The 117928-nt window shown below is 52.0% G+C and overlaps 1 protein-coding gene across 6 annotated transcripts; it reads right to left on the bottom strand.

The window, feature by feature from the left end:
* Positions 1–3749: 3749 nt before the first annotated feature.
* Positions 3750–89522, bottom strand: PRDM11 (PR/SET domain 11). Of its 6 annotated transcripts, none has more exons than XM_045808760.2 (8): positions 89302–89522; positions 56884–57008; positions 56395–56498; positions 55535–55797; positions 33653–33720; positions 18465–18652; positions 13901–14527; positions 3750–12729 (listed from the first exon to the last, which is right to left on the bottom strand). In XM_045808760.2, the coding sequence occupies exons 2-8, from the start codon at positions 57000–57002 to the stop codon at positions 10565–10567; spliced, it is 3534 nt and encodes a 1177-aa protein (XP_045664716.1). In that variant the 5' UTR covers positions 57003–57008; positions 89302–89522; the 3' UTR covers positions 3750–10564. The 6 variants fall into 6 exon arrangements, with proteins under 6 accessions (XP_045664716.1, XP_087710893.1, XP_045664715.1 ...); XM_087854767.1 differs by lacking the exon at positions 89302–89522 and adding an exon at positions 83045–83404; XM_045808759.2 differs by lacking the exon at positions 89302–89522 and adding an exon at positions 57613–57905.
* Between the last annotated feature and the right edge of the window lie 28406 nt (positions 89523–117928).

The raw sequence follows: 117928 nt of genomic DNA, 5'->3' as shown, positions 1-117928 counted from the left end.
AACCAGGATTTTTAGTGTCCTAATTAAATAGAAGTAAGTCCTAGTCCACAGAGCTGAGTATACAGGCCATGTTTCACAGGTAACTATGAACATGGCCGGCCGGAGCCTAGAGTTAATATCTGAGAGTCTGGAAGAGCGGGGAAGGGTTCATTAATCACTTTGTACAGGGCTTCCCACTGACCCGCCTGAAATAAGCAGTTCTGCCCCCGCAGATAAACTTGACTCCAGTCTAGAGCACTGCAGGTAGGAGCCAAGAACCTACAACCCAGCGTGGCTATTCACTTCGTGGCCTTGGGCAAGTCACTTGCGTTTGGGCCTCAGTGTCCACATCTGTGAAATGAATTTGGGCCAAAGGATCAGTTGCTCTAAGGTTTTCGGATTCTGTGATCTAGACTGCCAACAATGTACACTTCACACATAGCTCCCGTCTCCTGTCTGGTGCCTAGAACAAACTAAACCCACCTGCTTGTGCACCTGCCCTCTCTGCCCCTGCCTGGTAGGTCCCTCTAGCATCTTCCAACAGTAACCCACTCCTTGAGACAATAGACAACGTCACCTGAAGCTCTGAGTCAGCCTCTCTCATGTGCTCCCCTGCTCATGGAGCTCGTGGTAATTTTCCACCCAAGAGTTTCTTTCTTTCTTTTTCTTTCTTTTTTTTTTTTAACCGCCAGTTGGAAGCACCACCGTTCCAGAAGCTCAGAACCCTAGCATCTGTTCTGTCTCCCTTCTAGGGCAGACACCTGGCAAGGCTAGAGCCAGCCACCGGATGTGCTATGGCTAGATCCAGGCGGTTGGGCATTTTCTTGGTGCGAGTGTTGAAGAACTGGCCCCCCTTCTCCCCTCCTTGTCCTCCTGCAGGTGGGCCAGCACAGATGGTCCTCGGCGGGAACCTCAGAAGCTTCCCCAAGCCAGAGATGGAGGCAGACACCTATCTGGGGGGGAGGTGGGAGGAAGTCAGTCTTGGGGCTGGAAGCCAGGCGTTGCCAAGGAAACCGGTCTCGCGGTGGCCACCATGGGCTCGGGGTCCTGGGATGGTTCTTCTTCAGCTGGGTGTGGTCTCCTTGCAAGCGGCCCAGGCTGCATGGTTTCCCACTCCCATTTCCCAGCACTCCTTTTCAGTGTTTCAGGACAGCCCATTGGCAAGTGGGTGTTGGCAGAAATCCTGCTCCAGACATCCGGGGGCTCAAACCAGGGACAAGCAAGGAGAAACTGGTTTTTCCAGCCAAAAAAACAAACAAAACTTCTCTGCAGCCCCTTTTCCCTTGAAAGCCGGGCGGGATGAGCTCCGGAAGCAGAAGAAGCTGCCCAGAGGGTCTCTAAGCTGAGAAGGGAAAGGTGACCCCCTCTCAGGCAGAGGCGTCCAAGTCAGCAGGCAGCGGAAGCGTAGGTGGCTCTGTGTTAAAAGTCACAGGCAACCCCTCCTCGAGGGTAGCGGCAGGAATTCCGGGTGAACGAGGACAGCAGTGGGAAGCCACACAACTTGCTAGCACCTACTCCATCCTGATCTAAGAAGTAATAATATCACGATAACGAGGATACACAGTCCTCCTGTAGTAGCCCACCGCTCTGTGGTCAGCACTGAAGACACAGACTCAGACGAGTGACTTGCCCAAGGTCTCACAGCTTGTAAGGGGCAGCCGGGGGACTGAATGGGGTGTTCTCTAACCCTGAAGTCCAGACTCTGACACACGGCCAGTGACCAAGGGTCTTTATTGCAAAGGTAACTTAGATGCGCTCACAGTGGCTTTCAAATATTGCCTAGAACTGTGGACTGAGAATTGTTCAGCTGGAAGGAGCTGGAAAGTTCTCTTTCCCGGGGAAAAGAGGGGACACATGCCTGGCTTGGGAGGGACCATTATTCAAGGGAAAGAGCATGTTGGAGTGGAGTATAACTCAAGGAAGCCCCTCAGGGGCAACCGCCAGCTTCATATAGAGAAGAGGCTGGGTCAAGGCCAGGGGTAGCCAGGGGTCAGGTGCAGGGTCACCCTGGTCAAATGAAGTAACCAATGCAGAGACAGAGGAAGCGGAAGAATCCAGGACTTCCCCCATGACCAATATAGAGTGAACAGGATTATACTTGTATCAGGGGCTACTTAAAGTCATTCATTCACCTTTTCAATAAACATTGATTAAATGCCCACTATGTGACAGGAACTGCACACACACACACACACACACACACACACACACACACACACAAGGCCACAAACAGAAATAAATGTATGAAAGGAAATACCAGGGGGGAACAGTGGACAGCGCCTTGAGGGTGGCCATTTAGAGAGGGACCCTAAAAGACGAGAAGAGCTCGGCCATACAACTGTCCTGGGGAAAACCATCCCAGGAAGAGGGTGCGGGGACTGGGGGGTCCTGAGACAGAGAAAAGCGTGGTGAGCTTGAGGAACAGAGGAGGGCAGCTTGGCTGGAGCCCCGTGCTGAGGATACAAGCTGAGGCCGGGACGTAGGCGAGGGCTACATTGCACAAGGCGATGGTCATGCTCGGGACTTCGGAATGCACTCCAAGGGCGGTGGGAAACCACGGGAGAGGGTAAGCAGAGAGGATGCCATGACTAGATCTGTGTTTTCAAAAGATCACTGTAGAAATTGTTACATAGCGCCCCTCAGGTCTTCGGACGACTGGCCAGTGTCCTGAGTCCTCTCTGAATTGAACTTGCCTTGTCCTGTGCATCTTGGAGAGGGTTGCTGGGGAGCAGCTGGGGAGAAGGGGAAGGACGGGAGTGAGCTAGATTTCACTGTCTTTACCCCAGCCTCCAAGCCCTGCTTTGGGGAGGACGACCTCATGGCCAAGTGCAGATGGAAGATCTTTCCGTTCCTTGCTTCCCAGTGATGGAATCATTCACAGGCTCCAGACATGGCCGCCAATGTACGTCAGACCTAGATGGCCGGCAGTGGAGCGAGGGCTGACCCTGGCTCACCTGGGCTGCTCAGACATGGACAGCTATGCCCCTTCGTTGCTTCCTTCCCTATTCCCCCTCTTCTGGGAAAAGAAGAGAAGCAGAATATTCCATGGGAACGGTGAAGTGGCTTTCACAACAGGGAGCCTCTGAGCGACCAACTGGGGGGGCCTGGGAGGGTCACAGGCTGGGAGGAAGACGGCAGGCACTAAGATGACAGAGGTTAAGAAAGGGGGAGAGGGACGGTCCCTGAAAGGAAGCCAGACTAGGGGGAGCAGAAGCTGAGAGCAGGACAACTTAGCATCCTGAGAAGAAGAAATAAAAGGATGTATCTGTCTTTATTGAATTTATGCCCATCTTCGCTCTAAAACAATTTGGGCAAAGCATCGCTAATCACCCGCCGCCACGTCAGTGCCGTTAGCAAACTACCAGGGAAAGACTCTCCCCAGGGGCCGGGTCTGCCCGTGGAGAACTGAGCTAGGAAGTCGCAGGGAGAATCAGAGCAACAGTCTGTCTGTCTGCAACCGCTCTGTGGGTTTCCTCCGAGCACTTCTGTGGGGTAAAGGCATGTGGGGGCAGCTAGATTTATTTTAAATGGTTTCAGTTACACCTCCTTTTGGTGGGTGAGGCACATGGGTTACCTGCTGGAAATGGACTCGACTGCGGGAAAAGAGACAGGCAGGAAGGGGCTTCGAGGCCTCTTCTAGTTCCTTCCATCGTGGTAGCAGGCAGGCTCCTCGCCTGGACCCTGGAGCCCTTGTGATGGAACCCGTTCTGAATTGCCCAGGGCCCGGGCCTGGGATGGAGGCAAGGAGGCAGAGCTTTGACCTTGGTGAGTAAATTTAAATGCTTTTATTAACAATCTTCTTACATTACAAGGATAATATGACAAAAGGAAAGTTTCTGCGTACATATTGTGATAAACCAACATAGCTCTATTTGTATCCAGTGTTCTAGGTCCCATCACACAGGTACTATAAAGCGTAGTCTCCAAATAATAACGTCAAGAGGTTTTTTACGAAAGAAAGTATTAACATATTAATATGTATGTGATAATAGACTCCTAGGTATTTCCCCCCACCCCCACTTTATTTTTCCTTTGTGATTGAAATGAACCGGTTCAGCAGCGTGGGGGTGGAGAGAAGGAGAGAGGGCGGAAAAAGAGCAGATCAGACTGCTGGCTCTTCCCAGGGGACCAAAGTGAAGATGGAGGGGCGCCCGCGGGCAGTGCGGCCCCTGACTTCTTGTGAGCGAGCAGTATTGGAACGGGCTGTCCTCCCCGGACGGAGGGCCCGGTGCCCTTGAGGCCCCAGGGTACGCTCTCTCTCTGAGGTACGGTGCATCGTGGGTTGCTCCCCGGGGCTGCCCACCCCTGGCCACGGGTCTGACCCGCTGCTGCGGCGGGAAGGCTCGGGCTGGGCTGGTCTCTCTGGAGGCGCTGGAGGGTGTTCCGAGAGCCGGTTGGCAGCCAGCTGTGCCTCCAGGAGACCCAGGCAGATGTGGGGGGGAGAAGAGGTGGGCATTGGCAGAACAGACCGGCCCCAGACTCTAGGTGGGGGGGGGGGGTCTGCTGGACACTGAGGTACGTTGGTACATGGCAGGAAAGAGGAGGACATGGGGTCAGAGGAGGCTCGGGGACAGAGGTAAGTGCCTTTGGAGAGCTGAAAGGCCCAGGCCGGTCTGGGGCGCAGAGGATGCAGCCCCATCAGCCCCTCCTCTTCTACCTCCAGGGCCAAGAAACTTTAGAGAGAAACCTGGAAGCTACACGGGCTCCTGATTCAGTCAGGGCCGCACAAGCCCTCCGTCGCGCTGCCAGCCGCACCAGTGCCCCCTTCCCCCCACCCCAGGCCTCAAGGCACCCCCTGGAGGTGGGGTGGGAGCAGGGACCAGGCGGGGAAGGCATCCTCCCCAGTGGAAGCGGATAAGCTTGGGGCACCCGGCTCAGCCGCTGCCTCGAGTCACAGAATGAGAACAGTGTACATGAACTAAACCTGCCTGTTAGGGTGGCGGTGGGCTGGGGGGGGTGTCGCTGGACCTCCACGCGGGGGAGGGGGGAGCGTTGTCCTGAGTACAGCCAGCCGCAGCAGCTGTGCAAAGTGGGCGGAGCCAAAGCCCTGCTTCTGAACTTGAGTTGCCACTGAAGTTATGAGTGTGTGGGTAGGTCTCTCCCACCCTCCGCTGGTGCCCCCTGCACCGCGGGCAGCACTGGCTGGCGCCGCTCCCGCTGCTCGCCTCACCCCTCCAGGGCCCTGGCGGAAGGTGGTGGTGGTGACAGCGGTGGAAGCGGGTGAGGGAGGCTGGGCCTCTAGGGGGCAGCAGAAGCACCGAAGGTGGGGAGGGTGGCCTCCTCCCTGGGCCCCTCTGGGTCCAGTTGGCACCTTTCCTATTGCCACCAGTGCTGCTCATTCCTGTGGGTGGGGGAGGAGGGTACTGGGGGAAATTGTGCGGTGGTCCCTCCACCAGGGCCCAGAGACCACGTCCGAGTGCCACGCGGCACTGACCACCGCAGCGTCGGAGGGCAGGGGGTGAGGAGGGATACAAAAGTGCATGGAGACAGCGGGGACCCGGTCACTGTCCTCTCCTACGCTCCGGGTAGGAGGCCCCGTGCCCAGCAAACCTGCCTGGCTTCCGCAGCTCCCTCCGCGGAGGCTCTGCCTCCTCCCTCCGCAGGGCGCCGCGACAGGGACAGGCTTTCCCGTTGCTCTCCCAGCTCTCTATAGACTCTATTTTTATATCTATTTAAAACATAGAAATGTATAAATATATAGGATATTATTTATAGATATATAGACGTGATTTAATCTTACTCTGTGTGTATCCGTACTGTATATGTCCATATATACAATATATACGTCGCAGTATTTGTATTACACTCTGCACATCCCCCGCTTCCGTGCGCTCGCTCTCCTAGGGAGACTGGATTGCATAGGTATTTCCAGAAAACGCCACTTCAGGGGATGGGGGGGTGGGGAGGGAAAGCCAGATGGAAGAGGAGGGCCGTACCATTTTCCTCCCCAAAGGGCACTTTTTCTCCCTCTGGCTACCGCACAAGGATCACCTCAGAGGCTCCTTAAACTATCACAGCTCCATCCACTCAGCTAAAGGACCCTGTGAACAGAGAGCAAGAGAGGGGTCTCCCTCCAAGCAGAAGAGGGCCCTGTGTGTCTCTGGACAAAATCTGCCCTCCTCAGGATGTGAGGAGGAAACCAGACCAGAACCCACGACCCAGCACCACCTCCCCCAGGAGGCTGGTGTCTGGAATGGGACCGTCCCCAAGGACACCTGCCTTCCAGATGCGCCACTCCCACCTAAGGAGGCCTGGCCTGGCTAGGGCAGCCACTTAAAGGGGCAAAGGGGCACGAGGTCCAGTGTCTGGGACCCTCTGCACAAACTGGGCGTGGGGCCTAGAAAAAGCATGAATTCTACTTGGAAATCAACCCAGACCACATGCCAAAACCAGATCCAGATCCAGCGTTCCTGTTCCTGGAAGGGTGGGGTTGGGGGGGGGAAGGCATGGGGAGGAATCTAGAAGCTCTACTTCAACCCCCAGGCTGCCTCCTGGACCCCGCAGGGCTCCAGGTGACCAGCAGCCCCATAGCCCGGCTGGGCCAAGCCTGTAGTCCATTTCTGTGTCGCCACGATCATTTTTGGCATCCTACATGCTTTTCCCTCTTTTCTCCCTCTTGGAATCACGTCCAAACAAAGGGAAAATATTTAAACATGACCTTAACTAATTACAAGGTCCTTCCTCCAAATGACAGGGTTGACATAAGCAAGTCAAGGAGAGGGGGCTCAGCAAGACGACTCAACATGGAAACATGTAGTGGGGGCTGGGGCGCGAACCCTGACTGCCCTGGACTCCGCGCCCAGCACCCAAGCCAGCCGCGCAGACACCCTGCAGCTCCAGCCACTCTCATTCCCCAGCGAGGATGAGAAAGTAACGATCTGCCCTGAATCACAGGATGTGAAAAAAAGAAAAAGCGGTTGTTTTGGATGCCTGGACTCTCACCTTCAACCAGGCAGGCAAAACGTGGGCATTTGATGTGGCAAGAGCGGCAGACAGGGCTAGGCTGTCCTCAGGGTACACAGACTCTGTATGGCCATGGCTGTCTTTTTCCGCCACGGAGGAGACGCAAACCATCTTTATCACAAGGGCTTGGGGCTCCTGGGCTCTGCAATGTATCTGCTTGACATAAACGGCCAGGAACCTGAACTCACTTCCCACCCCCCCCCCCCGCACAAGCCAAAGAAAGTTACTCATCAGCCAGCCCAATGGCGACGAGTCTCCACCCCAGAGACAAACATGTCCTTCTAAGCCAGCGGCTGAGCTAAAGGGCTCGATCCCATCTGAAGTGACCACATTCGAGAAGCCGTGACCACCTGGCCACGGCTTTTTCCGCCCATCAAAGGGAGGTTAGGCTAGGTAAGCATTTGGTTCCCTAGGCTAGACCCTGTGGGTCCCATTAGCCCAAGAGTCTTTCCCAAGGAGGCAGAAGAGTGGAGAGTCCTAGGATAGGAATCACAGGCAGCATTCACAGGATGGAAGCCCTGAGCCTCCCGCGAGCATCCAGGTTGGAAAAGACCCTGTGCAAATTACAGTGGTGTGTCACCCGAATTGTTCCCCGGTTACTCCCTGTCCCAAGGCAAAGTGACCATCAGAGGGCCTGACACAGCCCAGGCCTGGCTGGATTCAACAGAAGTTGTGAGCACCCAGGGTTTTAGAGCGCCTGCCAAACTTGGAGACTCCCAGGAGAGCTCGGCCTGCCCGACGCATGGAGTCCTGCCGGCCCGCGCTGCTCGCAGCAGCTCTCGCTTCTAGCCCAGGGGCAGCTCTCTCGGGACACACGGCGTAGACGCCGGCATAGGCCCAAAGGATTTATTTTGCCCCTCTGGATAGAAAGTTGAGTTCATCTTGGCCACGGCCCTCTTGAAACGGTCACAGCCCTGACTAGCGCTCAGGCAGACATCAATGATTCTCTTTCTGGTTTTCAAATGAGTGACCCAGGGGATGGCTCCCCATGTAGTGGGTGGAGAGGGGGAGAAGGGGAAAGGAGAAGGCGTAAGGCATCTGGTGGCTAGAAGAAAGGATCCCAACCTACTGTTTCTGGCCCCCACCGAGGTCCCCTTGCCAGCCATGTGTGCCCTCAACCCATCTTACTTAGTCTGTGCGGTGTTCAAAGAAAGCTCCCACAGACGTGATAGTTCGTGTGCGTGGTGGAGAAGATGTCAGGGAGGGAAAGGTGAAACCTTGTGCTTTGCAACAGCCTCCCGCTTGACCACAATTACTGACCCAGATGGGAAGAGCGGGGGAGGGGGGGTTGGTGGTTATTCGGGGGTGCTCATTAGCTTAAAGTAGGGACACAATACAAGGTTGAGAATTCCAAAGCCTCAGAAAGTGCTCTGGGCGTTTCCTTGCTAGTTCCTGCTCTCTCCTTGTTCAGAGGAGGGTGGGGAAGTGTGTGGGACTGGGGAGGGGACTGGGGGGTGAGCGTCACCAGGCGGGGTGCATCGATCTGTTGAAGAAGGCAGCATATGAGGCCTGGCAGTGGGACAGTCGGAGAAAACCAGTTTTTTTGTTTCTTGTTTTTTAACATGCTACATCACTGTTGAAAACGAACAAAAAAGTTTCAAAAATAATATATAATATATATATATATAATATATTTATATAATGAAAAGCTATCGACTAGCAGCAATGATTCTAAAGTTATCTTAGCACCAAGACCATAGGGGTGGGGGGAAGGGATGTGTGGGGGGTGAGGGGACCGGCAGGACGAGGAAGGGGGAGTGACATGTTCAGTGTTGATGACATTTCCACTATGGTTCTCGACAGTGGCGTGAGGCCTCGGAGACAAGATAAACCAAGAAGGAAGGAAGCCACCACAGTTTTATGTCTGAGCCAGGCAGGTTGGGGACACAGGGGGCCTCGCCTGTGGTCAGATCACACTGTCCTTTGCCCCCCTCTGCCAAGTGAGAGGGGTGGCTCCCAGTAGAACTGACCATGGACAACGCAGGTCTTCCTCCGTCCCCCCCATAGGACCTGCACCCACCAGGCAAGACCTCTGCATATCCGATATGCATAAATCAGATGTGGGAACATGAACAGAAGGTTTTAACAGCTCGCGCACATTTTTTTTTTTTTAACTCCCTTGCGAGGTATACTGGTAGTTAAATGAACAAAAGAGCATTGATCTGACTCCTCTAGCTTAAACCACTACTTGCCCCAGGGAGTAGGCAAGTGGCTATTTCTAAAGCTTATATCATGGTTGTGTGTGTGTGTGTGTGTGTGTGTGCGTGTGCGTGCACACGCGCGCCTGTGTGTGGGTGTGGGTGTGTGTGTGTAGGCTGATGCCTTGAGAGTCCTGTCTGACCTCTAGTTTATTCCTTTTTCTTTAGGACATCTCTACCCTGTTCAAAAAAAGGAAGCATTCACCGGCATAGACGCGATGCCTGGTTTCCCGCTGCCTCCTTGCCAGGCTGAAGGGTTTGTAACCGGCCTTGTCACAAAAGGAGGCCTCAAGCTTGAGAGACCTCCTTCGAGTCACGCATAACCCAGGGCACAACTTGCATTGACATCTCCTGCCACTGAACCAGAGCAGGCATTTGATTATTAAGGGAACAACAACAAAATACCCCCAACACGTTATGTGATTATAAAGACAGAGCATAAATAATTCATGTAAATGGAATACATACCTTTCATCTTACTTGTTTTTAGCCAAAAATCACTGCCCTGTTAGGGTCTGGATTTTTTTGCTCTTCATTTCCCCCACAGTCCCGGATCTGACTGGAATTATATTATTTTACCCAACACTACGTAAGAACAGGAATGCAAAAAATCCGCCCCCCCCCCCACACACCTTGTCCCTTCCCCAGGGCTTCAAGCTCAGTGGTAAGGCAATTTTGCCTTCAGTATAACAGGTAAGATCTTTAGGAGGGAATCTATAACCTGGGGAAGGGAGAGGCGACAGAGGTGGGGAAGTGGCGGGTGTCACAGTTTGACCGACACGTTTGTTTCTAAGACAGTGAAGGAACGCTCATCAGGAAATGCATACAAACCTGCCAGGCTGAAATCAGGTGGGAGAGGGAAAGGGTCACACACCCCAATCCAGATATGCCACCCAACCCCTCCCAAATCAAAGACGGGGTTCAGCTCCACCGGCGTGTCCGCGATGGGGCTGAGAACCGCATCGCAGACCAAACGAGAAAAGGAAAGGCAAGAACATAAACCCAAACCCAAACCCCTCAACCCCCGAGCAAAAACAAACAACAAACCACCTAGAGGTGATGACAGAGACCCGTCATTCTAGCTTAGGCTGTTGGTTGGCTCTTGGGTGGGAACGCGTGTGGCCCCAGCACGAGCTTCCGTGAGGGAAAAGGATGGCCACGGAGGCTGCAGCTGCCAGATCTCGTAGACGAGGGTCTGTTTCCAACATCATTCCTTTGTGAAAGCTCCCAGTGGCTTCGGGTGGAGGCGTCACCTTGGTTTTTAAAAATTTTCAGTGTGGGTTTATATATATATATATATATATATACATATACATATGTATATATATATAAAATATAATATATATTTATATAATATATCAAAGCTTATGAGTATAGATTAAAAAAATATTCAACAGCTTAGTGAACTCTGGGGACGCCGGCCCCTAGATGTCCGGGTAAAACTCTGACCCGTGGTCCACGGTCTGCAGCACGGGCTTCTGTTCCAGCGCCGACATCCGGCTGAGGACCTCGGCGGACAGCGCGTAACTGTTGCCGGACTTCTCCTCGAACCAGCTGTCCAGGGCTCGCTTGGCATCGAAGTTGGCGATCGGCGGGCCGTTCACCGCGATGGTCAACAGGTCGCTGAGCTGCTCCAGGGTCAGGCGGGAGCGGTGGTTTTTGCGCACCCGCTGCAGGGCATTGCGGCCTTTCTCGCAGCAGGCGGTGGACGTGGGCAGGACTTTGAGGACCTGGATGATCTTGTTCAAGAGCGGGAACCGCTGTTTGTACTTGCAGATGTGACCGAGCAGGTCTTTGAAGCCATTCTTGGTGTAGTAATCCGCCTTGAGCTCCCGCCACTCCATCAACAGGCTGCCCCGCGGGTCCAGCCCCTCCCTGCAGACATCCCGCGAGAAGGTGGGGATGGCCTCCAGGTGATCGAATATCTGCACCATGTCCTCCTTGCCGTAGCTCAGCAGCTCCTCGCTGCTCCGGGGCCAGGCGGCCAGGTCGAACACCTGGCAGGCCTTCACGAAGATCCGGCTGCGGGAATCGAACCTCTGAGCCAGGATCACCTGGGTCTTCTGGCAGATCTTCTCCCTGACAGACTGGAACTTGGCCTCGGCCACCCTGAGGTTCTTCATCGCGATCCCGTTGAAGCTCTCTCGAAAGTTCTCCTCGAACTCCTGCAGATACTCCCCCGGGGAGTCGGCCAGCCGGCTGATCTCCTGGATGGCCTCCTCGATCTTGTCGTCCACCTGGGACACCAGGAGGTACTCGCCCTGGAAGACGTAGGCCAGGCGTGAGAGCACGGCGATCACGTCCAGGAGGAAGTAGATGAGCTTGATGGACTGGTAGTCCATGAGGAACTGCAGCAGGGCCAGCGCAATGGCGGACGCGTCGGCCCGCTGCGTCTGGCTGCTGACGTCCTTGAGGTGGGCCACCACCTCCAGGTAGTCTTTGATGAGGGCATTGAGGACGTTCTGCTCCCCGATGATCCACCTCACGGCACGGATGTCCCCCAGGAACTCCGTCTCCTCGCACAGGGTGGACGCCGTGGAGCGCAGCTCGCACATGAGGCGCGGCGAGTACCGATAGAAGCTCAGCAGCTGCTTCAGGTTGTTCTCCAGCTCCTCCAGGCAGGGCAGCTCTTTCCCGCTGATGGCGTCCAGGATCTCCAGGTGGGGCCGGTGCACCATGAAGGGCAGGCACAGCAGCCAGGGCAGCGTCTTGCGGATCGTCATGAACATGCTGGCGCGCAGGCTGGCCGTGACGTTGGCCCCATCGATGCCCAGGCCGACGGTGGGCTTCTCGTCCTGCAGCCGGATGCCCAAGGCGGCAAAGGCACGGTCGAGCGCCTGCAGGTAGCTCTCCGTGCTGGAGAAGCCCAGCTCCTGCAGGGACAGGAACTCGGTGGCTGGCGGCCCATCGCTGCTGGTGTACTGGACGTAGACGGCCACCGTGTCGGCCAGCAGGTCGTCGCTCTGCCCGTCCAGGATGATGCTGAGGCAGGGCGACTGGCGGAGGCGCTCCACCAGGTCCTCCCGCAGCGCGCGGGCGATATGGTGAATGAGGATCTGGCAGTCGCCCTCGTTCATGTACTGGTCCACCACCTTGAGCTCGCACTTGCGCAGCAGCTCGGCCAGCGGCCGGAAGTCCAGGTAGGGCCGGCCCTCAAGGGCCAGGTGGTAGGCGGTGTTGAAGAGCAGGGTCATGTTGCGGCACATCTCCTCCGTCTTCTCGGGGTGCATGCGCAGCTTGTACAGCTGCAGACACTTCTTGTGCAGGTTGCTCTGGCTGTGCAGCTTGATGGTGTGGATCTTGAACTGCTTGGAGCCGATGATGAAGGCCGACGTGCGGGACGACTGCACGGTGTACTGGCGGCACACGTGGCACCACATCTCGTTGAGGGTTGGCGAGTACCGCAGGAACCAGAACTTCTTCAGCCACTCCTGCTTGAAGCGCCGGATGCGGCGCCCCGTGGCGGATGACATCTTGGAGGGCTCGTCGGCGGCGGTCAGCATGTCGTTGGAGACGGACTCGTCTGCGGAATCGACCTCCTGGTCGTCGTCCTCCATGATGGCGGGGCCGGAGACCATGCTCTCGGAGGCTGGAAGACAAACGGGAAGGAAACATGTAAACCCCGGCGGCAAACACGCGGGCTTTTCCGGAAGGCACGGGAACGCTGCCCGAGGGGTCGGCGCCACAGCAGGGGAAACAGAGGCCAGTTCCGAGGACAGACTGAATCCCAGTCTAGAATTTATATACATACATATATGTATATGTATATATACGTATACATACATGTATATATATGTTTTCTTGTAATGAGCACTCATGCTCTCCATGTGTGACGGTTCCTCTCTGGGGAGGACACCTGGTGGCCGCCCTGCTCCAGGCTGCCTGCCTTTACCCTCCACTAGTGGGCGCTCTAGGAACTCAACCTTCTCGATCAGCTGAGCCGCATGCCTGGCCCGGAGCAGATGGGCCAGCCTGCCCAAGTCACGCAGGGAGGACGTGGGGCTCGTTTCTCTCACCGCTAACGTTGGGAGGCGTGCTGCCCTGGAACGCAGGCAGCCTGCCACGGCTCCAGCTTATTTCAGGATCAGAATGCAGTTAAGACGCGTGCTTTGAATATCTGAAACACCTCATTCTGAGCTAAGGGATGTGGTTAAAATAGGAAATGCTATGTAAATACTCGGACTCAGCTGCAGCTGTGTACTGAAAAAAACCTTCCTGGTCGTCGACCGGTTCCTAAAAGACCCAGGCAGCCAACGGAAAAGGGCCAAGGCGTGCAGCCCCATGTCCCGTATTCCAGGCCTTCTAAAATTCCAGGCAGGGGAGCTAGGACCACGTGTGGCAGAACAGCAATTTGGGAAGAGAAGAACGAGGCCGTGTCCAGGGACTGAGTTTGAGCTGCCCTGCTTGGGACTGGGGAAGAGACAAAGATGGGGTTTAGAAGTTGAGCGTGGGGCTACGACACCACCAGGACAGCCAGAGGAAGGCAACGGGTCAAGAACACAGCACACACCCCTCCTGCAGTGGAACTTCCTTTATTGACGAGGCGGATACAAGGGCGAGACATGAAGCATCTCCCTGGGGCCGCGGAGCAGCCTGTCCGAGGCAGGCACCTGCGGGCGTGGGCTGTGACCGGAGCCCGCCTCCGCGGGACACGCTTCGGGTGTCCCGGAACATGGCTCCCGCAGAGAGCGCCAGGCCACCCTCACACTGCCCAAGGGCTGCTCTTCCCTCCGACCACCATCTCATCCACACCAACTTACCTGCAGGGTCCGAGAACTCTGGGAGCTCCAGTACCTGTGCTGGCAAGACGGGGGGTTCCGGAAGCTTCCCAGACTTAAGCATGTCTAGTTCGGCCTGGAGTTCCCGGACCTTCTTCTTGAGGCGAATACAGTTAGGGCAAAAGGAGGTGGTGGGAAGCTCGTGAGGGTCAGACGCAAGGGAGGCCTCGGCGGGACTGTCGGCCTTGAAGGACGAAGGCTCTTCTTCTTCATCTTCCAACGGGCCTGGCTCCTTGGAAGCCCCCTGGGGGATCTTCCAGTCCCCCTCCCCCTGGGTCCGGCTGACATTCTGCACGCCATGTGACATGCTCATTGCACACCGACCGTAGGCGTCGTCCTGGTACTTGGGGACCTTCCTGATGACCAGCGAGGTGCTCAAGGCGAGCTGATGAGCCTCTACCTTCGCGGTTTCCAGGGAAGCCTCCAGCACATCCTTGAAAATGAGGTCAATCTTCTTCTTCTTGGCCTGGGGGTGCGCGTCCCCCTCGTCAAAGCCACGCTTGTACGGACTTTTGCCCTGTCTCAACACGGGGAGCTGAATGGGACCCCTCAGGTCTTCTGGGTTCCCCAGAGCCTGCTCAGACTTCTCCCTCTGCAACCTCTTCTCTCCTAGGAAGGAAAACCAGGGTGTGAGGACGTGGGGGAAAAGCCCCGAAGTGGGAGAAACCAACAGAAAACAAAGCAGGCCTCCTGCTAAGGAAGTCACGGACACATCCCTCTGGGGCTGGCCCTGTGGGGGCAGGTGGGACAGAAAGGGAGAGGCGGGTCACTCAGTGGATCGCGGGGTCTGGAGTGGGACCCAAACAAGTGGGAAGAATTCTTGAAAAAGACTGTTTCAAGGGAGCCTTAGGTCTATAAGCTTCACCTTTATAGGTTGAGGGAACGCTGGAGGGGAGGGCAGTTAGAAGTGCGGTCACCCTAGAAGCTGACACCCCACCAATCAGACTGGGCAGGTGGGAGTGCGTCTCAGAGCTCAGCGCGTGGGGATGCCCACCCTCCAGGCTTCTTGTCCAGTCTTGGCGATTGGAAGATGGCTGCTTCGACTTGGTAAAAGGTACACAGGAAACACCGCGTCCCCTCCTTCCTGCTCCCTGACTGCTTCTAGACAGCCCCGTAGGGCCAAGTCTGACCCGCAGCAACCGTCCTCTCTCACTCTCCCAGGACATCGAAAGACGAGGTGCACGTGAGAGAAAGTGACCTGAACGTCTGTGGTTCTCCCTGACAACCGAGGCAGGAAAAAACGGGAAGACAGGGCCCCTCTGGTGGCTGAGGGCTCCCGGGGGTGCGGGGGGTGGGGGGACAGCCTCCAACAAGATAAAGAGCAGCGTGACCACACTGACCCAAAGCATTCTGGAAATACAGCTGTGTCTCCTTACCTGATCCTTCAAAGGACATTCCCTTTTCTATCTCTTTGATCATGTGACTGACTTCAAAGACGTTGGTGAGTTCCTAACAGTAATTTGAGCCTCATTCTTTAAAATGGCAGACACAGTTTCATACATTGCTACAGAAGGGTGCTCCCTGGGGGGTGCAGATGCTAAAGGGGGACCCTCAGAAGGTCCTGACGGCAGCCCGTGGGGCTGGGAAATCTCAAAGCCTTCCTAGATCAGGCCAGGGCCCTGGGAGATGACTCTAGGCAATGACTTGGCCCGAACGGACGTTGCCATTAGGCTTCCGAAAGCTGGGTTTGCTAAAAGCCTCGGAGTGAAGGCCAAGGGGTCTCTGAGCGATCCAGATGTTCCCGGCTGCGACAGAGCGCTGGCTTCCCACAGCTGGCGAGGGGTGCTGTGCACTGGGCCATGTAGGAATCCGGGTTTCCTACAGGTAAGAGCACAAATGGGGGTAACCGACTCAGGACGCCCCTCTTCTGTCCTCACATGAATGCCCGATGAGCAACCCCATGTTCACGGACCCTGAAGGTCAGGTGGCTCTCACAGCCTACATTTCCGTAACAGCCGAGGGGCAGAAAGAGTGGAGATGAACGCTTGTAAAAAACGCAACATATCTATATTACGATCAGACAGGACATCTGCCCATTCATAAGCTGTAAACATCAAGGGCCACCCTTCCGCTTCTCACGGACCAATCAGGCAGCAAAGAGCTGAGGATGTCGGGAGGTCAAGGCTACACATCACCAGGGAGTCCTCATGCCTCTCTGCTCAAACACAAGGTCATTCAGATTTCCTAGGATGTGTGGGAGACTTCTTTGGACTCAAGGCTTCCAGAAAAATCTAAGGGCCGAAAAAGACCTTTAAACAGCATGAAATTGATTTCAAAGCCTCCATAAAATATGGGCGAAAACACCACCAAGTGAATCAGTGACTTGAAGGAGATTGAATAACATAAATTTTTTGAATACCCTGTATTAGATGTGTCCTGTTCTTACAAGATAACCACAAAGGCATAATTTACACTGTCTTCAGGAAGCAGTTCTGGGCTCCGAGGAATGTCCCTACTTAAGAAGGACTAATAATTCACGCTCTGGCCTTTCTCAGGGCTCCAGCCTCCAATTACGAAGAAACCTCCTTCCACGCAAGACCTTCAGTGATTGAGGGTAGGGATCCCCTTTCCAGAGCGGGGCTGGCACACCAATCTAAGCCTCCACCAACTATTCAGAGTCTGCCAAAGCTACGGGCTACAAAGACATCTCCACATCCAAAGGCCACTGAGCTCACCACTGCTCCCAAGGGCTTTAGGACCAAGCCTACCCGCCCTCCACTGCTCTGGCCCTGCCCCACACGGTGGTGCCTTTCCATCTCCTTCCTGTTTCCTACTGCTCAGCCTGGCCAGGAACAGACCCTCCTTCCTCCCGTATCTTCACAAGTCTTCGCGGATCTCATTTCAAATCTCTCTGCCACGCCTCCTTTGAACCACTCCTGAAAAAGCTCACTCCCTTCTCTGAGCATTCCCCTCGGGTCTCAGGGCTCTCTGAGGATGATTGCAGCTTGAGGTGCTTTGGAGACGACACTGGGGGCGGGGGAAGGACATTACAAATCCAGAAGAATTCAAGAAGATTACGGCCAAGGGACGGAAGCTGAGTCCTCAGACATGACTTCTCTTGGTTTTCTTTTCTTCTGGTGATAACGATTCTTTTGGAGACTTCTTGGCTGTCTACATTCATTTCTTCTTTTATCCATTCGACAAAGATTTATTGAGCTCCTACTATGTACCAGACACGTTTATACAAGGCATCTTCAGAGGGCAAATGGACGCTGTGGCCATCTCATCATAGAAACATGGCTTCCCGAGTGAAATCAGCCTGTGCCCAACCCCAGATCCGAAGAAGACAAAAGATGAGTATGTCTACTGGGTCTCCTCACTGACCATCCAATCACAGATACCTTTTACCAAGTCAGGAAGCAGCTGTGCATTCAATGTCCACAATCTGGTTTATTCGGTTTTGTTTTTAAAAATAGCTTAATTGCAATGGGCCACCCCACCCCCTCTTCATGAAGATTTACTTCCAATAAGTAGGTCAGTCAGGAATGTGATAATCAGGTGGGGCTTCGGTATAGCCCTGGTTCCTGGAACCACATGGACTCTGAGTATTTGAATGTGTATTTTTAGTGCAAGGAAGGTCTCCGGAAAGAAGGAGCCGGACTCGCCAGTTTGCCTTGGCCAGGCTGAGGAAGGGGTAGAGAGGCAAAGGGCTAGGGGCTGGGGAGTATTTTAAGCCCCCTTCCAATGACTCATTTAAATGGAGCCTGGATGGACGTCTCACCCACCAAGCCATCCCCCACACCTAAGGTCCCCTTCCCACCTTCCTCCAACCTTCTTCTTCTAAGACTGTTTGTGCACAGCACGGCATTAGGAATTCCAGGAAGGAGACCAGGAGGAAGCAGGGAGGAAACTAGTTTTGTCAGGGAGGCCATATAACACTAAGTTAGAGGCTAGACCCTGCACGGAGACCGACGTGCGGGAGAAACGCAGCACTGCCCTTCCTAGCCACGTGACCCCGGGGGAGTCACTGGATTTATCTGATGCTCGGTTTCTACGGTTGTGAGATGGGGATCACAGTCCACACGGCATCATCAGAACCAAAAGCTTCCAGTTGAGGGCTTACAGTGGTCAGGGTGGGCGCTGTTCTCGATGGGTTCTATGCAGTACCCACCTAATTGTCCCAGCACGCTCACGAGGCAGGCGCTCCTGTTGTGATAAGCACGAGGACACTATCAAACAGCTGCTTTGCCCTTATGACGTGGTCAGTATTAGCTACTACTGAGACAGTGGCACCTTGTGGCATCTTTCCATCAGTCTGACTTGGGGAAAGAGATCAATTTTGATTAAACGTATGTACTTGGCTCTGGGGCCCCGTCTCTCTTGATACTCGCAGATGCCTGTAACAGGGTTTTGGAGGGCGGAGAACACTCGGGAGTGCCTGCCGCCTTGCCCAGAGCTGCCGCTCACCCCCTAGTCCCTCTGGGTCTCCCCGTTGCTGGTGGACTGTATTTCCCATCAGTTTTCTTAGGAAGCGCCTGGAGAAGCAGCTCTGGCTTCCCCTGCGTCGGGTGGCGGGCGTGGCCCTTGCCTCGGGGTGGGCACTCACCTCTGGCCAGATTGCGGTGGATGGTCTCCTGGGACATGCTGTGCAAGCGCTTCATGTAGTCCTCGCTGTACCAGACCCGGAGCCGCTCCCCGGGCCGGATGTCCCGGCACGCTCGGAAGTAGATGCGCTCGCTGTGCTGGAACGCCAGCAGGTTCTGCTCCCTCTCCTCCCGGGAGATGACCACGTACCTGGGGGCGAGGGGGACAGGTGAGAACACACGGGCCACTCATCGCTGGGCGCCTGCCGGGGCCAGGCACGGTGCTGGGCGGGCGTGGGAGGTCAGAGGTCCCCAAGCACGTGGCATGTACTAAAAAGTCCAGGGGCAGCTGCCTGTCCAGGATCGGGAGGCCAGCTGGGGGCCAGTCCCTGGTCTCAACATTACTGTTTTGTATGACCTCGAGCAAGTCTCCGAGCCTCTAAGAATCTCTTGTTTCCTGAGACCAGAAATGACAGCTGCCCTGCCTACCTCCCAGATTCTGCTAAATACACAAATCAACACCAGATACAAAAATGATTGCACCAGAAAGACATGTATGTCATTTCTTCCTCACTAACTTAAGTGCAGGGATTCCCAGACACCCTCAGGTCTCTGATGGTGGCAAACGTGGGGTTCTTGGACCCTTTCCAGTATTTCACAAAGCGCGTGCCCAAAAGGTCAATTAATAAATGCTAAAGATCACTATCTTTAAAAAGTGGGTGTCCAATGCAGATAGAAGATGGTGGTAAATAAGAGACAAGAGAAGGTTAGTAACCACTCACTAGTCCAAGTTATTTTAAGGTAAGGAAACTAAGACTCAGAGAAGGTAAGTGACTTGCCCAAGGTCACACAGCTAATAAATGGGAGGTGGAACTCTGAGGTCCGTTTTCCCCACTAGAACTCATGACTCCTTTGTGAGCCTGTAAAGCACCAACTCAGCAACACCCAGACAACTTTGAAAGTTCTGCCCAACCCTCAGAAGCTCTCCCTTCCCCAACTCTCCCTCAAATGACATTTCCAACATCCAACCTGCCATCTCCAAAAGATGAGACAATGTAACACGTACAGAGAAGCAGAGGCATACAGATCAAAAGAGGAAATCATTTGAAGTTTAAAGGATCTGTGCTCTGCGAGCATCTAGGAAATTTGGAGCCAAAAATAAACTTCTTTTCCTTATGCTAGGGTTTGTCTAAAAGCCAGGGAAGAAGTCAAAGTCCATCTGACTGGCCTACCCCAAAGAGGTGCATTTAGACCAGTCCAGGGTAAACAGTAATTCACAGAAGCAAACCCAAGTGGGTAACGAACAAATGAAAAGTATTCAGCATCGTTAATCTGAAACACAAAGTAGCTCCTTGTCTCCTTGGCACAGACTTCTCTCTCTTCTTTTTTAATGATAACATCCATATTGGCTAGAAAAGCATCTCCCATACTCACGGTATAGAGTAAATGGGCATGACCCTTTGGGACACAGATTTGGCAATATGGGCTCGACCAAGTATTCGTGCAGCCACGTTCATATCAGCGTGACTCATGACTGTCAGGCAGTGAGAGCAACCCCAGTGTCCACTAATGGATACATGCAGAAACAGAATGTGGAATACACACACGTTGCATACTAATTAGCTTTAAAAAGAAGGAAATTCTGATTTAAGCTCTCACACGAATGAACCCTGAAGACACATACTAAGTGAAAGAAGCCGGTCACAAAAGGACAAATACCGTAAGATTCCATTTATATGAGGTACTTTATACGTACAGTTAAATTCATAGAGACAGAAAGTACAACGGTGGTGGCCAGGGGGAGGGGGGCCCAGTGGGGCCAGGGAAATGGGGAGTTAGGGTTTAATGGGTATCCTGTCTCAGCTGGGGAAGATGAAAAGGGCTCTGGAAATGGATGGTGGTGATGGCTGGACAATGTGAATGAACTCAATGCCACTGAACTGGACACTTAAAAAAAATGTGGTTAAAACGGTCAATTTTCTGTTATGTGCATTTTGTCACAATGTGTGCAAAATTTAAAAAGGGACCATAAGACGCAGACCAAGTAGACAAACTCTGCCCGCCACCACCCTGCCTATGTCACTGTCTACGACAGTGCAAAAGCAAAGACACCCAAACGTCTAGTACTGGAGAAATAGTTTAGCAAACTGTGATACAGTCATACGATGGAATGTTACTCATCTAAAGACAATGTTTTCCAAGGACCTTTCATGACGTGGAAAACAGTCCTGATAGAACCTGGAGTGAGAAGAGTAGGACCGGAAGCTATCTACTCTCCCGTTCCAGTCACGCTCTAAAAACAAGCCTCCATAAGTTACTTGAAGGAAACATACCAGTGTTTTACCAGGGACTGACTATCCATTACAGGTGGGTCTGCTTTATCATTTTTTTTCCTGTATTTTCCAAGTTTTCCTTGTGAAGCAATTACTACAGTTACCCCCCACGTCCACCCCCTAAAAAAAGACACACACGGACGCCAATTCCAGGACTGGTGGTGGTCCTGGCAGCCAGCCGCATTGTGAATCTGCATTTGCACAGTCTCAGGCATAACACCTTTGAGCACATCCTGCCCCTTGTCATCGGGGACAGTTCCGTGGACTCTGTTCTACTCTGCCCTGGAGGAGGCCATGACCCTTCAAAGGGGACCACTAGAGTCCAGGGACCAATCCATCTGACAATTGGCTGCAGCACGGAGCCCCGGGTTGTGGAAGTGAGGCCAAGGGGGGCAGGAGTGCAAATGTGAGCTTTTGGCTGCTTCACTCCCGTTGAGAGAAGCAGCCATGAGCTCTACCCAGGGGGGCAGGGAGTCACACTTGCCGGATTTTTGGCACTTAGACCCCAGAACTTGCTTGGGTCCAGGAACTTAGCCTCAACGGATCTGTGCTTGTCAGCACCAGACACGAGCTCCGGTCTCCCTGAGCCATGAAGACAACACTGTGATCTCCATGACCCCCAGCCATGCCACTAACGAAGAAACTGGGAAAAGGAAAAGAGGACCCCTAGCCTAGAGAAGGCTTTCCGAACGAATACTTCCGAGTCACAACTCCCCAGCGCGGGGGTCTGCTTTTCTCTGGATCTGAGATTCCCCCTGAATGTGCAAAATATTTTCTAGTCCCCAATTTAGTCACAGCCTGGGGTTTGACACCCCAAATTAATCACCCTTGTGGTTAGCACAGAACAGAACCGGGGTAGATCCAAAGTCTCCTACTCCCAGATTCAGAAGGCCAACCATTCATTCCTCTTCCCTCACAAGAATCGCCTGGATCACAGAGCACAAGGAAAGAGACGCTCTTCTCTTTTTTGGGGGGGTGTTTAAGCAATCATCGAGCTCTAAAAGCTAGAATTATTTTCTCTGGCATGCGACTTTAGGAGAAAAAGAGATGAGGAACACGTAACTCTCAGGGATTTCTTCAAAAGAGCAACTTCTAGAATACGTCCAAAGCTTTAGAAAGATTCAGGTCAATTTCCCTTTCTACTTCCTGGTGGTTTCTTGCCCTATAAGAATCAAGGTTTAGGACGAGAACTCCAAATCTTTGTAGCGATCACAGTTTTCCAAAGATAGATAAAAATTGGTCAGCAGCTGGTTGTATCTGGTTGTTTGGAAACTTGGCACTTGAAATATGACATATACGGCAACTCTCAGCAAATCGTAACCACCCATCCCCTCAAGACGTTGAATGGCAGCAAGCTAAGTCCTAACACAAATGACCTCGAATTCGATCTCCCTCTTTTAAGTATTTGGCGGTAACACCCCATGGTTTGATGCACTCCCAGAATCTGTCCCCATACGACAATGCCTTTAAGAGCCACGCCTGTCCCCTTCCGTGGCCGCACACAAGCAAGAGCCCTCCCTGGAAGTCAAGGCTTCTAGAGAGTTCAACTCTCTGTATCTGTTGAGTTGCTAGGTCACTGCTTCGTGGGAGAGGAGGCACGGAGTATGTCGGGAGAAGGTGGAAAACGGCTCACACAGGCCCATCTACAAATGCTACAATTCGTCTGATGGCTTTTCACACCAGACCCACAGAGTTGACGCCCTTTGCAGCAATCAAGGGGGTGGGTGGTAGTGGTGGTGGGGGCGTGTGTTCTGGATTGAACAGTTCGCGATGAGAATGGATTGTTTTGATTCTGAACTCCTTGCTGACTCTGGGTACTGGATAGATAAGCACGAAGACAACACTTCTTCCACCTCACCCGCTGTGCTTTATCAAATGCACCGTATTTTCTAAGCTGAGTCAGGAAACGACTATCGGTTCCACCAGAACAGAGAAAATAACCCACGGGGCTTCCGTGTTGTTGGAGTCAGGGCAGACAAAGGCCAGGCTCAGATGTCCCTGCTCAGTGGGTATGGCCCCGACGGAGAGAAAGCTGCTCCGGCCACGGAGGCAAAAATGGGGAAGAGTGACCAGCAAGAGGCTGGGCTCTGTTTTTTCACATGCGTTTAGGTCTCCGAGCTGGGCGGGTCTTTGGGTCCTGCATGCACCCACCAGATGGTCACCCAAGCTCCGAAAGAACATCGCCGAGCCCGCCTTGAAAGCGGCTAGAGGCCTCAGACCCTTCGGTGGGACTTCCGTATCTTACGCTGAAATTGGCTGCCCATTCACTTTCAACCACTGGCCCCGATTTCGCCTTCCTGTGTTGATGTGCTCGACCCACCATCCCCACTGAAGCCAAGAACAAGAAACTAAAGACACTTCTTCTGAAGTGCACAGGCTCTTCATCTCTCTGTCCCCTTTGCTTCCAACTTGATCCCTGCCCTCCCCAGGACCAGAGCGAGGGGCCGGCCAGGTACTGCTCAGCACCTAGACCACTCTGGAGAAGATCCTGGGCCCAGTTTCACATTATCTTTGCTTGTGGCAGAAATTCGAAAAGTTTGATTTCCATGGCCATGGTTTTCGACCAAGCACAGAAGAGGGTGACCTGGATTCCAAGAGGTCAAAGGCGGGCTGGAACTTTCCAGAGAGGGGACAGATCCCTAGTCAGGACTTGAGGATTTCCTGCTTGGGAGGAGTTCTCTGTGTGCCGGGGAGTAAAGCCAGGGCAATGCCCAGGTTAGGAGGTCCCTTCTCTTCTAAGGAGACTCCCAAAGGGACCTGGAGGAACCGCTCTGGTTACTTTGAAAGCCTCAGCTCTTGGGGGGCAGGGTCTTGCCTGTGACAGATAGATACCAGGATCAGTGGGGAGGCGACCCTCAAAAAAGTTCATGCCTCACGGTGGTCCCTGAAGTCCACTGGCAAATGCACAGCCTTGGACCCTTCCAGAGTCTTCTGCCGGAAAGGGTGACTTTTTTAGGGAGCAGAAGGTAAAATTCACTTAGCCACATCCTGCCTGTGCTGGGCAGAGACTTAACACATGGCTGAATGGTTTCCTATGTGGCTGCTTTGTCTCGCTCAGCTCCTCAGGTCCGTTCTTTCCCTCACAGGGCGGGAGCTAGCATGGTGCCCCATACAGGGGCATCTGAGTACTTTCGGAATCGGGAAATGCCGGCGGCGCTGGAGCCCCTCTGGCCGGCATGCTTTCCCTCAGTCACCTAAGCCCTGCTCTGGGGGCCTTGAGGTTTTCACAGGAAGCGAAGAAAGAGAATATACACCAAAGAAAGATCCTGGAGACTGGGTGCGTTCCAAGTGTGAGATCAATTTCTTTTTATTGCCATCTTAACAAAAAGACTTGGGAAGGCAATCTTGGATTCCAGCATTTTAGGGCAGGGGAAGGCCAGGCAATAATCAAGCCATTGGGCTGCCGGACAGGGGAGTGTTGGGTCTGGGGTAGCAGGAGCCCCCAAAGAACCACAGAGTGGGGAGATGGAGCTGAGGACACAGGGACATTGCAGATGTCCCCCATGCTCTTGACATGGGACAAAGCGTGGTCTGGGATTAGAAGCAGCACTCCAGAAACAGCCGCAGCAGGCACTGGGGAGAGCGGTCCTCCCAACCCCCACCAGGGCTCTAGGGTGCAGACGTGGGAGACGGTGGGCCGGGTGGGGGGGGGAGGAGAGCTTCTGCTAGGGTCAGCCTCAGGCCAGGGAGCAAAGAGAACACAGAGCTGAGCTACACCTGGGTCAGAGCTAAGCTTCCAACTGCCACCCCTCCTCCCTCCCTGACTCGAGGAACCTGGCTGTCTGACCACACTCCGAAATGAAACAGGAAGCTGGAGATGTGTGTCGCTAATGCGTATGCAGCCCAAGCAAGCGGAGGCAAGGCATGCTGGGACCTGGATGGGACAGGAGCCCTGCTGGGTTCTTCTAGCAGCCAGAGGACGAGTCACCTTGTGGGTGTGGAAGCTTCTCCCCAGCGCCTCCGCCCTCTGCCCTAAGGCCAGGGCAGGGCTGGGCACCCACCTCAATGCTGCTGTTGCCTCCCACGGGCCCCCAGGAGAGCGGGGGCAGGGAGCAGCATCCTCCCCGGTCCACATCTGTCCTCTGACCAGGGGAGCCGGGCAAATCCACAGACCCGGCTTCCGGGCCTGCCCCCCGCCCCTCGCCCTCGCCTCGACTAACTGTTGTGGCATCTGTCATCTACGAAATGCAGGTGATGGTGGTCATAATGGTGACAGGAAGACTGGCTGGGCTGCCTTTCCGGCCGTCCTGAGAGCCCACTGAGATCACACCTCTGCTAATGCAGGGAAAGCAGAAGGTGCTCTGAGAACGCCAGGGCCTCTTCTCCTTCCTCCGACGCCATCCCGTTCTTCTCCCCATTCCACAAAACGCAAGCACAGCAGCCGAGCACACGCACCGCGAGGGCAAGCGGAAGGCCAAGGCAGGGGTGCCACCCGCCGCGCTCGGAGCCCTGGGGAAGGAGAGGATGGGCCCCTCCTGGGAGGGCTCATTTCCCTCTGCCCATCCTCAAGTTCCCCCCCTTCGGAAGCAGCAGACTCAGGGCTTGGGAGGCGGCGGTGGCAGCCCCAAGGCTGGCAAGCAGGATTCCGTTCCGACCCCGCCCGCTCTCGCTAGCCTCTTCCGCACGAGGCCGCGGCCGCAGCCGCAGACCAGGAGCAGGCCGCACGCAAGCGTCCCCAGGCGCCGTTGCCCGCACCTTCGGCGGTGGCCGAAGACCAGGGCTGCACACACACACTGTGGGAGCCCAGGGCCGCCGACCTGCATGTGGGGAGGAGATGGCCATCTCCCCGGGATCCTACAGGGGTCACTGGTCCCGGACATGAGAGACGAGCTCCTGTCTGGAGGCCAGGCACCCGGCCTCCATCTCTCCTCCTCCTACTGGAGACGGGCTGGGTTAGAAATTGTGCTTTCTCTTCCGAGACCTGGTAGTCCGTGAGGGGGCCGGGGCCGGGGCCGGGGCCGGGGGAGCCTGCGGGGGCTCTGCCGGGGGGGCCTCGGCCTGAGGGGTTGGGCCCATGGGGGCGACCCCGTCGGGTCCCCGCTGAGACGCCCGAACCCCGTCTCGGATCTCTATCAGCGTCTGGCACATCTGACCCACGCGGCTGGTCAGCTCGGCCATGGTCTGGCCGATGGCGCGCATGCTGCTTGCCATGTCCCGGTGCACGGTGACCAGCTCCTGGCAGAAGTGCTGGAACGCCTCAGTCTGCTGCACGTGGGCATGGAGGAGCTGCCAGTCAAGGCCCGTGCCGGGCGGGCTGGGGTGCGGCCGAGGGGTCCTGCAGGCGGCCTGGGCCTGCGGTGAGGGCCGGGGTAGGGCCTCCGGCTTGGGGCCCACCATCTCGGACTGGTCCGAGGAGGAGGAGGAGCGGAGCAGGGTAGGCCTGGCCAGGTGGGCCTCTTCCTCCGCCGACCGCTGCAGGGACACGCGCAGAGGCTGCCTCGAGGGCCCGGGCGCCTCCTCGTCTTCATCATCTTGGGGGACAGAAACAAAGAAGGGCAGATGATTACAACAGACAGAAAGGGGGCAGCCCTGGGCTTGGGCCCACCCCCACGTCACTCTCTGGCCCCCTGCCCTGCCAGCCCTGAGCCTCATTCAGCACCTGCCTGCTCCCCTCCCATCCACAGAGAAGCACCCGCTCCCCGAATTCCTGAGGCATGCGGCCTAGAAGCCCCTGGAGAGAAGGGGGGCGTGAGTACTGCCCAGGCCCCCTTCCTCTTGCAGGAATGGCACCGCTCTTGCGGGAGAGCCCAGGTCAGGGGACTTGGAGAGCCCAGTCCCCAGACAGCAGATCGATCCCGTCGCTCCCTTCATCTCTCTGTGACTCAGTTTCAGCAGAGCAAAGATGGTGCCTGCTCTGTCCACCTCCCCAGCCACTCGGCCACCTAGCAGGGTTGTCAAGGAAACTAAACAAGAGAAGGGACATGAAGGTGCTTGGCAAAGCCTCAGGAGCCACACCTGCCAAAAGGCGCTCTGAGTTCCAGCCTCTGTGCGCCCGAGGCCGACTTGCTTGCGCCACCTTGTGGCCTTGCAAGAATCTGCAGCTCTAAGTCAGCACAGGGCGCCGCTGCAGGCTGGAGTTGGGAGGCCCAGGCTGGCGCGGGAGTGACCAGACTGGAGGGTGCAGTGCAGGAGAGCCACCTGGGCCGCCAGCCCTGATGTCCCCCACGACCCCCCAGGTGGGCAACCCGGGAGTATCTGACAGCTTGCAGACGCCCTCACCCAGATGGCTCCTTGCAGCCAGTCACAGGGAGAGGGGCCTAGCCCCTGCACACTCAGGCCTTGGCTCTCTTGGGAGCAAGGTTAGGAGCTGATTCCCATGGCAGGAATAAAAAATATACAGGTTCCCTGCCTGTCCCAGAGGGTCTAAATTCAGAACCACCCCCCAGGGAAGGTGATGGGGAGGACAGACAGACCCATCTTGCTTCCAGCCTCACGCGTGCCTCCCCAGGGCCCCAGCGCCTCCCTTGGGCTGGCTCAGGAAGAGCCCAGTTATTCATAACCGCACTTGGTGGCACAGCTGCCATCCCCCCAACCCCGGGGATCCCAGGACACCCATTCTGGCGTGGCAGGGCTGGAAAGAGAGGGCGGGGCTGAGGTGATGGTTCTCCCTCCCCTCCAGGGCCTCCTTCCACAGAGCCCTGGCCTCATGCTGTACCAGCTGGTCGACTGGTCAGGAAAGGGGGGCTGGCCAAGCCTGCAGGGGAGGGGTCCCGGGCCCCCTGCCCAGCCCAGGTGACATTTGGTAACCTCATTACCTTCTGTCTTAGGGAGAGGGAAGAGAGAGCAGGGCAGGATTTAGGGAATGGACTTCACTGGGTTCTAGGCCCCCTTCTTTTTCTCATAACTGGGTAGAATCACCCTAAAACTTAGCAAAACACTGATTCACAGGGAGCTGGCAGACCAGAGCTGGCAGAGCCGGGCTCGAGTCCCACTTCTGAATTAGCTCGGGGGCCATGTCTGCTCCTGGAGCTCAGCTGCCTTGTCTGCATAGCAAGGAAGTCAGATTGGATGGTCTCTGTTCCTGTCCCAGTCCTGAAGCACTGACTCCGCATGGCCACCTGTCAGGAGCCCTAGCCAAACAGGAAATTAGCACAATCCCAATCCCATCGGCAAGGGGCCTTGGAAGGGAAGCAGGGTTTCTGTGAACCACCTTCCCCGGGGTTGGCCAGCGGCTGACTTCCCTGGAGTCCTCCTGCCCTGCTCTAGCTCTCAGAAGCCAGGCTCCCACTGGGACTGTGGGCTGAAGGTGGGGAGTGGGTGTGCACAGAGGCAGAACTGAAGGGGGTGCAGCCCCGGCACAGAAGGGTCTTGACTGCTCCCCCCACCCCCAAGGGGAGCCCCAGCTCGAACCACAGCCCCAATTATAGCCTGCTGGGCCTGGAGTTTCCGCAGTCAGGCCGCTGGCATCCAAGTCCATCCCGGGATGCAGGAAGCCCAGGAGAATGAGGCAGAAGAGAGGTGGAGGGGGGCATGGGGGCAGCAGGGACAGGGAGCGGCAGATCTGGGGGCACCTTAGCGGGGAAGAGAGAGGCAGAGGAACAGGAGGAGTGGGTGTGGGCAGCATGGCGCAGAAGCTCAGCAAAAGATCACAGAAGTAAAGACGTTAGGAAGAGAGAGAGAAAGGACTGATTCCGCCCCCCCCCCCACCGTGGCCTAGGCCCTGAAGACTTGGCTGGCTTCCTCCCGCGCCCCCTCCCCCGCGCCTGCTACACTGGGTTTCCCTGGCTCCTCTCTGTCCTGGAACGTGCCAAGCGCCTTCCTGATGCGGGGCCTCTGTACATGTAGTTCTCGGCCTGGAGGCTCCCCGCTCCCCTCCCCTCCCCTCGCCCCACGCCGAGGCCCAGTTAACTCTTACTCATCCTGCGCCTCTCGGTTCCACTGCCACTCCAGGGCGCACTCCGTCCCCCACCCCGGGAAGAGGCAGATCCATGGCCCCTGGCCCTCAGACAGGGCTGCTACGGACCTGGCAGGGCCAAACGCAAAATTTGAATGCAGGGCCCCTTGTTCAAAAACTATTACGAATTTCAGGAAGGCAAGAGCAGCGCCTTAAAGCCAGCATGGTGCCCCTGTGCGTGCAAGAGCCCAAGGGACACTGCGCAGGTGGCCTAGGGCATATGCCCAGGAAGTCAGCCCTGCTCTCAGGACTTCCTGTGTCCACCCTTCATCCCTTCCTTACGACTGTCCTTGTACAACGACTTAAAGCTCTTGTATTCCCACGAGTCTAGGGACGACCCAAGAGCAGGGCCAGTGTAGGTTTTATATACAACTCTCTTCCCAGCTCCCAGCACAGTTCCTGGCACAGAGTTCAGGAAATATTCTAGAATGAATGAACGGAAAGGGGCGGAGAAGACAGAGCGGGAGAAGGAGGGAAGGGTGCATGGGAAGAGTGGTTGAGACAGAGAGGGACAGAAGAGAGGAGAAGGTGAGGGAAGGGGGGGATGGCGGGGGCGGGGGGAAGGAGGAGGAGGAGGAGGCCGGGGAGCAGGCAGCGGGAGCCCCGGGGAGGGGAGGCCGGCGGTACTCACAGCTGGTCGAGGGGCTGTCGGTGCCATCCAGTTCTGCCCTGGGGAAGCTGTGCCCGGAATGGGCCGTGAGCAGGGTTGACTCGATGGCCCTCTCGTGGGCAGTGAGCACGATGGTGGGGGCCCGGCCCCCAGCCCCGGGGCCCGACAGGGACTGCTGCATGAAGGCCAGCTTGTCCTTGGTCCTCCGTTTCATGTCATCCCATCTGTGCTTAATGTCCTTGACGGAACGGGGGACCTGGCTGACGGAGGTGATTTTCCGAGCTATGCCTTCCCAAATCTTGTCCCTGTCGGCATGGGACAGCCGCATGGTCTCCCTCCCAAAGAGAACCGCTTCGTGGTGGGTCACCTCCGTGACCAGAATGTCCAGCTCCTCCTTGGAGAACTTGGGTTTCCTCTTGCGCTCGGCCAGGGGCGCCACATTCCTTGGGTTGAATATCCCACAAAGCACAATTGGGTAAATGACCGTCCGTGCGGGTGGTCCTCCTCCTTCCTAATTGCCGGCCCCCAGCCGGGGAGCCAGGAGGCACCTGGGCACCCTCGCCTGCTCACCACCACCACACCCTCCTCCTAGCGAGAGGCCCCTTCCCCTACTCCTCGGAGGGTGGGAGGGCAGGAGAGGTGCGGCGTAGCGGGTGGGAGCGTGGCCCGAGTCAGACGCCTTCGGTGGCGGCCCCTGCCTTAGCCCTGGCTAGCGGGGAGAGCCCGGCCGTGCACTCAGCCTCTCCCGGATCCCCGTCCCCGGCCAGGTCAGGAGCAACAAGCACACGGAGCTCGGGGTCGCGACTAGGGAGGGGAAAGCAGAGAGGTGGCCGAGAGCTTTCAAGCACTCCACGGGAACAAAGGGCCCTTCTTGGGGTCAGAGCAGGCCATCGCCCCTACAGATGGCTCACAGGAAGAATATGGACACAGGGTGACTACTGACAGCGGGCTTCCCGGTGTGGGGCCTCGCTGGGGACGCCTGTGATGAGGGCGTGGTCACAGAAAGCTCACTCTGTCCTGTGGCTCTCTTTGTCCCCCTCCCAGGCTCCCAAGTGCCCCCCAGGTTCCCACTCTGGGTGTGTGTAGGCTCCCCCCCGACTACAGTGCTGGCCAGCAGCAGCCTTTTTGGGGGTGGGCTGCTGAGGCCTTTTTGCAGCTCAGGGCAGAACGTGAACAGTCCGTGAGCGCCCACCGGGAGACAAGGTCTGCTGTGACGGAGACCAGGAGTGACCTTGGCTTCCATCTGCACAGAGGAGCCGGGGGCTGCTTGACTGAGACCTTGAGCGAGAACCGCCCAAGAGAGGAACCCAAAATGCGGAGGGGAAACCCGGAGCCCGAGTCACTCCTCTGGCTGCTCCCACGACCGCGGCGAGAGGCCAGGGGCACAGAGATCCTTCAGCCCTCACCTCCCCACACGGCCTACCCAGAGCACCGTAGCTCAGGAGAAAGGAAGGCTGGGGTTTTGTTACCAGGCCAAGACAGTGACAGGCTCCCGGGTCCCGCACTCAGACAGACCTGGAGTTAGACGCCGGGTCTCCTGCGCAAGCCCGCCTCCCCCTCTATAAAATGAGGCTGGTAATTCTGAAGCCACCTTCCAGGGGAGGGAAGGAATTCCTGGGGGGGGGGGGATGTCAATCTCACCGCTATTGGCATTTGAGGCTAGAAACTTCTTTGTGAGTGGCAAGGGGCATCCTGGGCCATGGAGGACGTTTCTCAGCATTCTTGGCTTCTGCCCGATAGAAACCGGTTGCGTTCACCCGCACACTTGTGACCACCCAACGTGTCTCAAAGCAAAACAGCCCCTGGTTTCGGACCACCGATCTCACGAATGCAGAGCCCCTAGCATAGGGATGCCATAAAGTCAACACTCATTACGCCGTTCTCTTCCCGGCCCACCACTTAATGTTTTGAAAAAGCTCGCCAACTCCATTCACTCATGCACGAGACCCTAAGTTGTCACGGTACAAGAGAAGATGTCTGCACACTGGAACGCGCTATCGCAAAAGGAAGCTAGACGTTAAGGGGGAAGGCAGATTCCCAGGATGAACTGGCTTTCCTGTCCTATGACCTCCAGAGAGACATTTCCATGGCAACAAACCACACCCCCAAGCCCCTACCTACTCCTGAGCGTTTAATGGGAGGGGCCCCACCAGCTGTGGTTACCCTGGCGCCATCTTGCTTCAGAATGGGGCTGGCAGATAGGACAGAATGGGCCGAGGACAGACCCCAGGCCAGCAAGGCAGTAGGAGCACAACCCACCCCCCACAGAGCCCAGGAGGCCATGCCTTGCCTGGGCCCTTGTACACAAGCAGAAAGAACACGGGCCCAAAAGCCCCGAGACGGGTTCAAGTGCTGGTTCTGCCCCTGATGGCATGATCTTGTGTAAGATCTTGCCCTGCTCTGGGCCTCGGTTTACCGCTGTAGCAGGAAGGGCAGTACAGAGTAGGGGTTCTCAACACGGGCCGCGAATTGGACTCACGACGGAAAGCTTTACAAATACCAACACCGTGGGCCCATCCTCAGCCCGATGAAGTGAGAATGTCTGGGGTGTCGGATGATGGCTCAGTTAGTTCAGATGATGTCTTTCCTAGGGCTCGTGGTAAAGCCTTGTCCCCAGGGTGAAAGATCAGAGATGGGTGGAAGCGAGGCCCGGAAGCCACTCAGCCGGCAACGTTTCCGGAGCCTCGGAGGCGACGGTGCAGAAAGGCCCTGATGCCAGACTGCACTCAGACACACTCTCCTTTGCTTGCCTACAGCCAGATGGGAGCCACGGGGAACAGAAGCCCAGGCCGGCGGTCCGGTCCCCACTTCTGTGTCCCTGGTCACAGTGCCCTCCAACGCAATCCTGGCCCCTTGGAGGGCCCAGCTCAAAGGCCCCCTGCTCTGTCATCTGGGCGCTGGCCGCACATTGTCTGTACCTTCCTTCAACAACTGCCGTAGAAAGAAACAATTTCCATGGCGGAAGGTGGACATCCTGGGAGGACTGGGAGGGCCCGTCCCCCGCGGGCACCCCATTACACGGTCGGCTCTGCAAATGGGTGGGGAATTGCAAGGGCTGAGCTGACTGGCACCTGGTGGTCCGGCAGAGGGCGGTTAGGAGCGTGTCCATGGCCTTCTCGGAGCCCCCTGAAGGGCACCGGCTCACCAGATGGTGTGAAAGGGGGCTGGAGGGAGGGGTCCACCTGTCCCCGGGGAACCTCTGCTTCTGCCGCTGTTCAGTGGCGGTGAGAACAGCCGCCCTGACAAATAAGAAGACAAATCCTAGCGTGCCCTGGAGAGTGTAAACCGCAGCCCCTCTCACCCTCCCTGTCCCTCCCCTGACCCTCCTCCACAGCTGGCAGGTGGGGAGCACAGGTGGGTAGGAAGGCTCCGGGGAAAAGAACAGCAGACCTCATTGCAGCGTCCCCACCTCCGACCAACTTCTCCTCGTGTGCTTGGAAGGTGGCAGAGTCACGATGCCGCAAGCGCCCTCTTAGGAAGTTCCTGACTGCCCTCCCTCTGGGCACAACCTCTCCTGCATCCCGCCAGCCGCCACGGGTCACAGAACCGCACAAAGGCCCACAGGGGGCCTGATCCATGGTGTCCCCGGTCCGGCCGTCCGAGGCCCTCCCTGCCCTCCCAACCCAGATCCAAACTCCCTGTCCTGGCTCCTGGGGCCCAGAGAGGGGCATCCAGGAGGTGCCAGTACGAGTCTGACCTCCCACACAGCGCACAGTCCCTCGGGGCACAGCCCTGGCACCCCCGCCCGGGCCAGCAGCACAGATCCAACAGGAGAGCTGTGGGTTGAGTCCTCAGTCCCAGGCTCCGGTCAGCCACCCCAGGGCAGGCCTGGGCCAGTCTCCGGCTCTCTCTGGCCGGCCAGGAGGGATCCTTCTGGTGCAAACTTCTGTCCCAAACATGGTACCACAGTAAAACCACTCTGGGAAGTACTCTCGCCTGGGCAGCAAGTACCATCGAAAACTGAGCTAGAGACGGTGCCAGAAGCCTCCTTTTCCACGGGGCCACATCAACGAGTGCTGGCAGCTGCACTGGGATGAGTCCTGCACCCCTGCGGCAGGAGTCGGCCCTGGGAGAGGGGCCAGAGTCCCAGGTGGAGGGCCGCCCCCTCCTTGGCGGGAATGCTGCCCGGAGCTGGGGGCACTGGGCACTCCAGACACAGGGACGAATGTGCAGATGTTAACCCACAGGCCTCCTCCAGAGCCCCCTGATGGAAGGCTGGGAAAGCAAGAGGGTCCCCCAGAGCTACACATATCCCAAACCCTGCAAACAGCAGTATCCACCACTGGAGGCCCCAGAGGCCCCAGCACACTCCCTTGGCTTCCTTTGTGGAGTTTGGGCAAGGCTCCCGGGAAATCAGCAGAAAGCAGGACTCACCTCATCCAGTTGGCTTTAGTCTCATCTGACCCATCTATGGACTTGTAGCGGTTATTCTTGTCCACAATCTGGAAGACAGAGAGAGAGTCTAGAAGGTGCCACCCTCGAGAGGCTCTCGTGTCCCTGGGCTCCTCCCCAAGCCAGGGCCTCCCTCCCTTCTGCTTGCCCTCCTGCTACGATGCCCCTACTGCTGAAGGACTGAAAACAGAGCTGGGGCCAGGAATCCCGTCTGCTTCTCCTGTCCTAACGGAAGACTGACAACATGGCGGACAGGCAGCACTTCCAGGAGCCCTGCACTGCAACGATGAAAGTTAGATCCAGCCCTTCTTCTCTCCCTCTAGCTTCTGTGAGAAACAGAGGCCAGCACTGGATGACCGAGCACACGTGAGAGGGGCTTCCTCCTCTCCCCAACCTCGAACTGGTCAAGAGCCACAGGGTTGGGCTGGGCCCTTCTCTTCTGTGAAATGTCCAGATGTCCTCATCACCCGTGACTCGGAGTTCAGCTGGGTATGGAGTTCTAGGCAGACTGTTCAATTTTCTTTCAGCCCCTGGAAGATTGCCCAAAAGGCTGCCATAGGCTGTTCGGGAAGCTCTGTTGTTCTTTCGTGGATAGGCTGTCCAGGGTATAATTTAAGACTTTCCCTTCATTTTTGATTTAATGCAATTTCCCTTTGTGGTTTTGAAGTGGAGGATTTACTTCCTTAAAATTCTCATTATTTGACAAGCATATTACTTAGGGAAGACATATCTCTTCTTCCATTCTGGAAAATTCTGAAAAACTCTTTTTTTTTTTTTTTTTAAGATTTTATTTATTTATGTGACAGAGAGACAGCCAGCGAGAGAAGGAACACAGCAGGGGGAGTGGGAGAGGAAGAAGCAGGCTCCCAGCGGAGGAGCCTGATGTGGGACTCGATCCCGGATCGCCAGGATCACGCCCTGAGCCGAAGGCAGACGCTTTAACGACTGCGCTACCCAGGCGCCCCTGAAAAACTCTTATGTTTTTGAATACAGCTTCTTACTTTCTCCAGTCTCTTCATGTACAATTTCTATTAAACATATTTGGGACTACCCCCATATCTTTTAACTACCTTTTTCTATTTTTCTCTCTCTCTTTTTCTGGGCACTGCTCTGAGAATATTCCTCAGAACTCTCTTCCAATTCACTAATTCTCTCTTTGACTGTGTCCAGTCGAGAATTTATCCACGTATTAACATTCTTCCTTTCTTTTTCCTTTCTTTTTAAATGAGCACTTTTAATGCAATGAGTATTTTTCATCCCCAGCATCTTCATAGCCATCTTTTCTTCATTCCACCTCTCTGTTTCACAAAGTCACATTCCTTCTTCTTCCCTTTCCTTACAGCTTTACTAAACAATAAGTGACATATAATGTACATTTGATAAATTTTGACAACTGTATACACCCATTGCCACAATCAAGAAAACAAACATATCCATCACCCCCAAGTTTCCTTGTGCCCTAGAATCTCCCCTTCCTACCCCCTCCATCTCTCCCATCCCCAGTCCACAGGCAACCAGTGAGCTTCTTCTTATCACTATAAATTACTTTGCATTTTCTAGGATTTTATATAAATGAAATCAAACAGAAGCCATGCTCTCAGCACAATTATCGTGAGATCTGTCCACATTGATGTGTGTATCAGACTTCATTCCTTTGTACTGGGAAGCAGCATTCCATTGTTTGGATGCGCCGCAGTTGGTTTCATCTACTTCTTGGTAGATATTTGGGTTCTGTCTAGGTTTTGGCTATTACAAATAAATCTGCTAAGAGAATCCGGTTACAAGTCTTTCTGTAGACACGCACATCTCCTGTGGGCAAACACCTTGCAGGGGAATGTAAGTATACTCACACGGTAAGTATATGTATAACTTTCAAGAAACTGCTAAACTGTTTTCCGAAGTGGTTGCAACATTTCACATTCCCATTCAACAGTGTATGGACCCACCAGCTGGTCCGCAACCTTGCCAATACTTGGTATCGACAGTCTTTTTCATTTAGCCGTTCTAATAGGCACGAAGCAGTATCTCATTGTGGCTTTAATTTTACTTCTCTGATGACTAAGGACGCTGAGCATCTTTTCATGCAGTCACTTGTCAGCTGCATATCTTCTCTGGTGAAGAGTCTATTCGAATCTTTGCTCATTTTTAAAATTGGTTATTTTTTCCTTATTATTGAATTTTGAGAGTTTTTTAAAAATATATTTTGAATCCAGTCCATCATCAGACATACGATATATGAATGTTTTCACCTAATCTAAGGCTTGTTTATTCATTCTCTTAATGATATCTTTCTAAGAGCAGAGGTTTTAAATTCAAACAAACAAAAATCCACTGTTTGTTCTTTTTAATGCTTGTTATCCTTCCTTTATTTCTTCAAGGATCCTAAGGCTGAGACTGCTAATTACCCCTCATTATCTATTATCTCTTTCGTCCAGGTAACAGAAACCCTGGATTATAATTGGGCACCTGGCTACCTGTAGCAACATATATTTTGGGGTGCCTAGGTGGCTCAGTCAGGGGAGCATATGATTCTTGATCTCCGGGTCATGGGTTAGAGCCCCACATTGGGTGTAGAGATTACTAAATAAATAAACTAATTTAAAAAAACCAGAATATATTTCTTGGTTTCTCTGCTAGCTAGGTTCTAGCCAATAGGATGTAGGTGGGAGTGTCATGTGTCAGTTTCCTGAAAACTTCTTTGAAAGACAGCTGATACATGCCTCTCCACCACGCTACTGCCTGGAATGCAGATGTAATGGCTGGAGTCCTAGCAACCAAAGTTAAACTATGAGGATAATCCAAGCACTGAGACAGTGATGAGCTGGGGTCAAGCTTGGTTCCCTGAGGGCTTAGTGGGGTAGAGCCACCGCACCAGGCCTAGGATGTATTCATAACAGAAAATTTAACTCCTATTTAGCGTGAGCTACCATTATTTAGAATCTCAGTTACTCACAGTCAAACCTATTCCTGATATGGAGCCTAAACAGTTATTTTAAATGCATTTTCAGAATATAATTTTCATTTCAGAGTGAATTCATTTGTTATTGATATCCAGAGGCTGTCTTTTTAACATTGTCTTCATTAGCTTCAGAGATTTGGTCTTGGGGAGGCTTTTTTTTTTTTTTTTGAACTCTCACTGTAATGTTTGGGGTAAAAGGGTGAGGGCTGGTCAAAGCATGAACTCTCAATGCATCTGGACTAGAAGCCCCTGTGCCCCCTCTGCACACACCTTCTTCACCCACAGCCATCTCCAGACTCTCAGCTTGTTCATTACTCACAATCTTCACCTCAAGCCCCAGCTGTGAATATCTGACTTCCCGCGTGACTTCCCTTCCTTGGATGTCTCATGGGCACCTCAAACGTACCTCCCCCAAGGTACCCCCCCAGATCCCCCACCCCCAAGCCTGCTCCTCTCCTACTTTCCTTATCACAGCATCTGCAACCACCATCCACTCAGGTGTCAGAAAGAAAGCCATCTCTACTACCAAAACCCAGTGAAGGGCACACTTCATATGGGTGAGCTGTTTGGTACGTAAATTATATCTTGAAAAGGCTGTTAAAAAAAACAAAAACAAAAACAAAGAAAGTTACCCTTCCTCCCTTGCTCTCTCAACGCCCCCCGTCCGATTCCTCAGCAAGTCCTGCCATCAGATGTCAAAGCGGCTTCCATGTTGGTCTGAGCCATGAGCTCTCTTCCAGACAACCACAGGAGACCCTAACTCCCCTCCCCCGATTGCACTCTTGACGCTCCACGCTCTCCTCAGAGCTGTCATCTTTATGAGTGGAAACCCCCTCACGTCCCTCGCCAAGGATCCTCAGCAGCACTTAAGATAAAATCCGCTCCCGTGGTCACAGCCTCCGAGGCCCATGCCCGCCGACCTCCCTGACGTGGGTCTCCCTCTTCCCCTTCACGGGCTGCAGCCACAGGACCTGACAGGAAGCCTTTACGCTGGGACGGTTCACTGCCTATGACCTCTTGGCCCCACTCTTAAAAAATTAACAATCGTGAAATGTTTCACGCATTCAGAAATTATAAAGACCAATGTGGCCGCCAACAAAAATTATCTCCAGCCATACGTGTCCCCCACCTCGCTCGTTTCCAGAAAACACCTCGACATAGTTGAAGACCATCTCTGCCTCCAACGTCACCCGCTCTCTCCAAGGTTAACCACCATCGTGGAGCTGGTGGGAAGCCTTCCCCTTTTTACTACACAAGGAGTTTTCTATGTACAGACGGTTTTGCAGGTTTGTACAGTTCCCAGATACAGCACCCCAGTGAACATATCCTTTTGTACCTTTTTCCCCACTGAGTTTTGCGTGACTGGTCCTTCTTATCTTTTGGGTCTCAGTTTCTGTCACCTCCTCAGGAGAAGCTTTGTCTGGCCGGAACCTAAAGTAGGCTCTCCCTTGCCACTTCCTGCCCTCCGCCTGCCGCCACTCCCGCCCCCCCAGCTTTATCTCTATGACATCACCTGTCACTTCCTTTTAGAGACCTAATTGCACAGGGCAATTTTGACATCGATGGTGTTCATTTGTCAGTCTGGCCATCGACTGTCTCCTTCAAGGGACCATAAGCTAACGAAGGCAAGGCACGTGGCTATCCTGTTCATGACGGTGGCCCGGCCCTGGACCCTCACCCAGCACATGGCGCATGACAGAATCTGGCTGACCGAACGAATGGTTGGCTGAAGAGCCTTGTAAGGAAAAAACGAATTAAAGAAAAAAAAAAAAACGATCTAATGTTAATATTTCAGGGAAAAGGAAACGAGTGGTGTGCTGGAGCTGGCTAATGAGCACGGACTCTGAAATCTTCCAGAATTTCATGAACCGGTTGTTGAACAGCTGTTGTTAAAAATTTAATGATATAAACCTACAATTCAAGAAACAGTATTTTGAAGGTAGTAAATACTCAACGCTTACCACTTCCTAATTATTTTCTATTTGACTATCATCGGTGTTCTTGAGGGCAGTGGGCACCTACTGTGTCTGAACAGTAGAAATGCTATGGAAGAGTTGCTACTGCCTGTCTCTTCCCACCGCACGGTACAGTGACTTCACACCAGTACCTTGAAATCGGCCACGGCGGGAGCGTTTACACCATGGAAATCGGCATGGGCTCCCCCCACCCCCCGCAACCATCACCATGTGACTAGCGCGTGCACAGAAAGTCTGGGAAACACGTTGCAAGCTCTCAACTCTGGTTACCTCTAGAGGAAAACAAAAGAAGAGAACAGGAGGAGGCTTCTCCTTTATTTGTCTGTTTATGAGGCTATACTGCCTCTGGGGTTTAAAATTCTTAGACCAAACGAGAAAACATGCAGCTCAGACTTCGCCCTCCCCATCTACATCCCATCAGTCTCCCCAGATGGTGCCCCAGTCCTCAGGGACCTTGCCCTGGAATTTCACAGAACTCTGTACTTGATCATAATATGAATCCCCCTACATTATTATTTTCCGATTGCTCCTCTCCCTCCGGGGGGAAAAAGAGAAAAGCATCTCTAGGCCCTGCAGCCAGTAACGGGAGCACCGAGTGCTAGTAAGAGCCACGAAGCCAGAGGAATCAGCTAGACTCTCAGCTTCACCATTTATGAAGTGGGTGGCCTTGGCCTCAGCTTCCACATCTGTAAAATGGGGTAAAGGCCAGCCCTGCAGCACTGCTGTAATGATTCACGTGGGAGGCACTTAGTCAACAGTTGTCCTTAGCATTTTGGTCAGGACCGTAATCGCAATCTCTGGTCTCTTAATGAAGAGACCAACTGTTAGCTATCATTAATTCTGGGCAGTGGGAGGTCTTGGGGTCAACACCGAGTTGTTGCGATCTGCCTTTTTACGGCTTACACTGGGCAGAGAGGCTCTGGTGGGAGCTGGGAGGGACAGAGTGGCGAAGGGGGAACTGCCTCGGGCCTCTGATGCTGGCTCCGATCTGGAGGCTTGCTGCGGGATAGTTCTGGCCTTATCTTTCCCACCAATCAGGATTTTCTCAAACCAAGCATTCATTCATTAACAGATATCACCGAGGGAGTAGCTATAGCGTTCTGCTCTGCGGATAAAATGGTAATTCAGGGAGACAATGTCTTTGCTCTTGTAAAACTCACAGTCCAGGGAGCCACAAAAGAGAGACCACTGTGACAGCCCGTGGTCAGCACGGTGGCAGGCAAATCTGCGGAAAGGGGAAGTCAGAGCGGGAGGTGGCATCTGGGAGTGGGTTGAGGACCTTCCTGGGAACTGTGGAATGGAAGCTGAGGTCTGGGAGAAAAGGAAGGGGTGGGTGTTCTGGGTGGAAGGAGCAGGAGTGGGCAGGATCACACAGAGCTTGCAGACCATGTCACATGTCACTGAGAAGCCCGGGCCACCCTGAGTAGACAGCAAGTTGTAGGCCTCCAGGCCTGAGACCAAGATGGTCCAGGAATGGTCAGCCAGGGCCCGGTGCTCGGGATTGAGCCCGCAGAAGGCTGGTCTCTCAGTGTCTCCCTCACCTTACCCTTGGTCCTTACCCTCCTTGGTCCCTCTAAACCCAGTAGTTCTAGCACCCACTGGGGCTCTGAACCCTAGTGATGTCAAAAAGGCCTTGCTAGCCTGGGCCTGACCGGAGAAGGGCGATTAGCCCAGTAAGGGGGTCCCTTAGCCCGGAGAAGAAGAGGCGAGAGGAAGCAGGGCCATCATCAAATGGGAAGAACTGCCACGTGGGGGGGGAGGGCAACACAACTTACAGGGGCACAGGGCTGAATGAGTATTCTTTGTGAGGTGGTATCTTCACTCTGTCCTCAACGACCTCTAAAATTCTGTCTAAAACTCACATTGTATGATTTCATGTGGACAGATCCTCAGAAAATAATACAAAACCTGAGTTTGGGCCTCCTGGGGCCAGCATGGTCCACATGGATCCCAGTGCTATTTCCGACCGTGGTTAATGATTAACAAAGACATCAGTAACCAAACACCAGTGGCTACTGTTCAAAAAGCCATTTCAAGGGTGTCTGGGGGGCTCAGTCGGTTGAGTGTCCAACCTTTGATTTCGGCTCGGGTCGATGGGATCGAGCCCCGCATCAGGCTCCATGCTCAGTGTGGAGTCTGCTTGAGATTCTCTCTTTCCCTCTCCCACCCCCACCCCCACTGCTCATGCATGTGGGTGCGTGTGCATGGTGTGTTCTCTTTCTCTTTAAAATAAATAAATAAATAAATCTTCAAAAAAAAAAAAAAAAAAGGAAAGAAAAGAAAGAAAGAAAAGAAAGAAATATCCAGTTTAAAAACCAAACCAAACCAAAAAAGCAATTTCACGGTGCCATGGACTCTGACACACCGTTTCATGGATTCTCACAACTCTGTGAGCTAGCTCCGATCATGATTCCCATTCTGCAGATTAGGAAACTGAGGTCACTCCCGTGTCTGCTGGTACAGCCCGCCTCTTAAGCACTCAGTAGAGAGATAGACGTTATCCCCAAGCTCCCTCTAATGACCTCGGAATCAACCAGGAAAGCCCCGGGCACCCCCCGAGTTTCCAGTCTGGCTGCTGGCTTGAGCAGATTTGCTACGTGAAGATCTGCATTTTACTACAGAGGAACATTCTGCGCGGTGGCAGAACGCCCACCAGCGTCAAGGGCTCCCTGCTGGGCTCCTCTGAATGGTGCCTCCACCGGATGCTACAGAGATTAGATTTTCAAACACCTGATTTGCTTGCAACCTTCCAGGAACCCATGGAATCCACGAAGCATTCTAATTTTCAGCCCTGCACCTCTTCTTGGAGCAAAGCGGTTACAAAAATGATTTATGAAGCTATTCACAGTTGACAAAGCACTTCTGCGCATCTCAGATGCTCCTCCCAGAACCCCAGGAGACAGACGGCAATGCCTCTGCTCTCCAGCCACTCCCCAGTCTAGCAAACTGAAATGGCAGAGCGAAACAGAGGCGGGACCAAACCTGAACTTGAACTGAAGGCTTGGGCTGGAAGCGGGGCCTCTGAGATGATTTAGGCCCTGGCCTGCTAACCTGGTATCTACAGATGGACTTGGGCAAGGCAAAGGGGAGAGCCCTTAAAATGTGTGCAGCAGTCTTGGAATATTGGTATATGAGTATAACTTCCTAGGTGACACGGGCTGCTTGAGAACCAGATCTAACCCGCCGCCCTCACCTCCTTTTAACTGATAATGGAATTAGTGCTTCCTTTGATCATTCTAAAAGTCTTTTATTAAATTTCAAAAAAGGCCTGGAGACCTAGTAAATGCGGCACGTTTACATACAATCCCAAATTCCACATCCGGGTTTTACATACTGGAGTTGCACTCACCAGGCCCATGTGACGCTAACTGGAGATAATAGAGAGATGTGATCTGCTTATCCCCTGCTATGCACCTGTCTGCAGCAAGCGTCAAGACTCACAACTCATGAGGGTTAAGTTCCAACAGACTGTGCATCCCCATTTTATGCAGAGGAAATCTAGGCTCCGAGAGAGTAAAGCGCTTCGCCCCAGGACACACGTCCCTCAAATGGCAGGAATGTCTGAGTCCAGAGCCCCTTAACCAACTCAGACAGCTCTTCTGCACTCAAGTCCACTCAAGGTCCCCCGCCCCCCCGGCCTTGTTACCAGCCTCAGGACCAACTACCCCCGTACCCTGGACACACTCAACTTCAATAAATCTGCCAACTGGTGAAACCAGCGGGTTGAGCCCTTGGTCAAAAGGCCTGGCGTAACAGCGGTGTTAGAATGGGCCTGTGGCCAGAGGGAAAGTAAATAGAAACAAACATGAAATATACTACAGATGTGAAGGGTCTTCCAGGTTAACGGGGCAGAGGGAAGCAGCTGACAGGGCGGGTGTGAAAAGCACCCACAGAGTGGTCCAGACCCCAAGCAGCACCTCCGTCAGGGGCGGCTCACCCCCTCATCACCAGAGAAATGAACAAGAGAGCGTCAGAACAAAAGCAGAGAACACAGCAAAGCTGCGCACTGAGATAGCGCCTCATTGCCACGAGGACGGCTAGAATCACACTGGCTAACAGCAAGGGCTGGCGGGGAGGAGGAGGGATGTGCCCTCCTGGACGGCTGGTGGGGCCGCACAACGGTCCAGCCACGCAGGGACACGGTCTGGCAGGTCCTCAGATGATGAAACACAGAGTTCATTCACACAGAGCTAAGCAACGCAGCAATTCCACTCCTAGGTAGACGCCCCAGAACAAGCAGGTCTACGCAGGAAGCGGCGCACCAACGTTCACAGCAGCACTGCGCAGAAGAGCCCAAAGCTAGAGACAGCGCAACCGTCTGTCGACAGGTAAATGGATGAACGAGATGTGGCGTGTTCACGTAATGGAATGAAAAGGCCACAAAAAGGAACGATCATGCTACACGCACGGTGAGGACCTGCCACAACTTGGAAGCACCTAGAAAACAGCAAGCTGGGGCGCCTGGGTGGCACAGCGGTTAAGCGTCTGCCTTCAGCTCAGGGCGTGATCCCGGAGTCCTGGGATCGAGCCCCACATCAGGCTCCTCCGCTGGGAGCCTGCTTCTTCCTCTCCCACTCCCCCGGCTTGTGTTCCCTCTCTCGCTGGCTGTCTCTCCGTCACATAAATAAACAAAATCTTAAAAAAAAAAAAAAGAAAAGAAAAGAAAACAGCAAGCTAAGTGCAGGAAGCCAGTCACAAAGGGCCACGTAGTCATTCACATGAATTCACTGATCTCCTATGATCTCCTTCATACGAAGTCCAGAACAGGGAGATCTCTGGAGACCGAGTAGATCAGTGGTTCCTGAGGGCTGAAAGGGGGAGGGGGGAGGAGGGAGAGGTGGGGTGACAGCTAAAGACAGAGTTTCTTCCTGAGGTGATGACAGTGTCCTGCCACTGACGGTGACAGTGGCTGTATACAGCGGTGAATATATTAAACACCACTGAATTCCACACTTTAAATGGGTGAACTGTGTGGTATGTGACTATATTGCAATAAAGCGGTTTTTAAAAATCTGCCAAGGGGCACCTGGGTGGCTCAGTCGGTTCAACGTCCGACTCTTGATTTCGGCTCAGGTTACAATCTCAGGGTCCTGGGATCGAGCCCCACGCCAGACTCGGCGCTCAGTGGGGCGTCTGCTTGTCTCCCTCTCTCTCTGCCCCTCCCCCCACTCATGCTTGCTCGCTCACTCTCTCAAATAGATAAAATCTTAGAAAAAAAAAAAGAAAGAAATCTCCCAAATATTCATCAGCATCAATCAGACAAGGAAAAGGAAACCACGTTATACTCTCTGCTCTAAAAGTACTCCCCAGAGAAACAGAAGTTTCCGTGTGAGTGGGAAGACCAAGGGGACAGCATGTGGGCACTCACATATGGGGTTGGAGATGAGGCGCTCGAGCTTTGGTTTGAAGTCCTGACCCCAAGATCAGCTACATGGCCTTGGACAAGTAACCTGGCCCTTGAAGCCCCCATTTCCCAGTCTGGACAAAGTGGGAGAGAGACACCTGCCGATAGAACGGTTGTGAGTGTACAAAGTTATGGCACACGAACCTTTGAATGCCCAATGAACAGCAACGATTTGGCGGCTGTTAGAGGTATGGCTGTCTGCCGAGCCTCACTAGCTTTCGCTGAGGCCCCCTGCGGGTTTAAGGCTGCAGAATCGGGCTCCAACAAGACCTGTCCTAAAGGAATTTTCAAACACCAGAAGGCCCCAAGTCCCCTATTATTAAAGCCAGGAAGTTCACTAGCAATTAGCGTCTCTCAAAGCGAGGGTCTTTGGATATGTTCTCAAGATCCAAAAGTTCACTCCAAGAATTTTTAATTCAATGTTTTCATTTAAAAAATCAATATACAGCAATCACTAGGAGATTGCCGTCCCAAGAGTACTGGGCTTGTAACTCGGTTGGCACCTGCGGTCAACTCTGAATTCTTGGCCCCAGTTCCCGCCCCTCCCCATGGGCCTCGGCCACGTGATTCTGCACTGGGCTCTCTCTTATAGGTGGCCGGTACTACTTCTCCTTGACCTTGGCTTCAGCCATGTGACTTGTCTGGCCGATGGGATTTCCAGCAAAGACTGGAAATGTGCTCCCGAGGGTGGACTTGCCTCTGGGGCCTCGGCCTTGACTGGGAGAAGAGCTTCCCCACGGAGCCCCTGCTCCTTCAGCCTGGGCCCAGAACATGGAGCAGACCTGGCTCCACGGTGAGGTGACAAGCTCGCCCCGTGGCTTGCGGCCCAGCGGCCCAGCCTCGCCCAGCAAAATCAGCCCCCCAGGGGCCACCAGCAGACACCCCAGACTAACTGAGGAACTGCAGCTGGACCTGCAGACACCCAAGCAAGCATGCAAGATTGCTGCTCTACACCTCGGGCCAGCAAACTATGGCCTGCGAGGGAAATCCAGCCGCCACATGCGTTGGATGGCCCACCAGCGAAGAGCGGTTTGTATGTTTCTCAGTGGTTGGGAATAAACCAAGGTAAGAATATTCCATCACGTGAAAGGTATATGGAATTCAAGTTTTGGTATCCATAAACAGTTTGACTAGAAGACACCACACCTATGACTGTTCTCCCGCTACAAGGGCAGAACAGAGGAGGACATGTAGGGTCCACGAAGCCTAAAATATTTACGATCGGCCCCTTGACACAAGAAGCATGCAACCCCAGTTCTAGGTCACCAGATTTGGAAGTGGCCTGCTAGACGGGCACAGCCGACCACACAACATCACTTCCTGCTGTCTGCCGCGAGCTAGCGAAAGAAGAGCAAATGCAAACTTAATAAGCACAGGAAACATTCTGGCAAAGAAAAGGGTAGGACCCATGGAGGCAGGTGCACTGAAAAATTCCCCAGTGTTTCCAATAGAGACAAAGAAAATAAAGGGGTCGCCCGATAAACAGCAGTTTTGTTCCAAACGTCATCCGACACGTTACACTGATTTTGTTCATTTGCATTACGTTTGTTGGTATCGTTCATTCATTTTAGACTTGGAAGCCTGTCTTGGATAGCTGTAGCTATTTAAGAGCTAGAAGAAGTGTTGTTGCATCTAGATCTATGCTTATACCTTTTCAAATGACATTAACGTAAGATTAATGTAACATTGGGAACCCCCCTCCCGTGAACATTCAAAGTCACCTGACCAACAGATACAGGAAAAGGTGCTCAACTTCACTGGCCATCAGGGAAACGTAGACCAAAACCACAAGGAGCTACCCGCTCAGGCCTGTTAGAATGGCTAGCATCGACGTGACAAGGGACAACAAGCACTGGCCAGGATGTGGGGAGAAGGGAACTCCTGAGCGCTGCTCTGGGAATGTGCATGGACGCAGCCACCACGGAAAATAGCACGGAGGTTCCTCAAAAACTTAAAAATAGAACTACCACGTGATCCAGCAATTTCATGTCTGGGTATTTATCAGAAAGAAACGAAAACGCTTGAAGTGAAAAGTTCTGTGCACCCCCGCGTTCACCGCAGCATTTTCTACAATGACCAGGACGTGGCGACAACCCAGGTGTCCCTCGGCAGATCAAGGGATGGAGAAGATGTGGTAGAGATATTATTCACCCATAAAAAAGAATGAGGTCTTGCCACTTGCAATGACACGGACAGACCTTCAGTGTATAATGCTAAGTCAGACAAAGACAAAACACCGTGTGATCTCACTTATACGTGGAATCTAAAAAAGAAAAACACCAAAAGCTGAACTCCTAGATAAGGAGAGGAGATTGGTGGTTGCCAGAGGCAGAGGGGTCAGGGGAGTGGGGAGCAAAGATGGTCAGAGTGAAATAAGTAAGCCCTGGGTGTGTAACACACAGCATAGTGACTATAGTTATTCATATATTTAAAAGTCACCTCAATACGACAGATGAGAAACGCCACCCCAGCACAGGTGCTGAGAAGGAAAGGCATGGTGAAGGTCAAGTTCGGAGCTCCTTTACACTGGAAATACTGGGCCAGTTCAGAATCATTTTCATGCTCTTTTATTCCAAAATACCAGAGTATGAGAATGACAGACAGTTCCAGCCAAAACTGGTTCACCAGCATCATACATATTGGCGGGGAATCTTTGGTTCCGTTTGTGATTCATAACCAAACGACCAGCTTTTGTCCAATAGTTATACAAGGCAAGCCCATTTACTGCTTCTGATCGTAATGAGGAATCTTAAGATTGAGCTCCATACTTTTATTCCTGGAAAAGCTGATATTGAATTGATAGTATTTTAAGGATCCACCCCATCTTAGAACATGAGAAAAGCAACTTCTTTCTAGCATCATCTTCCACTCTTCCTTCTAAGCACACTTCCTTCTGCTATCCCCTATCACCTATCCCCGCTCAACACTACCCGTGCCCCTAGACCTGTGTACACGTCGTGCCTGCTGCTCGTGATTCCGTGTTCCCTCAGGTCCCCGATGCCATCGGCCACCCGCTGCAACTCATTCCTCAAAACCTAGGTCAGGCCTAGAAGCAATGAGACCCCAGTAGCCACGTGCACGCTTAGTGCCCAGGGATCTTGAGTTCTGCACACCATTTCCACTAAAACAAATTAGGGCTCCTGGGAGAGATGGCTAGAACATCTTTTTGCACCAGAAAGTAAGGGAAGGATGAAAATAAGGACAAGGAGACAGACTGAATGGGCTCCCGCTGGCCAAATCTAGGGCGATTTAAACATCAGAATGAATAATGACAGGAATGGACTAGAACACACAGAAGAAAAAGAAGGATTCAGGAGTCCATCCTGATGCTAAAAATAACTTTGAGGGATGGAGTGGAGGAGAAAGTTGAGCACTTTTTTTTGCAGAAGGATGTCACGTAGTAAATGTCGACTGTAAATCATGTTAAACCATGAATGATAATTGATGATGCAGGCAAGAATCCTCAACAGTCGCTAAAACCACTGGGTAAGAGATAAGACAAACTGACCTCACATGCTTCCTGTTATCTACAGGGAGAAAGACACAACATCCCTCATGCCAAAATGCTACAATTGGAATCTATCATGAGGAAACCATCAGGCAAATCTAAACCGTGCAACATTCTGCAAACAACTGCCCAGGACTTCTCCAAAGTGTCAATATCCTGTTCTAGAATAAAGGAGACTAATGAGACATGACAGTTAAATGCAATGGGGGATGCCTGAGAGGGTCCTGGATGGGGGGCAGACTGTAAAAGGCACTTCCCCAGGGCCCCTGGGAAGATGTGAATATGGACTACAGTTGAGACAGTATTGTATCCATGGGTACATTTCCTGAGTATAACAATTCTATTGTGGGGGCAGAGGACAGAGGTCAGCAAACTCCCGCTTGCAGTTCAAATGCAGCCCCCTACCTGCTTTTATACAGCTCTGAGCGAAGCATGGGTGTTTGCCTTTTTTAATGATTATAAAAATTTTTTTTCATATTAATTTCATTGATGTGATTTCATGTGTGAAATGTAGATGAAATCTCAATTGCGTTTGAAATTACATGACGTTCACATTTGGCGCTCATAAATAAAGTTTTATTGGCACACAGCCTCACTACTCATTCATTCCCGGCCCATCTCTGGCTGCTCTCGCCCTGCAACTGTAGAGTTGTGTCGTGCTGATGAGAGCGCGTGGCCCAGAAAGCCTGGTGTCTGCAACCATATCTTAAGCAGCTCAGAAGACAAAACAGAACAAAACAAAAAAGAATGTGTGTGTGCATACACACGCCTGCTGGTATTTAGAGAGAGAGAGATTCAATGCTAGCAATGGGTCAATTAGGTGCAGGGTGTGTGGGTGTTTATTACACAATCCTTATAATTTTTCACAGAGTCTGAAAATTTCAAAATAAAGAGTTAATAGAAAAGAGCAAACAAGCATGGAAAGTATCTCCTCAAACACACACACACACACACACACACACACACACACACACACACAGCCAACCTGTCTCAAATGTTCCTTCTTTTCTTCCTGGACAAGCCCGTTATTCTTCCTGGACAAGCCTGTTATTCTCGCCTTCTCCGAGCTCTCCCAAACTTGGTGACACCTGCCTGCTCCCGCTGACATCTCGTGACATCGCAACCGTCTGCTTCTACTTCCCTCTATCCCAGTCACTCCAGGGTTTTCAGACTTTTCTGGAGGCTGTCATGAGCTTCTGCACGTTCCATTCCAAGTTTCAAAAAAAAATCTCCATTTTACAGTGGAACTTGAAATGGAAAACACTGGAAATACCATTGCACCTCGGTTTCCCCCCGGAACAGCAGGCGTCTCACCGGTGGAGGAGCTGACCGACAGCAGGTGAACAAATGCCACCACATGGAGTCCTCGTTATGAGGACCCCCGGGAAATCTCCCGTCCAGTATCGGTACCCAGAAGGGCAGACCTCCCCAGGAGCTAACTGGGGACAGGGACAGAAGGCACTGGTAGCTGACCAGGCTTGCCTCTTCCCCAGTGGCTGCCGGATTTGGGCCCCCGATAGCTAAAAGCGCGTACACGGGTCATGACGGTCTGCATCTTTAGACTCATTCCTGGCGCTGCTTAGGGTCTCCGCCCTTGCTTTTCTCTCTTCTGTCTCTCGCAGTTTTAATATGCTATGATGTTCTATTTTATGTGTCCTGCTAGGCTACCCTAAATCCCTTCTGGAACAAGACCGAGTCTAAGCGAGAAAGGTAAACAGACACCCTGTGCTGGCCTCCTCTTTCTTCCTCCCGTAACTGAACCCCATGGCCTCCTGCACTCCCGAACAACTCAGGCCCGCAGCATCGTCGCCAGCTGCCAGTGGTCGAGGGCGGTCTGGCAACCTGGCAAGGATTCCTGGGATTTATCATTCCCACTGAGATGAGAAGGTGGAGGAAGGGGACGTTTCTTTTCTAAGCAGCCAGAGGTGAGGGCAAAACTCCTGCAGAGGAGGCCAGGCTGTGGAGAGATGCGAAGCGGAAACGGCCACTGGGTCCATCTAAACGCAGGCCCTGGCCTGTGGGACCAGCTTTCCTCCGGGTGGAGGGGAGGTGGCCAGGGAACCAGTGCTGGGCAGGAAGGATGAGTAGAACAAAGTCACCCAAGGCCAGCAGGGAAGAACTGGCGAGACGGGGGAGGAAGACGGAGAAGGACCTGGAGGCAGAACGAGAGGGCGGGTTCTAGAGTCCGGACGGCTGGCTTGGAACTCCAGCTCAGCAACTCGTTAGCGGTTTAGCTTTGTGCAGAATGACTCTCCTCTCCAGGCCTCAGTTTTCTCAGCGGTACAATGGGTAGAATAATACCTACTTCATGGGGGCATTATTAGGACCAAATGAGATCACACTGGCAAGTGCTGAGCACAGACTCAGAAACATGGAAAGTGCTCGAGAAACCGGGCAGGTCGCTTATCCTCTGCTCCACCGTTATTTTGACTGGAGTAGAGCGTACACGCGGAGGCGTTGTAAAGGAAACGTGTTGTGCGGGATGAAGGCCAGAGCTTTTGTTTTTTTTTTTTTTTTTTTTTTTTTTTTTTTTTAAAGATTTTATTTATTTATTTGACAGAGAGAGACAGCCAGCGAGAGAGGGAACACAGCAGGGGGAGTGGGAGAGGAAGAAGCAGGCTCACAGCAGAGGAGCCTGATGTGGGACTCGATCCCCGTACGCCAGGATCACGCCCTGAGCCGAAGGCAGACGCTTTAACGAGAAGGCCAGAGCTTTTGAAGGCAAGCAGAAGGTCAAGAAAGGACATCGAGTACGGCTCTGAGACAGGACTCGACAAATGAATGCAGTTTACTTGGGCTGCGATGCTTCCAGATCCTGGTCCAAAATCAGTGCCGCGGTTCACCCCACCTCTCCCCGCTCCGTCTGTTCAACCAGCCCGTCATCTGAGCGGCAGCGCTGTTCCTCCTTCCTGCGTTTCTCCAGCCGAAACCCTGACTGAGGACACACACGCACACACACGGAAACATACACACGTGCAAACACACACGCGGAAACACACACATGCACACACACGCACACACACTCGCACATGAGTGCACACATGCGCACATACACGCACACTCGCAAACACACACACACACATAAACGCGCACACACATGCACAGGCTCTGCTTTCTTGAGCCATTTTGCACATCTCTTCTGTGAGGGCCTTCAGTGCCCCTCACCTCTCTGGATCACAAAGGTCAGAGCCTCCCAATGGTCCCGCGAACCCAGCCGCTTCCTCCCGGCACCCATCCCCATGTCACAGCTCCCAGCTCCAAGGCCCTAGGAAGGCACCTCCAAGGGAACAACAGGGCTGGCCCCTGGGACCTTGAAGTGCAGGCCATGCCCGCTCTCGACTGGCAGAGCTGGTCTAGGATCAGACGGCAAACTCCAGGGATTCCTCCTCTCCCTTTTCTCCAGACCCCAGCCCCATGCCGGGCCACAAACCCGGGGAAGCTGCCTGCTTTTGAGGCCCCAAGCTTGCCCGCGGGGCCTCCCCAAGGTGTAGGTGTTTGTGGGTGGGGGAGGGAGCACAGCCCTAGATTCTCGCCTCCGCTGAACTTCCACGCATCCTTCAAGACCTATCTCCAGTCCGCCCACTCAAAATCCACTCCCCTCCTCCCTGGCCCTTCCAGCCTTGTACAAGTACGACAACCACCAGTGACACTCTGCCTCGGAATTACTTGACTGGGAATAGACCTCCTCGTCTCCCATCCTTAAAGCCTGGCTTTGTGGGAACCATGTGTCAGCCATGGGAGTTGGGGCTGTGCGCTTAACATTTTCAGTCCCAGTTTCCCTCATCAGAACCACAAGGCCAGCGACCTTCGCCTGCAGGACTGTCGGAGGAGGAATGTGGCACACAGCTGGCCTAGGATCATAGCTCACGAGCGGCCAGACTTTTAAAACAAGCCAGCCACCCTGGCTGGCTCTCCGGTCACCTCCCACTCACACCTCCATCCCCAGCAGCACGGCTTCCACCACGAAACCGCCCGTGGCCAGGACACAGAGCCCGTGCCCTGCGCGAGCCCGGCGGCTCTCAGTCCTCCCACTTCTCTGTCGCCGCTGGGCCCCTGCTGCCCATGCCTTCCTGGGGCCTCAGCTGCATCCATTCACCTGCTTCGTGTCCCCTACGCCCAGGCCCCTGTCCTCGGCTGACCCGCATGCGCCGGCCTCCCCCGAACAGCCCACCTGTGCGTCTCACAGGCACAGGCACCTGCAGCTCGCTCACCCCAGCTGAACTCACCCTCGCCGTTCCCCTGGCCACCTCTCCGCACGTGTTAGCAGACGTCCCCCCAGACACGGAAGCCCACTGCATTCACTTCCTATCACTTCTTAATGAACTGTCACAATACTGTGGCTTCAAACACCACCTGCTGATTATCTCACAGTTCCGGAGGTCAGCGGTCCTAAAAACCAAGGTGTCGGCAGGGCTGAGTTCCTTCTGGAACTTGCAGGAAGATTCTACTTCCTTGCGAATTCTAGCTTCTAAAGGCTGCCTGCATTCCTTGGCTCCTGGCTCCTTCTCTTATCTTCAAGGCCAGCGGGATAACATCTTCCCATCTTTTCTGAGTCTGACTCTCTTGCCTCCCTCCTATAAGAATGCTTGTAATTCCACGGGGCCCATCCTGATAATCCAAGAAAATCTCCCTATCTCAAGAGCCTTAATGTATCCCCTCTGGAGAGTCCCTTTGGCCACCTACGAGGACATATACACGGGATCCAGGGGTTAGGACATGGCCATCCCCAGGGGGGCCATTATTAGGGCTACTATACTTCCCTCCCTCCATCCGCTCTGAGCCTCTAGGCATCCCTCCAGTGACAGAAAAAATGTTGACCCATCTCCCTTCCATAGGCAATGTTTCCATCTGAACCTTCTCGGTGTTAGAATAGCTTGTCCACTACGCCTCATTGCTACTCTAGAGTCGACCAGCTCTCCAGTAGGGCCCTCCCACCAGGTTTTCAAGGATGTTAACGTCTCTCTCTGAACAAAGCTCCCTGCACCTGTGTCTGCCGGCAGCCAAACCCTCTCAACTCCTGTCTCTCCTCCACTGATCTCACTCGGATCTGACTTCTGAGAAGCGGCTCTACCGGTTACCCGGGTTCTAACAGCGCTCCCACCTCGCTGCTCTCTCGAAGGGCTTCACCGCGGCACCATCGACTACTGAAGCCAGATCACTGTTTGTTGTACGAGGCCGTCCTGTGCATTATGAAACGTTTAGCAGCATTCCCAGCCTCTGCCATCTCGATGCCAGAAGTGTATCCCCATCCCAAGTTGTGATGGCCAAAAATGTCTCCAGACGTTACCAAATGTCCAGAGTGGAGGGAGAAGCAAAGCGCCCCAGGTCGAGAACCAGTGTTTGACAGGAACGGGTCTTGCTAAGGTGGCTGGTGACTTCCCTCGCACCAACTCCAGCAGACACTTCGGAGCCCTTCTCTTGCTTGGTTTCCTGGCAGAATTTGCCACTGTTGGCCATTCTGACCTCCCCCCCTCTCAGGCTGCAATTCCTGCCACCCTTGCGGGGTCACTCCCCTCCCGGGCCGCTAACCGTGGATGTTCCTCAAAGCTCACCGAGGTCCTGTCCACCTCTCATTCACCTGTTCTCCCTGGGGGCTGCCCTCCGCACCCCCTGCCCCACGGACACCCACGCACACCCACGCACAGGTAACTCAGGAAGTGACATCTCCAAACCTCCTTTCCAAGCTCCACACCCATGTAGCTAACTGCCTAGTTAACACGGCCCCTGGAGACCTTGCTGTCACTCCAAAGTCAACGAGTCCAGAACCAGAATAGGGATCTTGCCCTCCACCCAGGCCCTGCCCTGCATTCCACTTCTCAGAGATGCCTTCCTGACCTGCTGAGAGCAGAACACTGAAGGGCTTGCTCTGGCCAATTCCCTCTCCCTCACTTAGGCCAATCAATCGTTTCCAAGTCACTATCGCTCATCCCTGAAATAGGTCACAGACCAGTTCACTTGCCTCCACGCCGCCACCCCACCCTAGCTCAAGCCTCCACCATCATCACCATAGAGAATGACCATAGCCCTCTAACTGGACTGTGGGCATCCATTCTCCACACCAATGACCGCCCCCCCATCTGTTCTCCAGGCTGCAGCCAAAGTCACCCTTTCAAAACATAAAGGAAACTTCTCATTGTTCTTAAAGAGCAAAAGTCCCAGTTTGGTCTACTGGGCCCTATACATCCAAGCTTCTGTCTCCCCCTCCCAGCCCCTATGTTTGCTACCCTCCAGGCACAATGACCTTCTTCTAGCCTTGTAAATGTGCCAACCTCTTTCTCCTGCCACAGGGCCTTTGCACATGCTGTTCTGTCTACCTGGAGGGCATTCTCTCCCCTTAATCCCAGCTCCACTATCAGGAAGCCTTCCCTGACCTCTGGCCACATCAGTTCCTCTGGTTGTTCCCTTTTCTCCTAGCCTCACTGTCTCTTCATCACCCAAATCATGATTTTACATCTCTTTATCTTATTCTTTGATTCATTCCAGCTTCCCCACAATAAGCTCTATGAGGGCAGGACTGATGTCTGATCTGGCCCATCACTGTATCTCACAGGCCAGTTCAGTGCCCAGCCCAGCATAAAGGAGCCCCACAAGAAAGGTTTAATTAATGGCTAATGAATCATCTTTCCACTCTCTAGCCTGACTTTCTCTACTGGCCCTGCCTTCTTCCATCTCTGTTCAAACTTGACTCCCGAGAGCCCAGAGTCATCCCTGACAGTCCTTCCTCTTCAGATCGTTACAAACCCTCTTTCTCACCTCCACATCCCATCCATTAATAAACCTCGGAGATTCTCCTTTCTAAGTCTCTTGCAGATGTGCCTGCCTCTACCACCTGAGCTGAAACCAGCATCTTTTCTGACCTGAGCCCCCCACCCAGGCCTCCTACCCATCCCGGTTCTCCATTCTGCAACCTAATCTCCCCATTCTGCAAGGCTTCCCCTGGCCTGCAGGAGAAGCGGCACCTACCCTGACTTATGAAACGTGGTGTGATCTGCCCCTGCCCCCTTCTCTGATTTCTCACCACACTGACTCCCGGGCTCATTGCTAGCAAAGCACTGGACCTGTTGGAGTTTCTCTCGCTCAGCTGTTCTGTGTGCCTACAGCATTCTTCCGTGCCCCGTCCCCCAACTGCTACTCATTCCTCCAGTCTCAAGCTGAAAGGAACCCTGCCCAAACCCTTCAAATAGGCCAACGACAACAACAATGATAGCTGATATTCACTGCATGCTTCCCAAAGGCAGGCACGGTTCTAAAGACTTCACAGTGTTAACCTATTTCATTTCCACCATCAACTACGACTGTTCTGTTACAGAACAGCCACATGGAGGTTAAATGATTCGTCCGAGGTCACATTTGATAGTAAATAGCACAGCTGGCTGACACAATGAACTTGGGCTCCAGGCCCCAGATCCTCGAGCACCACGAACACCACCGTCTCCCTCTGCTCCTAGAGGGTCCTGTCTTCCCCCTTCCGTAGCAATGATCACGTGTGCACATACCTGGCCAGTACCTGTTGTCCCCACCAGACCATCCACTCCCTGATGGCAGGGGCCATGGTTCCTCTGGCACTCAGCCCAGCACCTGGCATCACTGCTTTTTGGGCTGAATGTCATGCTCTGCATTCCCACAGCCCCCAGACCCAAGTCACCCACTCCAGAGGAAGGCCTGGGTAAACCCTTTGTCAATGCCACAGAATGGCCCGCCAGACACACACACATGAACATTCACGGGGACATCGCCCTGAGTTCTGCCTGGCAGGCTGGCCACGGGCTCCCTAGAGCCCCACTACCGATTCTGCCGACCCCAGCCAGACGGGCCCCTCAGCACGGCCCTGAGCCACCCAGGGTGGCAAACCACTCAGCCAGGGCAAGGGGATAGCAAGATTCATCATCCCTGCATCCTGGACTAATGGCAGAAAAGCTCTCGGGCCAGGCTGGGCCAGCATATGGCTCCCCCTGCTGGTTTCCTTCCACGCTTTCATTAGCACCCTCTCCCAAGGCACAGGCCAGGGGACACTCACCAGCCAGGAGAAGAAGCCAGCTGATTTGTCCTGGGTGGAGATCTGCCCCTCATAGGGGCCGAAGATGTGGCCCTTGGGGATGACCTCATTTATGCATCGCACGTCATTCTCCCCACTGGCTTCCTTGACCACCTCCATGCCCTGCGGGATGGTGAGGGCAGCCCTGTCTGGGATGCCCACGGGCACTGGCGTGTCGGACACAAACACTGGGGGACCGTGGTTCGGGCACTCATCCACAAAGTACTCCTGGCAGGACTCGCAGACTGAAGGGACGGAAAGAGCGAAAGAGCCTCAGTTGCTGCAGGGAGGCAGGACGCCCACGGCGGAGGCTGAGGGGCTGCAGGGAGGCCCCCCCTGAGGATGGCATCGGGCGGGAAAAGCACACTGCGTGGGACTCACGAGTCCCGGCCCTGGCTCCACCCCAGCCAGCCACAGGCCCCTGCGTCTTCAGTGGTAATAACCCACTACCCTCCCTGGGGGCTCAGCAGACATGCCTGCCAAGGCGAAGGAGGTCAGTAGCTCCCTGGGTTTTAAGTTTACAGCACAGCTTTGGGGTCAGATGGGTCTGGGTTGGAACCACAACTATGTGCGCATGCGGGCTGTGGGACCCGAGGCAGGGTCCTGAGCCCCCAGCAAGCCTCAGTGTCCTCACCTGGAAAATGGGACCAATAAGAGCCACCTCGGTGGTTAAGGGTGAGGGTTAACTGAAGCCCAGACCCGTGTCCAGTACATCATAGGCGAGGGCCTATCATTAGTCTTACGGCTGCAAATTCCCAAGCAGAGATGGGATGGGGGGGGTGGGAGCAGGGTGAAGGGGTGAAGGGAGGAGAAAGCCAGGAACAGCCCCAGGCTCCACTTACACCAGAAGTCCACTTGCTGGAAGCTTTTAGGCATGATGAGCTCACGCTTCCCCTTCAGTTTCTTGGGCTCCACTTCCATGGTTGAGGGGTCTGGTCTCCTAGAGCTGGCCAGGCCAGGGGCCAGTAAAGGAAGCAGAGAAGCTATCAGAGAGTGGGAGACTGGTGGGCAGAGGGGCCGTGGACACAGCCAGGAGGCCACGGGGACGCAGGGATGCGGGGCGGGCGGAGGAGTCCCAGCCAGGCTGCCGGTTCCGCAGGGGATCGTGAAAAGGTAGGAGTTCTGAGCCCTGGGCCTAGGCCTTCCAGGGCCAGTGCGTGGGTTCTTCCAGTCTTCTAGAGCCTGCCCTCACTCACGTCTGCTCCCAGGAGCTGCCCGGAGCAGGTGAAGGGCGGTGGGCCCAGAGTGGGAACTCTCCCCCAGGGCGTCCAACCAACCCAGCCCAGAGATTCCCCACTTCTCCCTCTCCTGCCCCCACTTAAGGGCCTCACCAGGGCTGGCCATACTCCTGGTCTCGGAGTGGTGAGCAGACCTCGGTCTTCACCACGGTCACCATATCCCCCACGGCCGCCTTGGTCTGCGCCAGGCACTCCTTCATGTTGTCAGTCATTCTGTCCTGGGGACGGAAGGCAGGACCAGCACAGGACGAGGATCAAAGAGACAGGGGAAGAAGGGTGAGTGTCAGAGAGGGCAAGCGGGGGTCCCGTGGAGTCTGGTTACCCTCCCTGCCATCCCCAGAGGAAGCGCTTGAGAACAGAGACAACAAAAACAGCTGTAGCCTGGCCAAGAGGAAATGCCATTTCTATCCCGGGCTGGTCCTGGGGACGACTGGAGCCACCAGCCCCATGGGGTCAGAGGCCTAGGGGCAGCTCAGGCCAGGGGGCAGGACTGGATAGCACAGCCCGGACCCCAAGATCAAAGGGCAAAGGGTATGAAGAATCCACAGGAGTCTCCGCACAAAAGTCTGCAATGGGGAACAGGGGAGGGACCGACTCAAGTCCAGCTGGGACCAAGGGGGACTGGCAGATGACATGAGCCCTCAGCGCCCGGCTGCGCGGCCCCCTCACCCAGAGGCTGCCAGGGAATGCAGCCAGGCCCGCTGCGCCAGCTCAGAGCAGGTACAGGCGGGGCCTGGGGGTCCTGGTGTGGGCCGGCGGGCCAGCCCCGACTCCAAGCCCCACCCGCTCTCTCTAGGGGAGTCTCCCCAGCCCGCGGCTTACCGCCCTCCTCCACCACCGCGCCGGGCTTCAGCCCCTCCCTCGGCACCCCGGGGTCCTCATGCCAAGCCCGGGGACACTCTTCGGGCCAGGGCGGCGCGCGGCTCGGGCTGGGACCGCGCTCGCGGCCCGGGACTGGGCGAGCAGCGTGTGTGACTCACTACCCGGGGCCCCGCTGGCCACACCCCTGCTCCTCGGCTAATCAGCCCCCTGCTCCCCACCGGGGCCCCAAAGCCGGCGGCGGCTGGGAGGGGTGCAGGGAAACACGACGGCCTGCCCCCTCCTCCGAGCCGGCGGGGCCGGGGGGCGCGCGGAGGGGGGCGGGGGCTGCCCGGGCGGGCCGAGCCGCCCCGCCCCGGCCCCCCGGCCCCCCGGCCGCTCGCCCCCCCGCCCCCGCCGCCCCGCGGGGCGTCCCGCCCGCGTGTCCGGCGGGGAAAGTGTGAGGTCTCGCGGCCGGGCGCAGGGGCTGCGCGGGGGCCGGGGAGGGCGCGGGCCGCTCTCTCCCTCTCACCAACCTTCCCGGCGGGGAGCTCCCTGCCCTGCCCGGCCCGGCCCTGCCCAGCGCCGCCCCCCGCCCGCCAGGCCCGGCATTCCTTGCGGGGGCATGTGGCTTCTTGCCGGCCCCGGGGGCACGCAGTTGGCTGGCGGCCGGGAGGGGGGCGCGCGGGGAGCGGGAGGGAGCGGGCGCCCGGGAGGGGCGGCGGCCGGGGGCCCGCCCGGGGGCGGGGGAGTCCAGCCCCCAGCGGGCCGGGGCGCAGGGCGCCGGGCGGGCGTCTGGGGTGGCCGGGAGCGCTGGGGGCGAGGCGGGGGGCGGCCGGGCCCGGAGTGGGCGGGCGTGGGGAACGGGTTGGCGACGTGCGCGGGCAGTCCCCCGCGCTCCCTTCCTGCGGCTGCAGCGGACTCGCTGCGGCTGCGGCGCGGCCTGAGGCGAACCGGGCGACACCGATCCCTGCCCGCTGGGCGCGCCGCACGCCGCCTCGGCCCACCTGCACGGTCCAGGGTGGGGACCCGGCGCCTGGGGCGGCGTTGGGGGGAGGGGGACCGACCTCCTGGCCTAGGGAATAGCCCCCAGCCACCGGTCAGGGGACTTGAGGTCACCGAGGCAGGAACCTAGGGCGGGAAGATGTTGAGGGACTCCCCCAAGGTCACACAGTCCATTCCTGATGGAGTCTAGACTGGAGCCTGGGGCCTGCTCTTAGTAAATTGGAAACAGGAGAACTCCCAGATTCAAGCGTTATGTTTCAGGTCTGGTTCACCTCCATACCACACTCTCAGCCCAGCCTCTTCCAGAAGGATCACCCTGGGGTAGGATCAGGCAGTCCACCAGTCCAGCTGCCAGGTGGGGACAAGGTCCTGTGGATTTGTAAAGGATCACTGAACACTTCCTTCCCTGAGGAGCACTGCTCACTCCCATGGGCAACCTTCACTCACAACACATCCTGAGGTCAATAAGTCTGGTGGTTAGAGGCCTAGGTCCCCAAAGGGGCACTGCCTGTGTTCAAATCCCAGTGATTGGCTATGTGACCCCGCCGGGTGTTAGGGACTGAGAGTTTATGTGCTCTCCCACCCTAACTCATATGTTGATGCACTTACCCCTAATGTGACTATATTTGGACACAGGGCCTAGGAGGAGGTGATAAAGGTTAAATGAGGTCATAAGGGTGGAGCCCTAATCCAAAAGGAAGAGACACCAGAGCTCTCTCTGTCTCTCTACCAGGTAAGGACGAGAAAGCATCAGTATGCAAACCAGGAACAGAACTCTCCCCCAGGAACCGAACTGACTTGCACCTTGGTCTTGGACTTCCCAGCCTCCGGAACTGTGAGAAAGCAATTTTGATTAGGCCAGCCTGTCCGTGGCATTTTGTTACGGCAGCCTGAGCCGACTGAGACAGCCGCTTACCCAGCTTCTCTCTGCTCTCATGTGTACATTTGCACAATGTGGCCAGCGTTCGAGTCTATCACAGACATTGCCGTGTGGAAACGGACAAAGATGAGTCTGGAGGGGGTTAGGCACAGTCTCTGCATAGCTGCACGTGAAGAAAGCTGATCGGGAAGGTGGGTACGAGTGACCTCATGAAGGGGTGGCCTTGAATTCTCTCCACTGAGTTGGATTTGTTTTTTTAAGTCAATCATTTGCAGACTCTGGCACTGTATTAGAACAGACTGCTTGGGATTATTTTGTATATCGCCTCCTCTGGCCCCTCCATCCTTCACTCGCATGCCCCCACCACACCCCCATGCCACCTCCACCCTGCCACGGCGCCTCTGAACTTGCTGTGTCCTCTACTTGGAACACACCTGAAAAACTCCTACCGATCCTTCAGCCCTCACTGTCGTTCTCCTGCCCCACCCCCGGCCACCATAATACCCTCTCCAGCCCCATGTCCCTTTCCTTGTGGCACTTGTCGCCCTTAGAACAGTCTTTTGTTAGCAAGATCATTTGATTGACACCCGTTTCCCATAACAGATTATAAGTTCCACGAGGGCAGGCTCTTTTGCTCTGAGTAGCCAGCACTTGTAACCGTGCCTGGTACCAGGGCAGAACTAGTGAAAGGTAAGCACCGTGCTAGGGCATACGCTTTCAGGAGACACCCCCTCTCCAGGTCCTGCACTTGCAGGCATGGCACCCGAAAGCGAACACATCCTCGAATTTGGCACCTTAGGTGCCTTCTTGCCTCACCCTGGTCTCAGCCTTGCCTACAACAGTGCATTTTCAATATTTACCAAATGAATGACCAAATGACCCATGTCACAATTCACACCCACCCCTCCATAGGTCCTGCTGCCCCTACTGAGAATCTCAACTCTTCAAGAGCTCTCAGAAGGGAAGACAGGGTGGGCAGGTTATTGTTTTTGAATCCTCTTTTCTTCGGGGCGCTCTCAGTGATCTCGGCCAGGCAAGGTGGGTGGCCTGGTGGGTGCGGCTGGCGTGGAAAGGCAGTGAGGTGCAGCGGAGAGTGTGATGGAATGAGACTCGTGAGTCCTGGACCTGAACCTGATAGGAAGTCATAAAGTGTACCCTGTGGGCATGCGCACATCACTTAAACTCACCAGCCCTTAGTGTCTTCCTTGGTAAAGTGGAAATCGTCATAATTGCCAGGTAATCCCCGCGAGGAATAAATGAGGTAAAGGCTGGGGCGAGGCCTTGGGAAGAGCCAAGGGCTATGGGCCTGTAAAGGATATTAGTATTAAACTGGCCACCCAGAAGCAAGGGGTGAACAGGAAGAAGATGGGGGGGGGACCCAAAAAGGGGAAGGGAAAGAGGGAAAAGCAGCAGTAAGAGAATAAGGATAGAAGGGAAGAGGGAGAGAAGGGAGGGAGAGAGGAACAGAGACATGCAGCCACTTGTCTGAGTCTTAAATGGAAAACCATCCCCTCTGAGAAAAACATTCATTTATATCTCAAAGTAGAGATGTCTACCGGCCATTTCCTTTCATATCTGGTTTTTCATTTACATGCCACCTTCATCATGTAAAAGAATCGTGATGATTTGTAACACGAACACATAATACTCAACGAGACAGAGATTTCATGGAGAAACATTGATGCCAATTACACCAAGAATCTGTTGTAATATGGCTCATGATCTAGCCGCCCATTCAGTTCTGAGCCTCCTGGCAGCTAGAGCAAAAAGGGAAATACGATGGGTTACAGAATACTCAGTATTTGACACTTATTTATTGACTGCACCATGAAGTTCTCCCCATTCTTGCAGGAGTGCAGCTGCCTGGTGAACCAGCACCGAGCCTCACTTGCATGACTGAGATGCATTACAACTCCCTCCTGCGTCTGTCATGAAGGCTGTGGGGACAGGGTGGGATGTGGCAGGACTTCCATATGGGAAGAGAGAGAGAGAACACCCCAGGCTGGTGTCCTTCATTGGGTCCATCTCAGCGGGCACCCGTAAAACCTGAGGCAGTTGAAGCTCCAGCAGCCATGCCTGCAGTCTGCTCTGGACCTGTTCGCCCAGGGAGGGGCCTGGGGGAGGAGTGGTCAGCAGGCCTCACGGAGGACTGAGAGCTGCTGGCAATGCTCCCTCCCAGCTGGCTCCTCTGAGTCTGCACACGCAGAGATTAGGCATGTTGCAAACCCAGCAATGAGATGCAAACCCAAGAGGAGGGGGCAGAATGCAATGGAGGAGGCAACAGCTCTGTTTTCACCCTTGGCGGGATGCCAGGGTCCTGGAATGCCCGGCAGCCGATGTGGCCTGAGGACTGGGAATCCGTGCCCACTTGGTATCCCTAGCGGCTGGCACCCTGAGAATGTGACGGGTCCACGCCGGTCCCAGCACCGCATCCTGTGTTGTTCCCTCTGATAACCAAGGGACATGAGATCAGACGGCTAGCCCCAGTCACACAGGGACCCGGGCTGGCTATCCCGAGCTCTGGGTTTCGGTCCTGGCTGAGCTGTAAACTTTTTAAGGTGACCTTGTGCCAGTTCCTTCCTGCCTTGCCCTGAGCCTCAGTTTCCCCTTCTTGAAAAATAAAAGGTCCAACATGGGTCTTAACAGTAAAACCAGGCTCACGGAGGAAGAGCACAGAATTATTACAGGGAGTTGCTGAATTATATGCCCAACATATAGACAGAATCAATTATATGCCTTTAACTTACAGGTAAGATGGATTTGTAAATGTATGTAGATACTTTTAAGATGAACAAATGATAGATTTATTTTAAAATGTTATTGAATTCATAGAAGCCGAATGTCACCATGCCACCATGTCACCATTTGGTTAATCAAATGATACCAGCACAGCCACTTACAAGCTAGGTAACCTTGAGAAAATCAACCACCACTCCTACCTTAGTTTCCCCACCTGTCCAATGGAACTGAGATCAGAACTGATCTCATGGGCTGTTTTACACAGCGTAACGCCTGGCATATAATAAGCACTCTGGAAAGACGAGTTCTTATTGTCGTTCATTTTATTTGTTGTTTTCAAGTAGAGCAGGCATCAGGTGGGCACACTGATGAAAATTTTTTGACATTTAAAAAGGGGGCCTTTATAAGCAGTTACTACCTTTAGGAGAGGAACACTTTTAAAAAATCTATACTACAAAGATGCTTATCCCAACAGAAAAGAAAAAAAAGAAAAAGGAAAATAATATTTAAAAAGCAATTTGTAAAAGAAGACAAATGGCCAATATGCTTTATGGAAAACCACAAAACTTGAATACCCAAATAAATATAGATTAAAATAAACATAATTTTTCCTCTATTAGGTTAGCAAAGATGAAAACATCTCAATAATATTCCAAGTTGGCAAGAGTGTGGGGAAAATACCCTACATACCCTCCTGGTTGGAAAAATTAATTGGTACGACCTTTCTGGAGGGTGATTTGGCCACACATATCAAAAGACTTGAAATGAGCAAAACCTTCGTAGGAGCCACCCCAGACCTAGGAATTTCTCCTAAGGACATAATTAAGTTGTGTGCAAAGAGACGTCCACAAGGCTATCCTCTGCAGCACTATTTTTAGCAGCAAACCCAAAAAACAAACAAAAACAAACAAAAAAAAACCATACAGGGAAAAATGTACACCTTGAAAACAGGAGAGCCGTTAATATACAGCACACAGTGAAATATTAGATGGCAATTAACAATGCTTTAGAAGAATATTTATTGACACAGAAACACATGCTCCACATATTGTTGATGAAAAGCAAAAGTCACTAAGTGAAAGAGGATAATTTGAAAAGCTCCCTGCTGTATGATTTCAACTCTATGACATTCTGGAACAGGCAAAACTATGGAGGCAGTAAAAACGGTTCAGTGGTTGCTCAGGGTTAGCAGGAGGGAGGGATGAACAGGCAGGAGCACAGGGGATTTGTAGGGCAGGGGAACTACGCTGTGTGATACCGTAATGGTGGGTACATGTCATCATACATTTGTCTAAACCCATAGAATGTCCAGCACCACCAGGGAACCTTGATGTAAACCACGGACTCCGGCCGATAACGACGGGTCAGTGCGGATGCATCAGTTGTAACAAACATACCACTCTGCTCACTCTCCCACGGCGGGGGCGACAGCGGGTGTGTGGGGACAGGGAGACTGTGAAAGCTCCATGCTTTCCCCCTCACGTTACTGTGAATCTAGAACTTCTCTAGAAAGTAAAATCTATTTTTAAAAGTGAAAAATTGTGAAAAGATAGATACAAAGTAATCCCATTTTAGAAATACATACACATATGGATTTGCACACACAGGTCTGGGAGGATGTATTCTGGGGGATCGCTTGTGGTTACTTGGCACAGCGTGTTAAATAGAGTTTCTCTTCTTTTTGCTTAGGAGGGAAAAAAATGTCACTTAAAAACTCTTTCAAGGAACTCTTTAGCATCATTTAATTTAGGAATGGCTAGAGAAGCTAATGTCTAAGGCTCTGCCATCCTTACCCACTTGTCCCTGGATGCTGAGACCCAACCAATTGGTTGGGAGGAAAGAGGACTCCAAGTCAGAGACTGAATACCGGGCATATTGCACATCTGATGAATGAATGCAGATCGACTGATGGCTCAGTAAGGGCCCCGATATTTCTACCACGAGAGACTTCTATTTTTACTTTTCTTTATGACTCCCATTTTGAAAGTGTTTGCCCAGCGAAAAGACCGCATGCATTGTATAATCATCCATTCATTTTCGGGGCACCTGGGTGGCTCAGGCAGTTAAGGGTCCAACTCTCAGTTTCAGCTCAGGTCATGATCTCAGGGTCATGAGATCCAGCCCCACGTGGGGCTCCCTGCTCAGCGGGCAGTCTGCTTAAGACTGTCTCTCCCTCTCCTTCTGCCCCTCCCTATGTGCTGTCTGTCACTAAAATAAATAAATCTAAAAAAAAAAAATTCATTCCTTTTCCTATCTTTTCCTAGACACACTGGCACGTGATAACCAGGGTTAGCTGCTATCGTCCTAAGCAAAAGCAAAGAGATGTGGCATGCTCATTCATTTGTCCTGCTGATTACAGGGAACCGTACAATATTCATTAAGCTTCTTTATGTTTACAGAATAGCTCAGTGGGTCGATTACTATGCAGCAATGAGACTAAACGAACCACAACCACATACTATGGTATGTAGTAGTCACAGTGCTGAGAAAGGAGACCCCAAAGACTACGTGCTGGGTAATCCCATTTATAGAAAGGTTTTGAAAAAAAAAAGGGGGGGCAAAACTATGGTGTTAGAAGTGTTCGTGGTAATCCTTGGGAAGAACTAGAAAGGGGTAAGCAAGGGGCTTGTCTGATGCTGGTTGTGCTCTATTTCTTATCTTGGTGCTGGTCCGCTGGGTGTGTTACGTTTGTGAAAATATCTTGAGCCGTGCTTTTGTAACACGTGCGTTTTTCTATATGTATTTACATTAGGAGTAACAAGGGAAAACTATCTGCAGGGGCTCTCGGGGCCAAGAGCTCCCGGGAGGGAAACTCTGACCCAGTGCAGCCCCTGATTTTGCACCTGGAGAACTGGGGTTCAGCCAGCGAGGTTCCCGATTGGGTTTCAAGTTGACTCCATCATTGATACGATTTTGATAAAAAGAGGTTGGGGAGAGGTTCCGGAGTTAAGTGCAGAAGGTGGTCAAGGGGGACACTTTTTTCCTGTGTTTGCTTCTCAGGGGAGACACTGCTGGTGGCTTACCTGGACCCCATTCCCCCATGGCGCCCCACTAATAGACCCGGACATGGTTCAGGTGCAATACCTCCCTCCCAGGACCTACTGAGAGTCAGGACAAACCGAGCCTACCCTCAGCTCCAGGTGTGGGCTCTGATTAATCTAAGATTATATTGCAAATTGATAATCTAAGATACATTGCGAAATGCTCAATTACGGTGATACGCTCCTCCTCCCCAGTTACCAGATCATAAACCTGGCCTTTAATTCATTAGCACCTGACATTCCCCACCCCAGGTGGGACACCTGACCTCACTTAAGCCCATCCAAGGGAAGAAAAGGACTTTTATTTCATGACTTGAACAAGAAAGCATGCAGCCATTGTTGCAAATAGCAGCCATGTTGTGCAAAGTCCTTCAGCGGGAAGCACCCTCAGGATGGAGCTTGTACAGCCCAGCAGAGTGAAGGTGTGGCATATATAATAAGTAATACATTTGTTCTTTGTCCCCAGTTCCTGGCAGAGAGCACCAAAACCCTAGGAATTTCCCAAGTAATAGGAGTGCCTTTTGTTATTCATAAGGAGCCCCTTTCTAGCTCACCTGAGTTTATGCTAATAAGTGACAAAGGGTGGGGCCCCTACAGAGCCTCAGGATGGGGCTGGTCACCCAAGAACCCACTAGAAAGTTAGAACTTCCGGCCCCACCCACTGATCTCCTGGGAGGGGAGGGGGCCCAGAGATTGAAATCTACAAAAATCCTTTGGTTTTTTGAACAGTATGTTCGTTTCGGGGGTACCACATAATGATTTGATATCTGTATATATTGCGAAATGATCACAGTAAGTTGAGTTAACATCTATCATGGTTACGGAATTCGTTTTCTTGTGATGAAAACACCTAAGACCTACACTCTTAGCAACTTTCCAAATAAGCAATATGCTGTTATTAACTACAGCCACCGTGACACATTACATCCCCAGGACTTCTTTATTTTATAAATAAACTAGTTATGAAATAAACTAAAAGTCTATACCTTCTGTCTCCCTTCCACCCATTTTGCCTCACCCTCCCACCCACTCTGGCCACCACGAGTCCGTTTTCTGTATCTATGAGCTTGGTTTTGTTTTGTCCTGGTTCCGCATATTCAGTGAGATCTTACGGCATTTGTCTTTGACTTACGTGACTTAGCATAATGCTCTCCAGGTCCGTCCATGGTGTCACCAATGGCACGATTTCATTCTTTTAGATGGATAAATACTGTTCCATTGTATATCTCTACCACATCTTCTTTATCCACTCGTCTGTGGATGGGCACTTGGGTGGTTTCCAAGCCTAGGCTGTTGCAAATTTTCCCGCCGTGAACAAGGGGGTGCAGACATCTTTTCAAATTAGTGTTTTCATTTTCTTTGGGTGAATACCCGCAAGTGGAATTGCTGGATCATAGGGTATTTCTACTTTTAATTTTTTGAGGAACCTTCATATCATCTTCCAGAATATACCAATGTATATTCCCAACGCAGCGCACGAAGCCTCCCTCTTTCCTCCACTTCCTGGCCAAGTCTTGCTCTTGCCTTTCGGAGAACGGCCATTCTGACAAGTGTCTGGCTATCTCATTGTGGTGGTGATTTGCATTTCCCCGATGATGAGTGATGGTGACTCATGTACCTGTTGGCCCGTGTGTCTTCTATGGAAAAATGTCTATTCAGCTCCTCTGCCCATTTTATAATCGGATTGTTTGGGTTTTTGCTGTTGTAGGAGTGACTTACATCTTTTGGATATGAATTCCCTTCTCTTTTTTTTTAATTTTTTTTTAAAGATTTTATTTATTTATTTTACAGAGAGAGACAGCCAGCGAGAGAGGGAACACAAGCAGGGGGAGTGGGAGAGGAAGAAGCAGGCTCTTAGCGGAGGAGCCTGATGTGGGGCTCGATCCCAGAACGCCGGGATCACGCCCTGAGCCGAAGGCAGACGCTTAACGACTGCGCCACCCAGGCGCCCCATGAATTCCCTTCTCCGATAGATGATTTGCAGATATTTTCTCTCATTCAGTAAGTTACCTCAAAAAGGCTTGCGCAAGATTCCGAGAGCTCCCTGGGTGGTGAACAGGGGGCAGGGCCGGGAGGGCCTGGAGGAGGGCCTGGAGGAGGGCCTGGAGGGGGCCCGGAAGCTCCACGCTCCTTCCTGCACACCTTCCCTATGCATCTCCTGCATCTGGGTTGTATCCTTGATCATTAACCAGTGATCCTCCGTAAAGCACTTTCCTCGGTTCTGTGAGTCATTCTGGCAAATCATAGGAACCCCCTGATTTATGCTGGTCAGGAACACGGGTGTCCCAGGACCCGCAGGTGGTGTCTGAAGCGGGGACTGTCTTGTGGGACTGAGCCTTCCCTCTGTGGGATCTGGGGCATGAGTTTTAGAACTGAAGGGGGTAGCTGGGCACCTAGTCGGTGTCGGAGAATCGGAGAATTGGTTGGTGTTGGACAATGTCTCCGAGACCGGGACTTGAACTGACAGCGGAATCGACTGCTTCTGGAATCTGCCCTACTTCTGCACTTCCTGCTAGGCCCCCGTGTTCCTCAAGCCCCTCCAGGACGGGCCTCCACCAGACGCAGCCATCACCATCCGCACCGCAGGGACAGGCCCCCACCTACCTGCTCTGCCTGGGGTCCAGAACTCTGGCTGTGTCTCTTGGAGGAGTCCGCCTGCGCGGTGGCTCGGCCTCCAAAGGGGCAGATCAGGAAGGCCTGCCGCATCTCAGCCCAGCCCCGGCTCTCCCCTAAGCCCAAGGCCTGACCCGAAGCTATCACCCGAGCCCCCCACCCTCTCCCTGCATTGCTGGTGAGAGCAGAAGCTGGTGTATTTATGGAGCGCAGTAGAAGCCTGGGAACCTTTAAAAGAAGCACATAATCTTCTGTCCTCCAATTTCACTTCTAGGAATTTCACTGAGACACATGTGTAAGTGCATTCACTGCAGCACCGTCTCGAATAGCAAAAACCTAGAAATAACCAACGAGTCCATCTGGAGGCCAGTTAAATAAATTGACGGGGTCTCTGGACAATGGTCGGCTCCGTCAAAGGAGAAAGTCATGGAAGAAACGCCACCACTGTGGTCTGAGCCACTTCTCCCTTGGGCCTGAAGGGCTGCAGGGGCAGCCTGACTGTCTCCCTGTGTCCGCTCTGCCCCTGCTGTCCATTCTCCAGCCCGCAGCCGGGGAGAACCTGTTGTAACCAGTCCGATCAAATGGGCCCCTGCTCCAAACCCTCCAGGGAGCCCGTCTCCTGCACAGGACACAGCAAAGCTCTCCAGAGCCACACAGTCTTGCCCTCTGCGACCTTGTTCCCACCGTGCGCCCTCACTCCCTGCTGCCTTGCTCAGTCTGCAACAGGGCTCCCGTCATGCGCCTTTGCACCCACCGCCTGTCCCCTCTGCCAGGAAGGCTCCTCCCCCAGGTACCCGCAGGGCTCACTCTGTCACTCCCTTCAGGCCTTTACTCAAGGTCCCATCCTCTGCCACTGAGATAAAATTGCAGTCCCCTGACAAGTCCTACCCCGCTTTCCTCGCTTTGTTTTTCTCCTGCACGCCACTCACACCATCAAATTTACATAGCACTCATTTATATTATTTGCTGTCTGTCTTCCCAACCAGAATATAAGGGCCAGGAAGGCGGAGATGTTTATCTTCTGTTGATTGCTCTACCCCTGCAAGTAGGACAGGGCCTGGTGCAAAGTGAGCACACGATAAACATTTGTCGGATGGATTACGCAATGGGCGGTGAAAACAAAACCAAGGTAAAGACCGCATGCGTGCTGAGAGAGGCAGCCCCGAGTGGTGGTTGAGACCATAGAGCCTGGTGCCCGGTACTGAGGTTCAACTCCCAACTGCCTCACTTAACACTGTGTGATGTTGGGGGGAGTTCCTTAACCTCTCTGCGCTTGGGGGATATGAATAGCACCTACTTGGTAAGGCTGTTTGGAGGATTCAGTGATTTGCAGTATACTTAGAATGGCATCTGACATAAAGCGAGTAAGCTGTATAAATGTTATCTAAAAAAACACGCCCTATTTTAATAAAATAGAAAGGACAGACCCATGTATACGTGCTCATGTCTGCACAGAACTCTGAGCTGTGACAGCTGCTGGGGCTGAGGGCTCTGGAGGAAGGGCCGGCCTTCTTATGGAACTTTCCACCAGATACATGTATTTCTGATTTAAAAAAAAGATTAGTAATGCCTCTGGAGTTATTGATTATGGAGGAAGTGTCTTACACTCTTCTATCTATCTTTTTTGCAAAACAACACATTTTAAAAGGCATCTTAAAAGGCATTATGGTTTAAAGGCTGCCACCTCCCAGGCAGGGAGCAGAAGGGGAGAAGGCATCTGCCCATAGAGGAGGTCTGGGCGGAGGGGCTCTCCCTACCACCTGCTGGCCCCCTGGAAGGGGACTCTGAAGTCCACACCAATTCCCCGAGGCCAACCTGCCTCCAAGATCCCAAGTCAAGCACAGACACAGAAGGCTTGGGCAAGAAGGTGGGGTGCCTGCGCAGAGGGCCGGGGTCTGGCTGCCCCAGTGTCGGGTCTCTGGGCAGGGGCTGCCAGGGTCTCGGGGAGGCCGCACTTGCAAGTGTGCCACGGGAGGGCAGGAGGTCATGATTTAAAGAGGCCTGGATGTGTAGATTCATTTAAGGATGGTCAGGGCCTGGGGCGCCTGGGTGGCTCAGTTAAGTGACTGCCTTCAGCCCAGGTCCTGATCCTGGAGTTGCAGGATCGAGTCCCGAGTCCTACATGGGGCTCCCTGCTCAGCGTGGAGTCTGCTTCTCCCTCTGACCTTCCCCCCCCCATGCCCTCTCTCTCTCTCTCTCTTTCTCTCTCCCTCTCTCTCTCTCAGATGGGTGATCAGGGCCATGCCACGCTGATGGCTTGCCCGGAATGGCAGTTGTCAGAGACCCCCAGGGCCTCTAGTTTGGTCAGCTTCTCAGGTCCCCTCCCCCACGATGCTCACGAGGAAGGCAAGGTGAGGAGCTGAAGCCATCTGCACCCAAGTCCCCGGTGGCTTTTCCGGAGTAGGGCGGGGGAAAGTGAGCTTTCACATCCCAGCGCCTCCTATAGGCTCTCGGAGCTGAGAGCCTGCCCCCAGGCCGCTGGCTCCAAGGCCCTCCTTTCGTGGCTAGGAAACAGAGGCCCAGAGTGGGAGTGACTTGCTCAAGGCCTCCCACAGGAAGGTGGTGGGAGATAGGAGCCCACTGCCATCGTCCATGCTGGGCAGGCTCCCCTCACCCATCCCTCCTTTCTCCAGCCCCTGTCCAGCGTGTCCTGTGCACTCTCAGACCTACACTTCCCCTGCCCCAAGGAGCTGGAGACTGCATTTAGCAAGGTAGGGTTCTGGGGAAACCCCACGTGCCGTTTCGGCTCCAAGGAAAGGGGTCCCACTGCACCGTGAGGCCAGAGGGGAAGGCCTATGGAGGGAGTCACTGGGGGACCATGGGGGCCCAGTGGGCCTGGCACCCTGCCTTTACCTCTCCAGCAGTCTCTTCCTCCTCCTCCTCCTGCCTCGCTGCTCTTTCCTGCCTCTGTCCTTCTCCCTGGCTATTTATTCTCTTCATCCAGTCTTGCCCAGAATCTCAAAAGAAACCCCAAAAGTCACCTAAATCCTGGCTTCTCAATGTGCAGTCTGCAGACCAGCAGTAGGGCACCACCTGGTGCTTATTAGAAACGCGGAGTCCCACGCTCCCCAGACCTCCCGCACCAGAGGCCACCTGAGGTGATGGGCATGCGCAGAAAAGTTGGGAAGCACCCATCGCAACTGCAAGGTGCTCCAAGCCGGGGCCCCTGTCATCAGAGGCGTGATGAATACCTCCCCCAGGAGCTCACTATCAGCGGCCAGGCCACCACCCTATCTTTGGACAAGTAAGGCCTGTGTGTGTGTGTGTGTGTGTGTGTGTGTGTGTGTGTGTGTGTGATGGGCAAGGCGGTCTGCCAAGGGTCCTGAGCGTCCCTGCTGAGTACGTAGACTGTTAAGGCCTCACCATCCTCGGCCGCGGAGCCATCTCGGTAGCTAGTCACGGAGGTAAGTAAGTAAGTCAAAGCGACCACAGTGTGGCGCTCAGGCCGAGAAGGGGAACTGGCTTGTTCATTGCTGGCTACCCGAGGGGCCAGGACCTTAGCCCTGAATTCTTCCAGTGCTGTGTAAGCCACTGTCCACACAGGCACCGTCTGGGTCCACCGTGTCACCCCATGGGATTGGGGGTGCAGTAGCCAGTGCCCCCATGTAATGATCTCACTGTTCACTGCGCTGGAGTCAATTGTCCTGCTGACCTGTAGAGTCTTGGCCATAAGATTGGGATTCTCCCCTAACTCTCTGTGTGCACGCATAGGCGTGTGTGTTTGTGTCTCCGTGTGTCCTCAGTGGCCGTTCACGAAGGTCTCCATGGAAAGGCTCATACGAAGACGTTGATTTGAAGGCACTCCCAGGGAACCTGGCCTCGCCTGAGCACCCACTTTGTGCCAGCCCTTGCACCCAGGTGTTCCACGTTTTCATTATATTGTCTCATCCTCCCCACAGCCCTGCAGGGTGCATTACAGCCCCTTTTTACAGTTGCTGAAATTGGACCCTACCTGTAGCTCAGTCTCAAAATGGTAACAAACATAAATTACCTGGACATGGGCAGTAAAGAAGCGAAGAATGAGATGATTTCGGGGACTCACGTGATTGCATTCATGTGAATGCAAGGACGTGTGATCCCCGACGATCACAACTACTGTTTGTCAAGCCGGCCCTAACAAACAGGTGTCCCGGGGCGCCCCCAGCTGAGCTGGCAAGCTCCGTACTGAGCAGGCACTGCAGAACCATGACAGTCCATCAGACGGCTGAAGCTGGCAAGGGTGCAAGACCTTTATCCCAGCCCTCCAGGAAGGAGGCAGGAGGGGCACGATATGGCTGACGTGAGGCTCTGTGCCAGGTGCTCGATGCGCACTGTGGAGGATATCCATTCATTCACTCTTGACTTCCTTGCCTGCCAGGCACTGTCCTAGGTGCTAGCAACCCCAGGGTGAACTAGGTCCTCGCCCTCTTAAGGCTTGCAGCCTGGGTAGGATGTCTGTAGGTTTTCCTGCTAGCATCCATTCCCCCTGCTGGCACCAAGGAGCCTGGTGTCCTCGGAGAGTCCCCTCAGAGCTCCATTCTGGGATAGGAGCAACCAATCAGCACTCAAATCTGCAAGTCATAGTGAACGGTGCGGGAAGGGTAAAGGGCCCCACCAATCATGAGCGGCAATTTGGGGGCTTTGGAGCAATCTGCGGGGAAGAGGGAGTGCTGAAAGGATGGGATGTTACAATGGATCTGCCGGCAGCCGGCCACCGTGGTACCACGGACACTAGCCTGCCTATGAATGGAGGCAGTACAAAGGAAAGCAGAGTAAGATGAACAGACCAAGTCCCAAGGACACGGTGTGAGCCCTGGATCCAACTGTTCCTGAAGCTGTACATGATCCTGGACTTTGCAAAAATTCCATTTTTGCCTAGTCCTGATTGACTTGAGTTTTGGTCTTACTGGCTTTAGTCCTTTCAAAAACCTAGTGAGCGCAGTTTTACTTTACTTGTTTTTCAGACAGGAAATAGAGGCTCAGAGAAGACAAGTGCCTGGAACAAGGCTGCACAGCAGCTGTCTAGAATCCATCCAAGTCAAAGCCCACGCTTTTTCCACTACTCCCAGGTGGCGGTCTCGCATGGGGGGTGACAAACTACAGTCACGCGGTGAGCACAGGCTTCATGGCAGGTCGGGAAGGACTTCCTGAGAGAGGTGGCCCTGGGGGGAGGGGATCCTTAGAACCTGCTCCAACCAGAGACAGGCCCGTAGAAGGGCAGCAGCAGAAAGGATCCACAGGTTACAAACTGGTGGCTGATTTTTGGTTTTGGTTTTGGTTTACAGTTTTTATTTTCGCTTTAGTTGCCAACTCCGAAGAAACAGACGATTTCAGGTAGAAATCCCATGGTCAGCTTTTCTGGAAAATCAGAAGCATTGGCAACAGCAGGCAGGTGGCCCCACGTGGCCCCAGTCTGCCAGAGCTGGAGGGTAGGGGTGGGGGGGGAGGCTCCTGAAATGGGCAAGGCGCTTCCTCTCCAGATCTTCAGCCATTCTGTGTCACTCGGGTGCGTTCCCTGCCTGGCCCTGCATCTGAGTTCACGGCCCGTGGCTGAGACCACTGAGCCACATGGACACCATCCTCTGAGAACCGGGCTCAGGCAGGATGGGGTGCTGGGGTGGGACCTCACCAGCCTCCCAGCCTCTGTCCACTCCGGCTGCTCCCAACCTCCCCGGGGCCCAGGACGGTCCCTGGTGCCCGGCAGGGGTTCGACACCCACTTGGTGAGTGGACGAAGCAGATGAGAGGGTGTGAGCCACCCTGTAAATGCACTCCGCGGGCGAGCGTGGTGCAGAACTCGGGGCTCTGGGGTGAGACGGCTTGGTGTGGATGGTTGCCCACCACTTACAACTATGTCATCGGGGGCAGCGGGGGACGAGGAGTTCTTTTCCTTTCTGCGCCTTCAGTCACCCCTCCATAAAATGGGAATAACAGCAGTCACATAGGATTCTGTGAGCAAAGGGGTAAGCTGTCCGTAAGTACCTATGAGCCTGACCTTTTCCACTGATCGGCAGACTTTAGGCCAATTCCTTCCCCCGTCTGAGCCCCAGTTCCTCCAAGGTGCTTGGGTTTGATTTTGTCAGGACCTGCCAGCTCTGGCACTGGGTCACTGTGAAAATTCAGCATTTGGGCAAACGCTGGCCACGCAGAAGTCCCCGAGGCCACAGGGGTGTCTCCTCGAAGCGCGTCATTGCTGAGGTCGGAACAGAGCCTGGGGGCCATCGTGGTCAGGCCACACGTCCTGCCAAATTCCTTTCGCGTTAGCCCAAGTTCCAGCTCCGGGACCTGCTGTGGCTCATTTACTCCCAGTCGTGATAACCCAAAGGTCCAGGGACATGGCTGGAAGGAGCCAGCCCTCGGGGGCGCTTTGTGGGGTCCCCGGGTGTCCTGTCCTGGCTTCGGAGAGCACACAGGCAGGGCCCAGCACAGCCGTTTTGCTGCGGCTGGCACCGGGGCATCCAGTTGGCAGAGCCACTGCCATTTCTCTCACACGCCCCCGGATGGGAAATGATTCATGAAAACCAAGAAGGTAAAATTAGCCCAAAGGCTGCCGAGTAATTTATGCAGCCAACAGGCCCAGGAGGGAGGGAAGGCCCACGCTGCCAGCTCAGTGTGGCCTCCCGGGGGCTGGCAGAGGCCGGCCTGGCCATCGGGAGCCTCTGTCTCTGGGGTCTTCTATTTCGGGACTCAGCCTCCAGGGCTGTTGGCAAGGCTTCTGGAACGGTCCTGACTCCCGCCCCACCACGCTCAGCAGACCCATGCCTGCCACCGGGGACCTGCTAAGTGTCAGCGGGTTGCTGGGGAGATGCCCAAGCATTCCATCCTCATCTCAACCTCGGGAGGACAGCATCACCTTCCCTATTTCCCAGGTGAGAAAGGAAGGCATTGAGAGGTCAGGTCGACAGCCAAAGGTCAGGGGCAAAGCCAGAATTCCCAAAATACTCCAAAAGATGTGCTTTCCCCCCACGCTGGGTGTTGTCTGCCGAACTTCGAGTTCTCAGGATGGGCCTAGGGCAGCGGACCCGGCGGGGATTCCCTGGCAAGTCCTCAGACAGGCTTTTCACCGTCTCAGGACTAGTCAACACCAGAAGCAAGCCCAGTTGTCCCAGCTTGGCTAGGTGGAGGGTCCCCAATATCCTAGTATCTTAAAAAGGCATTGAGAAAATGAGGCATAAATCATACCCCTTCATGGAGGCACCGGACAGATCTCAGCGAACCCCGTGGTCTCACTGTCCAGGGCTGGACGCCAAGGCCCAGAGAGGGGAAGGGGCTTACTCAAGGCCACACAGCAAACCTGTGGCAGAGCCTGGGATAGAACTGCAGCTCCTGAGTCCCGCTACAGGGAGCCTGCCATCAAAACTATGCATAAAGACAGCAATCTGCGTGGGAGGGGGTCCCCCACCTAGAGGGACAGCTGAGGCAGGAGTCATCCAGAGACCTCCTGGGGCCCCCCTATCTGGTTATGTCTGATACCCACCCGCACTTTTGGAACCCCCAGAGGACACATGAGCACCTGGAGGGGGCAGTAGTTGGAAGCAGACCAGATCCCACTCTAGGCCTGTGGGAACCTGCAAGTCCCTTCACCTCCCGAGCCTGGGTGAGAAACGGACTCAGGAAATTGACAAGAAAACACGTGTGTGTGTGTGTGTGTGTGTGTGTGTGTGTGTGTGTGAATCGCCCCCAGGCCGTGAGTGTTCAGCAGGAATGCAAGGGTCCCTCACGAACACGGTCACAGTACTCAACCCTGAGTCCCTCTGGCCCCTGGCTTGGCCCAGAGAAAGCCCAAGGCCAGCCATGGGGGACATCCCGCAGCCGCCCACGTGCAAAGAACTCACCCCCGGGGCAGGCAGCGGAGCGCCAGGGCCGTGGCTCGGAGCAGCACCACTCACTCGTGGTACGTGGTTCAGAGCAGCTCAGTGGCACTCTCTCCCCAGAGCGACCGGAGTGTGCCACGGCCCAAGCCCTGCGCCCGTCGGCACGTTCAGATATCAACACACTAAACGGACCCTTCCCATTGGTGCTGGGGGAAAGGTGGCTTGGTATTCACGTCACTGACATCCAGAAAGAGGGAGTTGTGGCTCCACCCGACACGCGTGCAGCAACACGTGCCGTGTATCAGGCACCGCCGGGAATAAGACGGGGCTGTTTCGCCTTGGGGGCCGGGGGGTCCTCCTGGCCCTAAGAAGCACTGGAGTGGTTCACACACGCTGCTGGGATTCAAATCCCAGTGTCACCCCCATAGGACCCTGGGGAGTCACTCAGCCTGTCTGTGCCTCAGTTTCCTCAGCTGTAAATGGAGAATAATAATGGTATCCACCTCATGAGGTTATTCTGAAGATTAAGTGAAATGTTACGGGTCAAGACTTAGAATAACACCAGGCACACAGTAAGGGATAAATTAATAGGAAGTTATTATTGACCCAGGACCCAAGCCCACAGCCCTCTGACCCCAACAGCCATGCTCGGAATTCAGAGCTGGGCCAGCTTAAGGGCTTTGGTGTGACCCAACGGCATGAGTGGTGAGGGTACATCTAGAATTGGGAGGTGGGGGGTTGAGCTTCCCCCCTACCAACTGGCAGCTCACAGCTGCCCCTGCGCCTCTCTGAGCCTTGCTCTCTCCAGTTTTAAAAGGGGCCCAAGGATGACTGTGCTCCTGCTTCCCTGGGAGGAGTACCCCGAGTCCTGAGGGGTGCTGCAGCCCCCTGCCCACACACAGGATGGGCTCAGAGGGCAAGCCCCCTCCCCAGTAGGGCAGACAGCTGCGGCTGAAGCAGCCACACTCTGTCCCCCCTTGCCTTGGGCCACCGAGAGGGTTTGTGGCCGGTGCTGGGGAAGGGCTGGGCCCTGGGCCAGCTACGGTGCTCCTCGCTTCTCAGGAAATAATCCCAACCCTCTGAGCTCACTGACCGCACAGGCTGCCGACCGGAGGGTGAGTGGTCACGCCGGGCTGCCCGGCAGGGCACCTTCTGCCAAGACCATCACATTCGGTGGCCGGATGAAAAAGAGCTGGACACGAAGCCAGACAGCCTGGGGATATTCTCAACGCCACCGGCGGCTAACCGCGGGGCTCTGGGAGCGTCACTGAACCACTCTGAGCCTCAGTGTCTGCATCTGTGAAATGGCCTCGGCCAAGCCACCCATTTCACAGGGTGGCTGTGACAAGCTGGCGAGATGGTGGCATGAGCGGTGGTTTAGAACCTGCAGGGTGGTCAGGGAGTGAGGAAAGAGCAAATGGGCCATCCTTTCCAGCACTAAACAGACAATCACCAGCAGAGATTCACTGCCCCCCCCCCCCGCCATAAGCAGAAAGGCAAACCCACTGGACCAGCCAGTGCAGCCCAGAGGGGCCCCAGGGCTCTCCGGGGAGAGGTTGGCCCCAAGCTGCTTTCTTCTCCTGCCCACCCTGCAGGCCAAGGGAGATCAAATCCCCGGCCACAACGGGCCCCATTGAGAGCCAGTAAATCTGCCCGAGGTGTGGGGTTACGTTACTAGGCTCCCGGCCACCACCACCGAGCGAAGGGTCAGGCTGACCTCCTTCCCTCCCCGTAGGCCCCGGTCCAGAACCTGCAGGGCCAGGCCGGGAAGTATTCCAATCACCCGCCGCATTCCCAGGCAGCAGCCTCCTCTGGGAAATCAGGGAGCGGACAGTGGGATCCAACCATTGCAGCGGCCAGAGCTGTCACAGGCTGCCTACCAGGGACACAGGGCGCCTGCCTGCGGAGGGGGCGTGGAGCTAATACAGACGACAGAGCCCAGGAGAGACGAGTACTGGGATCTGGCGGAGTGCCTGGCACAGCATTCTGCATGTTACACGTGTTCACTTCCTTGGTCCTCTCCGACGCTCTGGGGCAGAGATGCTATTGTCCTCTCTGTCTTACAGAGGGTGCAGCTGAGGCACACAGAGGTAGAGGTAAAGGGGATTCCCCAGAAACACCAGGATCTGAACCAAGAACCAAATGACCCCAGAGTCCGCTCACCACAACAGCCACCGAGGAGATGGGTCACTCAAGAGCATGCCCTTTGAGTGAGGGTAGAAACACCCAACTGTGAAGCAGAAAAGTCTCCAGGGGCCATGGCTACTATTTCCAGCCCTCTGGGGACCGCCAGGGGACAGGAGAGCAGCCTTTCTCTCTGGCTCTAAAGAAGAGACCCAGGAATAGTTTGGGCCCTACAAGGAGACATTTGGTTCCGTGAGAAGAAAGTTTCTGTGGACGGCTTTTAAGTGTTATGCGACCATTTTTAAAAAAGGCAACAGGCTCCCATACCCAGCAGTAGCTACTCTAGGTAAGCCCAGGGAGGCACAAGAATAAAATCAGAATTAACCTAAATGTCCACCAGTAGGATAATGGCAAAATTTACCGTGTAGCAGAAAGAAGGAAGGAAGGAAGGAAGGAAGGAAGGAAGGAAGGAAGGAAGGAAGGAAGGAAGGGGAAAAGAAAAGGAAAGGAAAGAAAGAAAAAGGAAGGAAGAGAAAGAGAGAAAGGAGGGAAGGAGGGAAGAAGGAAAGAAAGAAAAAGAATTATGATAGCTTACTAGGTAAAACCATGACTGGATGTCCTAGATCCAACGTTAAGTGAGAAAAGCATTTACGGAATGATCTAACCATTTGTTTAAACACACGCACAGACACACGCACGCGTACTGTAATGGCACATCTTCTTGTAGGTCTGTGAGTGGATGTACAGAGAAATATCTAGAAGGATATGTACCAAAGTAATAACAGTGATGATTAACCGTGCAGAGGAGGCTGGAATATTGTGGTTATGAAGGAAGATAATATTTAACTTTTTAAATAATATTTGACTTTAAGAACAACAAAAATGTATTTGTATATTCCTTACATCATTAAAAAACTTAGTAAAACAGCATAAAAAAGACACAGCAGGCTGCCTTGGAACCAGTGAGCTACTGGTATGCAAGCATCTGCACTGGGATGGAGGGATTTGAAAGAATTTGAAGAACACGAGGGCTAGGTGGGTTAGTTGGCCCTTCTGAGCCTCAGAGCCTTATCAGGGGAGTAGGAGCAAAGCTCGCATTCTCCCCGCATCAAGAGAGGCTTTAAGGAAGCACAGACCCTCAGACCCTGGAGCAGGGAGAGGCTGTGGGCCCTCACTATGACTTGGGCAAGGACGCACAGGCCAGTCTCTCCCTCTCCCCTTCCCCCCAGGGACTCCTAGCCCCAGCGCCTCAGTCCCAGCAGCCCCTAGCCACTGGCCAGCAGGCCTGGTATTAGCCTTAGGCTCCCAGGGTAGGGGCCGTGTCTCTGGGAGGACCTCATATTGGGGACAAGAGTTCAGGAAGGAAGAAGGAGAAGAAACCACTCACAAGGCTGGATGCTCCTGGGACATTGGGCCTAAGCTGCGGCCATGGCCACACGGTGAGCCCCAACCCCCAGCGGGCTGAGCCCCAGCCCCAGCCATAGCCCTGGCCCCTGACAGTCTAACAAGCAAACGTCGACGAAGCCCTTACCTTACCTGGCAAGACAGCAATGGGGTCAAGAAAAGAGCCGAGAGATCCGGGTTTGAGTCCCCGCGCCTGCCCCTGACTTCTCATGAGACCTGGACAAAGTCACTGAACCCTGTAGCGCCTCAACCCTCTCATCTGCTAAATGGACGGATAGTATCTAACTCCTAAGCCTGCTGTGTAGACACAATGAGATATCATCCACATAGCCTCTTTGTGGACTCCCACCACATGTGAGGCCCCCGTCCACACCATGGACACTGGGCGCTGAGAAAAGGAGGTGGCCACAGCTGAGTGTCAAAAGCAGCTCGACTTGCAAGTCCGGGAGCCCAGGAGCAGCCAGAAGGGGGCCCGTTTCTGGCCCCAGGCAGGGACCAGGAAGGGCATGCAGAGGGATTCTCCAGGCGGAGACAAGGACGCATGGGCAGAGACAGGAGTGAGTCCGAAAGAGCAGTGGAGCCTTTCTTGGCCCCTGTCCTGGGCCAAGGGCCAGGGTGCTCAGGGAGGGCAGGGAGCCACTGGCAGGTGCCAAGGAAGAGTACAGTTTCTACCTGAAACTGGGGGCGGGGACCCTGGGAGCCAGGCCAGAGAGTCCTTGCCTCACCGGTAGCCAGGGAACTGGGGCAGAGGCAGGCGACTCCACAGAGGGGAATCAGGAAGAGGAACAGCAGTGCTCGGTCACGGAAAAGCCCAAGACAGTCTGCAATGAGCCAAAGGGCCGCACCTGCCCCTGGGTCCTGGGCACAGCCCTGGAGGATCTGATCCGGCCCCGTAGAACAGGCTCGGGGTGTCCTGTGGGGAGAGGGGCCCCTGAGATGCAAGGCGGTCCCACCTGGTGCTCACAGGGAAAAACGCCAGCTCTGGGGAAGGGCAAGCAGCAGCATAAGGCCTGAGATAGGAGGCTTAGGGGTCCCGGGGCCACCCTATTCCACCTCGGGGAGACCTGAGGGCTCTGGCAAGTACTGAGTCCGGCGCGGGGCCAGCCCAAGGCAGGGAGCCTGAGAGGTCCAACGACTCTAGCCTTAAGCCTCCAAGCACAACCCGGGCCACTGTCAAAACCAGAGCTCCTCAGGGACCGCTGGTCCTGACGCCAGCACCGAGACGGGCTGTGAACGCGTCCCAGCCCCATCCCTCGGGGTCCCGGGCAGCTGGACTCCCCGTGAATGGCAGCCAGACAGTCCCGCCTGCTGTGTGGGGCCCAGCTGACAGGGAGCTGCAGGGAAGGAGCGGGAGGCCAGGCCACTCTGAACAGCCCCCCCCCCCCCCCCCGAGGAGGAGGGTGTAGGTGGGGCTGGCAGGAGACAGGCTTCCCGTAGCTCCCCTCCCCGCAGGCCAGCATTCTCCGTGGACCTGTGGCCACATGCAGGCCCAGACACACCATGGCTGTTCCCAGCAGCCCCCAGACAGGGAGGGTTGGCTCCTCTCCTCCCCAAGCTGCACCGCGGCAACAGCTCCCCGACACCATGCTGTCTGCTCACCTGAGCTGAACCGGGATGGGACGTGAACCATCCCTCAGCACCTCGACCAAGTGTTCGCTCCTCCGGCCACAAATGCGGGCCTCAGCCCTGACCCCACAGAGGGTTTGAGCCGGAAGCCACTTCAGGTGGCTGGCCACGGTTCAGCCCCTATTCGGACCCCACACCATCACACACCAGGCTCAGTGCCTGGTCACCCCCCCACCTCAGCCTCCGATCTCAGCCTTCCCTCCTCCTGCCCACACTCCCTGGCATGGCTCTGGACTCCTTGGGGCGGCTGACACACCCCTTTTGACAGCTTATAGCCCTGGGAGCATCAGGCAGGGGGATAAAAGGGCTCCACCATGGCCAGCCAACCCCACCAGAGGCCAACCCACTGACCAGGACAGCCTGGGAAGGCCTGCAGCTCACAGCCGAGCACTGCCTGCCTGTCCAGTCAGGACTGACTTGGGGGGGTGGGGCGCCAGGCACCAGCGGAACCATGGGGCTAGCTGTCTCAGAAGGGACAAGGATAGGCCCACTCTCCAGCAACTTATCCCACTGGGCGCCAAGAAACAGCCTTCTGGAAGGCTGAAGACCGAAAGGAAACACCACCTGGATGGCCCCTTCGGTCATTTAAAGCACCTCCTCAGCTGTGACTTTATCTCCCACCTCAGGACCTCTGCTTCCAGAACATTCTGGACACTTATCTTCTTTAAGTCCTGCCTTAGCCTGGCATTCAAGGCCCTCCCAGTCTGGCCCTAGCCTGCCTCTCCTCTACCTCTTCCCCAAACACCCAAGACCACTCGCCCTTCCCTGAACGCCCTATCCTCATGTTGTCTGCCTTCGCACATACTGTTCCCAGTGCCTAAAATGTCCTGCCCTCTTCATCTGGCAAACTTCTACTCTTCCTTCCAGGTCCAGCTCCACACCTCTTCTTCCAGGGAGCCTAACAGGCTCTCCCTCTCCCACCGCTGGTGGCAGAATGACTTGCTCCCCTCCCCACCACATCCACGAGCAAGTAGGGCACTTCCTACCTTCAATCACAGTTAGGATCTGGGCCAGAGCTGCTCACACTATTTGTGGTAGAGATTTTTTTTTTTAAGTTTTCCAATCTGTTGCCAACGGATGCTTTTGTAAATTACAATTTAAAAAACAAGGCAGCAATGTCAAGTTGCAATAGGAGTTCTTGGACACTTACTTTCGATGTTGTAACCATCTCGCTGCAGACCAGTCACACGCAGCTCACAGATGGGCAGGGGTCTCCAGGCCACCCTCTCTGGATAGAGGGCCCATCAAATCCTGTGTTTATGTATGACCCTCCAGAGCCCAAGGGGGCACTCCACCAACATCTGCTGACCCAAATATTGGATGGGAAGGTCCTAACCACCCAGTAACATGGGCAGCGCCTGTGCTAGGCCACGCTACCCCTTTCTCAGGGGAGCACACAGAAGTGCGGAGAGGGGGATCGGCGTGATGCTGCAGCTGGCCCACGTTGTATTGTCTCGGGACTGCCCAGCATCACCAGGGCAGGTGCTTAGAACCTGCAAGTCTTCCAGGCCCCAACCCCCTCCCGGCACAGCCTCCAGCAGCAGTTCCCAGGGCAGTAACAGTGAGGCAGCCCCACGCAGTGGAGAAGAGCTCAGACTCCGGACTCAGAGAGAGCTGGGTTCAAGTCCCAGCTCTGCCTTTCATAGCTGTGTGGCCTTGGGTAAGTCACTTCACTTCTCTGGGCCTCACTTTCTCCTCTGTAAATGGAGGCTAATGACACCAGCAGGAGGGGGCAGCGGACGGCTTCAGGCAGGGCCCATCCACACTTACAAGCTTTGTTTCAGTCTGGCTATTACTGATGTTTATAAAAGCCTAGATCACCCTGCCCAAAACCCGGCACTGTATCCTCCCTTTCTGCTATTCCTCCACCCAAGACCCAACGTCCTTTTTTGGGGGGTAAATTCTTCCCTGCCTGCTAAGTTAACTGATTTCCTTTGCAGATTTTGCCCCCCTGGCGTTCCCCACCCCAGTCTAAGTGCCCCACGCCTATCCCTGGGAAGCCTTGAGCCTCTGACCTCTTCACCTCCTCTCTAAAGACCAGCCCCTCTGGCTGGCCCGGCTTTTCCCCTGGGGTACAGCTGGCTGAAAAGGTGTCTTGCACCGCCCCGGAAAAACGCCACCCTGTTTGGGTTGGGGCACGGAAGGGCTGGGCTTCGAGGTCAGGGACAGGCCCCAGCTTGCAGACGCCTCCCCCCACCACCACCCACCCACCCGAACCCACCCTCCCTGTACCTTGGGCCATGACAATGCTGAGTCCACCCGGGCTGGGTCCCAGTCAGCCGCCCCCACGAAAGGCTCACTCCCTGCTGGGGCCGAGGGTCCGGTGGGCTGTTCCCCGGGCCCCTCGGCCGTCCCAGAGTCTCCCAAGCCGGCCATCTCCATCCCCTGAGCATCGGGCAGCAGGATCCCTTCCCGGCCCTCACCCCTTTCCCTCGGGGAAAGTGAGAGATAGTGGGAGAAGCCACTCTGGGAAAGCTGACACTGTGGGGGCGGTTCCATATTTACTTGCTTGGTGACGTCCATACCAGCCCAGCTCGGTGCCCAGGTCAAGTTGCTCGCCTCGTCTGCTGGTCCCACTCTGGCTCCCAGCAACACCACGAGCCCCCCAGAGTAGCCCCGCTGGCCACTCCCCCGCCCCACCCAGCTCCTCACGCACTTGACCTGGGGTCAGCTGCCTCTGTCCCCTCAGGAAGGAGGGATCTGCTACCACTGCAGACAGTCACCAGGAACCCCACAGCCTCTCCTTTTGGAGAGCTGGGCACAGAGACGGGGCCAGAAGTTCTCAGAATTCCCCATCCTGCTCCGATGATTGCAGGAAGACGGTGGGGGCAGAGGAAGGGGCCCTAAGTCTGGGGTTTAGCTTGGTCACTCCCTACACGGTACGACCTCCAGCATGCTGCTTCCCCTCTGTGAGCCCCCAACTTCTCAGCTCCAAGCTGGGGGCCATCACTTGCCGGCCTCACAGGCTAGTGATGGGGAGCTGGAAAAAGGCGAAGCTGGGAAGAGCCCCTGTAGGCCTTCAGGGTTGGGTTGGGAAGGTTAGAGAGAGCGGTGCAAGGGAAAGCTCTAGAAGGCACCGAAGGCTCCAGAGGCCCAGGTGGGCCTTTGCATACAGGGTCCTCACCCCTCACCCCTCATCCAGCCGGGATCGGAGGCTGATGCTGGGGAGCAGGACAGGCCACAGCCTTCTGCCCCCTCCCCTCTCCTCTCCTCCCTCACCCCATGTCATTTCATTGGAGACTCATTTGGTCTGTCCAAATGTGCCTGCAAGTTCACACTCATGAGATTCCCAGGTGGGGAGAGGGGCCTGAAACCACAACCAAGGGCTTATAAATTAAATCCCACATTTAAAGCACCCAGCAGACCTGCTGGGAATCGTTAGGTAACACAGGTAGGCAACCCCTGAGGCTCCCTTTCTAAACATGGGTTTCTCAAGGTGACTGGGAAGATTAGATTATAGCTGTGTGATCTGGAGCTAGTCACTTAACCTCTCTGAACTTGCTTGAGCTTCCCCATCCATAAATGGATGTGGAAGGGACCTCATGGGACACGATATATGTTCCTTTTAAATTTGGTCATGAGAACAGGGAGAAAAAAAAATTTCTTCCAAGATTGTGGCACGGGACTGATACTACTGTCTCCATTTATAGGAAGGGAAACTAAACTACTTGAGCTTCTCCAAGCCCTTCTGTGTGCCCGGACCTTTGCACAAGCCATACCCCACACTAGAATGCCTCTCCCTTCTTTGCTGTCTCCTCCTCCTTCAAAACTCAGCTCTAAGGCTGCCTCCTCCTCCAGGAAGCTTTCCTTGACTTAGAGTTGGTGGCCATCTGCCTTATACCCTTGTGTTAGAATCTGTAACTGCCTGGTTAACTGCTCACCTCCCACGCTGGTCCATGAGTTCCATAGGGGCAGAGACTGGGTTCCCCATACACGCCCGAGCCCAGCACAGTGTCCGGCATAGGGACAGCACACGAACCCCAACCACCTGATGAAGAAAGGAAGGACTGAAGGATGCCCCAGGCCTCCTCCCCTCTTACAGAGCCTCGCCCAGGGACACCACCACGAGTGTGGCCGCACCGCGCGAACACTGGGCTTTCCAACGCAGATACAAATCTGCAATAGGAAACAGGCGTTTTAAAAATAACAGCACATTTTTCTTTTTTCTTCATTGTTTTTTTTTCTTTCTGCACAGCTTATTTTTCCGGCGCAGCCCCTGGGCCAGCTGTGGGGAAGCCTCTCCCAGGCCCCACTCTGAGAACATGGGGCGCCAGGGCCTCCAAGGACTCTCAGGCCCCAGCAGGGGTGGAGATGCACCAGATGGTTCTAGACCAGCCCTGGCATCAAGACCACCAAGGAGCTCTGAGCCAGAAACCTGCCTGCACAAACCCCAACACTAGGTGGGTGTTACCTCCCGGGAACTTACCCCCCAAGAAGGGTTTTATAACCCCATGTGACATTTCCAGAGGGGGGGTCTCCTTGGTGGGTCTGGGGTTCTCTGCCCTCATTCTGAGAAAGTATCCTTCAGGGAGCATCAGAATGCCAGGGTTCCAATCATGGCCATACCCCTGTGTAACCCTGGATCCTTTACTCCACCTTTTGGGGCCTCAGTTTACCCATCTGTGAAATGAAAATAATAATACATACCTTGTGGAGTGGGTTTCTACAGAGCCATGCTTAGGACCCTAAGTGGGGCACAATTAGCCCTCAATAAACATTCGCTGTTTTCATCATCATCAATTTCATCACCCCCGGATCTCCTACTCTGAGTCCCCTTCACTGAATCATATACTCTCTAAATCAGCAAAAGTCTCATGGTTTGTTAACTCTCACACTCTTGCCCTTCTGGAGTATCCTCTCAGACCTCTCAAAAACATGGTCCTTTTGGGGCACAGACCCCTGTAGGTATGGGGAGCTTGGTACCTGTCCTCCACAGGCCAGCTTGCCCACCATACCCGATGCCTCCTTCCAGCCGGACCCACCTGCCCTCATACCCGGGAAGCAGCGTTCATTTATGCTGTCCCTAGCCCCTGGCACCCAGTGAACCTACAGTCAGTGCTCTGGGATTCTTCAGAATCGGCCCTTGTGTGCAGACACTGGAAATACAGCAGCCCACCCAGGCCCTGCCCCTGCAGAGCTCCTGGTCTGATGCAAGGGGGAGACCACGGTCAATAATCACACCCACAACTGTAAAATCACTACAGAGACGAGTGCTGCAAAGGAGAGGTACATGGGGTCATGAGAGGCTGTCATGGAGGGCTCGACCTAATCAGGGAGGGCTTCCCTGAAGAGGTGAGGTGGAAGCTGAAAGATGAAGGATGAGGAGGCCTAGGCGGGGGGGGCGGGGGGGGGGTGCGGTGCATGGGTCAGGGCCGAGGGGACAATGTAAGAAAGCACCATGCCAGGTGGAACACAGCAAATGAAGGGATGCAAAAGGGTGTCCCCACTGGGTCTGGAGGGCAGCTAAAGGATTACTATCTTTTTCCTAACAACAGTGGGAGTTCCCAAAGGTTTTCCAGGCAGGGGTTGATAGACTCATATTTTTTTGTCAAAAGGGTCACCTTGGCTGCTAAGGCTGAGCTTTCCGGAGTCCCTGTGTATGTACTTGTCTCTGCCTGGAATGCTCCCCCAGACCCTGTATCGGTCAGGTCAGGCTAGGTTATGCTGCAGTAACAAACAGCCCCCAGATCTCAGTGCTTGAAAACAACAAAGGTTTAGTTAGCACTCCAGCTGCATGTCCATCGTGGGGCAGCAAGGGCTTCCATCCTACACAGCAACTCAGGGGCCCAGGCTAGCAAAAGCAACCACCGTCCCACCTACTGGAAAAGAGCCACGCCACAGGAAAAGAGCGCTCTGGAGACTCCTGTGCCAGCCACTAGATGCTTTGGCCCAAGTGATTTGTGTCACTGTAGCTCACAGCTCATGGGCCAGCCATTCGGCCCCACCCAAGCACAAGGGGCCCTAGATTCAATCCTGCGCTGTGCCTGGGTGAACCAGAAGCATTTAGGGGATAGTATCAAGGACCAACACACACTCTCCGGCTCCACCTTGCCCTTGCCAGCCTCCACTGGTTCATTAGATCACAACCGGTTCAGTATTTCAAAAGGAGGGCGGGGCACAGGCAGGAGAGAACAATACTTGGAGTACAGGGAGATCGAGATGGGGAGGGTTCCAGATGAGACCTAGGAAAGGGGAGGGAGGGGCCAGCTCACTCCAGAGCTTTTAGGTCATGGGGACGATTTGGTTCTTTATCCCACAAGCACTGGGAAGACTTTTCAGTGTTTTAAGCAAGAAATGGGAGGCCTGATGTGATCTTTTTCGCTCTGGCTGGGAGATGGAGGCTGGCAAGGAGGGGAGGCTGCAGGTAGACAGTTAGGAGGCTCGGAATGTTGTCCTGGGGAGAGAGAGCACTGCTCTGGAGGATGGACAGGAGTCAAGGGACGGCCTTGGATGTCATGCGTTGGTCATGGCTATGATACAGCCAAGAGGACAGGCCAACAAGGCAGCTGAATAAACACGGATGACTCCTGATCCTAGTCCAGAGGTCTTTACTTCCTTTACACTTGCCAGTGACCTAGAACCAGGGAAACCCCACCTCCCCATCCAAGTCCCCATGAGGACAGATTCCTTGGAGGAAAGACACCAACGACAACAAATTTATGAAATGCATCAATCCAAGGGGTCTAGAAGACAGAATTCTAACTCATGCCAATATTGGATATAAGCGATAGTTGTGATGGTTGATCAGGGCTCTTGGGACAAGGGAGGGGAGCCCCTCATCTTTGAGAATGTCATTAGGAAAGAGAACTAGCCCCTGCCCCAGCTGCTCCTTGGAGACCCTGTCACTTTGGAACTGGATGGTCGTGGGTGAGGCCCATCGGGCAATTCTGATTTTCCCGGGATAGTAGATGCCATGATAATCCCAGCCAGAGAACAACACTTCTCAAATCATGTGTGGAGCATGGAGTTGGCCTTTTATCTCTATCGCCTTTAATCTCACAATGCCTTGCCAGACAGGCTCTGTTGGCCCCATTTTCTGGATGGGGCCTTGACAAGCAAGGTTCAGAGAGGTCAAAAGTAACCGTGCCAAATCCAAAGTCATACAATTATTATGCGGTGGAGGGGGAAGGACTCCAACAGAGAAACCCCTTTCATTAAACTAAAGCAACCAGCTGGGGCTCTTCCCAGCAGGTCCTTACACATTTGCCCACACAGAACTCTGCCCACCTCTCGGAGAGCTGGTGGGTGAAGACCATGCCCCCATTACACAGGTAAGGACACCACAGTCTCCTACAGAATCGGGCCCACGGACGCACACCCCCAACACCACCCTTCCCCTCAAGGGGTACTGGGGACAAAGGCAAGCTTGGGTGCCACTGGCATCCGGCTCCACGGAAAATTCTTTTGCCCCAGCACGGACAAAAACCCCTAAGTTTATAGGGTTTCCAGGCATCAAGAGCAATCTCTCATTATTGCCTCCTATCCCCGCACACAAAGAACTGGGTGTGTTTCCTCTCAACCACTCTAAATTATATACCACAGCCTTTCTCCACATGAAGCGAACGTCTAAGAAGAGATTTAACATTTTTCTCTCCTAAGCCCCAGCCCTTCCCAAAGGTCAAGCCCCTATCGCCCAACCCAGTTCAAGACACAAGCAACTTTTCAACCAGCATCGCCCAACGCTCCAGAAATGTGTCTTCTCCTTGCAGCGACTTGCTTAGGGCGCGCTGGCCTTGACCGGAGAAAGGTCATTGGCCGCTAAGTTTCTGCAGTTTCTGCATAAGAGAGCACCTTGAGGATTGCGAGTGGGGGATGGAGGCTACTCCAGAGAGATTTCCCGAAGAGTCTACACGGCAACTCAGACTTAAAATACATTAAAGAAACGGCCTCCGGCTCGGCCACATTTCGCGGGAAATCGCGGGCTGTGTTGGAGGAGGCCCCCATCGCCTCCTGAAGGGCCCGAGCCCCCCGCATAAGCCCCCGGCGCCGAGCCGAAAGTGCCCCCGAGAACTAGGCCAGCGGCCGCAGAGAGCCCTCCAGCATTCCGCGCTCCGCCCCGCCCGTGTCACCGCGTTCTCATTCCGAACGCTCGGCCCGGGCCGCCGCTCCCATTGGTCGGCGGCCACGTCCGTCAGCGGGCGGAACGTCGGCGCAGAGAAAAGGCTACATTGTAACAAGGCGAGCGAGCGAGGAGCGAGCGGGGAGGAAGGAGGCGGAGGGGCGGCCCCCGAATCCCGCAGCGGCGGCGGCGGCGGCGGCAGCTACCTGCCGAGGGTTAACCCACCTCGGGGCCGGGACGAGCCGCCCCCCCCAGCCCGCGCCCGCGCCGCCCCGGGCCCCCGGCTCCGCCCGCACCGGCCCCCGGCAGCCCGCGCCCCCCGCAGCCGCTCGCAACCCCTGCACCCGCGGCCCCCGCGCTCGCTGGCAAACTGCCGAGCGCTTTCCGAAGCCATTTTCAATGGCCACATTGGCTACCGGGGCTGACTCACCTTCCCGGGAATGCTGCGGCAGCCGCGGGGCCCGGGCGGCGCGGGCGGCCCGGCGGGCGGCTCGGCGGAGGCGGCGCGGCCCCGGCTGGCGGCCCCCGCGGCGGGAGCGGCCGCGCTGCGGGCGCGCTGGTCCCCGGCGAGGCAAAGTTTCAGCGCCAGCCTCGGCGCGGCGGCGGCGGCGGCGACTCGCTGCTGCTCTCCTCCCCTGCTTTGACCACCATCTTATTAGTACAGGAAATGACATGGAAAACGGAAGAAAGCGGCGTTTGGGGCAGACGCGGACCCCCCAATTCAGGGGCCGGAGCCGGGACTCACCAGCCGCGTCCCAACCCGGCCCCGGAGAAAACTCCCCGGGGCCCCCTCGGCCCCCGCCCCGCGCGCTACCCGGAGGGGGGAACCTAGCTCCTCGAACCCAAAAGGAGAGGGCGAGTTTTATAATCCAGCCCGCGGAGAAATCGAGAAAAAAAAAATAAATGAAAAAAGAAAAGGTTAAAAGAACTTTCGAACTGGGACACTTTTTTTTTTTGGTCGGAATTAAAAGTTATAGAATTTTAAAAAGTCATTCCGTTGGGGGGGCTCCCTGGCTCTCCTGGCCCCGTTGCTGCCCCTTTTGAACCAAATAGTTAGGGGGGGATTAATGCGTTTATAATTTTAACCCTTTCGAGGCACCCCGCCACGCGCAGCAGGCCCCCTCCTGGTCCCTTTTAACCCTTTGAATGCCCAGCAATTTGGAGATACAAACTAAAGTCGTAAAACATAGGAGACCCGCGGCAAGCTGAGGGTAAGGGACTTGGGGGTGCGCTGGAAAGGTTAACTGTTTCTGTGGGGCTGCGGTTTTAAGTCGGGCACCGCACATGTTCTTCAAATCGAAATTCGCTACCGGGGGTTTGAGATTCTGAGAATCGGGCAGGCGGGTCCCTGGCTGACTTGGTAAAGACGTTGAAGCCTCCCTTCGTTGCTCGGTTCCTCAGTTTCTCCATCTGTGAATGGGATTCAATATCACAGAGAGCAAGGTAGCCAGGAAAAGATGGGGCGGAATTTTCATAAAGACAAAGTGTTGAAAAGTCTGAAAGTCTTCCTTCGGCGCCCACAAAGCCAGAGGGGTGGCGATGGGGCAGAGGACACCGCGGGATGGCGTAACCAGGACAACCATTCCCAAAATAACCCCTTTCTCTTGGCATTGTCTGCAAGGCTTGTGGCGGAACTGCAAGGTCTCCTGCCCCGGGAGGCTGTTGCTACGTTGGCTCTAAAACGCGAGCCCTAACAGCCGCCTCCCCCACCCAGTCCGGAGGTTGCTTGGAGGGATTCCGTCCCACGAAGGCGCCTAGGTGGGGCTCTGCCCAGTGAGGGGAGACCCACTCCGCTCCCCAAAATGTCCATCGATGGGAGCCCTGCAAGAGCTGGCACAGGAAGGCTCCGGTGGGTACCACCCTAGGGAGGCCGCCTCCCAAGGGAATGAAGTTCCCAGTCAACCTTGCTGCTGGCTGGGAGCCCGGACTCAAGAAGGGCGTCCATGGTCGAGGCCCATGATGTGATTGGGGCTCTCGGAGTCTGAATGTTGGGGGGGGGTGACAAACTTTAGGTACCCCATCATCTTTCCACCTTAACTTTGACATCAAAAACACAGCTTCTTGGAATCCAACGTCTGTTTCTAGCTGGATGATCTTGAGTAAGTGACTTCCCCTCTCTGAGTTCCCTCGTCTGCAGAGTGAGGGACACTACGAACCCTAGAGCTGCGGCCAGCTCTGTGTGAGGGGCCCTGAGACTGTATTTCAAGGGCCCATCACCAGGCTGCTCATGGCAGATGTTCAAGTAACGGTAACTAATGCCATAATTATATGACATCCAGTACAAACAAATGTCCCCAGAGTGCACATCTGTTCCGCGCCAGGCAGAGTACTGGGTACAGGGAGTACCAAGATAGTTAAGCAGGATCCTTCTAGGAGGTCTCCACCTGGTGGGAAGATGGAGGCACTCACAGCGAACTGGAAATAATTCAGTGATGAATGCACACCCAACTGCCCTAAGCATTATACCGGAGTCCAAGTGCTTAGGCAGGGGAAGAGCATTGAGGAAGGAGCCATTCGTTCCCTTCAAGGAGTAGGGTCCACCGAGGAAGTGATGTCAGAAGTGGGCCTTGTGGGGCAGGGAGGCGAGGGGGAAGGGCGTCTGGAATCCCCACCCGCGGTAAGGTGGCATTTCAGGAAGGGCAATAGTGCAAGCAAAGACCTAGAGGTGATAAAGTGCCCGGGGTGCCTGGCATGTGGTCAGCTGTGACTGGAGTGGAGAGTGGGTGGGCAGAGGAACTGGAGATGAGGCCAGAAAGCCAAGTGGATAAAGAGAGAGTGTGGTCACAGCCTCCAAAAAGCAAAAAAAAACGTCTTCTAAGGGAACGAGCTGGTAAGTGAGGCAAGAGGGAATTGCATCTTGGGGTGCTGGTTTTCTATTCAAATCTCATCCGTGTGGCCCAGTCTGCCTTCCCTTTGCCAGGAACACTGGGTCCCAGGGCCGCATCTGCGGAGTGGGGCCGGGTCCTCGGGCACTGCAGACTGGGGAGCAGGTGCCTCAGGGGTGACCCTCGGAGAGCAGGGAGACACTGCACGGGTCAGAGACCCAGGTCGGAGGCGTAACCTCCTGCCCACACTGTGTACCCTGGAGCACGGGACTCTTTCTCTGTGGGCTCCAGTGTCTTCCTGCAAGACGTGAAGAGTTTGGACCAGGGGTCCCACATTCTACCCTCAAGAAGTTGCCCCATAGCCACATAATCAAGACCAAGGCACAGGAAAGAACCTGAAACAAAGCTAGGGGAGTTGCTAGGACCATCTTCCAAGGGAGCCCATGGCAACCCAAGGGTCGGCACAGGTGCTCTGGGCGAGTGTAGACAGAAAGTGGCTTCAGAGTCTGAAGGTAATTGCCACAGACAAGCGGTCTAGACAAGGCAGGCTGTGCCTCAGCTCCCCTCTGTGGGCTGAGTTGGGCCTAAAACGAGGAAGTAAGGGTGGGGTGGGAGCTCCACTTGAATTCCCTGAAACTAGCAGGGAAGGGGGAGAAGGGGATGGAAGCGAGTAGAACACACTGCACACGCTTTCAGGACATTACCATTTGACTCAATAATCCAAGGCAGATATCATCATCATTGTTTTTACAGCCGGGGAAACCATGCTCAGAGAGGTTAAGAAATTTGTCCAAGGCCACACAGCTAGTTAGAGGTAGGATAAGTTTCAAACCCAGATCTCCCTAGCTCAATGTCTTCCACTCTGGACACTTCTGACCCATTGTCCTTTTCCATAATTCAGCTTTTCAACCTAATGGTAAACTATTTCCCAAATTTCTCTCTTGGGCGTATCACACAAAAGGAAGTGACCAGAACTTTGTGGTGTGAGGTCAGGTACTTCATGACGTCCCCCTGCAAACAAGGTACTAACAAACTGAGTCACCTCCAGGCCCCTGGGAGGACACTGAGATGCTCTAAGTGAATCAAGCTCAGCTCTTTGGAAAGAAAAGCTAATGTGAGGCCTTTCTGACCTACTGCTAGTAATGATCCTGCAAAATATACATCCAGTGATACGAACTAAATAGCCCCTGGATCACTAGCAATTCACTTCCACATTTGCTATAAAACATGTTGTTCGTGGCATCAACTGATGATCCTTCTTAAACCCTCAAGGGAGAGATTTCATTCAAGATTTAGTGCCTGGAAAACACAAATCCTGAAAATCAACTGCATTTCACCCGTGGAATTGGCAAGCATGTCCTTTGCTAATAAGAAGAGCTCCATAACTGATCGGGTTTCCCTTTTTGCATTGGCTGCCAGGAAGCTCAGAGCCAAATTCCACCCCTGTTCCCAACAACTTTGGCAGCTGCTTCCTCCTCATTCCCTCTTTCCCTCTTCTAATCCTAGTGACTCAGCTTTGTTTCGTCTGCCTTCTATTAAAGATGCCCCCCCTTTTTAATTGCAAGAAATAAATATTTACAATAAATCCACATTTGGAAGAGTTTCTGAAGGGACCTGGATTCCGCGGGCCTTGTGTTAAGCCAGGCACGGTCCTCTCCTGGTCTGGTCTTGTTCACTTGCCCAACAGCTGAGGGATCCCTCTCTTGGAAGGAAGGAGGGACTGGCTTAAGACCAAGGGATTCCTCGCCCAGCTGCCGATGATGGCTAAAACCTAATGCCCTGGGTCAGATCGGCATTGCTATATTTTGCTCAACTGACAAACAGCTTGCCTCTTTCCTGCCAGCTCCCCAGGAAGCCCAAACCACAATCCCCTACCTATACCCCCGAAATAGCCCCCATTATTTCCTCCTTTTGAGGCATGGCAGGAAACAGACCCTTCTGCCGGAGCCAGCCCCACTTAACAACTGCTTACCATGTGTCCAGGAGGTTGGGGTGGCGGTGGGGGGTAGTGGGATGGTGGCAAAGGAGAACTTCACCTTGTGAGGACAGGAGGCCACACTGAGGAGGTGGCTTTTCAGTGGAGGTCTTGACAGATGAAGGAGCCAAACCCACCGAGAGTTGGGAAGAGTTGTCCTCCCATGCAAGGGGCCTGAGGCAGGACCTAGCTGAGGTGGCAGAAGGCCAGTGTGCCCAGCGTGTGGCATGGAGGGGATGCAGGGAAGGAGATGAGGGGGAAAAGTGCAGGGATCTGGCCCCATGCTTTCCCACAGTTTGGATCGACTTGAGGTGCAGAGGAAACCACTGGCCACCTTCAAGCCGGGGAGACGCAGGAGCGGATTCAGGTTTCACACCATCACCCTGGCTGCCAGGTGACAACCTACATTCACGAGTGCCCAGTGAGTAGGCTGGGCTCTTGTTTAATTAGCCCCACATTAGAGATGAGGTTGATGTGGACACGTCTCTTTTTTTCTGGCTGCCCAGCCTCTGACATCCCTTCCAGTGACTGGGGAGTCTCCCACCTTCTGAGGCTTGGCGGGGAGGCAGGGTGCTCCTCCGCTGTGCCCACTGGAGAAGCTGAAAACACCAAAACTCCCTTTCCCAGCGCCATAGACTAAATGTCTGTGCTCCCCCCTCCTCAATTCATATGTTGAAACCTAATCCCCCATATGTCCGTATCAGCAGCTGGGGCCTCTGGGAGATGGTTAGGTCCTAGGGTGGGGTGCTCATGAATGAGATCAGTGCCCTTTACAAAGGAGGCTCCAAAGAGATCCCCCGCCCCTTGCACCACGTGAGCAGATGGACAGAAGACAGCCATCTTTGAACCAGGAAGTGCGTTCTCACCGGACACCCAATCAGACGGCGCCTTGATCTTGGACTTCCAGCCCTGCTCCCAAATTCAAGAATCTGGGCAACTGCCTGCCTCTTGCGGGACCTCTCCTGTGTGGGGTGTTGGAACAGATGGCTTCTACAGCTCTCTCCCTCTCCCTAAGTCTCTGTCTCCTCCTCTCTAAATCTGGTTGGCAAAGTTGGACTCAGTTATCATTCAAATGCTAAAATATGTTCCCAGTGTTGTTCTTTTCTTCTTGTCCATTAGGGATAAGAAAGGAGGGCAGGGTGGAGATGGAGGTATCAGAGAAGTTGTTTTCCAGTGCCCGCCAACTCTAGGATAAGACTCCTGAATGCCGCATATTCCAAAACCTGCAGGCCTGGTGCAGATGGGGGAGCAGATTCAAGACTGCTGGGTGCAACCGCAGACAGACAGATTTCAGCTGGGGGGCAGGGCGGGGACAGCTGCCAGAACAATGGAGCCATTCCCACAATAAAAGGGGCTGCTACTGCAAATAGTGAGTTTCCTGCTACCGGAGGTATGGGAACCAGGCCTGGGGCTCTTGTGGAGATAATTTATGCCCAGGTCAGATCTGAAGTTTGATGAGCTCCAAAGCTCGATTCTAGGAACGTGCAGCCACGTTGCTGGGTCATAGGCACTGTCCTGATGACAGCGCTGGGCCAGGAGTCAAGAGATGTGGGTTCTGGTCCTCCTCCTGCTGTTTGGTTGCTGGGGGACTAGAGTTGGGTCCTGCCTCTGCTCAGAGCCTCGGTCTGACAATCTATAAAATGACAGAGCAGTTTTCACATGCCTCTCCATGGAGACACATCTGCCGGAGAAGAACTTCTCCTTGGTTGTGAAGAAGATGAAAGCCATAAACCAATACAGATCATTTCATAAAGCAAATCTATTCGACTTACAGGATCTTGTATTTGAGATTATGCGTTCCCTATTAATTTGGTGTTAATGTTCTTTGCTTTATGAACTGGTGGTTACAGCATATGTAAACAATGGAGGTAGCTTTGTGGCTTTTTTCCCGCCAGTGACCTTACTTGGCAAAATAAAAAGTTATCAAAAGTATAGCAATTAGTTTCCTCTATTTTGGGGGGAATTTTTAGTATGTGCAAGTAAGAAATACGAGAATCACTGAACTAGACTACTGCAAATAACTTTTAAAATTGTTTCCCCCTCTTTCCCTCACCTCTTTCATGGACTCACTCATCCATCCATCCGTCCCTAAAACACTAAGACCTACCCCGCACCGGATAGTACACAAGACAGCCACTTCTCACGTGAAGCTCACAGGCACCCAGGGGAGACCACTGTAACGACTCATAAACAAATTAATATTTAGGTTAGTTCATATTTTTCTCTTGTAAAAATGCTGAAGTAGATGTCCTTACGTGTATATTTTGTGTGCTTCTCTCATTATTCCCTTGGAATAAGTTCCAGAGATAGAATTTCAGGGTCAAAACATGTCCAGCTATACATTCTGAAGCAATTTTGCCAAATTGCCCTCCAAAGATGGAACTGATGTCAGTTCTCGTTGACTCTGTGTGCGTGGGCTGGTTTCTCCACACGCTCAGGCTCAATGTCACCAGGATGCTTCATCTTCAATAATTTGATGTGCAAGTGATACATTTCATTGTTGTGTCAAGTGACATGATTTTCTTGGCAAAATGGGCATATTTTCACAAGGTTACTTATCTTTTGTACTTTTGTGAATTGCTGGATCATATCCTTTGTCCATTTTAAATTCGGAAACTTGTGTCTTCTTATTGATTTCTAAATGCAGTTTACGTATTAAGGATAGCAAAAGCCTTTGTTTGAAATATATAATGCAATTTATTTTCTCAATTCAGAATTTTTGGGGGAGCTTATTTATGACGTCCTTTGCTATATGGAAATTCAAATGTTTTCTCTTTTTCCTTTATTTATGGCTTTGTGGGCATAGTTAGAAAGGCCTTCTTCAGGAAATCATAAAAACATTGTCCTCGATTTTCTTCTAATTGACTTTTAATATTTTGTTTAAATATTTGATCCATCTGGAATTCATTTTGGTGCAGCTAGTACTTGCCTCCATATTCCTAAATTTTATGCTTAGATGGCTAACTTCTGATGAATCAGTTTGAGACATTATCTGTTGATTTTTCCGACACAGTAGATGGGAGTCTTTCACTCATTCATTTCCTTAATTCATTTTTGTTTCCCTGATGCCCCCCACCTACCACCATCACGGGCTCATTTTGGTCAGATCTCAATGTTGGGTTGTGTTCCTACTCAATGTTTTCATTATAATGACCACACGAATATTGTGAGCTGCTGAGCCAAAGACACACTATAATTAAATTTCCTTTATTTTACAGCTTTTTGTTTTTCCTAGAGTTCATAATAGATCATGATCGACTCGTCTTTTTTCATTTGCTTATTTTTTTAACAGCTGAGATTTTTATCCAACCTCCAACACTATAGAGAATGCCTTTCACTATAATTTTCAACATCCTCAAAACTGTTAGATCATATATCAGAGTTTTGTTTTTTCCTAGAGACATTTTTTCCTCTAGCAGGGATCAGCAAACCTTCTGAAAAGAGTCGATAATACTATTGGCTTTGTGGGATACCTATGACTGCTGTAACGTATTTTCTTCTTCTTCTTCTTCTTCTTCTTCTTCTTCTTCTTCTTCTTCTTCTTCTTCTTCTTCTTCTTCTTCTTCTTCTGTTTTTTTTTTTTTAAAGTAGGCTCTGTGCCCAGTGCAGAGCCCAATGTGGGGCTTGAACTCATGACCCTGCAATCAAGACCTGAGCTGAGATCAAGAGTCAGACATTTAATTGCTTGAGTCACCCAGGAGCCCCTCTGTCACATATTCTTGTTATTCTGGTGTCTGGTTTCTGTTTGTTTCATTTGTTTTTTTACAGCCCTTTGTTCAGCAATATTTGAGATTCATTCATGTTGTTGCTTGGACCAGCAGGCTTTTAATATTGAGTATAGAGTAGCGTTTCAGTCCATCAATATACCACAATCTCTGCCTTTTTAGTGTACTTCCTGGGAGATTTCCATGACCTTATCTTTCAACATTTAAACTCTTCTAAAATTTTTTTCGGTTCTCATATTTAAAATTTTTATTAAGAAACAAGATTTCTTGGGGCGCTTGGGTGGCTTAGTCGGTTAAACATCTGCCTTCAGCTCAAGTCATGATCCTAGGTTCTGGGATCAAGCCCCACATCAGGCTCCCCTGCTTCTCCCTCTCCTTCTGCTGTTCCCCCTGCTTGTGCCCTCTCATTTTCTCTCTCTCTCAAATAAATAAAATCTTTAAAAAAAATAGAAACAAGATTTCTTGTTCTCTGTTTCTTACAGCTTCCTTTATTTTTAATGGGTGCAATGTTTTATCTTCCGTAGGAATATTGCCCCCTCTCACCATTCTCTGTCTTATCTGCTTCTTTCCTTCCTTTACCTGCTTTCTTCCCTATTTATTGTGTTCTCTTTCTTGCAGGTTTTTTTTTTTCCAATGTCCTGTGATCCTTGGCTGCCTTTTCCTTCTTGAGAGTGGGGCGATAAGTGGGCTCTGTGTGCTTGGGTGGGCGGATTTGTAGACAGGGCTTACTGGAGGTTACCGTGGGCTGGTTCCATGTGGTCCATGGGATGCAGGCTTTCCCTTCCTTGGCAAATGGTGATCCTCCACTCTACCAGTGTGTATGGGGAGGGGGGACAGAGGTGGGAGTTGGGGTGATAAGTCTAGTCCTAGGTGAGTTCAAAGTGAGGCCAGGTCAGAAAGACCTCGAATTTTGGACTTGAGTGGGGAGGAAGCTGGAGGTCTCCGACTTCTGCTTAAGCATCTGTGGTTTTGTGTGTGTGTGTGCTATCTTTGTTTCTTGTTTTGTTTCTGAGAGGTGGGGAGGGGTAGAGGAAGGGAGAGAATCTTAAGCAGGCTCCATGCCCAGTGCAGAGCCTAGTGCAGGGCTTGACCTTACGACTCTGAGATCATGACCTGAGCCAAAATCAAGAGTGGGACGTTTAACCGACTGAGCCACCCAGGCACCCAGGTTATCTGTTTTTAATTTAGCACTTTCCCACCCTCTTCAATGCCTGGTGAAGTCAAGTTAAAAGATTCTGTGTCCATTTCTCTAGAAAAGACAACTCTAGTAGTCTGCAGGTGTGGCAGAGGGGTAGCCCGTTGACTGCCATGGGAGGGGATGGGGTGGGCAATCTGGGGGGTCTCACTGCTTTTTGCATAGGTTTTAAATAAAGATTCCGTATTTTCAGCCATAGACTTCACCTCAACCTTCTGAGGGTCCTGGTCCCTCCTATCCCTGTGCCTTTCCTATGGTTCTGGGTGGGCAAATGGGCTTTCTCTTTTCCCATGGCCCCCCATTGGGTACTCACCATCGGTAGCTGATGTGATCTTTGTCTGCAATTGTGTAGGCCAGTCATTGTTTGAGTTCCACGTATGTGCCTTGCCCTCTGAGGTGGCCAGAAGTACAGGGAGTCTTAGGTGAGCTTTACGCCAGCTGCAGAGGGCAAAGGCTGACAGAGAAGTTCCCCTGAGGGTGCCTGGTCCAGGAAGCAAATTGGCACCATGAAAAGAAACAAAACAGAGCAATAATTATCCTACTAAGACGATAATGTAAAAAAAAAAAAAAAGATGCTAATTCTCACATATCAAAAAAGGCATTGATGGGGCACCTGGGTGGCTCAGTCCTTAGGCGGCTGCCTTTGGCTCAGGTCATGATCCCAGGGTCCTGGGATCGAGCCCCGCATCGGGATCCCTGCTCAGCGGGAAGCCTGCTTCTCCCTCTTCCACTCCCCCTGCTTGTGTTCCCTCTCTCGCTGTCTCTCTCTCTGTCAAATAAATAAATAAGATCTTTTTTTTAAAAAAAGGCATTGATAAATTCAATTTTCATTCTGAATATAAAATCCTACTAAAATTGGAACAGAAGGACATTTCCAAAATGTAAGAGATTATCAGAAACCTATAAGAAACATCATAAAAGCAAGAGAAAAGCTGATGTCAGTCAAAAACCAGAGATGCCTGCTGTCTCTGTTCTTAACCACCATTGCTTCGGAACTGCTAACGAATGTAATAAGAAGAGAAAATGAACTGAGATGCATAAATATTTAAAAGAAAGAGGCAAAATAATTATTTGCATAAGAGATTCTTGGCTATCAAAAAATCATGAGAATCAAGTCGGAACTATCATAAACTATGTGTGAATTTATTAGGATGGCTAGTCAGAATATAAATTTACAAAAATCAATGGCTTTCCAGGAGGCCATCAAGGACAATTTAGAAATAAATGTAATTTAGAAACAAATGTAATTTAGCATCTTTCGAAAGATCCCACTCACCACAGCCGCGAAAGCTATAAAATACCTTGAAATAAACCTAACAAGAAATATGTTTAGGTCCACAAGAAGCAAACTATAAAACTTCGCTGACGATCGTAAAAGAAGACTGGAGTCGGTTGGAGAAATGTACCACATCCCTGAAGGAAAATTCAGGATTGTGGAAATGTCGATTCTGCCCAAATTATCCTATAAATGTAATGGCATTCCATCAAACTCCCAATGGCTTTCTCCCCCAAACCCATGACCCCAATCTAACCATGAGAAAAACATCAGGTAAACCACAATAGAGAGGCCGTCTATAAATACCACCCATTACTCCTCAAAATTGAGGTCACCCAGAAGAAGCAAAGTCTGAGAAACTGGCAGAACCAAGAGGAACCCAAGGAGATATGATAACTAAAGTATTAAGGTCTATCCCGGATGGGATCCCACAGCAAAACGTCTGCAGGGAAAAGCTGAGGGGATCTGCATAAACTCTAGACTTCAGTTAACAAAAATGTATCAATATTGGTTGGTTAACTGTCACCAATGTTCATATTAATGTCTATGTTGATAACAGGGGAAACCGGGTGAAGAGTATATGGGAACTCTGTAATATCTTTGCAATGTTTCTGCAAATCTAAAATGTTTAAAAAAAAAATAAAGCCTGTCTAAAGAACCGTGGGTGGAAGGAGGAGGCATCAGAAATCTCAGATCACAATGTAAGCAGATGGAAGGCCACTGGAGGAGAAGCAAGAGTCAAATGATATTTTCATGTCGCAATATACCACGAACATCTTCAGAAGTCCATAACCTTTCGACTGTAATAGGATTTTTAATAGCTGCATTGTATTCAGCATGTCGCAAGACATTCAGGTGTTGTCAAAGTTTTTTGACATTGTAATAATAATGACAGTGACATCCTTGTGCACACAGCTTTGTGTGATGACATCCTTGTGAACACACCTTTGTCAGTTTGTCTGGTTCTAGGGATTTTTCTAAGAATGAAATTACTGGGTAAACGGTATGTCTGTTATTAAGGTATTTCTTTAATTTTCCCTCCAAAAGTTTGTGTTGATTTATAATTATTCCAGCAAAGGATGTGGCGACCCATTGCCCCCTCCCATTGTCAGCAGCTCTCCTTGTTAGCGTTCTGTTTTTCAACTCGTCACTGAAGTGTAACAACCGTAAGGAAAATTGCACAAATCACAAATGCTCACAAATTATATGTTCCCATATAACCAACACCTGAGTCCAGAAATGGAGCATTTCCAGCCCCAGAAGACTCCACCCAGCAAAAACACCGAGAGGCAGCCACTATTTGGATTCTATCACCAGTTAGTTTTGCTAAGTTTTGAATTGCATGACAATGGAATCGAACAGTGCATAGATTTTAACATCTACTCCTTTTGGTCATTATTGCTGCTGTGAGACTCACCCATATTGTTGAGAAGAGCAGAAGTTTGCTGCTTTCATTGCTGTGTAGTATTCCATTGTGTGACTGTACCAGGGATCCGTTTTACTGTTGGTGGGCATGTGAGTTTTGTCCAGTCCGTGGCTATTTTGAACAAAGCTACTAGAAACATTTTTGTATGCTACTCTAAGCATTTCTGAGGGACACGTGTATAGTAATCTCTCTTAGGTATTACCCTGGATTCAAGTTGCTTGGTGATGAGATAGGTGTATGTTTCACTTTACATAAAATTGTCCAAAAGTTCCCCCAAAGTAATCCTATCAGTTAACACTCCCCAAAACATTAGGTGAGAGAGTTCCAGGTGTTCCACATAATTGATAACACTTAGTATTGTCAGTCTTTATTCTTACTCATTCTGGAGGGTGTGTAGTGATGTCTCATTGTAGTTGTAATTGGCTTTTTCTTGATGAATAGTGATGTGTTCATTGGTCATTTTGGACATCCTCTCTTGTGAAGTGCTTACGTTTTTTGGCCAATGAGTTGTTTGTCTTTGTTTTATTGATTTTTCATGTATATGTATTGTGAATATCTTCTCCCAGTATGGGGCTTGCTTTTTCACTCTCCTGATGTTTTTAATGAACAGATGGTCTTAATTTTAATGAAACTTATTTTCTAGTTCATGGTTTTGGTGTCCTGTTTCAGAATTTTTTGCCTATCCCGAGATCTCAAAAACACATCCTTCTATGTTTTCAGTTAAAAGCTTTAGACCCTTTTGTCTCCCACATTCAGATCTATGATCTATTTCAAATTAATTTTGTGTACGATGTGAGGTAAAGATCAAGGTTCCTTATTACCTATATGGATAGCCAACTGATGGAAGAACATTAGAACATTTATTTTAAAAGCATCCTTTATCCCTTGAATTTCACTGGCCCATTGTCAAAAATCAGTTGGCCATTACAAAAAAGATCAGTTGACCATAGAAGTGTGGGTCTGTGGCTGGACACTAGCTCACTTCCTTCTTCTATCTGTTTATCCTTCCACCAAAACCATATAGTCTTCTTAAGCATTGTAGCTTTATATTTTAAGTATTAATATCTGGTGGTGTGAGTACCCCAGCTTTCTTTTCCTTCAAGACCATTTTGGCTATTTTGGTTGCTTTTCATTTCTGTGTATATGTTAGAGTCAGCTTTTCAATTTCCTGCTGGGATTTGACTGAGATGCTACTGAGTCCATAAATCAATTAGGAGAGATAATTGATATTTGGAGGGAAACAGTATTGAGTCTACTAATCAATACGAATGAAATGTCTTTCCGTTTTAGTCTTATTTAATTTATCTCAACAATGTTTTATAGTTTTCAGTGTATCTTGCAATTTTTTCTTTATTTTCATTCAGAGGCATTTGATTTTTAAAAATTCCCTTCTAAATAGTGGATGTTTAAGTTCTATATCCAATTTGTCTTAAGATTATACAGAAATACAATTGATTTGTGAAGTCACTTTGTTTAAACAAACTTTCTGGATTTATTAATTCTAATAGTTTGTTCACAAATCCTTTTGAATTATTGACATATACCATCAGTCATATGTGAATATGTGTTAGTTTTACTTTTTCCCTCCCAGTCTTATGCCTTTCCTTTTTCTTGCCTTATTCCACTGGCTAGAATCTTCAGTACAATGTTGAATAGAAGCAGTGATAGTAGCCTTCCTCGTCTTGTTTCTAATTGCAGGGGACAGTATTCACTATTTCACTATTAAAAGATGTTAGCTGTTTGGTAGGTGCCACTTATTCAATTAAGGAAGTTTCTTTCTAGTCCCAGTTTTCTGGTAGTTTGTTATGAACAAATATTGAATTTTGTCAAAGAATAAATCTATATCTATTGAGATGATTATATAATTTTTCTTCTTCATTCTGTTAACGTGGTGAATTGCATTGAAAGAATGTTACAGTAACCTTACATTCTTCGACTAAACGACTTGGTCCTGATTTATTTCCCCTTTTTATGTGTCACTAAATTTGATTTACTAATAGTTTACTTGAGATTTTTACATTTATATTTATGAGTGATATTGACCTGTAATTTTCCCTTCCTTTCTTATAATATATAATAATAAAAATGTCAGATTTTCTTATCAGAGTTATGTTAGCTTTAAAAAACAAGTTTGGAAGCGTTTTCTTGGTCTCTATTCTCTGAAAGTATTTGTATATGATTGGCATTATTTCTTCCTTAAATATTTGGAAGAATTCATTAGTGAAGATAACTGGCCCTGGAGGTTTCCTTGAAAGAGGGTTTTAAATTAAAGATTCAGTTTTTTAAATGAATATCAGACTGCAGTCTTTCTACTTTTTCTTGTATTTTAAGTTATGTTTTCAAGGAATTTGCTCATTTAATCTAAGTTGTCAAATTTATTGGCATAAATAAATGGTACTTGATATCACCATATCTTTTAATGTTCGTAGGATCTGTAGCAATGATCTCTTTTCTCAGTGACATAATATGTGTTTTTTTTTTTTCTCTCTCTCTCTTTTCTTGATCTGTCTTGCCAGGGGTTTATAGATTCTATTTACTTATTTAAAAGCCTACCTTTCATCTATGTTGACTTTATTATCCTTTTTCCTATCAATTTGATCTCTGCTTTCATCTTTATTAGTTCGTTCCTTCTACTTTCTTTAGGTGTAATTTGCTGTTTCTCTAGCTTACCGAGATAGAAAAGTTAAGAAAAGTTGATTTTCCACGTCTTTTTTTTTTTAATAATTGCATCTAAAACGATAAATCTCTCTGTAATCACTACTTTTAGATGCATCTCAGAAGCTTTCATTAGCCTTTAGTTCAAAATATTTTCTGTTATTCTGATTACTTCTTCGACCTATGGACTATTTAGGCACGTGTTGCTTAATTTCCAAGCATTTGGACATTCTCTAGTTATCTTTTTGTTGAGGTTTTTTATTGAATTTCACTCTAGTAGAGAGCATAATCTGTTTAATTTTAGCCCTTTGAGAATTGTTGTTATTTGCTTTAGGGCACATCATATAGTCTATTTTGGCAAATGTTCCACAAGTATTTAGAAAGAATATTCATTCTGAAGTTAATGAATATGTTTTATATGTGTGTTAACTAGGTCAAGCTGGTTAATCATTTTATTTACTATTCCATCTCTTGCTACTTTATTGTTTGCTCACTTGTTTTATCATTTACTGAGAAATGTATTAAAATCTATAATTCTGATTTTGAATTTCTCCATTTCTTTTTAAAAATTTTGTTATTTTAGCTTTAAATATTTGAAGCTTTTAAACTGGGAGCATATGAATTTTGGAAAGCTGCTTCTTCTTTTTTGCGTTTAATAATACATCTCACCTTTAAATCTACTTTATTTGATAGTAATATAATCACCAGCTTTTTGCTAATAGTTTCATGCAATATCTCTTTTCATTTTTTTTAACTCAACCTTCGTGCTCATATATCATGTGTGTCTCTAATAAACCACTGATAGTTGGGTCCTGTATTTGTAGCCCAATTTGACAATTTAAAACTTTAATTGGACCAGTTATCCCTTTATAATTAATTTAGTTACTGACATGGTTGAATTTAACCTTCCATCGTGTGGTTTGATTTTTTTCTGAATCACTTATTCTTTGTTCCTGAATTCCTCCTTTCCTGCCTTTCTTGATTTATCAACTATTTTTGTATTTTTCACTTCTGTTTGCATCATATATATATATATATATATATTTTTTTTCTCCTAGTGGATCTAAATTGCATCCCTGCATTATTGCAACTACCTTAAGGTCATATTTTTACTTCTTGAACAAGGCAAGAACTTTACTTCCTCTCGTCCTTTGCACTATTATTGATGTTCATTTGTGCTCATACATTTACTCTAAGCTTAGGCTACATCATCATTATTGCTGGGTTAAGTAATCAGTATTGTTTTATATTCACCTACCTATTTATCCTTTTTTGGTACCATTCATTCCTTCCTGCAGTTCTGTCCTTCCCTCTGGGGTTATTTTCATTCATTCTGAAGGACTTCCTTTTGATTTCTTTTGGGGCTGGTTTGGTGGTAATCGTTTTCTATTTTTGTTTGGTCAAAAACATGTTTATTTCACCTCTAACATCAAAGGACATGTTTGATAGGTATAGAATTCTAAGTTGGCAACTTATTCTTTTGGCTCCTTAAAGGTTACTCTTTTGATCCCCTGTATTCCAGAGATTACAGTAAAAGTCAGTTACCAGTTTTTCTGTTACTTCTTTTAAGGTAATGGTTCCTTTTGCCTCTGACTGCATTTACAGTTTGTCTTTGCTTTTTACCAGTTTGTTATAAGCCTACATGTGATTTACTTTATATTTATCCTGCTTGGATTTTGCTGTGCTTTATATAATGGAATATAACTGAATCTGTGGTGGGGCACCTGGGTGGCACAGCGGTTAAGCGTCTGCCTTCGGCTCAGGGCGTGATCCCGGCATTCTGGGATCGAGCTCCACATCAGGCTCCTCTGCTATGAGCCTGCTTCTTCCTCTCCCACTCCCCCTGCTTGTGTTCCCTCTCTCGCTGGCTGTCTCTATCTCTGTCAAATAAATAAATAAAATCTTTTAAAAAAAAAATAACTGAATCTGTGGTGTTTGGAAAAGTCTCAGGCATTATTTCTTAAACACTGATTGTGCCTTGTCACTCTCTTCTTTCTGGGACTCCAGGTACATGTGTATTAGAACTTTTGAATGTGCCTTACATATTTTTCTCCCTTTATGCTCCGCTCTGTCCCTCCTACCCCTATATTTTTTCTCCGCATACTTCAATTTGGATATTTTCTATTGAGTTCGCTTGAATTCACCGAACCAATCACGTACTGTGTCCAATCTGCTGTTAAAGCTATCTGATAAAGTTCTTAAATTCTGATTTTTTTTTCAATTCCAGAATGGTCACTGGATTTTTAACCATATTCTAATACCCTGTTGAAATTCTCTACCTTTTTACCATTTAATGCATCTTTTTCTCCATTTAGTCTCTCTCTTTTTTAAAGATTATATTTATTTATTTGACAGAGAGAGAGGAAGAGAGCACAAGCAGGGGGAGTGGCAGGAAGAGGGAGAGGGAAAAGGAGACTCCCTGCTGAGCAAGGAGCCCAATGCGGGGCTTGATCCCAGGACCCCGGGATCATGACCTGAGCCAAAGGCAGATGCTTAACCGACTGAGCCACCCGGGCATCCCTCCATTTATTTTCATGTATTAGTTATAGTTATCTTGATGGGCTGGCTGCTAACTCCACCGTCTGGATCCTCAGTGGGTCTCCTATTTTTTGGTGACTTTTCCCTACCTTTTTGCATGTCTACTACTTTCTTAATTGTCACTGCTAGACTTTGTGTATAAAAGGACCATGGAGACTATGCAAATTATGTCTCTCAGTAGCAAGGATTTCTACTTTTCTCTGTTAGGAAAATAAGGGGAGAGGCTGATTGTCTCAGTCTAAGACTGAGCTACGGAATGGAAGGATTGCTGTATGACTCGGGTTCAGCCCACCTCTGGTTCATCCCTGTTCTTCAGCTGTGATCTTCCCAAGTCTTTGGTTAAGAACCTAAAAGTGCTCTGTCTCCCCAGCCCTGAAAATCTGCCCTTTGGGTGTTTTGCGCTTAGCTCTTTCACCTCCCACACCATACGGGTCCAAAATATGACACGTGTCTTGAGATAGAAACTGCTGTGTGGTTCTTACGGGTCCCTCCTCTAGCATGAGTCGGTCTCTTATGCCAAGAGTTTTCGCTCTGTCTTTACAGTTTAGCACCTTAGCTTCCTGCGCTTCCCCAGAACACCACAAATCTCCCATGGGGGAATACTGACCTTGCATTTGGATCTCCTTCAGTTTATAAAACCGTGCAGCAGCGCCGGGCGACCACCAGAATGGAGCATATCTCTTTCCCTCACCAGAGTGCCTCTGCTTGGGCCGAGCCAGATTCTCCGCCCAGGCTCACAACTGATCATTTCAATCCTATACAAACTCTGATGGCTTTTCTCCCTCCTTTTCAATCGTTATGCATTCCTTCTCTTCTTTTCTTATTATACTAGCTCGATCTGTACACTGTTGAGTAGAAGTGACAAGAGTAAATATCTTGTCTTATTGTTGATTTTAGAGGAAAAACATCTAGTCATTCATTCATATAAAATTCATTCATTCATATAAAATTAGCCAAAGGCTGGCTGTCTATCTATCTATCTATCTATCTATCTATCTATCTATCTATCTATCATCTATCTATTATCTATCTATCTATTATCTATCTATCTATCTATCTATCTATCTATCTATCTATCTATCTATCATCTATCTATCATCTATCATCTATCTATTATCTATCTATCTATCATCTATCTATCTATCTAGATCTCCTTTATCAGGTGGAAGAAGTTCCCATCTACTACTAATCTGTTGAAATTTAAAAAAGAAATCACGAATGGGTGTTGAATTCTGTCAAATTTTGTTAACAGAAGAAACTGGTAACAGGTGGATTATACTGATTGCTCTTGGAATGTTAAAGCAAATTCACATTCCTAGAATGAATCTTACCTGGTCATGATGGACCATCCCTTTAATGTGTGGCTGAATCACATTGGCTAATATTTATTCCTTTTAACAGATTTTTTTGAAGGTTTACATTTACAGAAAAATTGAAAAGACAATACAGACTTCCCATGCCCCTAACCCCAATTCCCCAATCCCATTTCCCATTACTATGATACAGTAGTTACTGTTAATGAGCCAATACTGATACTTCATTATTAACCAAAGTCTGTAATTTATACTAAGTTTGGTTGGTCATCTTTTCCTAGTTTCTTTAGGTGGAAATTTACACCACTGAATTTGAATTTGTTCTCCTTGTCTAATATAAGCAGTTAATGGCATGTATTTCTTTCTAAGCATTGATTTAGCTGCATTCCACACCTTTGGAGGTATTGTATTTTCATTATTATTCAGTCCAAAATATTTTCTAATTTTTTTCTATGATTTCTTCTTTGGCCAATGAGTTATTTAAAGACAGTTGTTCAGGGGCGCCTGGGTAGTGCAGTCGTTATGCGTCTGCCTTCGGCTCAGGGCGTGATCCCGGCGTTGTGGGATCGAGCCCCACATCAGGCTCCTCCGCTATGAGCCTGCTTCTTCCTCTCCCACTCCCCCTGCTTGTGTTCCCTCTCTCGCTGGCTGTGTCTATCTCTGTCGAATAAATAAATAAAATCTTAAAAAAAAAAAAAAGAAAATCATAAGGATTCTTGCTCTTTTAGCCAGGCTGATTAGCTCTGCTTTTTAACTGGAATGTTTAATTCATTCACATTTAACATAATTCCTGATATTGTTGAATGTAGGCCTATCAATTTTGCTGTTTATTTTCCATATGCTATTTTGGATTAATTAAACATTTAAAAAACAATCTTTTCTCTATTGACCTTTCAGCTGAACTTCCTTGCACTATTTTGTAGTATTTGCTCTAGGGATGCCAGTATGTATCCTCAGCTTCTCAGAGATATTGTATGACTTCACATCAGAGGTAAGAACTTCATAACAATCTCCTGTTTCTTTGTTACTTTTTCATATATATTACTACTGTATACATTATAAGCTCTGTAATACGGGATTATGATTTTTTACTTCAATCATATCTTTTAAGTTAAATCTTATATAAAGTATAATTTATATTAATATATAATTATTATATATTATATATTATATAATTATGCATAATATATTATGTAATATATATAAATTATAAATTTAAATTATAGTAAATCCTTTAAATTATATATTTGATATCTTTTAAATGAAATTAAGAGACTAATATATTTTTTTCAAGAACTACTTCCATGTTTGCCATTTCTAGAGTTCCTTCCTTTCTCGAAATCTGAGTTTCCTTCAGCTGTAACTTCCTCACAGCCTGAAGAACTTCTTTTACTATTTCTTATAGAGCAGCTCTGCCGGCAATGTGTTCTCTTGGCTTTCACTTATTTGAAATGTCTTTTTTTCCGCTTGTGTTTGAAGGATATTTTTTTCCGGGTATACAATTCTGGATTAATTTTTTCCTCTCAGCACGTTCACGACGTCAGTCCGTTCTGTTCCGGCCTCCCTGGTCTCTGATGATATGTCGTCCCTCATTCACATGCACACCTCTGTATGCTATATTTCTTTGTTTACTTTGTTTTTATGAGCTGCAGTCAAGATTTCCCCTTCCTTTTTGGTCTTTAGACTATGATCTGCCTAATCGTCCTTCTGTTTTTATTTTCCTGGGGATTCAGTGAGCTTTTATGTTATGTTTTTCACCAAGTTTGGGGCATTTTCAGCCTCTGGTTGTTCCAAATATTTTTTCTGCTCCAGTAACAATTCCCTTTCCTTCTGAGACTTTAGTTACACCTGTGTTAGGCTGAATAACAATGTCCCACAGATTTCTGAGGCCTTCCTTAGTTTATTCCATACTCTTTCCCCCTTCCGATGGAATAATTTCTATTTTTCAGGCTCACATTTGCTGACCCTTCTGCCAACTCTACTCTGTTGTTATGTGAATTTTTTGTTTCATATATCGTACTTTTCAACCTCAAAATTTGTTTCCTTCTTCTTTAGAATTTCTTTCTTTTTTTTTTTTAAAGATTTTATTTATTTATTTGACAGAGATAGAGACAGCCAGCGAGAGAGGGAACACAAGCAGGGGGAGTGGGAGAGGAAGAAGCAGGCTCATAGCGGAGGAGCCTGATGTGGGGCTCGATCCCAGAACGCTGGGATCACGCCCTGAGCTGAAGGCAGACGCTTAACCGCTGCGCCCCCCAGGTGCCCCTCCTTTAGAATTGCTATTTCTCTGCCTTTGTTTTCTGTTCATTCATTGTGAGCATTTTTCCTTTACGTTCTTGAGCATATAGAAATACCCCAATAATATCTGCTTTAAAGTCCTTATGCAAATTCTAACATCTTTGTCATACAAACATTGGTTTCTTTTTTTTTCTTTTTTAATTTTTTAAAAGACTTTATATATTTATTAGAGAGAGAGAGCATGAGTAGGGGAATGGGGAGAAGAGGGATGGGGGAAGCAGACTCCCCACTGAATCTGAGAAGGAAGCCCAACCTTCCAGGGACTCCCGGATCATGACCTGAGCCCAAGGCAGACGCTTAACCCACTAAGCCACCCAAGTGCCCCCAATCCTTGGTTTCTATTAATTATTTTTTCCCCTGAGTCTTATTTTCCTGTTTCTTCATACAGCTCCTGTAATGTTTTTTATCGTGAATGGTATGTTGAGAGAGTATAGAGCCTTCTATCTTCCTAGGAAGAGCGTTGATATTCCTTCCGGCAATTAGTTAACATGGCGGGACTCAAACTACATACTGTCTCCTCTCCAAGGGGCAGCAGCTGAACACTCTCAGGATTTCTTTCAGACTTCCTATTTTTGCTTTTCACCAGTAACCTTGGAGTCTCCGAGGTGAGCCCAGGATTTTGTAGCGTTTATACCCAGTTTGTTGGTTCCCCTCTTTTAATGGCTTCATCCTTTCTGGGATTCACCTTCGTATTCCGTTTGCTCTTGATGCCCCAACTTCTAGCTTACGACTCCTCGAGCAGCTCCAGGGAGTCTCCCTCCTCCGTGAGACCGGAGCTTTCCGCTGCAGCATTAGCCACCCCATCCCGCAAGGACCAGGAGTGCTCTCAGGTGAAAAACAAACATGATTTTTTAACACATTTCCCTTCTTTTGATGGTCAATATCTCTAACTTCTGGCTTCTGTGCATTCCTGAGTACCTCAAAATAGTTGTGCTTTTATATTTTGTTCAGAGTGTGTATTTACTATCTGAAGGAAGTTTTAACTCAATGAAAGCCATGTCACTGTTACTGGACATGGAACCAGTTCACGCTATTTTAATGTATTTAAATACATTTAATACATTTGTGCATTTGTATTTAATGTATTTTAATAACTGTCATGCAGGGTCCTCTTCTCTTCAATATTTTATTGACTATTGATGATTCATTCCTCCTGATAAACTTTAGACTTCTTCGGTTGTGCTTCCAAAGAAAAATCCCTGAGGGATATTGAATAGAATTTCATTACATCTGTTGATTTTTTTAAGATATTTATTTATTTATTTTAGAGACAGCGAGTGCAAGAGCAAGCAGGGGGAGGGGCAAGGGGAGAGGAGGAGGAGAGTCCTTAAGCAGACTCCCTGCTGAGCACAGAGCTAGACATGGGGCTCCCTCGCGTGACCCCGAGATCGTGACCTGACCCAAAATCAAGAGTCCAACGCTTAACCGACTGAGCCACCCAGGCGCCCCTACATCGGTAGATTTATATGTACAGTTATTGCTTGATATCCTTAAAATATTGGGACTTTCGTCCTCTAACAGTAGATGTCTCCATTGGTTCTGTTATATTTTGCGTTGCTCACATACATTTTGTAGTTTTCCTCCTCTAGATGCTATTCCCTTGAGCAATTTAGCACAAACTATTTGGTAATTTAAAAAAAAAAGTTTTTGTGGGGCACCTGAGTGGAGCAGTCAGCTGAGCATCTGACTTCAGCTCAGGTCATGATCTCGAGGTCCTGGGATCGAGCCCCACCTGTGTGGGGCTCCTCACTTGGTGGAGAAACTGCTTCTCCCTCTCCCTCTGCTCCTCCCCCTGCTTGTGTTCTCTGTGCCTCTCTAAAATAAAATAAAATAAAATAAAATAAAATAAAATAAAATAAAATAAAATAAAATAAAATAAGTTTTTGTAAGAATTTGAGCACAATCTTCCTTCTTTTTCTCCAAGCACTAGAAATGGGATTAACCATATTTACCCACTAGGGCTGTATCAGTCGGAACCCAGTTATAAAAGCAGAAAGCACACTGGTTTACCAGAGAAAGAGAAGCACAGAGGGGATTGTTGAATCAGGTCCTGGAGGACTGAAAGGAATGGATAGAAACTCTGAGGACACACAGAGACAGTAGCCTTTGGAAACATCTACCACCCCAGGGCTATGGGAGGAGGGGAAGAGAGGTTTTCGGAGGAGGTGTCCCATGGGGCTGGGACTCAGACCTCTCCAGAGGGGCTGTTGCCTGGCCAGAGCTAGTGTCTTCAGAGCTCAAAGGAGGGGCTCTGCATAGCTGTCACTTAGACTCCTGGGGCGGGGGTGCTGTTGGCTGCTAGTTGCATGTCGAGATCTCAGAGGAGAGTCTCAAGCGCTAAGACTCTGACCCTTAAGGAAGGGGCACTGCCCAGCTGTTGCCAACTCCTCCAAGGGGATGCAATGAAGTGGTCCTGGGACTGCTGAAGGAAGTTGGAAACAGGAACCAATGTCCTCCAGAGCCAGCTGCCACTGCCAAGGTCAACAGCCTTTGCTGGGGTTATACGGCCAGGAATGGATGCAAGCAAGGAGGAAGGGATGCGAGTCCCTCCTCCCCTTCTCTTGCCTCGGCTCTCCAGCTTGTCACCCTCAAATGGCAGAGATCCAGTGGCAAGTGAGAAAAGAAACGATCAGATTGAGGCTGGCATCACTGAGCAGAGCAGAGCAGAGCAGAGTGGGCATGGAACTGTCTCAAAAGGGGAGACACCGTCCTAATAGTCACCGTTTCCAGCCATGGGGTGACCGTCACAGTGCTCATCTGTGGGGGATATTAATTACTCCTCAAGTTGAATTGCACTCTCAGCTGACTACCCTGTGACCTAAAGACTAAATTGTGAAATCAACCATCGCCAGCAGTCCTTTAATGAAATCCTAAGGGGAAGGGGGAGATAGTGAAAAGGAAATTAGCAATATATACAAGCACACACACACACACACACACACACACACACACACACACACACACTAAACAAGAAGCAAATATGCGTTATTGCAATAGTCCTTGCTTTCCTTACGGCTCACCATGTCATAACCGACCCTACACTCTCCTTCTTCTACCATCCACACCATGTTCCATATTAGAATGCTGTGTGGTCCAACGGTGCAATCTGCAACAGCCTGATTTTTCAGGGGTCCTGCCTTTTTTGCTTGCGGTAGCTTTACATTCGCTTTTATTATTGGGCATGGAGGAGTTAAGAGGTGTCCCCAGAAAGTCCTCTAGGTTTCAGACCTCAGCCGTCCATTCACTGCAGAATCTAAGCAGCCTCATTTGATGGCCAGCGTCAGTCCCACGAGGCGAGAGGTAACCTCGTGTTGTGTCTATTGATTCAATGGCAGGAGGAACCCAGAATTCCCGGTCTCACCCACTAACCGAGTGGGGCCCCTTGCCGGGTTCCACCGTGGAAGCATTTCTTCCCTGGGAACAGAGATTTCCAAATCAGCAGAGTTCAAAGTCGTGGGGATAAGCAGCAGAAATCGTGATGGTGGTTATTAGGCATCACAGGGGGAGACGTCATGGCCAGTCTGGTTTCTGGCGCTGTCCTGGTGGATGTGGGAGAAGAAATGCCTGGTACGAACTGGCGGAGGGAGAGCATATGCTGCCTCCTGAGACAGAGCCTCCGCCTCTCAGGGTGTGGTCTCTAGCAGACAAGGACGATTGAGTCTTCTGAAGGCCATTCACCTTCCAGTGAGGCCGCTGGCTTCCGGATGACGGAGTGTGTGACAAGATGAGTGATTTCTATGGGCCCACGTCCATTGTCACTCTTGGGCCATGCAATGAATATCTTGGTCAGGAGCGACGTCGGGTAGAAAATCATGACGGCAAATCAGGCCTTCCCTCTGTCCAGAGACGGCAAAAACCTATACAGAGGCGCAATATTGATTTAATAAAAAATAAGTAGTGAGATAATTACCCTGGGAGAGAGAGAGGAGCGTGTGTGCGTGCGAAGGGGCAGCCTGGGCAAGGTGGTAAGAAAGAGAAATCTTCATCTCCCGTCATCGTAAGTCAAAGTGATACCTACAATGAAACAATCAAGCACTAGAATTCTAAACAGGTTATTCAGAAATACGGAGATTAAACAACATTAGAAACAACTAACTGAGAGCGTTGCATGTGGGGAGTGACGAGGTGAGCCGGAAAGGAGAATGCTGATTTTGTTATGTCTTTTTTTTTTTTTTAAGATTTTATTTTTATTCATTTGACACAGAGAGAGACAGCCAGTGAGAGAGGGAACACAAGCAGGGGGGAGTGGGAGAGGAAGAAACAGGCTTCCAGCAGAGAAGCCTGACATGGGGCTCAATCCCAGAACGCCAGGATCACGCCCTGAGCCAAAGGCAGATGCTTAAAGACTGAGCCACCCAGGCGCCCCTGTCTTTTTTTTTTTTTTTTAAGATTTTATTTATTTATTTGAGAGAGAGAGAGCACGAGCTGGGGGAGGGGCAGAGGGAGAAGGAGAAGCAGACTCCCCGCTGAGCAGGGAGCCCGATTCCGGGGCTCGATGCCAGGACCTCAGGATCATGACCTGAGCCAAAGGGAGACGCTTAACCGACTGAGCCACCCAGGCACCCCTCAATTTTGTTACAAGTCTTAGAGAACCACTGGATATTTAAAAAGCGCTGTACTGCTTTGACTAAAATTAGAGCTATGTAAATATAGAAAGGAATCTTACCCTCAGGTTTGAGTCTGGAGAGTTGTCATTTCCAAGGTTATTGCAGCCCGAGGAGCTTGACGGTTTCTGTGCGGATCTGGGGAAGGTGCCTCTTCTGGGAGCACTTTACTGCCCTCTGCTGGAGACCTGAAGTAATACCCCGCCAGCCCGCCAGCCACCTGGTGGGAGGGCGCCCCGCCGGCTTAGCTGGGGCCCCACTTTCAGGCAGCCACCGATAGGGGGCACACTGACGGGGCCCTTTGTCTTCAGGGTGTCTGGTATGTGTCCTTGTGCCAGAGCGGCCAGACCAGCAGCCTGTCCATTTGGGCGCTGTTGCCCACATTGGAGGAAGGGTCCCTTGGCCCTACCAGCCCACCAGATGTTTGCTGTCTATTGCTGTTTGAGCTGAGGCTCACTTTCAGGAACCTTCTCCAACCTGGCCTTATCTACGATGTGTTTAGAAATTCCTCACAATCCAAGGTGTGCACTTGTCTCTTTACCTTATTTTAATACACCTGCAATCCCCATTTCCTGTCCCGCCCCCCACACTTCTACATTTTCTAGACGATTTCAGTCAGGGTGGGAGTGGGATTCAGGGAAGTCAGACCTCCGTGAGCACGCTTGACTTGGGTCTGTGCTTTTCTTGCTGCTGGTCTCATCTTTCCTGGGGGAGAAGTTGTCTGGCCAGAGAGGGCATGAGAAATTCTTCAGGCTATACTTAGCATTGCCAAGATGGTAGGCACTGCCCCTCGCAGGGAAGCTTGCACACGAGGGGCATAAACCCCAGCAGCGGTGGAAAGCTTCAGGCAAGTGTCACTGGGTCTTCCTGTCTCCAGAATCCCGACATGTGGACAGCACTTCCCACACCTCTGCTGAGAACAGTCTCACGGGGTCTGTGCACCCACCTGCCGACCTCATAGTGCTTCCAGCTAAGAGAGGAACGGTCATTTCGGGCACACGCCATCACTGGAGCCAGAAGGTGACACCCTCAGACAGGGCTGAGATTATCATGGAATTCGAGATTCGAGAAGGGAAGCGACTTTATGGAGGAAGAGCCCATTTCTCCCCATCCAGTACCTCCATCCCTACCAGGAGGCCCTCAGCTTCTGTGTACATTCCTCCAGTGATGGGGAGCTCATTAGCTGCTGTTTTTGGAAGGATCTGACCCAAAGTACTTCTTTCTCCCATCTTTAATCTGCCTCATTCCATTCCCTACGTCTCGGTCTCGGTTCTGGGCCATGTGTCCTCCTCCCCATGATGGCTTCAAGTATTTGAGAAGAATGAGCAAGTCCCCTGAGGGGTCCCCTCTCTAGGGAAGGTTGATTAATTCGGACTCTTTGAGCTGCAAGTATTAAAGCTCAGCTCCTACCAGCTTCAGGAAAGCAAGAGAAATTTCTAGGCTTCTCCCCCAGGAGAGCAGGGTGCAGCGGGCTCCCAGAGAGCCAACAGTGCCATCCGGGAACTGTGGTTTGCTTGGGGCTCCCTTCTCGGCCGAGATGCTTTCAGTCCCGGGCAGGGTGGGAAGGATGGTCCCCGGCAGAAGGAGACCGTCTCTCCTGATGGCCCCAGGGCACGGGTCAGGGTGAGCTACAGTTGCAGAAGGGCTGAAATTAGGGGTGGCTCCTGGAGGGTGTCTGTGCGCAGGTTGGAGGTGAAAAGCCAGAGGTCCAGTCCACCCAAGGGGTGGCGCCCACCCTTTCAAGTGTTGCAGCCCTGAGTGCCCAGAGGTCCATGGCAGGGAGCCTGGGGCACCTGTGAAGCCTCAGGACAAGCCTGGCACCTTCCGGAGAGCTGCTTTTCTTCAGTGGAAGTAAGTTCAAGCACTATTTTTAGATAAAACAAAAACGGAAACATCATGGAGCAGAACGCAGAATCTGTATGTAATTTCGAGTCAAAACCTAAGACTTCAAAGGAATGTCACACTTGTGGCAGGTACTTTGGGCTGGTTGCCAGGCCTGCCGGGGAAACTTGCTCATGCTCGCTGTAGCAGGCATTTCAGGGGGGAGTGAAGAAAGGGCTGGAAGAGAGGCCCTGGGACCCACCATCTGGGCAGGGGTTCTGGGGCTCCCCAGAGCTGCGGGGCAGGCCAGTAAGGCAATGGGTCACTTCGAAGACCGCTGCTCCTGCTGGGCCCTGGCTACACATGGCTCCGTGCTCCCACTGGCCCCGGCTCATGCTTGTGCCCACCTCCCCAGGTGTGCCAACCCATCAGGAGGCCATAACTGGCTCTAGAAACCGGCCCCAAGGGCAGGAATCAGAACCCAGGCCAAGTGAGGCATCTGCGGGCCGCAGCAGGACAGGCCAGCCGAGAAGAGCAGGAAGCAGGTGTCAGCTCTTTCTTGCAGCTTTTCACCCAGCAGCCAGCACGTAGGCAAGGCGTTCCCCGAAATCTTTAACCCTAGAAGCTCAGGGAACCATCTCTTTGGAACAGACCTCGGCCTAAGTGCCTGAATGAGGTCCTGGGTGCCCCACAGGACCAGGGTCACCCCCTCAAGGTTCTGGATCATGGGATGATGTGGGGGTCCCAGGTAAGAGGCCAGGGAAACTGGGGGACAGGGCGGTACATGCAGGGGGGAATGGGACAGCCATTGTTTACCAACTGCCATGGACAGGTTTTGATGTGTTAGCAACTGGGACAGCTGTCCTGGCTGAAAATGGACCTGTAATGCGGAGCAAGATGGAGACTCAAATACAGTCCACATTTATTAAGCCCCTACTATGTGCTGGGAACTGCACTGGGAGCCTTCGTGTATGTTATCTAGTTTAATGCTCACGAGAGCATGCAAATCTGACCTACCCACATTCGAGAGGGTTAACAGGAAGACCGAAGAGGGAGAAGCCAGGCAGCAGACCTTCCAGGTAGAATCCCATTCGCACCTCCACCCTGTCCCCCACTCGGCAAGGGCTTGGACATTCTCTCGAGGGCAGACGGTGTGAGAGTCCAGCCATCTGCTCCTGGCCGCCCCATTGCCCCTCTCCCTTCTAGTTCATCGGTTCTCCAAGTTCGATTTCCATTCGAGTCACTCCTCGCGGTTGAGCACATAAAACCAGGTGAATCCATACGTGTTGGGGGAGAAATCAAGGGGCTTTCCAGGGTCGTCGTGTCTGTACTCAAGTTTTGTCTTACCACTTTAGACCTTGTCCCAAAATAGGCTGTGGCTCTATGAACTCGAATTATCTCCATGT

The sequence above is a fragment of the Ursus americanus genome, chromosome 24, assembly GCF_024610735.1.
Source record: "Ursus americanus isolate L20-20 chromosome 24, mUrsAme1.1.p, whole genome shotgun sequence".
Classification (NCBI taxonomy): Eukaryota; Metazoa; Chordata; class Mammalia; order Carnivora; family Ursidae; genus Ursus; species Ursus americanus.
This window is presented reverse-complemented; position numbering and strand designations above follow the sequence as displayed.

Coding starts and splice junctions, on each gene's coding strand:
- PRDM11 (XM_087854767.1), bottom strand. CDS start 83,335: ATGGACGTCACCAAGCAAGTAAATATGGAACCGCCCCCACAGTGTCAG. Junction 56,499..56,883: donor CAGGAGTATGGCCAGCCCTG/GTGAGGCCCTTA, acceptor TGGCCTGGCCAG/CTCTAGGAGACCAGACCCCT. Junction 33,721..55,534: donor CTGGCTTCTTCTCCTGGCTG/GTGAGTGTCCCC, acceptor TCTGTCTTCCAG/ATTGTGGACAAGAATAACCG.